General features: G+C 52.1%; 2 protein-coding genes and 2 non-coding genes across 4 annotated transcripts; 3 read left to right on the top strand and 1 right to left on the bottom strand.

Moving 5' to 3' along the window:
- Positions 1-16245: 16245 nt before the first annotated feature.
- TRNAD-GUC (transfer RNA aspartic acid (anticodon GUC)) lies at positions 16246-16318 on the top strand. The gene has a single exon. It is a non-coding gene; the product is annotated as a tRNA-Asp (tRNA).
- Positions 16319-28106: 11788 nt separating this feature from the next.
- On the bottom strand, positions 28107-121090 carry LMF1 (lipase maturation factor 1). The gene is made up of 11 exons (XM_065892306.1): positions 120898-121090; positions 98480-98789; positions 86481-86491; positions 63990-64138; positions 45968-46033; positions 43004-43171; positions 30209-30392; positions 29736-29889; positions 29427-29610; positions 28659-28771; positions 28107-28328 (listed from the first exon to the last, which is right to left on the bottom strand). Exons 1-11 carry the CDS (start codon positions 121088-121090, stop codon positions 28154-28156), a joined length of 1707 nt encoding a protein of 568 aa, XP_065748378.1. The 3' UTR covers positions 28107-28153.
- TRNAG-UCC (transfer RNA glycine (anticodon UCC)) lies at positions 80634-80706 on the top strand. The gene has a single exon. It is a non-coding gene; the product is annotated as a tRNA-Gly (tRNA).
- Positions 121091-132573: 11483 nt separating the features above from the next.
- SOX8 (SRY-box transcription factor 8) lies at positions 132574-136009 on the top strand. The gene is made up of 3 exons (XM_065893089.1): positions 132574-132995; positions 134334-134563; positions 135270-136009. The coding sequence occupies exons 1-3, from the start codon at positions 132574-132576 to the stop codon at positions 136007-136009; spliced, it is 1392 nt and encodes a 463-aa protein (XP_065749161.1).
- Positions 136010-137927: the final 1918 nt, after the last annotated feature.

Genomic DNA, 137927 nt, shown 5'->3' with positions numbered 1-137927 from the left:
TTGTCCCCCCGCCCCCCCCCGCCCCCGCCCTGGCCATAGTGAGGGTGACAGTGCCTCAGGGGTCCCATTCGATGCCGCAGGGGACCAGAAGATGGAGAAATGGCTTCCTAGAAAACACTGTGAGGGGTGCCCATTTGGGGTAGGTCAGATGGCTGGGAAGAAAGGAAGGGCCTTCTCTCTGAGAGCTGACCCTGGCCCTGGCCCAGAGCTGACCCTGGCCCTGACCCAGAGCTGACCCTGGCCCTGGCCCAGAGCTGTGGCTCTGCCTGCACCCCTGGGAGGGAGGAACTTGCTCCGAAGGCAGACCTCCCGCGCCCGCCCTCTGAGAGCAGAGGTCTTGCCTGGAGCAAAAAATCCTTGAGGTCTTCCCTCTGGGTCCTGCCCCCTGGATTCTGGGAGGTCTCTGTGCCGAGGGAGGGTCACCAAGTTCTTAGGGAAAAGCCAAAGCAAATTCAACATAAAAGCTAATCTGTGCTGTAGGGTCTTTTGGGAAGGGAAGACGCAATGACAAGTCAGCATGTCCCAAGCCCACCTGGGTGGACCCTGTGTCAGTCTTGATGCATGGTGGGCCTGGAGGACAGGCCAGCATGCGAACATCTCCGTCCCCTCTGTCTGGACTTGGTGACCTTCAGCTTTTGAAGAGCGGGGACCATGGCCTCGTGGGGACCTCAGTTTGGGTGTGTCTAATGTTGCTTCAGGACAGGGGTTTCACACGTGTTCACCTAAGCAGGATTGGGAGGGCGTGATTTCCATGTGGCTTGTTTCTGGCAGTGTTCACTGTGATGGTCCATCAGCACCGTGTCCGCCATGCCTCTTTCCCCCGCCGTAACCTTAGAACTCCAAAGGTCTTGCTCCTTGTTGGACTCTCCGTTCATTCATTCATTCATTCATTCATTCAAGGTCCTATTTCATGCTCCTGCCCCAGAGTCTGGGCCTTGGCCGGTGGGAGCCCCTCTTTGTGGGTCTATCCTTACTCTCTGGACTGAAGGTGTTCAGGCTCTTCTGTCCTCGCCCAGCCCTGGACGTGGCCACTCTGCAGAGCCTGGTGCCTTCAGTGAGAGGTAGGATTTGGAAAGTACTCTAGGTGCTCTTGGACGGAGCTAAGGAACACGTGAACGTGCACACACACGTTTGTGCACTTTGGTCTGTAGCCACTTGGATTGAAACTGAGTTCACACCCATATGCCTCCCGATTCCAACCAACTCCACAGCCTCCCTCGAATTTCTGCCTGTGTGTGTGAGTGACTCGCTACCTCGACAGCAGAACCCCAGTCCTGCTGGTCAGAGCACTTGTCTCTGTTCTTGGTCCTCCGGCGTAACCACTCCCAGCCCTGCGGCTGTGGACGCCTGCTCTGTGGCTCCTGTCCCTGGTAAGGATGCCTGCCTTGTTCCGACCCATCTAGAAAGGGCAAAGCTGGTCTGGGAGTAAGTGAATAAGGAGGCAGAAGGGCTCCTCAAAGCTGGGGTGTGCCTGTGCACACGTGTGTATGTGTGTGAGCATGTTGGCACAGCTAAGACACTAATGTGTGGAACCAGGGTGAGGCGTGTTGGCCGCGGCACCTGCTCCTGCGTCTGCGTGTGAAGCGGGGCCCTGCCTGGCTCCTTCGGTGAGTGGACGACCCCGGTGACACCCGGGGCTGACAAAGTCCTCTCTTGGTGGACACAACTGCTTAGCAGGGCTGGTCACCTGGGGTCGCCCTGCAAACGTCGGTGCGGCTGAGTTCCTACCTGTGCCGGACACTGCCGTCACTAGACTTTCTGCTGGGCTCTTTGTTGCCGTCCCCGCCGCTCTCTGGTCTGGACCCCACCCCCTCGGGCAGCGCACAGACGTGGCATAGTGTGTGCAGACCCCCTGTCTGCCGTGTCCTTGCTTCCTGTCTGCCTCCCGTCCCTTCTCTCCCCTCACATCTCCTTTAGGGCCCTGCTTTGCCCATTATTTCTTTTCCTTTGGGGGGCCCCCTCTGCATCCCAATTAGCATTTGAAAGAGCCCACGTTTGGACTTGACAAACCGGAGGTGGTTTCTGGCTACCGCAGTGGGGCCAAGTCTACATCCTGTGACAGGGACCGACCAGGGAGGGGGTGTCCTTACTCCTGGGCCGGAGCTTGCAGGCTGGCTGATGGGCTGATGTTTGCACCTTGGGCTCAGGCCTGTTTGCTTTCAGGGTCTGTGTTACTTTTCCCAGGGCTGCCTAACACACAGGCTTGGGGCTTCAAACCACAAAAGTGCGTCCCCTAACTGTCTGGAGGCCAGAAGTCAGATCAGGCCGCTCCCTCTGAGGCTCCAGGGGAGGCTTCTCCTGCCTCTTCCAGCTTCTATTGCTGCCTGCAACCCTTGGCGTCCTGGCCTTTGGACGTATCCCCCATCCGTCTCCATCTTCATACGGCTGTGTCTTGCCTCCTCCTCCTAGAAGGCCACCAGTCTTAGCGGATGAGGGCCGCCCTGCTCCAGTAAGACCTCATCTTAACTAACTACATCTGCAAAGACCCTGTTTCCAGACAAGGTCCCATTCTGAGATGTTGTGGGTCAGGATGTCAACATCTATTTTGGGGGACACAATTCAGCCCATAGCAGGGTTCCGGCTGTACCATCTTGTATTTGACAGTATCAAAATTATTTAAGTTTTAAAATATTTAATTTTTAGGGATATGTACTGAAACATGAATTTTTTCCCCACCCCAGTGCTCCGAGTTCCTCCCCGAGAGATGGCCACCCCGCGTTTCTCGGTGTCCTGGGGACATTCTGTGTGAACAGAGCCCTCCACATACAGACCCTTCTGCACCTTCTGTGGTCTGTGTGTGGGGGGTTGTCTCCATCTGCCCGGCCCTTCTTTGGTGGATGTAAGGAGCCGCTGTGTTAGGACGCACATAATTTAGTGATGTTAGAAGGTAGTAGAAAGTATGGATATAACAGAGAAGCTCTTTGTAGAAGCTGTTCTCACAGGCACAAGTGTGACCCAAGTTCCTGCAAGGAAGTGCCAGGTCATAGAGCGTGGCATTTATAATTCAGTTCTTTAACTTTTTATTGTGAAATGATCTCGCATTTAGAGAAAAGTTGCAAAAATAGGTCAGTGAATCCTGCATTCCTTTCTCCCAGATCACCCAAAAGTCAATGTTTCCTATGTTTGTCTTCAGAGATTAAGTTGCATAATGGTGCCCCCCTCAACCCTAAATATTCGAGGGGTGTGTTTCCTAAACATGGGCGTTCATTCTCCTATGACCGAAGCATAAGTCAAAATTGGGATGTTAACCTCGATACAATACTAGGTGTTCTCTAATCTGCAATTTGTACTCACATTTCTTTAATTGTCCCAATAATGACTTTTGCACACTTGTTAGGTTAATTCCAAAGTGTTTCATCTTCTTGGTGTCTGATGTTGATGGGAGTTATTTTGTGTGGACGTGAAGCTCTGGATTTCTGTGTGATAATTTCATGCCTTTGTGAACTCGCTTATTGTTTGAGTCAATTTTCCCCATTGATTCTCTATGGCCAGACCTGCTGTCCAATGTGATAGTCACTTGTAGCTGTTGAATACTGATGCAAAAGCACTAACCAAAACATTGGCCATCAGAATACAACCCTATATAAGGAAAATAAAGCACCACAACCAAGGGGGATTTATCCCAAGACTCCGAAATTGCTTCACTATCAGAAATTCTATACATAAAATTCACTATATAGACAGATTTCAGGAGAAAAATCATGATTCTCTCCATAGGTGCAAAAAAAGCCCTGACAAAATTTAATGCCCATTGCTGATAAAAATATATGTGCAGGGACTTCCCTGGTGGCACAGTGGTTAAGAATCCACCTGCCAATGCAGGGGACACGGGTTTGAGCCCTGGTCCGGGAAGATCCCACATGCTGTGGAGCAACTAAGGCCGTGCACCACAACTACTGAGCCTGTGCTCCAGAGCCCGTGAGCCACAACTACTGAGCCCACATGCCACAACTACTGAAGCCCACGTGCCTAGAGCCCATGCTCCACAACAAGAGAAACCACTGCAGTGAGAAGCCCACGCACCAGAGTGAAGAGTAGCCCCCGCTCGCTGCAACTAGAGGAAGCCCGCGAACAGCAACGAAGACCCAACGCAACCAAGATAAATAAATACATAAAATAAATAAATAAATAAATGTATGTATGCACATAAAATGAAATGAAACCAAACACTCGGTTCCTCAGTCACAGGAGCCCTATTTCAAAGCTCAATAGCTGCATGTGGCTGGTGGGTCCTGTTTTGGACATGGAGGATGTGGAACATTCCATCATCACAAGAAGTTTAATTGCACAGCATTGCTCTAAGGTTTTCCAGGTAGACGATCATAGCCTCTGCAAATAGAGAAAGTTTCATTTCTTTTCCAGTTCTTATGATCCTCACTGATTTTTCTTGTCTGATTACAATGGCTAATGCCTCTGTACAGTGCTGACAGTAGCATCTCTTGTTCAGGGGGGTGATGGGTTTAGGAAATGGTATATATATTTTGTTTTGTGAAGAAAGTATCTATCTATCAATATCTATTTTCCTTACTGTTTATATTTTTATCAGGAATGGGCATTAAATTTTGTCAGGGCTTTTTTTGCACCTATGGAGAGAATCATGATTTTTCTCCTGAAATCTGTCAATATAGTGAATTTTATGTCTGGAATGTCTGATAGTGAAGCAACTTTGGAGTCTTGGGATAAATTCCCCTTGGCTGTGTTGTCTTATTTTCCTTGTATGGGGTTGTATTCTGATAGGCAATGTTTTAGTTGGTGCTTTTGCATCAATATTCATAAGTGATATTGACTTGTAAATGTCTTCTTTCATACTGTCTTTATTATAGTTAGGTTACCAATGTTCTTCTTGCTTTAGAAAAAGAGTATAAAAAAAAAAAAGAGTATAAAAGTTTTCCCCTCATCTTCAATGCTGTGGGATAATTTGTAAAGCTTTAAGACCATCTGGTCCCTTGCTCTGTGGTGACCTAAATAGGAAGGAAATCCAAAAAAGGGGATATATGTATATGTATAGCTGATTCACTTTGCTGTACAGCAGAAACTAACACAACATTGTAAAGCAACTGTACTCCAAAAAATAAAGAAAGACCATCTGGTCCTTAAAGATTTGGTAGAATTTATCTGTGAAATTACCTGTGCCTATTGCCTTTTTGGGGGGAGAGGGGGCTGAGTGTTTCCTGGTAACTTTATTTCTTCCATGGAAATGGGTCTAAGTTTTCCATCTCTAACAGGGCCAGTTTTTAAAAAATTAATTAATTTTTATTTTTATTTTTGGCTGCGTTGGGTCTTCATTGCTGTGTGCAGGCTTTCTCTAGTTGCAGTGAGCGGGGGCTACTCTTCATTGCGGTGTGTGGGCTTTTCATTGTGGTGGCTTCTCTTGCTATGGAGCATGAGCTCTAGGTGCGTGGGCTTCAGTAGTTGTGGCATGTGGGCTCAGTAGTTGTGGCTTGTGGGCTCTAGAGTGCAGGCTCAGTAGTTGTGGCACACAGGCTTAGTTGCTCCACGGCAGGTGGGATCTTCCTGGACCAGGGCTTGAACCTGTGTCCCCTGCATTGGCAGGTGGATTCTTTTTTTTTTTTTTTTTTTGCGGTATGCGGGCCTCTCACTGTTGCGGCCTCTCCCGTTGTGGAGCACAGGCTCCGGACACGCAGGCTCAGCGGCCATGGCTCACGGGCCCAGCCGCTCTGCGGCATGTGGGATCTTCCCGGACCGGGGCACGAACCTGTGTCCCCTGCATTGGCAGGTGGACTCTCAACCACTTTGCCACCAAGGAAGTCCTCCTCTTATTATTTCTTTTTTTTTTTTTTTGGTTTTCTTCTATTTTCTCAATTAACTTAACTAATGGATGACCTATTCTGTTAATTTAAAAATTAGGATTTTGGTTTACTAATCATAATTGTGTTTGTTCTGTTCTTTACCCTGTAATGCCTCTTCTCATTTTTCTTATTTCCTCTCTTATACTCTCTATTGATTTACTTAGTTCTTTTTCTAAGCTTTGTTTGGGTTGGGAATTTAACTTGTTTTCATCTTTTTAAATAAAAATGTTTAATATTGTGAATTGCTCTATGATTAGTGCTTTAAATGTATTTCATAGATTCTGATGTGTAGTGTTTTCACGTCATTTTTTTTAGAAATTCTATACTTTCGGTTGTATTTCCCCACTCATCCAAGAGTTAATAGTTTAAAAAAAATTTTCCACATGAAAGTCTTTTTCTGTCTGCTTTTTGACACTGTTAACAACTTGTGGTCTTATTGCATTATGATCAGTTCTATAACACTTCTACTTCATGGAACTCGCTGATGCTTCCTTTGTGACTGAATTAGATTTCTGTGGCTGTGTAACAGATTTCCACAATTCCACGGCTTGAGCTACACCTGTTTACCATCATCTCTCAGGTCCGTGGGTGTGAGGCCCCGCCCAGCTAGCCCCACTAGGGCAGTACAGGTGGAGGCTGCAGTCTTTGTGTGTGGGCGTCTCAACGAGGCTCAGGTGGGTGGCGTGAAGCCCTTGGCGAGGGTAATCACAGGAGTCCCAGCACCTTTTTCAAGTCCTGTGGCAGGCCCCACCCGCATTCAGGGCCCTGGTCACAGTAGGGTCTGGGCCCCACTTGGGCCTGGGCTGTGGTCAGTGGGGCTCGTCCTCTCTCCCGTGGGACCCCCACCCCACGCCCCCTCCCCACCTGCGTGCACCCTGAGCAGAAAGGTGAGCGGTTCGGAGGCGGAGGCCTGAGTATGATTGTCCGCAGGTGGTGGGCTTGCTTTCCTGCTGATTGCGCACGAGGTCTCCAGCGTCCGTTCAGAGATGAGGGAAGAGAAATCGAGTGAGCTGGTGGGTACGTTCAAGGGACGGGGTCCAGGTTGATTTGCGCTGCGCTGACCCGCTGTCGGGCTGGTCCCCCGGGGATGGCAGCGTATGTGGGGCCATGGGGAGGTGGGGGCTTGTGAGTGGATGGGGGAGGGGCTCAGGCTGGGCAGGTGGAGCTGAGGTGGGGAGCGCGCTTTGGGTGGGGTGGAGGCAACGGCGGGGAGGGGGGCTGTGGAGGGAAGGAGTGGGGCTGGGGTAGGGGGCAGGGGGCAGGGAAGCAGGGTGAGGGTCAGGTGTTGGACGTGGCGTGCGGGGGTCGCTGCCAGCTGGATGTGCCCAGGTAGGGGGCCTGGATGTGTCTGGGGTCTCCTCGGTCGTTTGTGTGGGGTCAGGCTGGGGCCAGGTGCAGACTCCGAGCAGGCCGGGTCACCTGCAGGGGCTGAATCCTGGCCGCGGGACCGTCAGGGGATTCGCCGCTTTCCTGTTTGGAGGCGTCTCCACGGGACAGAGACCTGGAGACAAGGGTCCCCGCTGCCACATCTGTCAGGAATGGCGTCATCAGGAGAGGTGATGTTTGAATCACATTTGGTCGGGAAACAGCCAGGAAGGAGGCGGGTTCCTTCTCTCCTGTGTGAGGAAGACCAGGAGACTCACATCTGTGTGCTTTTCGTTATTTTTCCCTTTGCCTTTTCTCACTGTCAGAAGCTAAGACCTGTAAGAAATAGATTAGGTTAGTGGTTTAAAAACCTCCCTGGAGGAACGCCCCAGCCGCTTCACTGCGATTCTACCAAATGTTTACACTACGTTGGGCTGTGAGCTGGGAGGCCGGCGTCCCTCGGCCCAGCTCTGTGCTTGAGCGCTGCCCGCGGGCACTGGACGTCAGTCTGAGTGAGGCCAGGGTCCGAAGCCACAGGCCAGTCAAGGCCCTTCTTGGAGGGGCTGGCTCTGGGGGATGCCCTGCGGCCGATACACAGGCCTTGTCAAGCTCTCACCTCAGGAGGATGAAAATCCCCGTGAAGTTATTGACACGTTGGAATGATGCGTGGGGAGGCTGCCTGGCCTAGATGCTGTGAGCTGTGAACCTGCAAGTTCGAGGCCTAGCTCCAGCCTCTCACCTCCAGCTGTCGCCTATGACAGTCCCTAGGGGTCCTGCTGACGTGTTGACGCCCCTTCAGGGTCCCCCACCTGAGAGCTGCTGGGAGGGCACACCCGGGCTGAGCCTGGACCTGAGGGCGACCACACCAGGGGTGCAGCCCCTTCAGACCCAGCCTCTGAGGACCCCAGGGGGCGGGGGCGTCTGCAGGCCCACCCTGGGCCTGACCATGGTTCAGCACTAGACCCTGGGACACACGGGCGGCTCCTGGGCCGGGGCCCCTGCCCTGGGGGAGGTGGCCTTTCTGTGATGCTCTGGCTGGGACATGGAGCTTGTCTGCCAGCTTCTCCCATCTGACAGTGGTGGCCGTCCTGCCTTTTCTGGACTGTCTGCCCCCTCCTCGCTCTTGCCCAGCTCCTCAGAACAGAGGGGTCGGTTCCCAGCCAGACCGCTGTATGGTTTTCTCCACTGAGGAGGGGGCACGGGGGAGAGGGGCGGCTGTGGGTGTGTAGATGCCCTTTGTCAGGTTCAGGAAGTTCTTGTTCCAATTTGCTGAGAGGTGGTGGTTGTTGTTTATCATGAATAGATATTGAATTTTGTCTAATGTTTTTTCTTCATCTGTTGATATGATTATGTGGTGTTTCTTATTTGGTCTTTTGATTTTCAAATTTTGAAGCTGAGCCCACTTGGTTGCTGGCTCATTTTCTATTTCATGAGTGATGTTGGTCTGTGGTTTTCTTGTCTGTCCTTTCTGGCTTTGATTTGGGTAATGCTGACCTCGGAAGTGTTCCCTCCTTTTCTACTTTCTGGAAGGGATCGGGTAGGATTGGTGTTACTTTTTCTTTAAATGTTTGGTAGAATTCACCAGTAAAACCACCTGGGTCTGGACATTTCTCTTCCATAGTTTTAACTGAAAATTCAACGTCTTTGACAATTATAGTACTATTCAGTATCTATTACATTTTGGGTTAGTTTGGTTGTTTGTGATTTTGGGGGAATTGGTCCATTTCATCTAAGTTATCAAAGGAGGGGTGTTTCTGCTTCTGACTTGGGTGTGTCCATTGAAGCCAGGGCCAAGGGTGTGCCCCCAGGGCTGACCAGAGAAGTCGGAAGAAGCCTGGGGAGGGGGCCGCCCCCATCACACCCACACTAGAGCGGGATGGTGGGTGTGCTAGTGTCCTGGGGCTGCCAGATCAGATCACCACAACCTGGGTGGTGAGAACAGCAGACCCTCATCCTCTCACAGTCTGGAGGCCAGAAGTCAGACCAAGACAGAGGCTCCATGGGAGGATCCTTCCAGCCTCTTCCAGCTTCTGGGGGCTCCCATCTCCATCTTCACGTGACTTCTTCTCAGTCTGTGTCTGTCCTCTTCTGTCTCCTGTAAGGACACTATCATTGGATTTGGGGCCTATCCCGGTAAGGCAGGATGATGGGGCCCTGGCAGCAGCCTCCCCTGCTGCCTGGCCCTGTGGGCTGCTCTCTGGTGTGGCTCCAGGTGTGGGGTGTGCCCCGCTCCTGTCGGTGGAGGGGTGCCTTCCTTTCCTGGCCCCAGCTTGGACCCACTGGTCCTGAGAAGGCTGCGAGAGACTCACCGGTTTCAGCTCAGAGGCTGGGGCTGCGGGATCATCAGGGTGGGCAAGTCTTTCCACAAAGCCCTTCGGCTTCTGTCCCTGAGCTGTGAGGTGCATGTGGGTTCCCACCTTGCAGGCTGGTAAGGATAGCTCAGCACTGGCCCTGGGCGCCCGTCCAGGAAGGGATGGGCCACTGTACCCTGTGCTGCTTGCAGGGACCTGGGCTCAGCACCCCACCTTGTTTAGGGACCTGTGGGCACCCTGACCAAGGGTGGACGATGCCAGCCCCAACCCCCCCCCCCGCCGTGAGCTGCCTCTGGCCCTTGCCAGCTGCGCGGCACAGATAGAAGTTCCGGGCAGTGTGCGCTCTGCTTCCTGGGTCTGAGTGGGGTTCGGCTGCCTGTGCAGCTGTGGTGCCTGAGCCCCAACAGTGGCAGGCCAGCTGTCCCCCCAGCCTCGGGTGGGGCATTGCCCCTCTCACCCTGTGAAGAGGCGGCTGCGTGCCGGGTTTTCCTGGCTCTGCCATCTCCCTGCTAACCTGACCCGGGGAAGACAGATGCCTCTGCGTCCAGGGATCCTGGCGTCTTCCTTTTTGAGGCAGAGGAGGTGCTTGTGGTCTCAGGTGTCGTCCCCTCCTCTCCGGGCAGCTGTCCCCCTGACCCTTAGGGCATGGCCTGGCTGGCAGCCCCTCCAGGGCATCCTCTGCCAGCCCTGGGACGGGAGCAGGAGTAATTAGGTGCTGAGTCTCGGTGGGGTCAGCGGGCAGAGCCGCGTCAGGGCCTCTAGCTTCTGCCTCCACCTGGAAGCCCCCCATGGGCTTTGCAGCCATTCCTGCCCCAGCACTCAGGGATGATAGAAGGGAACCCCCTTGATAACTGTGTCCCACCAGCCAAGACCCTGTGACACCAGCAAACGTGGAAGGAGCTGGTTGGCTGTGTGCACTGGGGGCTCGTACCCTGGCTCATTGCTGCCACAGCTACCCTGGGTGGGTCAGTCAGTGCAGCCCCAGACTGGGCTGGGGGCTCCGGCAGGACCCGCCACAGCTCTGGGCAGGGGGCCGGGGGTCCTGCAGCCAGATGGTGTCCTCCTGGTGCCATCTTGGCTCCTCAGAGCAGCTGTGCTGCTGGGTGTCCTCGGGGAGGGGGTGGGGACAGGCAAGCGAGACCACACGTGTGGGCGCCAGACAGCCGAGGTGCCCCCACCCCCGGGATGCTGGACCTTCCTTTGGAAGAGGCATCTGAACCTGTGTGTTCTGCGCTTGCCAGGAGCTTATTTCCACCTGCTTGGAGGTCAGTCCAGGCAGGCCCAGCGTGGCCGCCTCCGCTGTGGCCCACAGGGTGGAGGGTCAGGTCTGGTGGTCACTCCTATTTCCAAAATATCTAGCTAGTCACACAGTTTACGTAACTGTGATATTAGTATGAAATGTCATATACACAACTGTGTACTTAAGATACACCCCTGTGCCTGTGTGCCTGCATGTGTGCACACGTGTGTGCGGGGGCTCCACCAGCATCTGAGGTAGGCCTTGCCGACTCTGCTGGCCCCTCTTTCTCTCTTAGGGTGCGAGTCTCTCCTCCCCAGAAAAGTCTATGGAATAGGATGCCACCCACAGCCCTGATCTGCGATTCCAAACCCCAAATGTCTCTTAGATGTTTGGCAAGAACCTGCAGTCGGTCCGCCTGCCCTGTTTCTGTCTGGTTCTCCCGGTCCCTGTGGAAACCTGGAGTGTTGATGTTGATGCCTAGACTGTTCAGGCCCTGTGGCCGCACCTGATTCCCTCTGAACCCCTAAGCTGGCCCTGAGGGTCACAGATGAGGGACCAGGTGACCTGTGTCCTCGGCTCCTCATGGGGTTGGCCCATCCACCACGCCAGGGGAGGGTGACAGACAAGGTTGGCACCCTTAGGGAAGGGCAGAGCGTTGGGGTGGGTCCCCTCCCAGGTGGGGCTCTTCCCCTTGAGAGCAGAAGGGAGCCTCTTGGTCTGTTTCCCCCTGGCCTGTCCTTATGGTTCTTCCTCCCAGCAAGGGGCCTGTGGTTCCATGGTGCCTGTTATGTCAGTTCCCAGTGTATTCCTGCCTGGAGCTGCTAGTGATGGAAAGTGGGTGCCACCCACAGCGCCTCCCCTCTGCGTTGGGCAGGAGGAGCTCAAAGAGCCCTGCCCTGGGCTGCGGGCCTGCTGGTACCTCCCGGCATGGCCACCTGGGCACCTGCCTCACCATCTAGGGAGGAATTTGGCCCCTGTCCTACCTAGGTGTCGCCCGTGAATGCCCAGTGTCCCACTCCCCTAGGGACTCATACCAAAATTTGCCTGTATCCAGGGCAGTGTGCCCCCTGGGCAGGGGCGAGGGGTCCCAGTGGCTCCTGGCTGGGTGCGAAGGGCTCAGAGGGGCAGGTGGGGTCAAGGGCACAGATGCGTGGGGGCCCCTGCATGAGCTGATGGGGTGGAGCCAGTCCCCAGAGCAGAACTGTCCGTCTCACTGCCCTGCATCCCAGACCCTTTTGGGTGGGGCTGCTGCCCCGGGAGGTGGTTGCCCACCTGCCCCCAGGTCATCGAGGAGGGTGGTTGTGGGGGCCACCCTGGGCCCCATGCTCTGCACGGCCAGATCTGGGCATGCGAGGCTCTCCTGAGTCCAGAGGTGCTGCCGCCTCCTCCAGTGTCTGGGTCTCTGGGGGTCCTCGCAGCACAGGGGCATAACCTGGGGGGTTTAGGAAGAAAGGAATGTCCCATCTCCCGGTCTGAGGCCAGAAGTCCGAGGCTCCAGGGGAAGATCCTTCCTGCCTCGTCCTGCTTCTGGGGGCTCTGGCATCCCTGGGTTGTGGCCGCATCACTGTCTCTGCCTCTGTGGTCACATGGCCTCCCCTGTGTCTGTGTCTCTTCCTGGTGTGAGGACGCTGGACATTGGTTTAGTCCCAGCCTAACCCAGCATCACCTCCTCTTAACTGATCACATCTGTAAAGACCCTATTTCTAAGGTCATGTTCTGCGGTTCTGGGTGGATGTGAACTTTGGGGGACACTATTCAACCCACCACCGCTGACCTGCAGGCTCTCACTGGTGGAGGTGATGCCCTTGTGTGGGGACTGAGGAGTATGGAACACCAGGCCCAGGGACACCTGTTCCGAGACTCCTAGTGAGGGACGCGTTGGGGTGGGCCAGGGAAGGCCTCTGGGGCAGACCTGTGTGCCGAGACCCTGGGTCAGTGAGCAGCCAGGGGCATTGGTCAGCAAGGGGTGGGCTCATGGCACTGAGTCGACAAGAACAGTTGGCGGGTGAGGGGAGGATGGGATCCACTGGGGCTGAGCCATCGTCTGGGGGGCGTTGGCCGGGCCTGGTCCCCCCAGGACAGTGCATGAGCTCTGAACGTGCCATCCACTTCCACTGGACACGACAGTGAAAGGGCTTGATGGCCTCAGTGCCCAGTGGGGATGGTCAGACGGGATGGGGGGACAGCCCAGCCGGCGGCTTGCTCGGCGCCAGCCCTGCAGCTGCACGACGGCCACAATGGACTGAGGGGCATTGATGGGGACACAGTTGGCCCCTGATAACGCGCTCGCTAATGGTGCTTCATATTTTTTTCGTCTAGAAGAATTGTGTGAGTGTGAAGACCAGCGGGGAGATGGAGGCCACTTGATGAAGAGCCTTGAGCCCACCCCTTAAAGGAACAAGGCGCGTTTCTCCCGAGGCTCTGACAGCTGGCTCCTTCAGCTTCAGCCCCGGTTATTGAGATGCAAATGTGTGCCCGCGGGGAGCGCAGCTGCTGGCTGGCGCTGAGGCCCTCGCCCCAGGTGCAGCCCTACCGAGCCAGCGCCAGCGGGGGCAGCGACGCAGATGACCCTCCCAGGACAAATGGAACTGTGGACCCCGTGCAGGAGGAAAGGCAGGTAAGAGGAGTCATCTGGTTCTGCCGGCTTCACGTCACTGCTTTCCTGACTTTCAGCCCCAGAGCAAGGTGTCCTTGCAGGTGGACGTGGGCCAACCGGGCGCCGCCAGCTCTATCTCGGGAGGCTTTGTGAACTTGCTCTGGTCCCTCAGCATTCAAGCGTTGACTTTAGAAAAGAACCAAACTGCCCTGGGCGGGAGGGAGGGCTGTCTGAGGCTTTTGAGTCTCACCCAGCAGGTTCACAAACTCAGGGAACAGAAAGCCCTTCCACGATGGGCAACCAGCAAAGGGAAAGTGTGTCAGTCACAGCGCAAGACAAGATGTGCAGGAACCCCACCCGGAGTCAAGTGGGCACAGCACCTTCTTACGCGTGTCTATGAAAAGACAAACACCCAGCTCTGGGCTCATATAATAAATACAGTGTAAAGGGTCTGACACTCAACGATGAAAACAGATTTTTCTGTCAAAAATGTTTTAATTGTGGATTGGAACACATACAAAAGTCCACAAAATGTGAGCTCAGAAAATGTTCAGTGGCTGAAGGTCGGTGTCCCCCAACGTGACCACAACCCTGCACTTAGCACCGCTTGCCTGTGAGCGTCGTATTGTAAGTGAAGTCACGAGGCGTGTATCCGAGTGCGGTAAAGTGTCCCGTTGTGTGAGTGCACGACCCTTGTCCGCCTCTTCACTCCTGATGGGTGTTTGGTCTTTAGTGAACAGTGCTGCTGTGACCTGTAGTGCACGCTTCTGTTGTGGACGCCCCAGGCATGGCGCAGCTGGGTCCTGGGTATGTACAGCGTCAACTTTTTTTTTTTTTCTGTACGTGGGCCTCTCACTGTTGTGGCCTCTCCCGTTGCAGAGCACAGGCTCCGGACACGCAGGCTCAGTGGCAATGGCTCAGGGGCCCAGCCGCTCAGTGGCATGTGGGATCTTCCCGGACTGGGGCACGAACCCATGTCCCCTGCATCGGCAGGCGGACTCTCAACCACTGCGCCACCAGGGAAGCCCAAGCGTCAACTTTTAATAGATATCGCCAATCTATGCTTTTACCAGCATTTCCACTGCTCTGTGTCTTCATCAACATTTGGCATTGAAAGTCTTATTTATTTTAGCCTGCCGTAATGATATTTCAGGGTTTCTTTGTTTTCTTTTCAAGACCAACTTGACTGAGGGACAAGTGGTATTGTGCCAGAGCTGGCTTGTACTGCCACACAAGACTGACCATGCACACCCCTTCCCAGCTCTGTGCTGAGTGATGTGGTGGGAGTGTCTAGATCATGGAAATTAAAAAGTACTACAAATCAGGGCTTTATGCAGTCAGTCGTACTTTACATGAAACAAAATGCACCTATTTTAAGTGTACAGCTTGATGGTTTTTGACAAATGTGTACACTGAGGTACCTACCACACAATTAAGATATGGAACATTTCCAGCCCCCGCAGATATTCCCTTGTTCCACTTCCCAGGGACAGAGAACAGGTCAATGGTTAGCTGGGGCAGAGTTGGGGAGGGATTAACTGGGACTTTTTTCCTCCCTAGAGTCCTATATAAATGGAATCATATGGTGTATATTCTTTTGTTCCTGGATTTGTTAGCTCAGCATGTTTTTGAGGTTCAAATGTGTAGCAATAATTTGATCTGTTTATTGCTAAGAATTATTTGCATGTTTACATGCATGTTTACAACGCAATGGGTTCATCCACTCGCCTACTGATGGACCCTTGGGCTGCTCCCAGCTCTTTGGTTATTATGAATAAGTCGGCTAAGAACAGTGCTTAAAGGTCTCTGTGTTTTCATACCTAGGAGAGGAATGGCTGGGTCATATGGTAGTACATGTTTAATGTTTTCAAAATGCCAAACTGTTTTTCATGTGATTGTACCTTTTTATAGTCTTTCTTCCTTTGGTTGCGCTAGTTCCTTAGTTGTGGGACGTGGGCTCCTTAGTTGCAGCTTGCTGGCTCCTTAGTTGTGGCATGCGAACTCTTAGTTGCAGCACGTGGGATCTAGCCCCCTGACCAGGGACTGAACCTGGCCCCCCTGCCTTGGGAGCGCGGAGTCCTATCCACTGAGCCACCAGGGAAGTCCCGTACCTTTTTATACTCTGATCAGTAGTGTGCGTTTCCTCCTCCTCTATTTTCTGAAAGTTTGTATAGAATGACATCATTTCTTCATTAAATGTTGATAGAACTTACCAATCAGGCCATCTCGGTCTGAAGTTTTCTTGTGAGATTTTAAATTATGAATTCAATTTCTTTAATTGTGATGGGGCTGTTTGGGTTTTCTCTTTCTTTGTGAGTCACTTTTAGTAATGTGTATATTTCATGGAATTCTTTTTCACTTCAACTAGGATGTCAAGTCTATTAGAATAATGTCCACAATATTCTCTTATTGTCCTTTCAATGTCTGTAGGATCTGTAGTGATGTCCCCTTTTTCCTTCTTGATGTTGTAATTTGTGTTCTGTCTCCTTTTTGTTTGATCATTGTAGCTAGAAGTTTATCCCTTTTACTGATATTTTCAAAGAACCAAATTGGGTTTCATTGATTTTGTTGTCTAATGTTTTGGCCCTGAAAGGGTCCTAGTTTTATGGAAAGGTCTTTGTTGGGAGTCCCCATGTCATCAGGACAAGGTGCCTCTTCCCTGCAGGCTGCGGTACACTGTTCTGGCTTTCAGCTTCTCTTCTTGTACTGCATTATATATTTTTTGTGAGTTCAGAAACAAAATTTATTTTTTTTCCCCAGCATTTTTACATGGTTTCAGCCAAAGGGTTTTTGCAGTAGATTAGCTCACTGTGGTGAGATTTTTTAAAGGGACAACTTCTAGGTTAGAAAAAAGACAAGACGTCGTAAGAGATGGTGGGCCTCAACCTGGAAGCTAGCACAAGAAGACAAGAAAGAGGGAATTCCTTGGTGGTCCAGTGGTTAGGATTCCGTGCTGTCACTGCTGAGGGCCCAGGTTCGATTCCTGGTCAGGGAACTAAAATCTTGCAAGCCATGTGGTGTGGCTGGAAAAAGAAAAAACCCCAAACCCCCCAAAAACCAAAAAGGCAAAGAGCCTCAGGTAGGAAGAAGAGAAACGATACCGTCCACTATTTGCACATAAACTACAGGCACAACTCGGAGATGCCATGGGTTTTGGTTCCAGAACATCACAATAAAGCAAATCACATGATGTTTTGGTTTCCCAGAGCATATAAAAGTTACCTTTACACTGTAGTGTTGTCTATTAAGTGTACAATAGCATTATGTCTAAAAGAGTAGTAATGTTACATACATACCTTAATTTAAAAATGCTAATCATCATCTGAGCCTTAGTGAGTTGTAGTCTTTTTCCTGGTAGAGAGTCCTGCCTTGATGTTGATACCTGCTAACTGATCAGGGTGATGGTTACTGAAGGTTGAGGTGGTTGTGACAATTTCTTAAAATAAGATAATGAAGTTCGCCACATTGATTGACTCTTCCTTTCATGAATGATTTCTCTGTAGCATGCAATGCTGTTTGATAGCATTGTACCCATAGTAGAACTTCTTTCAAAATTGGAGTCAATCCTCTCAAACCCTGCTGCTGCTTTATCAACTAAGTTCATGTAATATTTAAAATTCTTTGTTGCCATTTCAACAGTCTTCATAGCATCTTCACTGGAGTTGATTCCATCTCAAGAAACCACTTTATTGCTCATCCGTGAGAGGCAACTCCTCATTCATTAAAAGTTTTGTCATGAGATTGAAGCAACTCAGTTACATCTTTAGGCTCACTTCTAATTCTAGTTCTCTTGCTATTTCTACCACATCTGCAATTACTTCCGCCACTGAAGTCTTGAACCCCTCAAAGTCATCCATGAAGGTTTGAGTCAACTTCTTCCAAACTCCTGTTAATGTTGATAATTTGACCTCTTCCCATGAATCATAAAAGTTCATAATGGCATCTAGGATGGTGAATCCTTTTCAGAAGATTTTCAGTTGACATCGCCCAGGTCCATCAGAGGAACCACTATCTATGGCAGCCATAGCCTTATGATATGCATTTCTTAAATAATAAGGCTTCAAAATCAAAAATTACTCTTTGATCCGTGGGCTACAGAATGGATGCTGTGCTAGCAGACAGGGAAATAGCATTAATCTCATTGTACACCTCTACCAGACCTCTTGGGTGACCAGGTGCATTGTCAATGAGTAGTGATATTTTGAATCTTTTTTTTTTTCTGAGCAGTAGGTGTCAACAGTGGGCTTATAATATTCAGTAAGCCATGTTGTAAACAGACGTGTCATCCAGGTTCTGTGGTTCCATTTATTGAGCATAGGAGAGTAGATTTAACATAATTCTTAAGGACTCTAGGATTTTCAGAATGGTAAATAAGCATTGGCTTCAACTTAAAGTCACCAGCTACATTAGCCCCTAACAAGAGAGTCAGCTTGTCCTTCGATGCTTTGAAGCCAGGCACTGACTTCTCCTCTCTAGCTGTGAAAGTCCTAGATGGCCTCTTGTTCTGATAGAAGGCTGTCTCGTCTACACTGAATATGTTGTTTGGTGCAGCCACCTTCATTAATGATCTCAGCTAGATCTTCCAGATCACTTGCTGCAGCTTCTACATCAGCATTTGCTGCTTCACCTTGAACTTTTATTTTATGGAGATGGCTTCTTTCCTTCAGCCTCACGAACCAACCTCTGCCAGCTTCAGGCTTTTCTTCTGCAGCTTCCTTGTCTCTCTCAGCCTTCACAGAATTAAAGAGAGTTAGCCTTGTTCTGAATTAGACTTTGGTTTAAGGGAATATTGTGGCTAGTTAGATCTTCAAATCTAGACTAAAACTTTCTCCATATCAGCAATAAGGCTGTTTCACGTCATCATTCATGTGTTCACTGGAGTGGCACTTTTAATTTCTTTCAAGAACTTTTCCTTTGCATTCACAGCTTGGCTGTTCGGTGCAAGAGGCCTGGCTTTTGGCCTACCTTGACTTTTGACATGCCTTCCTCACTAAATTTAATCATCTTCAGCTTTTGATTTAAAGTGAGAGACATGCAACTCTTCCTTTCACTTGAACACTTAGAGGCCACTGTAGGGTTATTAATTGGCCTAATTTCAATCTTGCTGTGTCTTAGGGAACAGGGAGGCCTGAGGAGAGGGAGACAGATGTGGGGAACGGCTGGTTGGTAGAGCAGTCAGAACACACACATTTATCCATTCAGTTCATGGTCTTACATGGGTACAGTTCATGGTGCCCAAAACAATTACAATAGTGGCATCAAAGATCACTGATCACATAGCACCATCACAAATGCAATATTTCAAACATTTTCATTATTTTTAAGAGAATTACTAAAATGTGACACAGAGACCTGAAGTTAGAAAATGCTGTTGAAAAATGGCACCCACAGACTTGATGCAGGGATGCTTCAATTTGTAAAAAACACTGATTTCTGTGAAGTGCAATAAAATGAGGTCTGCCTGTATTAGAACAAGAAACTTCAGCTTGCTGTGAGCAATGGGCCAGAGATAGTCAAGGCAGTTAAGAGAAGTGGGGGCTGAGACCGTGAGGTACCGGGATCGATGATAAAGCTGTAACAGCGTAGACCATGTGGAACAGCTAGACAGGTATGACCCCTAGAACAGTGAGCCACACTGCCCAGAGGCAGGGTCAGCTGCTGTCCACCCAGTGAGGTCAGTCCTGGTGGATGAGGTGGTCGCACACCTGTGGGGAGAGGGGTCAGGACCCCAGCTATGTCCCAGGGCCTTGCTAAGAAGCTGATCTGGGTGAGGGTGGGGCAGGCAGCCTCAGCAGAAAGCCCTCCAGATGTAGGTTTAAGAATCACCCACATTGGGCTTCCCTGCTGGCACAGTGGTTGAGAGTCCGCCTGCCGATGCAGGGGACACAGGTTCGTGCCCCGGTCCGGGAAGATCCCACATGCTGCGGAGCGGCTGGGCCCGTGAGCCATGGCCGCTGAGCCTGTGCGTCCAGAGCCTGTGCTCCGCAACGGGAGAGGCCACAACAGTGAGAGGCCTGCGTACTGCAAAAAAAAAAAAAAAAAATCACCCACATCACATAGCCACGGCTGCCCTTTCACTTGCTCAAGTTTTCCTCGTCTAACTGGTAGTTGCATGTGTGACTGTCTTTCCAAGACCATCAGTTAAAAGAGTGCCCATGTGTCACATGCTGGCTCTGGAAGCCCACCTTCCATCCCACTGGCTAATCAGAGCCTCATGTTTTAGCCTTAAGTGAATCCAGCCCTATGCGCTTAGCAAAAAAGGGATGAAGCACTTTATCTGTCTCACCGCCCCTCCCCCACCCCAACTGTTCTCACTAGATCTTGGCAGTGTGAGGTCTCACAGCCCCCTGTGGCAGGGTCTCAGGACACTCAGAAGGCTTATTTTTAAAAACTGAGAAGAAATTGACATTAACCATTTTACAGTAAACAGTCAGTGGCATGTAATATATCAGTGTTGTACAATTATCACCTCTATCTAGTTCCAAAATATTTTATCATCTCAAAAGGAAACCCTGTACCATTAGCAGTCACTCCCCATTCTCCCCTCCCCCCAGCCTCTGGCAACCACTAGTCAGCTCTCTATTTTTATAGATTTACCTGTTTTAGATATTTCTATAAATGGAATCATATTACAGGTGACCTTTTGTGTCTGGCTTATTTTACTGGGCATAATGTTTTCAAGATTTATCCACACTGTAGTGTGCACTGATACTTTATTCCTTTTTGTGGCTGAATAGTATTCCCTTGTATGCTTTGTTTATCCATTCATCTGTTGGTGGACATTTGTGTTGTTTCCACCTTTTGGCTATTGTGGATAATGATGCTGTGAACATTGGCATACAAGTATCTGTTTGAGTCCCTGATTTCAGTTCTTTTGGATATATACCTAGAAGTAGAATTGCTGGTTCGTATGGTAATTGACCCAACGTTTAACTTTTTGAGGAACTGTTAGATTTTTCCATAGCAGCTGCACCATTTTGCATTACCAATTGCAATGTACGAAGTTTCCAATTTTTCTACATCCTTGCCAACACTTGTTTTTTTCCATTAAAAAAAATCATAGCCATCCTCATGGGTGTGAAGTGGTATCTCATTGTGTGCATTTTCATGTGCATTTCTATGATTAAGGATTTTGAGCATCTTTTCATGTGCTTGTTGGCCATTTGTATGTCTTCCTTGGAGAAATGTCCATTCAAATAATTTTGAATTGGGATGTTTGTCTTTTTGTTGCTTAGTTGTAAGAGTTATTTATATATTCTCGATAGTAGTCTTATGAGATATACGACTTGAAAATATTTTCTCTCATTCTGTGGGTCATCTTTTCACTCTATGGCGTCTTTGTTTTTATTTTTTTTAATTGAAGTATAGTTGATTTACAATGCTGTATTTCTGCTGTACAGCAAAGTGATTCATTTATACATATATATGTTCTTTTTTTATATTCTTTTCCATTATGGTTTATCTCAGGATATTGAAAATAGTTCCCTGTGCTATACAGAAGGACTTTATTGTTTATCCATTCTATATGTAATAGTTTGCATCTGCTAACCCCAAACTTGATAGTGTCTTTATTTTTTAAACATCTTTATTGGAGTATAATTGCTTTACAATGGTGTGTTGGTTTCTGCTTTATAACAAATCAGCTATACATATACATATATCCCCAGATCTCTTCCCTCTTGCGTTTCCTTCCCTCCCACCCTCCCTATCCCACCCCTCTAGGTGGTCACAGAGCACCGAGCTGATCTCCCTGTGCTGAGGCTGCTTCCCACTAGCTATCTGTTTTACATTTGGTAGTGTATATATGTCCATGCCACTCTCTTTGTCCCAGCTTACCCTTCCCCCTCCCTGTGTCCTCAAGTCCATTCTCTAGTAGGTCTGTGCCTTTATTCCCGTCCTACCCCTAGGTTCTTCATAACCATTTTTTAAAAAGATTCCATATATATTTGGTAGCATATGGTATTTGTTTTTCTCTTTCTGACTTACTTTACTCTGTATCACAGACTCTAGGTCCACCCACCTCACTACAAAAGCTCAATTTCGTTTCTATTTATGGCTGAATAATATTCCATTGTATATATGTCCCACATCTTGATAGTGTCTTTAGATGCATAAAAGTTTTAAATTTGATGAAGTCCAATTTATCTTGGGTTATTGTTGCTCTTGCTTTTGGCATCATACCTAAGAATCCACTGCCAAATCCAAGGTCATGAAGAGTAACCATGTTTTCTTTCAAGAGTTGTAATAGTGTTAGCTCTTACATTTAGGTATTTCATCCATTTTGAGTTAATTTTTGAATATGGTGTGAGGTAAGGACCCAAGCTCACTCTTTAGCATGTAGATCCATTTTTCCCAGCATCAGTTGAAAAGACTATCCTTTTTCCATTGAATGGTCTTGGCACCCTTGTCAAAGGCCGTTTGGCCACACACACAAGGGTTTTTCTCTAGGCTCAGCATTCTATTCTGTTGGTCTGTGTGTCTGTCCTTGTGCCATGACCAGTTTTGATTACTTTGTACTGTTTTAAAATCAGAAGTGTGAGTTTGTCAGCTTTATTCTTCTTTTTCAAGATTGTTTTCATTATTTAGGGCCTCTTACAATTCCATATGGATTCGAGGATTGGTCTTTATATTTTTATAAAAAAGGCCATTGGAATTTTTTCAACTCTGTAGACACTTTGTTAGTATTGTCATCTTAACAATATTAGGCCATCAAGTCCATGGATATGGATGCCTTTCACTGCATTTATGTTTCCCTTGATTTCTTTCAGCAATGTTTTGTACTTTTCAGTGTACAAGTCATTTACCTCCTTGGTTAAATTTATTCTTGGGTATTTTATTCTTTTGGATGCTATTATACGTGGTATTGTTTCCTTAGTTTCTTTTTCAGACTGTTCATTGCAGGTACAGAAACACATCTGATTTTTTTTTTTTTTTTTTTTGCAGTACGCGGGCCTCTCACTGTTGTGGCCTCTCCCATTGCGGAGCACAGGCTCCGGACGCGCAGGCTCAACGGCCATGGCTCACGGGCCCAGCCACTCTGCGACATGTGGGATCTTCCCGGACCGGGGCACGAACCCGTGTCCTCTGCATCAGCAGGCAGACTCTCAACCACTGCGCCACCAGGGAAGCCCCCACATCTGATTTTTGTGTGTTGATCTTATACCCTGCAACTTTGCTGAATTAGTTTATTAGCTCCCGTAATATTTTTGTGGATTGCTGGAATTTTCTATATTATAGGATTATATCATCTGTTAATATAGTTTTACTTCTTCCTCTCCAATTCATAGCCTTTTAATTATTTTTCTTGACTAATTGCTCTGGCTAGACCTCCAGTACAGTGTTGAATAGTGGTGAAAAGGGGCATCCTTGTCTTGGTCTTGGTCATAGAGGGAAAGTTTTCAGTCTTTCACCATTGAGTATGATATTAGCTGTGGAGTTTCCATACATGCCTTTTATTACGTTGAGGAAGTTCCCTTCTATTCCTAGTTTTCTGTTTTTTCTTTTTTGCGGTACGTGGGCCTCTCACTGTTGTGGCCTCTCCCGTTGCGGAGCACAGGCTCCAGATGCGCAGGCTCAGCGGCCATGGCTCATGGGCCCAGCTGCTCCGCGGCATGTGGGATCTTCCCAGACCGGGGCACGAACCTGTGTCCCCTGCGTCACCAGGGAAGCCCTTGAGTGGTTTGTATCATGAAAGTGCGTTGGATTTTTTTCAAATGATTTTTCTGCATCAGTTGAGATGATCATGTTTTTCTTTCTGCCCCTGTATTCTGTTAATGTGGTGTATTACATTGATTTTCTTATGTTGAACCACTCTGGCATTCCTAGGATAAATACCACTTGGTCATGGCATATAATCCTCTTAATATGCTGATAGGTTTGTTTTGCTAGCATTTTGTTGAGCATTTTTGTATCTCTGTTCACGAAGGATAGTGGTATCTTTGTCTGGCCTTGTTACCAGGGTCATACTGGCCTCCACAGCATGTTAGGAAGTGTTCCCTCCTCTTTTAAAATTAATTAATTAATTAAATTTTGGCTGTGTTGGGTCTTCGTTGCTGTGCCTGGGCTTTCTCTAGTTGCGGCGAGCGGGGTCTATCTTTTGCTGCAGTGCACGGGCTTCTCGTTGCGGTGGCTTCTCTTGTTGTGGAGCACGGGCTTCAGTAGTTGTGGCTTCTGGGCTCTGAAGCGCAGGCTCAGTAGTTGTGGCACATAAGCTTAGTTGCTCTGAGGCATGTGGATCTTCCTGGACCAGGGCTCAAACCTGTGTCCCCTGCATTGGCAGGTGGATTCTTAACTACTGCACCACCAGGGAAGTCCTACCTCCTTTTCTAATTCTTTGGAAAAAGTTTTGGAAGGATTGGTGTTAATTTTTAATTCTTGGGAGAATTCAGTAACAAAGCCATCTGATGCAGTAATTTTCTCTGCTGGAGGTTTTGATTACTGATTCAATCTCCTTACTTGCTACAGATCTCTTCAAATTTCCTATTTCTTCCTGAGTCACTTCTAGCATTTTGTGTATCTTTAGAAATTTGTCCACTGTCTAGGTTACCTGATTTGTTGGCTACAGTTGTTCATACTGTTCTCTTGTAATCCTTTTTATGTCTGTAATGTTGGTAGTAATGTCCCCACTTAACTTTGATTTTAGTTATTTGTATCTTCTTTTTGTCAGTCAAGCTACAGTTCTGTCAATTTTGCTGATTACTTTAGGAGCTTTAAAGGTCAGTTTGCTGACATGTGAATTCCACCTTACCTAGTGGCTTTGGAACTGAATCCCTGGGGACAAAGGTCCATGGTATCCTCAGGCTGTGGGATACAGGGCAGGGATGGATCCAGGGGACAGATTGTCATGATGCTAACTGAACTAGGGAACCCCTCAGCAGAGGGATGCAAGTAGCTGTCTCAGAATTGGAGTTATCCTTTCTACCAGAATTTGTTCACTTGTGAAAGGGGCATTAATCCAGGGTACTGGAGGCATGGGGGGCGGTGAGGGGTGCTGGGAGTGGCAAACACGGTGATAAAATTCAAGGTAAAAGACTGCCTCCCAAATCCATTCGTTTGAATATTTAAATCCCCACCTCTATTATTTGATGTGTTAAGAGGACATCACAGTCTCTAGAATTCACAAAGCCCACAGTGGTCAACAGAGCCTGTGGGTGTAGCCACTTGTGTGTGTGGGGTCCTTAGCTGTGTTTCCTAGAAATCAGGAGGGATAGAAAGAAAGAAAGTCTGCAACTCGAGGAGATGACGGAAGGCAAACCTGAAAAAGGTGGAAGGAAATAACAACGTATGTATGTGAAACAGAAAGTGGAAGAGGACAGTTGACTGAAGAAGCCAAAGCTGGAGCTGTGAGAAGACTGACGAGGAGACAAGAGAGAAGCCCTGGATGAACATCAGGAGGGAGAAGCCTCACTCCACGGTGGGGCCCAGAGGTGGTGGGGGACGCTGGGGACAATGGAGGAAGGCAGCGAAGCGCTCCACGACAGCTCAGGTTTTCTGCGTCTTCACAGGCCCGTTCTAATAACTGGTAACATGCTTGAACTCAACACGCATTGATGTGGAGATCTTCCTGCTCCCACAGAGCCACCAGGCTGGGAGTTTGCTGACCCTGTCCCTGCAGAGCTGGTGGCCTAAGAGTGCAAAGTGTCAGGCCATGCCCATGCAGATGCAGAAGCCCAGGGAGAGGAGGGCTTGTGAACCCTGCCCAGGGAACTAGGCTGCACAGAGGGTGGGCTTGGCCTCAGCAGGCACCCAAGATGCACTGATCACCTCTGAGTGAAAACCTCTTGGTGAAGGGGAAGATGCCCAGAGGCCCTCTGACAGAGGGAGGCTGGTACACACCCTCCTTGTGGGGACGGGACCTGCACCCAAACCCCTCGCCCTGTCCTGGAGCAAGAGGGAGACAGTGGGTCCTCCCTGAGACAGGCCCCTGGCAGAGCCCACAGCTTTGGATGGGCCGACAGCCAGGTTCAGTGGATCACCTGAGCTCAGCCACTGCCCTGTGACTGGAGTCCTGAGTCCCACGTCCCATCCTGGAGCAAGAGGGCTGAGCACAGCGCCCTCCAGTTGGAGAGCTGGGCGGGGTGGGGGGCTGGACACACTCTGCAGCCTATGGGGTCCCGGCTGGGCCTGGGTGTTGCTGCCAGCACCGGACAGACCCCATTCAGATGTGAGAGCCATGGTGCAGAGTGCTCTGCAGGGGGAGACACCCTCAGATTGGGTGGGGGTCTCAGCGAGGGCCAGCTTGTCAGGCAGTGGTTTCCAGGGGGCATCGGCTCAAGAGAGCAGGTGGAAAGAACAGATCTGAAATTCCCATCCCAGTCCCTCTGGAAGTCAGGGTGTCCTGGTCATGCCCTGCTCACCCCTCTCCAGGGCAGCCCCTCCCGCAAGCAGGCCACCCCTCCTGTGGTCTGAGAAGACTCCTGCTGCCACCTCCCCAGGAGCCTCAGGCTGACTCCTGGTTTTAGAAGGTGAAATTCAGTTTCCAACATGCATCTGAGCCTCTTGTTGAATAAGGCGGACCCTCACCTGCAAGCATCCCCTGCTGCCAGGTGGATGATTCATGGGGACACATGAATCATGTGCCGGGAGGGGCGAGCCAAGGCCCCACCTTGTGTCCCTGCCCTGCACTCGCGCCCCCCCCCCCCCGCCCGCCCCCTGCCCCCGAAACAGCTGACTGTCCTGAAGCTGGACTGAGGCAGCATCAGGTGGAGCAGACGTTAAGTGACTGGGCCTCTCTCCTTCATCAGGTCAACAGTGTATCCAGCACTGGGGGGCCAGGATGAGCCCCCCGCCAACCCGTGTGTGACCAGGAGCAGCCTGGAGTCCAGCAGAGGCAGGAGAGGAGGCCCTGGGAGAGGTGAGCACCACGAGCTACCAGTGCAAAGGCCCTGGGGCCCAACACGGCTGGTGGGCATGCGGGATGGAGAGGATGCAGGGGCGTGGGCGGAGGTGATAGGCAGGGACCCCAGGTTCATGCTCAGTGAGGTGGGGGCCCTGGGAGGGCTCTGAGTGGATGGGAGGGCTCTGAGTGGAGGAGAGGTGCAGTCTGGCTGTCCTTGATGGGAGGGTGTGGTCTCAGGACAGGCTCTGAAGGTGGGGCTGGCACCCTTTCTGGCAGATGGGTGGGCCCTGGGGGACCAGAGCCTCTGGAAGGGTGTGCAGGTCTGGCAGAGTCTTTGGTTTGTTAGAGGGCCATGTGCCCACCCTGACCAGGGATCACCTGGGACATCCCCCAGGGTGAGGATGCTGCCCTGTCCCAGGAGGGGTGGGGCCACTTAATTCCTGCCCCCCCCCCCGCCCCCCGGATGGGCTCAGGGCTTCCTGTGTCACTCCTGCCACCGGCTCCAGCCCCGGCCCCACCCAGCCCATAGGTCTAAGCACAGCCTCCTATGTATGTCTGGGGGGCTGTCCCAGGAGCCTTGGGGGGCACAGCTGGACCAAGGCTCAGAGAGGAGCCCACACCAAGGAGTGCTGGGGGCCTCCCCTGCCTGAGCCCTGGGTGGCAGCGAGCCCAGAGTGTGGTGGGAAGGGCTGGCAGAGCAGGGACCCACCATGGCTCCTGGCAGGGAGGCCACCTGTGGTTCTGGGGCTGAAGGACCACCCCGAGCCAAGACACAGCATCTCCTCAGGCCCCCTACCCACCCTGGGCCCCACAGGGGCACCCCTGGTGCTCCTACCCATTGGCAGGGTCCCAAGGACAGCCCCCCGGTAAGGGCTGCCCATTCCAGCAGGCTGGTGGTAGTTTTACGCAGCTGCTGCAGGCAGACTTGCTGGCTCCAGGCTCCTTGTCTGAGGCCCTGTCTGTCCTGCGACAGACACAGGGCGCCTGTTTGCCTGCGAGCGGGAACACAGCCTCTCTTGTTGGCACCTGGGCCGGCCAGGCCCCCAGGCAGGCGGGAGGCCTCCACACAGATCCACACTTGTGCCCACCTCAGCCTGGCCTCCTAGCCTGAACCACCTCATTCCCGCTGGGACCCTCCACAGTGCGGCAGGCGCCCCGGATGGTGGGGGGCAGGTGGGTGTCCACTCACCGCTGACATCAGGCTGGATGGTGGGGGGCAGGTCGGTGTCCACTCACTGCTGACATCAGGCTGTAGAGGTTCTGGGCCACAGCCCAGTAGGGTTGCCAAGCAACACACCAACCTGCAGTGACTGGGCCTCAGAATCGCTGCCCTGGGGACCCCGGCGCCCAGGCTGGGGCTGACCACCCTGCTGTCCCGTCCTCCCACCCTAGGTCAGGGAGCAGGAGGCTCCAGGTGTGAGACTGGGCAACGTGGTCACAAAGGAGGGGAGGAGGCGCCTCACTCAGGGCTGGTGGGGGTGGCCCACCCAAGGAGGACAGAGGCCCTCTGTCCACACCTTCGGGTGCTGGTCACTGTGGAGAAGAGCATATGTGGGCGCATGTGGGTTCTGAGAGGGAGCCCTGACTACTTCCTCGCGCAGGACCCTCCTGGACGTGGTGGGGACCCGCTTGGGGGAGCAGAGAGGAGAGGCAGGCTTTCTTCTTGGCCGCATGGGCAGGTGGTCCTGGGACAGACCAGAGCTGGGTGCAACATCGGGATGCTGGTGTCTGGGGTGGGGGGGTGCCTGGTGACAAGGGGCGCGATCTGGGTGGAGCAGGGCTGGGGGCTTTCTGGGGATTCCTCTGACGAACCCAAAGTGAAGAGACTTGGGAACCACGGGGACTGACTGTGGCACAGATGACCACCCAGGACCCTGGCAGCCCCTCCTCTCTGGGTCAGCTTCCCTGGATGTCCTTGTGGAGACCCCACTCAGAGCAGCCAGCCCACGGTCTTCCCACTTTATTTCTTGGGGCACAAGCCCTGGGCCACCTCTATTCGGGTTTGGGGTACGGCCACTCCCGTGACCTGAAGTAACCCTTCAGGTCCTGAAAGCTGAGTGGGGGGAAGTAGGGGCCGAGCCTCTTCCGGATCCACCACTTGCCCTCAGCGGCGTGTGTGCCCCCGGGGCGGCTGAACTTGTACCTGTAGTGCTCTCCCCGGACCCACCTGCAGAGCAAGGGCAGCACAGTTAGTCAGCCTCCGCCCCCAAGACAGGCCTGGAGCCCTCAGAGGGAGAGGCCACCCAGGGGAAGCCAGAGAGCCCCAAGGAGCCCCTGGCACAACCAGGCCCCTGACCAGATGATGGCGGGGCGGGCGGGGCTCTGGAACCGGGAGGGCCGAGTGCTCAGAGCCAATCGGGCCGAGCCCCGCATCCTTTCAGCAGGTGGGCCCAGCCCCCAGAGCAGACCCCTGCATTTCGGGAGAAGCCCTGAAAGGCAGCTGCAGTTGGCGGGGGTGGGGTGGGGTGTGTGTCCCTGTCTGGGAGGGGAATCTTACCTGGGCGGTGCCCTGCCTGCGAAGGGGTTAAGGGCCAGCAGGGATAGGGCCTGGGCGTCGTTGGCCAGGAGCTTGCCTGCCAGGTGGATGATCCACTCGTTGTGCTCGTAGGTCTGGGGGTGAGAAGAGGACAGGGCGCAGATAGCTGGGTGCCTGCACTGCCACCGGGCCCTTGGAGAGCCCCGTGGATGTGTGCTTTCCACCCCCTCCCTCTTGATGGTCACCCGGCCTTCAGTCTGTTGTCCTGGGGGCACCTGATTCCAGTGTGGCTGGCAGCCAGCCTCTCTTGAGGGGGCGCTGCGCTGGGGGCCTATGCTGCAGTTCTTTGGTTTGGGACCACCTCCTTCCTGTTCTTGCAGGGCCCCCGGTCCTGCTCGCTCTCCTGGGCGCTGCCGCCACTGTGCTGTCCGCAGGGACCTGGATGGAGTGGGGCTGTTCCCAGTTCACCTGTCAGCTTTGTCACCTGCCGGGCCAGGGATTTCGGGCAAGTGACCGAGCCCGCCGGAGGCTATCTTCCTGGGCAAGAAGGGATGGCAACAATGCTGCAGCCTCTGTGGACACTGGCTGCCCCAGCGTTGGCCACGCATGCCTCGGCCCCTCTGGTGGAAGCGCTCTGAGAAGCCGGCTGTGAGGCCCAGCCCTGGGCACCCACAGATCCCTGTGCGAGGGCCGTGCCAGGAGCCTGGGAAGGTTCCCCACGGGCTGTGCCCCAGCACAGGATTCCCGGGCCTCGCCGTGTCGGCGGGGCCTCCCCACCGAGGGCCTCACCTGGAAGGCGGCGAACCACATAAGCCAGTCCAGGCGGTGGTGGTACGGGGAGATGAGGCATGGCCGCCGCTTCAGGTCACCGGGCTTGCACTTGAACTCGTAGTCCTCCCACTTGGCGTCTGGTGCGCTGGCATTGGGGCTGGCGGTGCCCTGCAGGATGACTTCCGTGCGTTCCTTGGTGATGCTGGGTGGGGGGGAGACCAGTCAGGGCTGCACCTCCCCACCCTGACCCCAACCCCTGACCTGAGCAGACCAGGGCAAGCCTCACCCTCACGTCTCCCCACTGGGGTCATGGTGGCCCCGAGGTACCTGCCAAAGGCCCCATATGTGTTGACGATCCGGAGAGGGTTGAAGGAGCTGTTCATGACCTGCTGGGGGCTCAGCAAGTTGAGTACCACAGGGACGCTGAGCCAGGCGACCAGGACGCCCAGCGCCAGGTTGACTGTGTGCCGTGCCACGCTGCCTGCCGGGAGGGGGAATAGTGGGTGGGCTCCTGCCCCCAGGCCTGGCCTCTGTTCGGCCCCTTGGGCCCACAGAAGCCGAGGGAGGTGCTGCTGCCCCCACCACAGCAGCTCCCTCTTAGGCCCCCCAGCTGAGGTCACTGGGCCTCCCTTCCTGAGGACCAGGACACACTGTCCATACCAAGCAGACAGGAGTGACCCTGTCCAGGCATGGAGATGCTGCCCTGTCTCCCAGGGCACTGGTGTGGGCACAGGGCTGGGTGCCATCAACTCGAGACCACCCGGGCTGCCCAGCCACATCCGCCTTCAGGTGTCACCCACCGTGTGTCCGTGGGGCCCTGGCCCCTCGAGCTTCCTCCTCCTGCATCCTCAGGACTTGGTCCTTGAGGGAGCCGGGCCCCGAGGGAAACAGGAAGCCCAGAGTGACATCATCGAAGCAGGCGAGGCTGGGCACGATGGTCAGCCAGTTCAGGAAGCTCAGATTCCCGCTGATGATGAGGACCATCTGGGGGTGGAGAGAGAGATCCCTTCAGCCACTGCATTTCATGTGCTCCATGGTGATGCATGGAGTCCACACCAGAGGCATGGGGGCTTGGGGTCCCGTCCTTCCCAGCAGCCTGTGCTGACCCCCAGATGCCCAGGAGGCCCAGGCCCCAAGCCCCCCGACAGGCCACTTGCCCCGCCTCCCTCAGACCAACCCCACAATGTCTACATCCTAAATGATCTCAGAGGCAGACGCTACCCAGTGCCTCTGGTGAGGACCCCACCTGTCAACACTGTGATTCCAGCCTCTGACCCTGCTTGGAGGCCACTGAAGTTACACAACTGGGAGGCGACAAGTTTGTGTTTGTGGCAACTGTCACCGTGACTGTTAATCAACAGGCCCTGGGTAGCCCCAGGACTCCAGCTGGCTGCTCAGTGGTCCACCCAGGTGTCGGGGTCAGGACCAGCCCCACGGCACCTGTGGTACATGCCCCTCACAGGGGTGGGGGTGCTTAGGACAGGCTTGTAAGTTGTTTTAGTGACTTGAAACTGGCACCTTCCTGCCTGATTTTGACCCTGTTGTCAAGGATGCGGGCGGGAATAGGGAGTGGGTGGTCTTCAGTTGAGGGGAGGAGAGGCTGCAGGGTTCACATCCCACCCACCCTCCCTACCAGGTGCCAGGCTCTCCTAGAGCAAAGGTGGAACAGAGCAGCCCCCCAGGCAGACGCCTCTGATTGTGGAGCCCCAGGGACCCCAGTGCCAGCTGCACCCAGAGCTTCCTGTGGGCTGGGTGAGGAGATTCCAGGTGACCACAGTGGGAGGGCAGGCTGGAGGCTGGGGAGGGCAAGAGGCAGAGCCGAGGGCTTCTGGGGTGCAGCCCAGGACACCCCCATGCCTCCCTAAGCTGGAAGTCCTAGCAGAACCCGGAGCCAGTCCTCCGTCAGATGTACGACTGCCAGCTGCAGCCTTTTCATTACACAGTTTTCAAAGAGGCGAAGTTTACGTTTTTAGGAAGTCCAAGTTATCAATTTAAAAAAACTTTACAATTCTGCTTTTTGTGTCCCATCTAAGAAATCTTTTCCTCCTTCAAAGATGTAAAGATCTTCTAAAAGTTTTACAGGTCTGGCTATTATGTTTAGGTCTCGGATCCATTTCGAATTAGTTTTTTATGAAAGGTGTGATGTAAGGTTCACACCAGCCAGCTCTGCTCTGGTCCAGGCTCTGCCCCTCGCTGGGGAGGGGCGGGTAAGACTTGGGAGGGACCAGGGCCTCTGGGATGACCGGGGTGTTAGGTGCTGGGAGGTGAGAGCACACGGGTCCACGGCGGACGTGTCTAAAGGGAGACAAACTGCCTCAAGCACGTGCCTCAGAAAAGGGGAAACAAGACACTAGGAGCCACAGGTCAGCAAAGTAGAAGGAAATGGGGACCAGCACCACCAGTAAATAAACCCACAATGAAAATGGTACAGTCGCCACAGTGACAAGAGAAATAAGGAGATTTTCAACTGTCCAACCAAATGGACACATTTCTGCAAAAAATAAGACCTGAACGAGCAGACAGCCCCTGAGTAGCAGAACGGCCATGTCCCTGTCCAGGTCACTCACGCGCACCTGCTGGGGCCCTGCGGGCCTCCCTGCACAGGAGCCGACGGGTTGGAGCCACATGGGGACATCGAGGAAGGAGGTGAGACCAAAGACTCAGGCCAGGGGCCCCACGGCCGGATGAGACTCAGCTGACACCCAGCTCCTCAATTTCTGATTTGTAATTAAAGCTGGGTCTTGATCCTAGTGACTGGGGAGAACGTGAGGTCACAGATGCCGGCCTCAAAAGGGTCTGGAGAGAGAGGAGCTAGGCTTTCAATAGGTCAGTTTTATGGATCACGATAGGATCTTACAGTGTGTGGCAGGAGATGGTGTGGATTCACAGCTCTTCCTGGATTAATTTGGAAAACCAGTTTTCCTGGTTCTGAGGCCCAAACTAATTATTTCTTATTCTTCACTGTCTAGGATGTTAACAAAGCCCTGTGCCCAAAATGTGCCCGCCCTGGGCTGGTGGTCTCTCCTGCAGCCCTGCCTGGCCCGTCGGGGTCCCTGGGCCTCTGGTCTCGAGCTGCTTCGGGCCGACTGGGCTTCGCCCTGGAGTTTCCTGAAAACTGCTGGCTCCTGACAGTCTGGGTTTGTGGTGCCGCCAGGCCCTCTTCCACTGCGGGGGACAGCGGGGGTCCCGTGGCCTGGGCCCAGCTTCCCCGTGGACAGCACTGGGGGGCCCGACCTTCAATTCTCATCTCCCAGACCAGCAAGACCTCAGATGCTCCACTAGCTCCTCCACTGCGTCAGCAAGGGGCTTAAGGGGAACGGTCCCTGTGCCCCTCCTGACACCTCCTGACAAATGCGTTTTGCTTTGGGGTGGGATGGTCAGCTGCATGGGGGTCCCCTTTTCTCCATGGCTCAGCTGTGCTCAGGAGTGGTGATCAAGGGTGAGAACAGGCCGCTTCCCCGAGGGCCTGCCATCCTGGTGCAGCTGTCGGGGCCACATGGGTGACAAGAGCCCTCTACTGCCTAATTCTTGGATGAGACGGCGGCCAAAGCTGGGAGAAGCACCCGGCGCATGGCAGCCTCCAGCTAGAAGACACCTCCGCACCTGGCCTGGGGGCTCCTGCCTATGTCCCACAGCCCTTGGGAAGAGGCATGCGGGCAACAGCCCGCCTTGTTCGCCCATCACACCGCCCCTCAGGGCTGGTCCACACTCAAACCTGGCAGGCAACTGATGGGCAGCTGTGTCCTCTGCAGCCACCAGCCCAAGCCATCAGCACCCACCTCTCCACTGACACTCAAACTGCTGGGAAACATGGCCACCATAACGCTGCAAAGCAGGGCAGCCGCGGGCTTCCTGGGGGGCCTACCTGCCCGAGTTCACCCCAGACGGTCTACTCACCAACCTCTCCAGGTGTAGCTGGTGCAGCCTACACCCTCGCTGAGGCACAGCCTCGCTTTGTGGCCACTCGGGGCTCCCGAGACCCCAGAGGCGTCCAGAGAAACACAGACAAGACACTGCTAATTTGAAGGACTGCGATCAGTAAACGGCATCTACTCGTCTACACCCTCATGTGTAACACGCACAACGTTAAAACCCTAATAGGTGAAAAGCAGAATGAATGATGCTGAAGTCTGAATTAGTGATTTAGAAGATTGATTTGAGAAATCCTTCCAGAATGTGGTGCAGAAATGGGAGAACCTTTGAGGGAAACTACAGATTCAGCAGAGTCAACGGCTACACAATTGACTTTCCTGGATGAGAATGATGTAAAAATAGACTCGGCACTCTCGAGGCGGAAGGAGGCCTGGGCCTCGGGGGATGAGGGGTGCAGGACCAGTTACCGGAGCAGGACCTGGGCCCACACATGTTCTGGCCATTTCTCGTTTCCAAGGATGAATCATAAGTAAAACAGTATAAGCATTTAGACTGAAAAATATAAACAATGAGAAGAAAAGGAAAGAAAAGTGAGGAAGGTGGCCCAAGGAGGTGGGACCCTTGAAGTAGTCGCCACTCACCTCCATGAACAAGAGAAGTAGGTGGGCAGCAGTGGGAACATAAAGGACGACCAGAATGCAGCTGCTGGGCCTGGCCCCAACTGAGAGCTGAGCACAAGGCCCGGTGTCACCCTAGGACCCACTGCCCTAACCGAGGACGAGGCCCAAGGACAACCTGCCAGCCGTCCATTTCCTCCTGCGTCTCCCCCTCCCAGGCGTGCACTTCCTCTTGCTCCACTGAGCTGAGTTTCCCAAGACCCAACCTGCCCCCACGGCCACCTCCTTTACCCTGGAGAAGCAGGGCTACCCCTTGGAACCCAGGTCCACGTCCATCCTGCCTCATCGCTCAGTGGCCTCATGTTGACTTCAAGGCTAAAACTCCACCAGCGACGCTTGCTTCAGGCCAAAAGGGAGGTAGCGGTGCTGGACCCTCAAAGCGACTGTCTGAGATGCAGGCCTGGGCACTGAGGGAGGGCAGGGCAGGGGGCAGAGCCTGAAGCTGGGGGAGCTCGAGGGGCTGGCTTGCCACATGCCACGTGGACGCAGCAGCCAGGAGCTGTGGGTCCTGCCTGGGTCCCCGCGGCTGCTGAGCTCGCAGGGTGGAGACTCCGTGAGGACAAGGAAAGCACACGACCAAGGCTGTTGCCATCGCTGAGCTCATGTGGGTCTAGAGGACCTTCCAGTCCTGCGAACCCGTGTGGAGAGACGTGGAGAGCCAGGCTGAGGCCCTGTCCTGTGGAACTAGGCTGGCCCTACAGGGAAGGCACATTCAGACCTGCCCAGGAGGCTCTGAAACTGATTTGCAAGTCAATTAGCTGCTGTCAGGAGAGAATCAACAACACCAGTGTCCAGCACCCAATCAAAAGTTAACAGACTCCAAGTTGGTAGTTAGTAGCCTGCAAGGCACTAGCAGAGACAAAACAGGCTGGGAGCAGAGTCAGAAACCAGAGATGGCCTGGAGCCAGTAGATAAGAATGTGAAAACAGCTACTGTCAAAAATTAAGGGGTTTAGGGCTTCCCTGGTGGCGCAGTGGTTGAGAGTCCGCCTGCCGATGCAGGAGACACGGGTTCGTGCCCCGGTCCGGGAAGATCCCACATGCCGCGGAGCGGCTGGGCCCGTGAGCCATGGCTGCTGAGCCTGCGCGTCCGGAGCCTGTGCTCCACAGCGGGAGAGGCCACAACAGTGAGAGGCCCGCGTACCGCAAAACAAAAACAAAAACAAAAATTAAGGGGTTTAAAAGAAAACAAACACAGTCATAAGAGAAATATGAAAATGCCAAAGAATAACCAGATGATAATTTGAGAGTTTAAAAGGTAATACAGGGACTTCCCTGGTGGTGCAGTGGTTAAGAATCCACCTGCCAATGCCTGGGATACAGGTTCTATCTAGGGTCTGGGAAGATCCCACATGCCATGGAGCAACTAAGTCTGTGCACCACAACTACTGAGCCTGCGCTCTAGAGCCCAAGAGCCACAACTACTGAAGCCTGTGCACTCTAGGGCCCATATGCCTCAACTACTGAGCCCATGTGCTGCAACTACTGAAGCCCGTGCCCGTAGAGCCCATGCTTTGCAACGAGAAGCCACTGCAATGAGAAGCCCGTGCACCGCAACAAAGAATGGCCCCTGCTCACTGTAACTAGAGAAAGCCCGCGCACAGCAACGAAGACCCAACGCAGCTAAAAAAAAAAAAGGTAATACAGTCAGTCCCCTACATATGAACCTTCAAGTTGTGAACTTTCAAAGATGTGAACATGTATTCACAAGTCCAATCACATAAGTTAGTTCACGTGTCTGGCATACACTGTCACGTGCGTGCATCCTCTACAAGTGGTGTGCTTCTGGGTACTGTACAGTGCTGTATAGAGTACAGTAGTACAGTAGCTTTATTTCAAGCCCAGGATGTCTGGAAGCAAGCGTAAAAGTGCTGATGTAGCTGGTACTGCTAAGAAGCACCAAGCGCCAAGAAAGGATGAAGAGAGACAAGAGGAACAAGAAGTAACTGAAGAACCAAAGAGATTCACGGACGATGCAGAAAATGGCAAGGGGATTTTCTTTATTTGAGGAGGCACTGTTAGTTTTTGAGGCACAGGACCTGAATGTAGAATGGTATATGAAGGTTGCAGCAGCCGTTCAGAATGCAATCCAGTGCTACCATGTCATCTATGATGAGAAAAAAAGAGCTACTACCCAGACATCACTGGATCGTTTTTTCAAGAGGGTAGGTAGAATTGAATCCAGCCAGGAACCAGAACCTGTGCCATCAACGTCAGGCGAGAGTGAAACTGCAGCTTGCCCTCGTCTCCTATTGCTAATGATCCTTCAGCTCTACCATCTCCCACCCCCTCTCCCCGCTCCAGTCAGTAACTCTTCTTGCCTGTTCACTCGATGCCAGCCCCTGTGTGCCAGCTGTTGTACTGGACTACTTTTCAAGGTACTGCAAGATTAAAATTGTTTATTTTTTGTGTTTGTTTTTTAAGTATTATTTGTGTGAAAAGTATTATAAACCTATTACAGTACAGTACTATATAGCCGATTGTGGTAGTTGGGTACCTAGGCTAGCTTTGTTGGACTTACAAATTGGACTTATGAATGTGCTCCTAAAACAGAACTTGTTCGTATGTAGGGGACTTACTGAATACAAAACAGATAATTTACTGGATAGGCTTTTGACAAAACTGACACTGTAAAGGAAAAAGTCAGTGAATATGAGCCCAGAACAACAGGAACTTTGCAAAGTGAAGCACAAGGAGAAGCAAAGCTGAGCAGAGCCTGCGCAGCCCCTCAGGGCCTAGGGGACAGCACCCACTGGCCTGACAGATGTGTGATTTAAGCCCCAGGAAGGGAAGGGGGCAGACACAACATGAAGAAAATTCTCCTCATTGAACAGAACTATAAACGCACAGGTCACAGAAGCCTAAGAAATCTCAAAGAGGATAAACTCAAAGAAAGCCACACCTAAGGCACATCAAACCAAATTGTTGAAAAACTGTGAAAAAGGGAAAAATCGTAGAAGCAGTCAGAGGGGAAAAGTCGCAGACAGAGGAGTGGGGCTAAGGGTCCCGCAGACTCCCCAGCAGAGACGCTGCGGGCAGAGACCATGGACAGCTGAAGGGAAGACATCCACCAGCAGCCTCTGCTAAGAAATGTTAGAAAACCAAATGAAACATCCCTCAGGCAGAAGAAAAATGACTGGGTTGCACACACAGGAGGGCAGGGGGCTGGAAACTGTAAGCCCGTGGGCGATTGTTAAACACAGACAACCAGCTGTTTAAATGAAAAGTCACACGTCGTGGTTGCAATTGTTGGAATGATGGCTGCAAAGATTTAACAGTGAGTGAGAACACATGGTTGTGGCTGGGCACATGCTCTCATGGAGGGAAGACCCCACACGTGACCAGCAGGGACCCATGGGGGTCCTTTCCTTCCCTTGTTTCTGTTCCAAACCATAGTTATTTTCCATTCAAAATGAGTGCCATTGGGGGGACTCTTGGTGCCTCTGGACCCTTGAGGGCCACACCCCAGGGGTGCGGGTGCAAGGCCTCGGCCAGTGTGGCTCCCATAGCGGTGATGCTGCACAGGCTTCCCCTGGCATTGGTTTGGCACCCTGTCGTCCTGCTGGCTGTGGTCCAAGCCCTCCTGGAGGGACAGATGCCCAGGCCACCCCTGGTGGACCGCAATCCCGCCTACCCACCCACAGCGAACGGGGCGGCAGACCTGATGGGGCCACTGGGGGCCGAGGAAGAGCCCCAGGGGAGGAGCCCAGCGGCTCAGCACTGTCAGGGCTGCGCAGTCAGCTCAGAGACCTGTGCCTTCCTGAGAGGGCAGCGTCCCCACCTCTGTAAAGGAAAACTGGAAAAAGCAGCACCCGCCCCCACTGCGTGTGAGCACCGGAGAGAGACCATCACCCTGTAGCCCTGGGGCCACGTGAGCGAGGACACGGCACAGCCCGAGTCAACCTTCTGAGGTCGGGCGCGATGCTGTCCACTTGGCACAGTGACTTTGGCGGGCGGGGGCTTTGAGTTCTGCTTCCTGAGGAGGCTGTGCTGGTGCGGCCTCAGCCTTCTGCCCAGTGACCCCAGTGACCTTCAGCCCTGGCTGCAGATTCAGGTGCAGGAGCAGCCCCAGGGAAAATCATTTCTCCAAACAGCTACAGGAGGGCCAGGCTCACGAGCTGCCCCCACTGCGGGTCAGCGTCTAGCCAGGATGCCCTTGGCATTGTTCTCTAGCTCCTGGCTCGGGCTCCCCCACTTTCGAGCTGAGGACGCATCCTCCTGGCACGGCCACCCGAGCGGCCCTGACCCCCTGCATGCGGCAGGAAGAGCTCACGTTGGGATGGGGCTGAAGCCCCTGATGCCTGGTCCACACGCCATGACCCGGAATGTTCTGGTACAACAGGATTCTCTATCCCGGTGAGAACTCAGGAGCCTTTGTCTAAAGGCCACCAAGTGGCCGTGGGGTCCTTATGACCTCTGAGTGATGCCCGGCTTCCCTCCACCACCCTGGTCCATTGGGGCCCAAAGACACCCCTCCCCAGTCACTCCACCCTGAGACCAGCTAGGGGGCTCTGACTCAGAGACTAGGGTTCACCAGAGCAGTTTTGGAGATGGAACCCTGTTTCTAATAAAGCAGCAGGAGGCCTGAGGATTCATAATGCCGTCTTCGTGCCCTTGTCTGGCACACACTGGCTGTGACCCCATGGTGGGGGCCGGGTGGGAAGACGAGCTGGGAAGTGGGACCCCCGGGCCCAGGAGACGCCCCTGAAGGAAGGGGCTGGGTGTCTGGGACTCCCCTGTTGGGCTCTGGGGTCCCAGGGCCTAGCAGAGGACATGTGTGCTCGCACATGATGTTCTGCAGCCAGGAGCCCCGGGACAGTTATTCTGTGACCCCAGCTCCGGGTGGGTCACTCAGGGGCTGGTGGGGGCAGCTCTCTGCGCCCAAAGCCGTAGTGATGTTCCCCACAGTGATGTCCCCTGGTCTGTGGCCGACGTTACAGAGATTAGAAAGAGCAGGACATGGTGGGAGGTTGGGGAGGAGAGTCTGGGATCTGAGATGCGTCTTTGCACTGACTAGGAGCCACTAGACTGGTGAGTGCCCGCTCCACGCCAGGATGGGAGGTCCAGCCTGGCCCACAGTGGAAGCCGAGCACTGCCCCTCCAGCATCTCTCCTTGGCATTAGAGTGGGGGTCTGAGGCGGGGGTGGTGCGCCTCTCCAAGTAGACAACAGGCTGTCTCTGGAGGCCTTGCAGAACCTTCCGGAACAGCTGTGCAAACTGAGCGTGGGAGGAGGTGCGTGTGTGCTCACATCCTCAACCCTCTCCCGGGGAACGAACGGAAACAAACAGAACCAGGGACCCTCGGGATCGCGGGCGCAGAGACGGGAGCAACGTTCAAGTCCAGGGGTGGCCAGCGCTGTGGCCTGCAGAGGGCCATGCGCCCCCATGAGACTGCCCTGCACGCCCCACGCTGCCTGCGAGGCTGGACACGTGCAGCTGGGCCAGGGGGCCATTTGTCTTCTTTGCTCTGGACAGCTGAGGCCCGGCCCCTGGGGGGCATCAGACCAGGCCTCAGAGAAGAGCCACAGCCCTGGGCCATGTCCCACCTTGTCCTGGGCATGGTGTGGGTGGGGGAGGATGATGCTCGGGACACACCTGCACTGAGGCTCCCAAGGCCTTGGGGGACAGAAGGCGAGTGCATGGCCTGCCTTTGGGAATAACGTCCAGGGCCGCAGGTTGGCAGCAAGGCCTTTCAAGGTCCTGTTCTGGCCATACCCCACCCAGTGTCCCTGTGCCACCGCTGTCCACCTGGGCACCAGACCCAGAATCAGGTGGAGACTCAGTCATGTGGCCTGAGCTGCTAGGAGCCATCTATACCTGAGTCCCCCCCACCCGCCCCCGGTCTGCACAGTCCCCCATGGTGGAGGCGCCGGTGCACCAGGCTGGGACACAGACTCAGCTGGGCTGGGTCCAGTTAGCGGGTCCTCACCCTGAAGCACCGCAAGACTCATGCCAAGTGAATAAACAAGAACATTTCGACGCTGCTGGGTCAAAGGTCAATGTAAATATCTTCCCAAATCCTATTTTCAAGTAGCTGAACCCTTTCACCTGCACTAGTAAATCAAACTTCCTTCAAATGTGTTTTTTAAGTGATATGACAATTTGCTTTTCTTCACTGCTTGCCAAAGGTGGGCTTCAGATTATTTGGACAGAAAGTGGTAGGTGGTCAGTACAGCCTGAGGGATGTCTGGAGGGTCCCTATAGGCTCAGTAGAGTTTACAGCCCTGAAAGGGTCCCAGTGGTCCCAGGCTTGTAAAAGTGGCTGAAGCAGCAACTAATTAACACACTGCAGCCTTGAGAGTGATTCTTGGTTACCGTGGTGACCACACAGCCGAAGCAGACCCAGATTCCTGCTGAGACTGTGTGCCAGGCAGGTCCTCCAAGTTGCCTTGGGGACTGGACCCATGTTCTCCATCAGCAGAGGAAGGTGGGAGCCTATGGCTGGGCATCCTTTGACAACGGAGGAAGGTCCAGCATGAGGCAGTGTCCATGCTGGTGGACACTCACAAGGATGCTTGAGCCTCTGTTTGGAGCCTCCTCCTGCAGCTCAGGATGATGGAGCCACTGGGCTTAAGTATGCACAGGGAAGGGACAGTGCAGAGCACTCCTGGCCTCCTGGGGGTGTCCCTCACTGGAGACTGTTGGGAGCAAGGGTCACCCACCAGCCAGGATTTTGCCCTCCAGCCAAGTCCGGATAGTTTACGGATAAACTGTGGTGCATCCAGACAGTGGAATATCATTCAGCAATAAAAAACGCGCTCTCAACCCACGGAACGACACGAGGAACCTCAAATGCATATTACTAAGGAAAAAGGCCAGTCTGAAAAGGCTATATCCTGGATGATTCCAACTATATGACGTTCTGGAAAAGGCAAAACTATGGAGACAGTGAAAGGATCAGTGGTTGCCAGGGGTTAGGGGCGGGAAAAGGATGAATCCAGGGAGCACAGAGGATTTTTAGGGTAGTGAAATGAGTATGATATTATGATGGATACATGTCATTTTACATTTGTCCAAACCCATAGAATGCACAACACCAAGAGTGAACCCCAGTGTAAGCTGTGGACTTTAGTTAACAATAAAGTATCAATATTGGTTCCTTAGTTGTAATAAATGTATCACACTAACTAATGCAAGATGTTCCTGATGGGGAAACTGTGGGGGTGGGTGGATATGGGAACTCTATACTCTCTCTGCTCAGTTTTTCTGTGAATCTAAAATTGTTCTTTAAAAGTCTATTAATTAAAAACAAAACAAAATACAACTTAAAATACTGGCAGCAAAAGCAGGTGAGCAGGACTTCTCTGGTGGCGCAGTGGTTGAGAGTCCGCCTGCCGTTGCAGGAGACATGGGTTCGTGCCCCGGTCCAGGAAGATCCCACATGCCACGGAGCGGCTGGGCCCGTGAGCCATGGCCGCTGAGCCTGCGCGTCCAGAGCCTGTGCTCCGCAACGGGAGAGGCCACAACAGTGAGAGGCCCGCGTACCGCAAAAGAAAAAAAGCAGGTGAGCAGGTAGGGAGAGACAAAGCATTTCGAGGCCACAGGGCCATAAGGGCGGCAAGGACGGGGATTAAATTTAGACTTTCAGTTAGTTAACTGTGTACTTGCCTGAAAGAAACAGAGTGTATAACTTGCTAATTAGGAAAGGGGGAATAATGGAACGAGAAAAACCTCAAAAGAAAGCTTTTTAAAAAGGGCAAAAAGAATACACAAAGATGTGGAAATAAAATGCAAATGTACCAGCTGAGATACGTGATACTTAAAGAGCATGAGCCTCTTTGGAAAAAGAATCCTGCTCCGTGCTGTCACAGAGGCAACACCGAAGAACAGGACACAAATCCAGACTCTGCAAAACAGGAGATTACTATGACTTGATCCTTGGCCAACACATTTGAAAACTGATGAAATGGACAAATTCCCAGGAAAATGTCTGCCATTAAAATTGCCTCCAGGGACTTCTCTGGTGGTCCAGTGGGTAAGACTCTGCACTCCCAATGCATGGGGCCCGGGTTCGATCCCTGGTCGGGGAACTAGATCCTGCATGCATGCCGCAACTAAGTCTGCAAGCCACAACTAAGAGTCCACAAGCCGCAACTAAGAGTCTGCAAGCCGCAACTAAGAAGTCCGCGTGCCACAACTAAGAGTCCGCATGCCACAACTAAGAGTCCGCAAGCCACAACTAAGAAGTCTGCATGCCGCGACTTAGAAGCCTGCATGCCACAACTAAAAGATCCCGCATGCTGCAACTAAGACCTGGTACAGCCAAAATAAACAAATAAATAAATATTAAACAAAACAAAACACAACTGCCTCCAGAAAAAAACAGAGACCCTGCCTGTCTGGCAGCCACAAAAGGGTTGTCAGTGGCTACAAAGACCACCCCCCCTCCCCCTGGGCCAGGCAGTGATGTAGGAGAACCAACTCTGTCTTGTCTACGAGGGTGAGAGTAAAACCTGGAGTAGAATCAGACAAGGCCAGTGTGGATGGAAAACCACAAACTTCACTCACTGACAACACGAAAAACCCAAACAAAATGGTACCAAATTATACCCACTAACATGTTACAATATACACAGCACGACTGAGTTGATTTATCCTAGCAAGGTAAAATTGGTTCCATTTTAGCAGTGGTAATGTAATTCACGCTAACAAATTAAGGGCAAAAAAGTGATCTTCTCACAACTGGTGGAGAAAAAACCATTTGCTAAACTCTAACACCCATTCATGACTAAAAATACCCCAAACAAAACCCATAGAACTTCCTAGCAAAGAAGAAACAAGAGAACTTGGTAGATATGGCCACAATAAACAACCAACCAAGCAAGCCACAGGTGGCTCCCCCAGGTGTGGGATGCCCCACTCCTGCTGCTGCTGCACCCATCATCTGGGGCGGCACAGCACACGGGCCCCCGGACACCGAGGAACAGAAAGATGGAGGCAAAACTAGCAGAGCAACGAATACGCTGTAGGTCAAACCTCCATAAACGAGGTGAACAGGACATGAAAATTTCAGGTTTTCCTTGGGAACTGACAAGCGGCTGCTCACCTGGAACAGGATCTGTAGGGCCCCATGGAGGATGCACATCTGCCGTCCGAGGAAGACGAAGAAGGGCACCACGAGCTCCAGGAAGTGGTTGCTGAGGGTCTCGAAGCGGTGGAACCACCATGGGGAGTGGTGCAAGAAGTAGGCCACGGGGTTGGGCACCGGCTGCGTCTGTGGGGTGAAAGGAGGCCCATGAGCTGTGCCTGGAGGTGGGGACCTGCCCTCCCTGGCCCTGCTCTGTGGTGCCCGCTGGTGGCCTTTTGGGGAAGGGGGGTGCATGGGGCCACCCTGGCCGGGAGAGGTGCGGGGAAGACCAGCGGCGTGGCCCACCCTCCAGCAGCTCACATGTCACCAGGATGGGGAATGGTGGGGGGCCATGGGTCCCGACCTTCTCTATTCGCCTGGCTTCCTGTAATTCTGACACTGACCCCTTCAAGGGGACCCTGAGGGCCCTGGTAACGCAGGAGCTCAGATGCTGGGGAAGAGTCTGTGGTCAGAGCCCTGAGCAGCATGGGCACCGGCAAGCCCCCCGCGAGGGGACAGGGCACAGGTGCAGAGGCAGGACCGTGGGACGCTCACACATGGTGGATTTCCTCTTGGAGGACAGTGGAGGCTGGGGGAGCAGGTCCTGGCCCCACGTGTGTGTTCCTGGGAACAGCCTCCACATGTGTGCGGGGTGGGAGGGCACAGCAGGTCCCCGAGGCCCACGTGTTGACTCAGCCGTGGTGCTGGCCGCCTAGGGCCCAGCTGATGGGCCCTGCGCCTCCAACCACAGGCCCTGTCCTCCCCGCTCATGTGGCCGTCCATGCTCAAAAGGCCAGCTGTGCTGACACTGTGTGGGGTTGGGGTGGCCCCCGTGTGGACATCCAGCATCAGTGATGGGTACTGTGTGCAGGTGGCCCTCCATGCTGAGCTGGCTGGGGTGGGACACCAGGGCGCGGCAGCCCCAGACCCGGTGGACCCGCAGCACCCACCATAAGGCTAACTGTGCCTCTGCCGTCTGTGGAGAGTGAGTCCGTGAAGGGCGCCGCGTCTACTGTGAGGACAGGGTCGCTCCTTTCCACTCGCACCCACGTGGGTGTGGACACGTGAGCTGTCGTACTCGCTGGGCTGTAACCACCCTGAGCGTCTCCCTGTTATCCGGCTCTAAAGATGCTCAGGGTCACCTGAGCCCCTTCCTGCTCCAGCCTGGGGGCAGCCGCTTCTCCAGGAGCCTGGTCCCTCTAGGTGGAGACGGGTGTTAGAAACCTGGTCTGGGCGTTGCTGTCTCCCTGCCCCGCATCCCTGCTGGCCTGGCTCATAAAACTGCGTTTAACTGTTTTCTCACTCTGTCTTGGCTGCAGAGGTTCCCACCTTGTGAACGTGGAGGGCGGATCAGACACAGAGAGGCAGCCCCTTTGGGGAAGGGTGTGCAGGGCTGGGGGGTTGGGGGCTCAGTGGGGGCAGGACCCTGGGGAGACACGGGGTTGGGGGAGCAGAACTGTTGGGGCCCTTTCTGCTCAAAGGCCTGCGTTTCCTGACGCCAGATTCACCACATGACGGTTAACGCCTGAGTGGAATGAAACCACCATAGTCCCAAAACTGGAGATATTCTGGTGGTTAGCAGCAATTTCACTAACAACACAAAAAGGCAGCATCAAATCAGTTCCAAATGTTTCAGCTTTTTTAAACGACAGAGCGTCTCCTGGATACGGTGTGTACACGCATGTGTATGCGAGTGTATGTGGATGTGTGCACGTGAGAGCGAGGCTGCCAGAAGGCGCCGTGGCCCCTGGACAGGTGCGTGCTGTGGACGGGCCACACGGTGGGCAGCACTGGGAACAGTGACTGAGCACAGGAGCAGCCCCTCTGCCACATCTCAGGACCCAGCTCAGGAGGCGGCCCAGCCTCGGGCAGCAGAGGGACATGTGACCCTGCACGCTCTTCAGGGCTGAAGGCCCCACGTTACCTACAGCCACAGGCAGCTGGGGGGAGCGAGGCCTCAAGGGGAGCCACCCCCGCCCGCCCCCGACGTTGCCTCTCATCAACATAGGTTACACCCACCAGACAGAGGGAAAGGGGAGCCTGGGATCCCCTGCACTGCCCCCCCCCACCAGAGGCAGGCGGGATGTGTGCCCACTGCATCCACTGCATGCCCACCAGCCGTTCCAGGTGGGAGGCGAGCCAGCTAGACCTTCCTTCTCTGTTCCCACCCCTTCACAGACCAGCTGAGGTTCCCCACCCACCGGGGGACCTTCTTCGCTCCCCTGGGGCTGAGAGGGCCTGGCTGGCAGCCAGCAGGGAACGCAGACTCAGAGCTGAAGCACTCCTGAAGGCTCTCCTGTTCGTTCCCCTGCCCCCCCACCGACCCCCAGTCCTGGAGACGCCCAGGCGGGAGAGCCAGGCACCAGTGGGTTGGGACCCCAGTGGCCAGGGATGGGTGGGGTCTCCTGCCCATGAGACCTTTGGCCCTTGTTTTGCCCCTCCTGGGATTTCTGCTGGGCTGAGTCCCCAGACCTCTACCCTTGACCCAGAAGTGGCCGACACAGGCAAGTGGATGAGGCAGGCAAGGGGCAGGGCTCCCTGGTGCTGATGTGACGGGGTGGCTGAGGCAGTTGTCGGGGTGCAGCGTTGGCCTCCTCGCTCCGGCTCCCGGTGGGTTCAGGACACAGGCAGGAGAGAAGTGTCTGCAAGGGGCCCTCCTTCCCGCAGGGCCTCTCCAGGAGCCCAAGTGGGATCCCAGGAGGGAGGAGACTGCTGCCCGCTGCCCCGGGGAAGGAAACGAGGAAGACATCCTGCTTGACAGGTGGCGCCCCAGACCCAGCAGGAATGCAGGGCCCCACGTGAGGAAAACAGGTAGTGACAGGCACGCGGGGCAAATGTGGATGAGCTGACACCACGCCGCCAAACACCCTCGGGGTGATTCACAGGGAAACGATCCCAGCCTGCACCTGTGCCCCCACATGGCCGCACAGCCGCGCCGCTCACCTCGTAGTGGAAGTCCATGCAGGTGAGGTCCCGCCAGCACTGGTCCCCCCGGATCTTGATCAGGCCCTGCCAAGGAGACAGAGAGGAATGTGAGCCACCTCCGGATGGACCTGCGGGAGTGACAGACCTCATGTGATGCCTGAAGCGACATGAAAGGGAAAATCTGAACAAAGTCCAGGAAAGACATGTTTAGGGTTTCTGAGGACTAAAAGTAGCAAACACAGGGAAAAAGAAACGCTTTAAAAATAAATTGATTATTTATTTTTGGCTGTGTTGGGCCTTTGTTGCTGCGAGCGGGCTTTCTCTAGTTGTGGCGAGCAGGGGCTACTCTTCATTGTGGTGCGCGGGCTTCTCATTGTAGCGGCTTCTCTTGTTGCGGAGAACAGGCTCTAGGTGCGTGGGCTTCAGTAGTTGTGGCATGTGGGCTCAGTAGCTGTGGCTTGCGGGCTCTAGAGCGCAGGCTCAGTAGCTGTGGTGCACGGGCTTAGTTGCTCTGTGGCATGTGGGATCTTCCTGGACCAGGGCTCGAACCCGTGTCTCCCTGCATTGGCAGGCGGATTCTTAATCACTGCGCCACCAGGGAAATCCCACTCTTTCCTTTTTATAAAATCAGTTCCTCCTGTGTTTCTTTAAAACCCAGTTTTTAGACTCTGAGCATCACCATAGTAATGCACCTGTGAGGCTTTAGAAAAGGGCAAATTCGCAAAGCATATGAGCATAACCTGACTTAGACGCCAAGGAAGACGTGGGAGGGACGATGTCCCAACTGCTAAGGTGATGACGATTCAGGAGCTCTGGTGGCCTCGGTGAGAATATCCACCCACCACAGCATGCAGGAGACCCTGTGCTTAGGCCACAGTACAAGGGAGAACCCGGTACTCAGGCCACAGCACATGGGAGACCCCAGTGCTCAGGCCACAGCACGTGGGAGACCCCGGTGCTCAGGCTCGGGAGGGGCTCCAGGGAACTCCTGTGCTGCCCAGTCCACCGGGACAGTGGCTGTGGAGAGAGGGCCTCCGCTGTGAAGCCTGTGGGCGGGCTTGTCTGCAGCCCTGCCAGTCTCCCTGCCGGGCAGCGGCCAGCATGGCCGGTCCACAGTGGCCAGGAGGACAGTCAGCTCACTGCCTGCCGCACTCCCCCGTTCACTTGCCCTTGGGAATCACAGCTCCACGCGATCCCTTCACGGTCAGAAGCAAACTGCTCACCAACGGGAGTAAAGCTGTTGCTGGATGCACAGATTCAGCCCTAACGTCTGTCTCACATGACAGCTGGTCTGGAAGGTGAGAAACTGTGTCGCCAAGAAAGCAGCCTGGATGGCGGCCTGGCTCTCTTGGCTGGTGGTCTTTGCAGCTGCAGCTGCTCGGGGGCGAGTCTCCTCAGCCCATCCTCGCACCTGCCCAGCCTGTCCCGGGCACCCTTCCTCACTGGAGCCAACCCACCGTGGACTTCAATCACGTCTGCAAAACAGCCTGGCAGCCACGTCGAACTGGGGTTTGGTTGAATACCTGGGGTGGCAGCCCAGCCAGACTCGCACATAAAACTGACTTTGGGGCAGTTGAGGGCTCTAAGCCCGGGGCAGGACAGTGTGAGTCGACAGGTCCTCTGACGGCCACGCTGCCAGCAAGGCAGGATGGCTGCCCAGGGTGTAAGACTGCCCACCCTGGACTTGCCTGGACCGTGGAGCCCACAGGATGGGCCGAGGGGGCAGCTGACACCTGGCCTGGGCCCCTGTGGGTGGCACAGATGCAGCAACACCCAAAGGAGCAGGGACAAGAAACAACAGGGAAGCTAGAGCCCACGTGGCGGCCATGCTGGCAGCTTCCACAGTGAGACTGAGTGACCGTGTCCTGGCCGAGCACATGGGCCAGGCATGAGCTAGCTGTGCGGCCCAGCAGAGAGTTTACAAATATGTCCCACAGAGGCCACGATACTCAGCTGTCCTGGGTGCCGTTCACACCCAGTGGCTGTTTCGCACCCACCTCTCTGGGGCCTGGCGCCCTGCAGTGGGGCCGATCCCATGTCAGGGGAGCTTGTGTAGCGGACGTGGAGCCGCGCTCCGAGGACCCGCCTGCTCTGTCTATAGACTCACAGAACTAGTCACTTTGAGAAGCGGTTAGTCAAGTCTCGGAAACTGGGTTTGCTTAGATCACAGAAGTGCCGGAGACAACTTCCAGTGTGAACTCTGCCATACACGGTCGCATCTGTACAGAAACAGCACTTCAGAAAGCCTATCGTGTCCTGCCGGCGCGGATGAACCGCTGGTTTCTGTGGCAACGTGCCTGCTCGTTCGGCAGGAAAACACAGCCACTGTCACACTTCACTCCCCGTGAGTGCAGGCTCTGCTCCCTACATCCCTTGGAATCCAAGAGGCACTCTTTGGAGATTCAAACCAGGCAAAGAAGAAAAAAAACAAAATAATTAAAATGTCATTCAAATTCTAAGCTGGTATGAGACACTTAAAAATCTGAAACATTCTTTTGGGAGTGGAGGATAATTATATTCCTCCCCATCTATTGATTTCTCTCTACAATGCAGATGTCAGATTTTCCACGGATTTTTTTTTCTTCCAGAGTAAGTGTCAAAGGAACAAAGCCTTCTTTGAGCCTTTTTCAGCCCAAAATTAATTCCAAAAAAATGGCACAGACAGACCAGTAACACACCGAGTGACCTCCAGCTGTCCATACAACCTCTGCTCTCCCTGGGGAAAGGGTGAGTGCCAGGATGCTAGAATATTCTGGGGCGACCGAGGAGACCTCAGGCCTATGGGCAGCGGGTGGGGGCAGGTGCCCGGGGGATGCACAGGGGCTTCTCTCTAAAGCTCACGGGTCCAAGAACATGCTCCTTAAAATCTCCCATTTGGAAATGGGAAAAGCAAGGCCTTTTGCCACAGAAAGAACATCAATTTCTGTGACGCTGCACAAGTCCCATCACACCTAACTGGGTGGGGGGCTCCCAGGCCTGCAGCCGGGGGAGGGGAGACAGCCCTCGGGTCCGAGCCAGCACCGAGAGCTCCCTCGGCAGTGCCCCCATTTTGCACGTACACTGCACCCCGTTCTCTCACCGTCAGAGTCTGTCTCTCTGGAAATCCTTTTCTCCATCTGCAGACACGGGTGATCAGTCCTACACCTGCTCCTTTCCCACAAAGGAGAAGCATCATCAACCTGGGTTTGTAGGTACGGGAAGAGGGGCTGTTCCCTCCCTGGAGCAGGCCTGCTGGTCTGGGACGTGCTCACAGCCACGGGGGGTGGGGGTCGGGACGCCTCGGTTCTGCTCAGACCCGGCAGCACTCTGCATCTCCCCTGGGAGCTGAGGTGGACCCACGGGACCCCACACGCTCTGTGAGCAGGTGGATGACCGCAGCGTGAGGCTCATGGCTTAGCGCCCAGATCTCACCTGAGTGTGCACAGGCTGGCCTGGGGTCTCTCAGGACTGACCTGTCTCCACATCTGAAGGGGCCCCAGACTACACAGGGTTTCCACCTAGCCCCTTCTCTCCAGGTCTGGGGCAGTGTCTACACTTTCAGACTCCAGGGTATGATTAGATGGAAATAAACCCTCCGAATTTACCAGTGCAGTGCATCTACGCAGATAGCAGGCACTGCATCAGCTACAGGGGAACCTCTGAGCCGAATATGCAGGGAGAGGGAGAAATCGTGGATGCTGTTGGTGGGGGGTCTTGTTGTGCCCCCTCCCTGAACCCTGAGAGCTTGTGAAAACTGCCCAGACCTGCAGGGGCTGTGGAGTGGGTGGAGGGGACAGTCTCGGGTCCTCACAGCTACTGCAGGGCTGGGTTCGAACCCGCCGAGGCTGGTTCGAGACAAGTGGCAGAGAGACAGCACAAAGAGGGCGCTGAGCCACTGGGCAGGGGGCTGATGTGAGGGGCGTGCAGCTGGGCAGAGGTCAGAGCCCGTGGACGGCGCTCCCCAGAGGTTCCCAGGACGCCTCCGCCGACGGCACCATGGGAAGGAGGACAGAGCAGCCCACACTAATGCAATAAAGCAAATTAGAATAACCGCTCTCATTTTGGAGTGGTGATCCCAGGACCCGGCAGGCTCGTCAAGGAAGTGGCAGTGATACCCGCTTGACTTGGTCTTGGGGGTGAATCACATTCCAACGTTTATTTCATTATGTTAATAAGATTTTACTGTAGGAACTGACTCCCAGAGAGGCCCCGACCTGAAGGCTCTTTCCTACCGAGCTCCTGCTCTTATTTGCTAACGGGTCTGGTGTCTCGTCTCGCTCGCTCACCTTTCAGAGCCGCTGCTGCCACTGTGGGGCCGGAGCATCTCTGGGACCCCACACAGCAACGCGGAAACTGCTTCAGATGACCTGCTTCACCCACTCAGGGCAGTCCTGGGCCTCCAGCCTCCAGGGAATGTGCACAGATCCAAGTGCAGACTCGCTGGGTTCCAGGAATCCTCCTTCTCCAGCCAGTGAGGGAAGCGGGAGCTGTGGGCCCAGCGCAGATGCTGCAGCAGCGACAGCGTTGCTCGGAGGCTGACACAGAGGGCCGTCACCACACCTGGAATCGCTGCCAGCAAGCTCAGGCAGAAATGTGTGCCGTCTGGATGGAAAGGGGCATGGCTCACTCCCGACAGTGGGCTCTGGGGTGAGGCCCAAGGGCTGCAGTAAGCTGTGACCCCCTAATCTCCAAGGTCTGTGGCTTTAATGGGGTTGCATCTCACAGGGATCCTTGCGTGAAAAAGCAAACTCACATGGATTCTTAAGTCAAAGGATTGAGATACAATTCACATGATACAGAACGCACACAGATGAAATGTCCAGTTCAATGTGTCTGACAATTGTACACAATCAGGAATCCACCCAAAACAGGACACAGGTTTCCATCCCACAGAACATTCTTCGTGACCACTTTCCAGGCAATTCCACATGCACTGGCCAGGGAGCCGCCTTCGCCTGCCCCCGGGGTTTCACACTCATAGGGGCTGGTGGCCTGTGGCCCTGGGCTCAGGCTGGCCGTGCTCCTCCAGGGACTTCGGGTCTGTCTGCATCACTGCCTCGGGGGGTTGGTTCCCTCTCCCAGCTGAGCGCTGTCCCTTGTGTGGATGCACCACAGGCTGCCCATCCGTCGATGGACACTGGGCTGGTGCCTAGGTCTGCGGTCATGATGAGCAGGGCTGCTGTAGACATGTGTGGACAGGTTTTCTTTCTCGGCAGCGGAAGGTGGGCTCACAGGCGGGGCCATGTCTTGCCTTGCAGGAAACCGGCCTACAGCTGCTGAGCAAGGCTGCACCACCGCACCCCCTATGAGCCAAGTGACGCTCCCACCAGGAATCCCATGGCCCACAGACCCTCCGACCTGGGGCGCTGCTAGTGCTTTACACCCAGCCCCTCCTGGGTGCAAAATGCCGCCCCACAGTTTTCACGTCCTCGTCGCCGTTCCCATCCCTTCGAGGGTGAAGTATGTTCAGGTCCTGCACCCACCTTCCTACTGTGATCTGCAGGTTCCGAATGTTAGATTTCAGCTGGACTTGTACACTGCAGGTGTTTCCCAGGCGGGGCTTGCCTACTCATTTTCGTAATGGTGTATTTTGAAGATGGAGAAATTTAATATCAGTGAAGTGTAATTTATCAATATTTTTCTTTAATGGTTAGTGCTTTTTGTGCCCTGTCCAAGAAATCTCTGTGTACCCCAAGGTAACTGTCTATGCTATCTTCAAAAAATTTTATGATTCTACCTTTTATGTTTGTTAAAAAAAATTATTTTTTCTTGCCCCACTGATTTGCCTTATTGCCTTGGTTGAAAATAAATCAACTGCATCTGTGTGGGTCTGTTTCTGGGAGATATTCTTTTATGTTTTCTTCTAAGAACTTTTTGGTTTTGCTTTTATGTTTAGGTCCATGATTTACTTCAAATTAGAGTTTGGTACAGATGAAAGAGCACTCAAAGCTCATTTTACTCTTCTATACAGATTTCCAATTATTTTAGTACTATTTGTAAAAAAATGACTTTCATTTTCCCATTGACTTGACTTGGTACCTTGGGTGAATATCAGCTGACAGCAGAGGTGTGGGTCTATCTCTGGACTCTCTTCTCTTCTACTGATCTATTTTTCCAGTTTAGATCAATACCATACTTCAGTTTCATTCATTCATTCATTTATTTATTTTTTTGTGGTACGCGGGCCTCTCACTGTTGTGGCCTCTCCCGTTGTGGAGCACAGGCTCCGGATGCGCAGGCTCAGCGGCCATGGCTCACGGGCCTAGCCACTCCGTGGCATGTGGGATCTTCCCAGACCAGGGCACGAACCCGTGTCCCCTGCATCGGCAGGCGGACTCTCAACCACTGCACCACCAGGGAAGCCCAGTTTTATTTACTTATTTTTAATATTTATTTGGTTGCACAGGTCTTACTTGTGGCAGGTGGGCTCTTCAGTTGTGGCTCGCCAGCTCCTTAGTTGAGGCACGCAGGCTCCTTAGTTGTAGCATGTGGGATCTAGTTCCCTGACCAGGGATTGAACCAGGGCCCCCTGCATTGGGAGCACGGAGTTTTATCCACTGGACCACCAGGGAAGTCCCCATACTTCAGTTTTAAATTAAACTCTAAAATCAGGAAGTATAAGTCCTCCAACTTTGTTCTTTTTCAAATTTCTTTTTATTTCTATGTAAATTTTAGAATCAACATGTCACTTTTCCCAAAAAGCCCACTGGGAATTTTACAGGAATTACCTTGAGTCTACATATAAACCTGGGTGGAAAACGACATATCTATTTATTTATTTATTTATGGCTGTGTTGGGTCTTTGTTGCTGTGCACGGGCTTTCTCTAGCTGTGGTGAGCAGGGGCTACTCTTCGTTGCTGCGCAGGCTCTAGGCACGCGGGCTTCAGTAGTTGTGGCACGTGGGCTCAGTAGTTGTGGCTCGCGGGCTCCAGAGAGCAGGCTCAGTAGTTGTGGCATGCTGGCTTAGTTGCTTTGTGGCACGTGGGATCTTCCCAGACCAGGGCTCGAACCCGTGTCCCCTGCATTGGCAGGTGGATTCTTAACCACTGCGTCACCAGGGAAGTCCCCTCTAATGACTTTGTAATAGTATATGATGTACAGTTTATTTTTCACATTGACCTTGTATCCTGCAACCTTGCTAAATTAATGTATTCACTTTAGTAGTTGCTTTTTAAGATTCCACTGGGTTTTGTACATGTACAACCATGTCTGTGAATAAGTTTCATTTCTTTTTTGGGAATCTTTATGGCTTTCTTTTTCTTGTTTTATTGCACTAGGACTTCCAATACAGTGTTGAAGAGCAGCAGCAAAAACAGACAACAGGCCTGTTTCTAATCACACATGAATGCTCTCATTCTATCACCACTGAGGAAGCCCCATCTAACACGCCCTTGAGTGGGTACTGCATTGTATCGTGTACTTTTTACATCTGTTGAGGAGAAAAAAATCATTCTTCAGTTTTATTCTGTTGTATAGTGAATTTCATTAGTTGATTTTCAAATATTAAACCAATCTTGCATTCCTGAGATAAACCATGCCTCTTTTATTGCCGAGTTTGATTTGCCAATGTTTTGCTAAGGGTTTCTGTGTCTTTGTGAGGGACGCTGGTTTCTATTTTCCTTTTTGTCCTGTCCTCATCAGGTTTTGGTATCACTCTTATGATGGTCACAGAAAACAATTTGGGAAGTGTCCCTGCCTCTGCTATTTTCCAAGAGTTTGTGTAGGATTGCTATTATTTCCTCTTTAAATGTTTGATTTCACTGGTGTTTCAAATGTTTTATTTCAAATGTTTGATTTCACTGTGCCTACCTTCTTTCTGGAATGGTTTTTGATTACAGATTCAATTTATTTACCAGATATGGAGTCCTTTCGATTTCCTGTTTCCTTCTGTCTCAGTTTTAGTAAGCTGCACTTGTCAAGGAATTTCTCCATTTCACTTATGTTGTCCAATTTATTGGCCCGAAGCTTTCATAATATTCCAGGTGACTTTACGGCAGGATCTCAGACAAAACTGCCAGTTAGGTGAAGACAGTGTTTTCTCACGGTGTCCTTCAATCACAGCATGGCTGTGGCTCCTGGCCCTGCTGAATTCTGACCCCGAAATGGTAGGTCCTGTGGGCCTCTATTTTCTCCATCTTAGATATAGCTTTTTTTTGTGTTAACAAGACAGGGACAGTCTGCACACAAGGAGCATCGGGGCCCCATGGGGTGTGCAGCAGGTGTGAGCACAGAGCTGTGGGCAGCACAGGTGGTTAGCAACTGAGCCCCTTCTGAATAGCGAGAAGGGACTTGAGGCTGCTGTCTGCAGCCTGCGGGTTACATGGTGGTTGCCCAGGTACGGACAGGAAAGCACATCCTCGTGCCGCCTCTGAGGGCCCAGAGGCTCCTCTTCATGCCCAGGTTCTCCAGAGCCTCCTTTTATGTTGCATCCCCTCCATTTCACATAAAAACAACCTGCTCCAGGGAATTCCCTGGTGGTCCAGTGGTTAGGACTTGGTGCTTTTACTGCTGAGGGCCTGGGTTCAGTCCCTGGCTGGGGAGCTAAAATCCCACAAGCTGCATGGAGCAGCCAAAAAAAAAAGTGAAAATGACCTGCCCTAGCCATAGCCAAGATGCAAATCTCAATGAAAACTGCTGATTTTAGCTGCAATTCTGCTCAATGAAAAGTTACAGTATTAAGTTTTCTTTTTTTAAAACATCTTTATTGGAGTATAACTGCTTTACTATGGTGTGTTAGTTTCTGCTTTATAACAAAGTGAATCAGCTATACATATACGTATATCCCCATATCTCCTCCCTCTTGCATCTCCCTCCCACCCTTCCTATCCCACCCCTCTAGGTGGTCACAAAGTACCGAGCTGATCTCCCTGTGCTATGCGGCTGCTTCCCACTAGCTATCTATTTTATGTTTGGTAGTGTATATACGTCCATGCCACTCTCTCACTTCGTCCCAGCTTACCCTTCCCCATCCCCATGTCCTCAAGTCCATTCTCTACGTCTGCATCTTTATTCCTGTCCTGCCCCTAGGTTCTTCAGAACCATTTTTTTCCTTTAGATTCCATATATATATGTTAGCATACGGTATTTGTTTTTCTCTTTCTGACTTACTTCACTCTGTATGACAGACTCTAGGTCCATCCACCTCACTACAAATAACTCAATTTTGTTTCTTTTTATGGCTGAGTAATATTCCATTGTATATATGTGCCACATTTTCTGTGCCCATTCATCTGTGGATGAGCACTTAGGTTGCTTCCATGTCCTGGCTATTGTAAATAGAGCTGCAATGAACACTGTGGTACATGACTCTTCTTGAATTATGGTTTTCTCAGGGTATATGCCCAGTAGTGGGATTGCTGGGTTGTATGGTAGTTCTATTTTTAGTTTTTTAAGGAACCTCCATACTGTTCTCCATAGTGGCTGTATCAATTTACATTCCCACCAACAGTGCAAGAGGGTTCCCTTTTCTCCACACCCTCTCCAGCATTTATTGTTTGTAGACTTTTTGATGATGGCCATTCTGACTGGCGTGAGGTGATACCTCATTGTAGTTCTGATTTGCATTTCTCTAATGATTAGTGATGTTGAGCATCCTTTCATGTGTTTGTTGGCAGTCTGTATATCTTCTTTGGAGAAATGTCTATTTAGGTCTTCTGCCCATTTTTGGACTGGGTTTTTTTTTTTTTTTTTTTTTTTTAATTGAGCTGCATGAACTGCTTGTAAATTTTGGAGATGAATCCTTTGTCTGTTGCTTCATTTGCAAATATTTTCTCCCATTCTGAGGGTTGTCTTTTCGTCTTGTTTATGGTTTCCTTTGCTGTGCAAAAGGTTTTAAGTTTCATTAGGTTCCATTTGTTTACTTTTGTTTTTATTTCCATTTCTCTAGGAGGTGGGTCAAAAGGATCTTGCTGTGATTTATGTCACAGTGTTCCGCCTATGTTTTCCTCTATGAGTTTTATAGTGTCTGGCCTTACATTTAGGTCTTTAATCCATTTTGAGTTTATTTTTGTGTATGGTGTTAGGGAGTGTTCTAATTTCATTCTTTTACATGTAGCTGTCCCGTTTTCCCAGCACCACTATTGAAGAGGCTATCTTTTCTCCATTGTATATTCTTGCCTCCTTTATCAAAAATAAGGTGACCATATGTGTGTGGGTTTATCTCTGGGCTTTCTATCCTGTTCCATTGATCTATATTTCTGTTTTTGTGCCAGTACCATACTGTCTTGATTACCATAGCTTTGTAGTATAGTCTGAAGTCAGGGAGCCTGATTCCTCCAGCTCCGTTTTTCTTTCTCAAGATTGCTTTGGCTATTCGGGGTCTTTTGTGTTTCCATACAAATTGTGAAATTTTTTGTTCTAGTTCTGTGAAAAATGCCATTGGTCGTTTGATAGGGATTGCACTGAATCTGTAGATTGCTTTGGCTAGTATAGTCATTTTCACAATGTTGATTCTTCCAATCCAAGAACATGGTATATCTCTCTATCTGCTTGTACCATCTTTAATTTCTTTCATCAGTGTCTTACAGTTTTCTGCATACAGGTCTTTTGTCTCCTTAGGTAGGTTTATTCCTAGGTATTTTATTCTTTTTGTTGCAATGGTAAATGGGAGTGTTTCCTTAATTTCTCTTTCAGGTTTTTCATCATTAGTGTATAGGAATGCAAGAGATTTCTGTGCATTAATTTTGTATCCTGCTACTTTACCATATTCATTGATTAGCTCTAGTAGTTTTCTGGTAGCGTCTTTAGGATTCTCTATGTATAGTATCGTGTCATCTTAGGGAATTAAGTTCTTAACTCAAAATGTGAAGCAATAAAATAAAAACAATTTAGTATCAGGAGAAAGGTAGTAAAAGACATTGGAAGAACTGTAGAGAGAATATACAGGAAAATAAAAGCCACACTAACAGCCTAGTTAATGCAAGTGGAAGCAGCCGTCCAGGAGACAGTTACCCACACCACCCCCAGACATCCAGCAGCAGGACGGGTCCCCCACCCCTGCTCCAGACATCCAGTAGCAGGACAGCCTTCCCCACCCACCTAGACATCCAGCAGCCGGACCGGTTCCCCCACTCCAGACATCCAGCAGCAGGACGGGTTCCCCTCACTGCCAGACATCTAGCAGCAGGACAGGTTCCTACTTCCCATGTTTGATGACTCTGAACATCCGGGCACCGCCTCTTCTCACTGCCACTCGCCCCGTGGGCCCAGGACACCCCTGTGAGGCAGCCCTCACACCAAGCAAGGCTCCTATGGGAAGAGGGAGATGCCAGCCACTGCCACCTGACGGCCACGTGTACACACCCCCGGGAGCCAGGCTGGAGGGAGGGAGGTGCAGAAAAGAGACAGGTTTTGTTCTTCGACTTCCCGGGGGTCAGACTGACCCAGCTGGTATCCCCTTGGCGTTGTCCAGGTATGAGAACTCCCAGTAGCACGGATACTGGCTCAGTTCCCAGAATGTCAGCCATCGAGTGAGCACAGTTCTCGGGCCCAGCACGGGCTGGAACCATTGAGGACGCCCGTGTGGAACATCCCCGCCCACTCCCTATGGAATAAGCACTGGGACCAGGAGCCAAGGGCTCTGGCTTCCACGACAGGTGTTTAATATGCTCCAGCTGAAAACTTCGGCCAGTATGAACTCAGCTACAAAAACAGATTGAGATAAAAGTGAAAAAAAATTTTTTAAATAGTTTTTTGTTTACTTATTTATTTTTTGGCTTGTTGGGTCTTCGTTGCTGTGCGCCGGCTTTCTCTAGTTGCGGCGAGTGGGGGCTACTCTTCATTGCAGCGCGAGGGCTTCTCATTGAGGTTGCTTCTCTTGTTGTGGGGCATGGGCTCTAGGTGCGTGGGCTTCAGTAGTTGTGGCTCTGGGACTCTAGAGCACAGGCTCACTAGTTGTGGCACACGGGCTTAGTTGCTCTGCGGCATGTGGGATCTTCCCAGACCAGGGCTCGAACCTGTGTCCCCTGCATTGGCAGGTGGATTCTTAACCAGTGCGCCACCAGGGAAGTCCAAAAGTGAAAACTTTTATCTTTAAAGCATAACTAAAGGGCTTAACCACAGTGACTCGAACACCTACACCATCTACCATTTCCTGCAGGTGAGAGAGTCTCCACTCTTTGCTCTGAGGACGGAAAAGGAAGGAGTGCATCTGGGCCTGGTCTGCCCTCTCCTGTGAGGAACTGGCAGCTCCTCGTTGCTTTGGTCTGGCCCCAGGATGCCAACACACAGAACTGCCGCACAGCTGTGAAGCCCCAGCGTGGGACGGCCTGAATTCCAGTTCCAATCACACCAACGTGGGGTGGCCACCCTGCCCCCCCGGCCCGTGTGGCGACAGTTTGGGGCCGTCAAGTCACCTCTGTATCAGCGGGAACGAATAACGAGAACTCACGCCGCACAGGCCAGGCCCGCAGTTGGCTCGGGCAACAGGTAGGGAGCAGCGTCTGGGAGCCTGTCTCGAGCTGCAGTGCCTGGCGGGGCTGATGGTCTTTCCAGGGCTTGAAGGCATGTTGTGTCAACTGGTGCTCAGCCCAGGAAAACCCGGCTCGGATGGATGTGCACAACTCTGCTCTTTGTGGGGCTGATGGACCACCTCCCGAGGCTCCCCTTAGGGTGACCTCTTGTTAGGTTGCAGGAAATGACTTATGTCCTGTCCTGAAGCTGCAGCTGAGGGGCTTGTGTGGATGTGCATGCCCGTGGAGCCTCACCCCATTGCCCCGAGAGTTCCTACACACCCATCAATCGCCACCCCACATCCCAGATGTGACAGAGCCTCTGGGTCTGTGGCCGCCTGCTGGCTCCGCCGATTCCAGAACCTTCACAAGGACTCACGTGGGACCCCTTCCTGGCTAGTGCTCTCAGCCACATGATGCCTGTGGGCTCAGCACTGGGTCCCTGTCCGGCTGGGTGGTTTGCCTTTGGGGGATTTGGGCCAGGCTGCCCCCATCCTCCTGCTGGTGGACTGTGGTTGGTTTCCAGTCCTTGGTGCATGTGGATAATGCTGCCACAAGTGTTTGTGTAAAAGGCCTCTGTGACCACGTTTCCACTTCTCCTGGGTTACGTATCGAGTGGAAACTCTGGGGGACAGGGTGGGCGTGGGGTCAACTCAGAAAGTAAATGCCAAACTGCCTCCCCAAGTGGCTGCACTGTTTTACACGCCCACAGGAGAGCACGCAGGGAGTCCCTCTTGCTCGCGCCCCTCAACATTCGTATATCGAGGCCCTGACCCCCAGTGCGGCTGCGTCTGGACCAAGGGAGTCACGCAGGGTCAAGGAGGTCATGTGGGGGGGGCAGCTGACCCAACAGGTGAGGACACAGTGTGAGGGTGGCATCTGCAAGCCAGGGAGAGTCCTCGCCGGGAACAGAATTGGCTGCAACACCGACCCCGGACTTCTAGCCTCCAGAACTGTGAGAAAATAAATGTGGTTTAAGCCACCTGGGCTGTGGTGTTTTGTTACAGCAACTTGAGTGAGCCAGTATTTGGTTTGGTCAGCCGCTAAGTTCTGTCCTCTTGGGGGGGTGGGACCTCAGCGTCCATCCATGTGTGTTTCGTGCAAGTGCTGGGACGGCCACGCGCATGCCTGCCGAGACCTCTCCCTTTTTCAGAGTGAACTGTCCGTTAGTGACATGCATGAGTTCTTCATATACTCCACACGGAGGTTCTGCCAGGTGTGTGTTGTGAGTTCTCCCTGCAACCTGTGGCTTGCCATTTTTTCATGGTGTCTTTTGAAGAACCCAAGATTTTCATTGTTTTGACGTACAGTTTACCCATTTTTTTCTCTTATGGTTAATGGTTTCTGTGCTGTAAGCAATCTTTGCCTCTCCGAGACTGTGAACGTTCTAAGTTATCTGCGAGGAGTGTCTTGGTTTTATGTTTGCGTCCACCTCGAACTGACTGTCGTGTGTGGTGTGGTGGGGGGTGGGGTCCGTGTGCCCGTGTGGATACCCAGCACTGGCGGGGGAGACACTTTTCTTTCTCAGCTGAACTGACTTGCTGTCTTGTCCAGAGGTCACTTGACCGTGACTTCAGTGTGGGACTACTTCCAGACTGAACCACCCCGTCGATACGGCTCTTGGCTTCTCACCTCCCCTGGTGCCTCAAGGGCCACATCCTCTGGGAAGGCCTGAACCCACAAGCAGTGTGATGCCGACAACTTTACTCTCATTCAAGACTAGGTCCTGCGCATTTCCACGCACACCTAAGACTCGGTTCGTTAATTTCTAAAAAGAAAACCCTTCTAGGATTATGTTTGGGGCTGCACGAAATCTATCGACCAGTTTGGGGACAACTGACCCTTGGCTGGTAACGAGCCTTCTGACCACAACGTGGAAGACCTACTTGCCCAAGTCTCCTCTCAGTGACGTTTGGTGGTTTTCAGAGCACAAGTGTTGCACTTCTGTGAAAACTTCCTAAGTATTTTATGGTTGTGGATGTTAGGGGTATATTTTAAACTTTCATGTTTTTGACAGTTTTTGCCAGCTCATGGAACTACTGGCCCTGAGTCCTGCACACTGGTCAACTTCAATCCCTAGTTCTACGGCCCTTGTGATCTTCCACATACGTGATGAACAGAGATAATTTTACTTCCTCTGTTCCAATCTTCAGGGCCTTCACCACTTTTTCTTGCTTTAATGCACAAGTTAAGATCTTCAACACACTGTTGACTAGCCATGAGGAGGTTGGCCACCACTGCCCTGTTCCCAGTCTTAGAGGAAAAGTGTTCAGTCTTTCACCATTTAGTATGACGTTAGCTGTAGGTAGTCTGTATAGTTATCTTTTATCAGGTTGAAGAAGTTTCCTTCTATTTCTAGTTTGCTGAGAATTTTTTTGGTTATTGTGAATAAGTGTTTAACATTGTCTAATGCTTTTTCTACCTAGAATGAGATGAACATATCATTTGATCTCTTTCTTCCTTATATCTGGTAACTTGGTGAATTACATCTATTTATTCATGTCCTACCAGCCTTGCATTCTGGGGAAAATCCCACGTGGACTTGACAACTTTATGTACTCTGGATTCATTTGCGAATAATTCCTTGATAATTTTTGTTTGTGCTCTTGAAGAACAGTATTCTGTAACTTCCCTTTTTGAAATGTCCTTGTCTTCACCGGCCTCAGGAGAGTGAGCTGGGAAGGGTCCCCTCTCCCGTTTTCTGAATGTGTGTAGATTTGTTATCACTTCTTCCTTAAATATTTGATAAATCTCATCAGTGGAGTCGTCTGGGCCTGGAGTTTTCTGTGGGAGGTACCTTTTGCATGTTTACTGACTCAGTTTATAAAATGATTCAGCTGTGCTGACCCTCTTGTGTCAGTGTCAGAAACCTACCTACCTCTATGTCCTCTAACTGCCCACTTCACGTGCATAAAGTTGCCCATACTACTTCTCTATAACCTTTTATTTTGAAGAAAATCTTAGACTTCAGAAAAGCTGTAAAAATGACAAGGAGACCCTGTACACGTTGTCACTACTACTTCAACCCTACTTGGGTTTCACCAGCTTCCCACTAACGTCCTGGCTGACGGCTCCTTAGGCTTTAATTAAGGTATGACTTGGATACTTGAAATGCTGGTCAGAAGCTGTGCAGAACGTCCCGCAGTTGGGGCATGTCTGATGCTTCCTCATGGTTAGATCAGAGGATGCATTTTGGACAGAAGTGATGCTTTGTCCTTGGAGCTGCATCCTCTGCACAGATTCCTCCCCTCTGTGCCCTGGCCGCTGCCTCCAGCAGGAAGCCCTCCGGCCATCACTGCCTCCCCGCGGCAAGGACCCCGGCCTCCCCGAAGAGCCAGGCAGTCAAGGGCTCGGCTCGAGAGTTTCCCTCTGGACCCCGGCCCACCTGGCTATCGTCGGGTGTGAAAACATTTGTGTCACCATGTGTCCAGTTTCCAGCTGCTTCCAGAGAAGGGCAGCCTGGTGCCACCTCTCCAGACACCCGAGGATGGAGTGGCCGCACCGACTGCACCCCGGGCACCTGGGAGGACCAGGCCATCAGCGGGCAGAGAGGTTTCCTTCCTTCTGCTCGGGCACCCCCACCCACACGACCTGGGGTCCCCTCTGAGGCTGAGCTCTGAAAGGACCAATCTGTCCTCTGGGGCATGTGAAGCATGGCCAGACTACAGAACCACAAGCGGGTCTGAGCGTCTGGGACAGTCACCAGTTCTGATCGAGCAGCAGAAAATCGGGGCCGGGCTCATCCCGGGCAGCGTCTGCTCAGCTCCTACGGACTGGACAACTTGCTGCTGTCACTCCTTTTTATCAAGTCAACTCTGTCGTTCTGCTTTCCTACGAAGGGAGGTTAATAATATCCAACGTACAGACGGAATCAAGTAATTACACCTTTTAGTGCACCTGATAATTTTTTATCCAGCTGGTGCTAACAGTCAATCAAAATGCCATAAAAGGTGCTTTACAACATGCTAATGACTCGCCGCCCCTGTGAGGCATCGTGGGAGTTTGTGCAGCCATGAACCGGGCTCAGAGCAACCTGACAGCTCTGCCACCCAGAGCTCTGCAGCCGAAGCTACCGTCCCAGGAGGGTCCTGATAAAGTCCTTAGAAACAATGCATATGTTTTTATGCTTTTTAAAGCCAGCTGAGAGAGAATCTACAATTGAGTCCTAGACGGACAAGCAACAGCAGCCTTGAAGCTAAGAACACCTGTGCGATGGTGAGACTGCTCACGGTTTCGTGTTTCATCAAAGGGACCTATGAAAACCATGCTCATCTTTCTAATTAAATGGAAAAATGAGTTTAGGGAAAGCATCACACTTTGCCGTGGAATCGGGACCCACACAATCACCCAACATGGTGTTTCCAAGTGTCTGTAGTTGCTCATACCCCGCTGGGTCGGGAACCTGGCCAACCACCCTGGCCTGTCTCCCACCCCCCACCCCCACCCCCCTGCCACAGAGCTCATCCCTCTGCACCCAGCTACCTGCAGTGCCCCCGGAGCCTGGGTGCAGACGTGGCAGCTACCTGAACCACTACGGCGTGACGGCCAACACCCTGGGAGTCCAGGAGGGGAGCCTGTGGGAGTGGGAACCCACAGTCCTGCTTGAGGACTGGCCCATTCCCCTTGACAGCAGATGCCATCACTTGCTAGTTCAGTCTTCCCAGCAGACTGTGGCACCAGCCAGGATGTGGGGCGATGGGGGCTTCAAATACAGAGAGCTGCAGAGGGCAAGGCGGCGCTGTGCTGCCTGGGGGACGTGGCCCCCCTCACATAAGAAGCCCATGAGTAAACCGAACATTTGACAAGGAAGGGGCAGCATGGGGCAGTGGAGGACAGCGACTTTGCAGGAGAACCAGCACCGGCCCCCACCGCCCTGCAGGCTTGTATTTTCCCCCACAAGGAACGACTTAGAGCAAACAGACACTAGACTGTCTGGACGATGTGAAAGAAATGGGTATTTTACATTTTAGCGTAACAAGCAGGGCAGAGGCGGAAGGGAAAGTACACAAAGTCGCCCAGACCTCTGCCTGGTGAACCACCTCACTCCTGATTTTAAGTTTCTGAAAACTAGAAGGTGTAATTAAAACTGAGACGTGCACTTTCCACAGCTGCATGGCAGGTGGGAGTCGAGGAGCCTGGTCCTAGGGCGCAGCAGGAGGGTGTGAGGGGGAGAGGACGTGGCAGGGAAGCGGGACAGCTGAGCACCACCGCAACCACACGGGGAGGCATCAGGAGAAGGGGCTCCACCGGCAGAGAGACAGGAGGGCGTGAGGCCGGGGTCACAGACAACGTCGTGTGACCCGCTAACACGTTTCCCGACATTTCAGATGCTCCATACACACCAGGAGGGCTGGGGGGGAAGGGGTGACCAGGGGGCCCTCCCCTGAGTGTCCCCGTGGAATGACTCAAGTCCTGGTTGTTTCCCACAGAAAATGGCCATGCCAGAGGGGCCAGTGGAGCATCGAATGCTCAGAAACAGGCCTCGGACATCATGGAAAGTGGTGGAAGGGGCACGGCTGGCCTGGCTGGCGGGAAGGCAGCAAGGCAGCAAGGCAGCCACTCGTTTTTAGTACGTTTCATTCCAAGTATAACAAATAAAAGTTCTACTTACCGCTCCGAGCATGATTCTGAAAATCAGCCACCGATAGCCCCACAGGACGATCCGGGACGTGGGGGTCCCCCTGGGCAATGGAGACAGAGTCCAGAGAGGGCACAGGAAAATCCCCAGGAAGCCCGTCTCCAGAAGCTGGGACTCCCATCCTGAAATGAGGGCAACAGAACACAAAGGATGAGTGAGCAGCAGTGGACACTTTCCGAGGAAGCAACTGCACCAAACCCGGCTTAACCCAGACGGTCCTTCAAACAGGACAAAGAGCAACCGAGACACAGCTCCTGGCTGAGCCTAGCTGCTCAGGCCGTGGCTCCTGCCCTTCGCAGGGCGCCCACAGACACGGCGCAGCCCCTGAGGAGTCACCAGGGTGGACACGGGCACCGAGCAGGCTGGACGACCCAGACGTGAGTTGCTAAGTGCAGAGCAGACTGTGGTCCCATCTGCCCAGGTGAGGGAGGGAGCCGGGGGAGTAGCAAGTACAGGCCCTGAGTGGCTCAGTCTGGCACCGCTGGATGGGGGGCATCAGTCATTCTTCCTGCTGGGGAGCCCATGTGAGAAATGCAGGTGTGAGCAGCACACCTGAGTTCTCGCTCCTATCATGGAGACGGCCCCTCATACTGCGTCCCCAGGACACCCGCAACATGGAGCTGGTCTTGAGCTGCATCAAAAGGAGCCTGCGCTGTGCTTTGTGGGCTGCACGACTTCCCTTTCACCCCACACTGATGAACCTCAAAAACATTCTGCTGCGTCAGAGACGCTTCAGACAAGGGCAAACACTCTACAGTTCCACTGATGTAGGTTCCAGAACAAGCTGCCCCCATGCAGGTGAGAGAAATTAGAACCTGGCTGCCTGGGGGGTCTGCGCCCTGGGGGTGGGAGTGCTGGTCATGGTGGTGCACTGGCCAAGACTTACCAAAAGCACCTTAAGGTCTGTGCATTTCAATGTTTGTAAACTTCTCAAAAAAACAGACAAACCTAAATGAATTTTGAACCCCACTCTGAGACACACTGAACGTTAAGATGAGGCATGAACAGATGTGTGATGATGCCAATAGAGCCAAGGACCAGCCACGGCCAAATGTAGGTGGTGGGTTTGCGGGTTTTTACTGTACAACTGTTTGAAACTTTCTGTGGCTTGAAATTTTTCATAGTAAAATGTGGAGGGAGAAATCCCACTGACTCTCATATGCTCTGGATTTCTGAAGCTCGGTTCCACATCGGTTCTTCTCTGGAAGACAAACAGGTGAGTTTGCCCAAAGGCAGCAGTGCCAACACCAGGGTGGCACCGACGGGTGGGCCGTCACTGCCTAGGGTCTCTGTGGGCTCACTGCATTGGCTGAGCCACCTGTGCTGGGGGATCTGGGGACACCAGCGTGCACCCTGCACTGTCTGGAGATGATTCCAGAAGCAGAAAGAAGCCTGGACAGTGCTGGGGAGGGGTGCCCAGGGGAGGGAGCCGAGTGAGGCGGGCGACTGGAGCCCAGAGCGCCACCAGGCTGTGGCCAGGCCACGACCAATGGAGACGGTGGGCCTGTCGGCACAGCTGTCACCGACGGGAGAGGAAGGCAGAGCACAGGGCGCTCTGGCCAAGGCCGAGATGGGGACATTGGTGCCACCCTCCTCTGGGGACCCAGTGTGTGGGATGCCCACGTGGGCTGAGCTGGCCTCCAGGGCACACACCCGGCTTCCCCCAGATGCCTCAAGGGAAGAAAGCAGGAAGCCCTCGTGCTCATCTGCTCTATGAGGTTCCAGACACTGAGCGTCGCTCATTTTGGGTGCAGGTCTTGTCCTTCTGCTCGTGGACATGACGACCTTTGCTTCACAATGTGCTTCAAACCCCCTTCTTGTCTCAACAGGAAGAAGCGGACTCTGTTCCTTATGCGACACCTTCTCTGGTTTTATCTTGAGAAGTCGTTTTCATTAAGCTTGGACTCCTTCCACATGGGGGCATTTTAAAACGTGTGGTTTTATGACGGCAGAACATGGGAGTGATGACACGGCTCTGGGAGGACTTATCTGCAGACGCTTCAGATCTGAGAAGGGACCTCAAAGGACACTGTCCCCACCCCTCCTCAATGTGGCCCCGCAAGCAGGGCAGGTGGACACGGTGTTCCAGGCTGATCTGGGCAGGTCCCAGAGGAAGCAAGGCTGGAACAGCCCATGTACCCGCCCAGGAGTGGGGACCCGGCCTTGCTCGTGCTCCCTGGAAGCCCCTCAGCAGCTTGCAGACCTCACGTGGGCAGGCAGAGCGGTCCCCAGAGCCTGGGTCTGCCTTCTCTGTCACCTCGCTCTGCACAGACGCGACGAACGGAATTTTAATGTGCAGTTTGAGTGACACCAATCAAAGCGAAATGCAAATGGCAGAGCCCAGAGACCCTCCTAAGTGCCAGGAAGCAGGTGACGGGGACCCGCTATCACCCTAGGGATGTACGTGTCACCTGGCCCTCCTGCCTCCTCCTGAACTCGGAACCTCCCTCATCCTGCTGGGTGCGTGGGGCCACCCCTGCCCCCCATCTCGGCATAGCCATTTTCTAGGCCGAAGCTGAGGCTGCCTGCTCGCTGGCCGCCACTCCGGCCATTAGCGCTCGTCGGCACTGCTAGGAGGAGAGGGTGGCCTACACCCACCTGCTCCGCTTCCTTTGCTGGGGTCCTGCTGGTGGTCAGCAGCTATGCTGCTGGCACCAGGAACACCACTGTTCTCTGTGGCCCCAGAAAGACAAGCCCTCCTCCCAGACGTGCACCCCAGCCTATGCGCAGACCCCTCAAGAGGGCAAGGCGACAGCCCCTTCATGGGGGCCTGGAAGGTTTCGCCCACAGCATGGGACATCCCACCAGTGGCTTTGGGGTGACGGTGAGCAAGTGACCAGGGGAGTCTCCGTGGGCTGCACCACCTGCTGCTAGAACTTTCACCTCGGCAGCTACTGGCTGGTTTCCAGGAATGAGGCCCAGCGTCCAGCCACGTTTGGGAGGCGTCCTCGTGAGACTGAGGGTCGGCGCCGACCCTCCATGCTGGGTGAGGTGCAGCGGCGGTGGCCTTGCCAAGGAGCTGCTTGTCCACTGTCTCTGGGGACGGCTCTGACAGGGACTTGCAGGGTCGTCCAGCCCTGTCCTGACCAGAGCTCAGGGCCAGCCGTAGTCGGTGGCCTCCAGGTCTGAGAGCAGACACAGCCCCTTGCCTTGCAGGCTCTGGGCAGTCTGGGCACCTGTGGACTGGACCGGCTGCAGCTGAGCAGACTGGTGGTCAGAGGAAGTGGATGCTCTCCATGCTCCCCTCCTCCCGACTTGTGCTTCCGAATCACCCAGCCCCTGTCTGCCAGAGCTGCACACAAGTCTGAGGAAGGCCTACAAATGTTGAATTCGGCCCCTCAGTCTCCTGGCCTGACCTGTGACCCGTGGGTCCCTCACTCCTTCGCCACATGGGGCACCTGCTCCCCAAACAGCTCCAATGTGGATGTGGTGCTGACTTCTGGCTTTGTCCTCTTGGGCCTGTGAAGAGCAAAGATGCTCTTCTATCGAAGACTGGATAATCCACCACTGGGCAGCCTGGCATGGGCCTGGTGATGCAGAACACACAGCCACCGCAGAGTGGGCATGGCACTCCAGGATGGATGAGGATGGGGTCGGGCGGCTCCTCGTGGGGGATTCTTGCTGACCATCAAGGGGGCTCAGAGGGGGCTCGCCAGGCACTGTGGTCACCCAGAGTCAAGGTCAGGATGGCACAGGCTAAGCCACCAACCAGAAAGGAAATGTGGCCTAAAGCAAGGTTTCAGTGGCAGAGGCCACCCGATGGCTCTGAAAGCAACTGAGGCCTCACAACCTCCTCGAAACTATTACAGTTACTTAGAGTAATTAAATGTCGCAGGCATGGATCCTTCAAAGATGACAGCACCATCCACGTTATGAGTAGGAAACCCATTAGCTTCATGGTTAAAAGCGGGAGAAGGGGAAAGCGCTTCCCTCCTGACGGGCTGTCACTCCTGCCCGAGCCGCCCACCCTGGGAGCACTCGGAGCTGTAAGTCACTCCCAGTCTTCACGGGCACAGTAGCCCATTCTGCAGCTTCTGACGGCAAAGAAGGGCTGTTTTTACACCTTGGGGACAGTTCTGGGGCCACCCTGTCCCCCCAGGTGCCGATGCTCGCTCTGCCACAGAGCCCCATGCCTCCTACAAGTGCAGTCAGAGCCCACTGTGATGGGCAGGTGGGGTTCAGAGGCCAAAGCTCGAGACATAGGGTGACGGGCCAGCTGGGGGAGCGCCTGGTCCACTGTCCTTGGCCCCATCCGGTGGGAGGATGTCACTTTGGCATTGGCGGGGGTAGTTCTGGGTCTCGCTCACAGCCCTACTGGGGGCCTCGCGATAGGCACAGTGGCTCCTGGGTGGGGGGTGGCCCAGGCAGAGACCATGGTCGGAAAGGTGGCAGGACAAGGCGGGCAGCCCCGACTCCATTTGCTGTGACACTGGCTGCTGCTTGCCACGTGCCCTGGGCCCCCTCGCAGACCTCAGGCAGCAGGAGAGGTGCTCAGACTCTGGGGCTAATAAGCTAGAGGGCCACCCGGGCCTGTGTCCAGAACATGGGGCCTGAGTCATGGGACATGTCCAGCTGGCGTGGTCCAGGAGCACAGTCTGCAGACCCCACTCCTCCCTGTGTCTTTGACTCTGGTGACTTCTGTGCTCAACGCCTGCAAAGTACGAGTTTCGCAGAAGTGGGCGACCCTGGAATGGCCTGAGCGGCAGGTGGAGAAAAAGCCCCTCTTCTCAGCAGAGTGTCAGAGGCGGCCCAGGGGTCCAGGCTGCCCGGGGCTGAACTCCTGTGTTCTCCTCCACATTTCTGATCTGCAAAGCCATGCTTGCGAGTTTTTATCATGGCCGCTTGGCATGTGTGACGCAGACTCCACTGGAGGGATTTGGTGTTTTGAGGGCAGAGTGCCAGCCAGGTGCAGGCAGAGGAACTCCTGTGTTGCATGGGCTCTTGTGGGCCAGCTGGAGCCCCGATGCCCACCGGAGCGGAGCCATGGGGTATTGAGCAAAGGGCAGGCCTCACTGTGTGGTGTTGGGCCTTGGGGAGTGGGGGCTGCATGGCAGCCCAGAAATCAGGGGGGAGGTTCCACTGACACTATTCCTGAACCGTCTGCCCCCCGCCCCCGTCACCCAGAAGGGACTAGGGAGAGCTGCATGCTGCTGGTGACTGCTGCAAACACTGCACTCCAGACCAGCACGCCCTGCCCAATGACTGGCTAACACACTTTCCTCTTTTGTTGAGACACAATATAAAATGAGATCAGGTAAAAAACACAAGGGAGGCTACAACAAAACTTGAAGGAAAACTCTTGCTGGTGTTTAGAAATAGCCGACCGCTGTCCAGCACGTCACGGGGAACATGCGTATCTCTCTGTTCCCCACCTGGACGGGGCGCCTGGTGATTGTGTGCACCTGTCCAGCGAGGTCAAGAGCCCCGCCCAGCCTGCTCACACCTTATATCCACCTCACACCCCCTCCTGCAGTCACCACGGTGCACCGGGCCTTGCCCAGGTGCACCAACCCCTTCCGGACATAAGAACCACCTGGCAGAGCTGCCCTTGCCCTAAGGGGACAGACTGGCGCCTGTCCTCAGGGCCCAGGAGATACTAATGCTGCCCTGCCCCAGAGGGGCAGCCATGCTCCTGTTCACCTCCCCAACCTCAGCCCCCCTCGTGCCGGGCCTGCCTCCCGTGCCCCCTACAAGGACCCGCTCAGAGCCACGTCTGCCCAGGAATCCTCCAGAACCGGCGTGAGCTGGGCAGGTCTCTTGGGACAGGACCCTGTCTGTCCGGCTTCCTGGTCACTTCTCACATATTTGAGGATCTAAGCCAGAGATCAGATGGTAAATGGAACACATCTTCTAGCAAGAAGACGTTTTTGAAAGACCTGGTTAAATGCTTCACGCTTTAAGTAAAATCATTTTCAATTGCACGCTCTCAATTAGGAAGCGCTTAGCAAATTGCCAGTCTGTGTTTTACGGATGTCCTTGGGCGCTGCAGGGAACGGGAAGTGACCTGTGTGACCCACACAGCGACCCTCCTCCCACTGCACTTTGTCACGGTGCTGGTTCATACTTGGTTGCTGTGGCAACCAGACTTCATAGCCCCAGGTGTCCCCTGCTGCTCAGATCCACACAGGTGTCACCAGCTAGCCTGAAAACAAAATCCATAGTAATGACCTTAGCTGGCTTTACTGGTTTGGGATAAATATGAGAATGCTTCCTGTCAACGGAAATGAGACTTGGCAACAGAGATTTTCCAGGATTAACATATTCAAAATATTTAACATATATCTGGCTGAAGGGCACAATGCCTTACCATTTCTTTGTCTTTTGTTTCCTGTGCATGAAAACTAGCTGATGGGACTTCCCTGGTGGTCCAGTGGTAAAGAATCCACCTTACAATGCAGGGGACGTGGGTTCGATCCCTGGTCAGGGAACTAAGATCCCACATGCCACGGGTAAACTAAGCCCGCGTGCCACAACTGTTGAGCTTGTGTACCTCAGAGCCTGCATGCTGCAAACTACAGAGCCCATGCACCCTGGAGCCTGTGCGTCACAACTAGAGAGAGAAAACCTGCACGCCATGTCTAGAGAAGAGGAAAAAAACCCTGTATGCAACAACTAGAGAAGAGAAAACCTGCACGCCACCACTAGAGAGAAGCCCGTGCACCACAACGAAGATCCTGCATGCCACAATGAAAGATCCTGCGTGCTACAACTAAGACCCAATGCAGCCAAAAATAAATAAATCTTAAAAAAAAAAAAAAAAAGGTAAAGAAAATTAGCTGAAGCTCATCTCAAAGTGCCTTGTGAGACCCCTCACGAGATGCCAGGCAGTGCTTTCTCGGGGTTGCTCAAGACGAGGGGAGGTTCTGACCTGCCTCCTGCCTGTGCGGCCCAGGCCCACTAGCCATGTGGGGCTGCTGAGCTTGAAACGTGGTTGGCGGTGGTCGGGCAGACCTGCTCTCTGTCAGCCCAGGAGGCACGTGTGTCCACAGGTCCTGTGCGGAGCGGCCACGCCCACCCAGCACCACAGCAGGGCGAGCTCCTGTCCCCTACCCCTGTGCCACGGAAGTGGGGTAACACTCACCCACATAATCCTGGAGGATGACCCACTCACCCACAGCTCTCAAGAGCTTCCCCACACTGATGGACATGGTTCCTGGCGTCCTCCTCGCTGCCCATGGGCAGGCCCTGTCACCTGAGGGAGGAGAGGCCAGTGTGTCCACGCTCGTCAGAAATAACAGGGAGGGTCAGCTCCTCTGGAAAGGAGGGAATCACATACACTTCTCCACCTGGCAGGCGCCCAGGGTAGAGGTCAGGGCAGAGGTCGGGCCAGCCCCAAGGCCTCTGCCCCACGTGGACACCGTCTCCGCTGGGGCCATGGCAGGGGACACACCAGCCTTCTTCCTGCCTCTACTTGTCCATGACTCTCGGACGCTCGCTGTCTCTGGCCCTCCGTGAGGTCAGCGTGACGGGCAGCTCCTGGGCCCAGAGGCCGGGATGGCTGATGATGGCAGGGAGCCTCACAGACCCTCTCTGGGTGGCACGTACACCCACGGAATGAGGAGGGGAGGGAGGGCGTCTCGGCCACAGAACCAGGACCCAGTGGGCTCCGCCAGCTGCCACAATCTTGCTCAGGGGTCATTTGCAAGGGAGCCTGGTGGTGGTTCAGGGACTCGGGGAGGGGCAGTGACAGCTTCCAGCATCATGTCCTCGATGCCATTAGAAGAGATTTCCTTTCTTCTAGAAGGATCAGTGTACGGCAGAGGGTCAGGTTTCAGGTAAGTCAGCTGATGCAAGTCATCATGGGAAAACACCACAGGTGACCCACAGAGAGACCCACAGGGAGAGAATGAAGCTGACCAGGGCCCCCCTGACTGCCTCACCTGTTCCTCTGCTCTGCCCAGGGGTCTCCTCCCTTGCTGGCGGCCCAGGTGCGTCAAGTCCCTGTCCCCAGTGCCCATCCCTATGGCCCTTTGGTCAGGTCTCTGCTCAGATACACCTTCCCTGGATGTAACACACACCTGGGCCTCAGTCCATCCCGGCACTGCCTAGCCTGCAACACTCACCCCACCACACACTGCTCATCTCAATTATTTCCATTCTCCACTCATTCTGCACCCAGAACACAAGCTCCAAGCAGACAAAGTAAAGCAACCATAGTAAGAATTCTTAAGAACATAAACGAAAATATGACCGATCATAAGACATAAACAGACGAGAGAACTTGGAAGAGAAACAGAACGATAAAAAAGAACAAACATTCTAGAACTGAAAAATATCTGAAATTAAAATTTTACCAGATGAGCTTAATAGCAGATTGGATGACAGAGAATGAAAAGGTGGTGAAGGGACTTCCCTGGTGGCGCAGTGGTTGAGAGTCTGCCTGCCGATGCAGGGGACACGGGTTCGTGCCCTGGTCCGGGAAGATCCCACATGCCGCGGAGCGGCTGGACCCGTGAGCCATGGCCGCTGAGCCTGCACGTCTGGAGCCTGTGCTCCGCAACGGGAGAGGCCACAACAGTGAGAGGCCTGCGTACAGCAAAAAAAAAAAAAAAAAAAAAAAAAAGAAAAGCTCTAACATATATGTAATTGGAATCTTAGGAGAGGAGAGAGAAATGGGGCATAAAAAACTTTAAAAAAATACTGGCAAAAATTAGCCAAGTTTGGTAAAAGACATAAACTACAGCCTCAAAAACCTCAGGGAATCATAAGCAGGATAATGCCACATGCAGGCACATCGCAGTCAAACTGCTGCAAACCAAAGACAAAACCTCCAAAGCAGTCAGAGAAAAGAAAGACATTATGCTCAGAGAACTGACAAGAGGAACAGCAGCCGAGTTCTCGTCAGCAACAACAGAGATGAGAAGACGGTGAACTGAGTGCAGAGTCTTGCACCTGACGGAACTGTCTGTTCCGAGAGTAGAGCCAAGAATCCAGAAGCTTTTCAGACAGCAAGAGACTCAAACTGCTTGCATGAGGACAATGTTGAGCACAGTCAAAAATTTAAAGGGGAAATAAAGCAGTATAGGTGTGGAGGGAGGAATCACTACCTCCACCAGGAGGATCTATCAGGCCCTCTGTCCAAGCAAGGAGAGATGGAAAGCCATGCATCATCACACACTATGCTTAGAAGGCACTCAGTAAAAACAGGCCATTCTCTCTAGGACATAAATCAAAGAGGTAAGATTGTGACTTAAGTGCCTTACATTAATAACAATAAACAGAAAAAATACTACCCATCCTTATAAAAAACATTATAGCCTATAAATGAGAAAGCAGGTGAAATTTTTCTATTAACTAAGATATGCTTTCATTTCAGGAATTTTAATTTCACTTGCCAGATATGCAGAATCCTCCAGCTGTCATTCACATAGCTAACCATGCCCTTCCCCATCAGCCACTGAAACCAAGGATCTCTTGTGTGGAAAGGACAGGGCATGAGGGTTTTGAGGAGAGATACTAACTGAGCAGGTCCTTTGGAAAGTTAGGCGAGGAGCTTGGCATGAAGCAAACCTTCCCTCCTCATGAGGAGCATCTGGTGCAAACAGACAAAAAGTCCTGTAAGTTCTCACATGGACTCAATCTTAGAACAGAATAGATTCAGTGTTTTTCTTAAGTGGGAGCGGTGACTAGTTGGGGGCATGAGGGAACTTTCTGAGGTGATGGTAATTTTCTATATCTTGATGGGAGTCTAGATTACACAGGTGTATGCATTTGTCAGAACTAACAATGTCCACTTATGATCTGCACATTTCATTGTTTGTGAATTCTTCAAGACAAAACCCTGAAGGTGCACTGAGCTCTTGTTAACGACCTTCCCACTGAGTCTTTAGTATTTAGGGGCAGGACACTGACAACTGACATTTACTCTGGATTGCATCAAAATACATGAAGGGTTGGTGGTGGATAGAAAGATGAACATATGAGCTACCACCACCACCACAACAAAAACTAGTAAAATATAAACTGTAGAATCTAGGTGGTCCATAGATGGGTTTTTTACTATACAATTCAACTTTTTTTGTATGCTTGAAATTTTTCATAAATGATTTTAAAAGTCTATTCAACACTGTAGTGGAGTTCTTAGGCACTGCAAAAATGAGAAAAAGAAATAAAAGTTTAAGGCCTGAAGTGGAAAAAAATATGATTGCCTATATAGAAATAAAAAAACCAAGAGAATCTACAGCAAACGAGCTCAACTACTGAGTGGTGGTAACAGAGTGACTGGAAATGACATTAAAAGGAATTCTCTGCTGGACTTCCCCAGCAGCACAGTGGTTAAGAATCCGCCTGCCGATGCAGGGGACACGGGTTCAATCCCCGGTCCGGGAAGATCCCACATGCCGTGGAGCAGCTAAGCCCCTGCGCCACAACTACTGAGCCTGCGCTCCAGACACCGTGCGCCTAGAGTCTGTGCTCCGCAACAAGAGAAGCCACTGCAATAAGAAGCCCATGCACTGCAACAAAGAGTAGCCTCTGCTTGCGGCAACTAGAGAAAGCCTGCACGCAGCAACGACGACCCAACGCAGCCAAAAGAAAAGAAAAGGGAATCCTCTGGGGTGCTTGGGAACGAAGTTCTTCTGAAAATTAAGTAAAGGAAAGGGTGAAGGGTTTATTCTGATATCCCCAGAGAAACTGCATTTAGAGCAACCAGAGAGTTGATGAGGGAAAGTTACTTTGATTAAAAAAAATCCCCAATAACAAATGTAAACAGAACAACAGAATTAGAAGATTGCCAGCTTGCAGGCCCTAGCGGATGAATCCAGGCAATGAACACCGAGGCTGCTGGGGCCCAGCAGTGCGGCTGGTGGAGAACTTTCTAATGACAGATCAGGCTGGGAAGGCCTGACCCCAGCAATCTCACCATTGCAGAGAGAGATGGGAAAGGCAGGCTGTGCCTCCTGATTGGCGGCAACAGAAAGTCCCAGCACCCAAGAAGCATCTTTGCCAGAAGCAAAGCTGACTGATGCGGCCTGGAGCTCTCCTATCAGCTCACAGTGAGGGCGGGGGGCCTGGCACTCCCAGACCGAGAAACACCTTGTCCGGGAGCATAAAGGAGGAGCCTCTGGAGAGGCAATAAGGGCACATCAATGAAATGTGTCAGATCCCTATTTGGACAGAATGTAGAAAGGACATTATTTAGGAGACAACCAGGAACATTGGAATGCTGACTACATATTTGATAGAACTCGTCCTAAGCTTTCAGGTGTGATGCTGGTATTGTAGTCACATTGTTTTAAAAGACCCCATCTCTCAGAGGTGTATAACAAGGTATTTCTAAATGCAATAACGCAACGCCTACGGTTTACTTTAAATAGCAGAGTGGAAGGGGTCACCCACACATGGAAGACAGGCACGTCTTGGGCAGTGAAGCGTCTGAGACGCTTGCTGGGGCTCACAAGGCCACTCTGTTTAGTTTCAGATTTGTTTGATGTTTTTCATATTCAAAAATTAAAGAAACGTTTAAAACTGATCACTGGCATTCTCTCTGAGTGCAAGCAAATTGCGAAATGTTTATATATATATATATATATATATATATATATATATATATATATATATATATATATATGGGCTGCATCAGGTCTTTGTTGCTGCATGCGGGCTTCCTCTAGTTTCAGCAAGCAGGGGCTACTCTTTGTAGCGGTGCGTGGGCTTCTCACTGCAGTGGCTTCTCTTGTTGTGGAGCATGGGCTCTAGGCATGTGGGCTTCAGCAGTTGCAGCGTGCAGGCACTAGGGGGCAGGGGCTTCAGTAGTTGCGGTGCACGGGCTCAGTAGTTGTGGCTCGTGGGCTCTAGAGCACAGGCTCAGTAGTTGTGATGCATGGCTTAGTTGCTCCACAGCATGCGAGATCTTCCCGGACCAGGGATTGAACCCGAGTCCCCTGCATTGGCAGGCAGACTCTTAACCACTGCGCCACCAGCAAAGTCCCTGCAATGCTATTTTTACACTGCCATTTGTTCTAGAAGCCAAACTTACAGTGAGTATGGGAATAAGTCTTTAAAATTCCCAGCAGAATGAACACTCACTTTACAGAACAGCTGCAAGTCATCATCTTGGGAGCTGCAGTAGTGAGTCTGATCAAATTATTCAGGTGTAACTCTAAAAACAAAACTTTTTTCCAGAACAAAACAGGAGGTGTGTTTTTCAGAGTGACTGATTTCCCCAAGGAGGCTAAGAGCTAGAGGCTGAAATGGGACTGATGGAGCTTCTTTGAATGTGTTCCCCCCCACTCCGAGGTTGTCCAATTGCAGCCCGAGGTGGGAGTAAGGTGGAAGCAGAGCCACGTGCCCTGCACGCTGAACTGCTCATGCCCTGGGCTCTTCCCACACAGAGCGAGGCCTTATGAGGGCCTGAGGGAAGAAAACTAGGACCCAGGATTCTGTGCAGACGGCCATGTTCTCTAAGAAAACTGTAGGGCTTTGCTCCAGTTCAGTGTTCAGGAAAGAAAGAAGGGGCACCCACCCAGGGCCTCCTGTTCCCAAACCAGAGAGCTGGCCATGCCCCATCCACAGCGCACCTGCTGGCTACCTGCAAATCCCCTGACATTTCTCAGCTGTTATTTTCATTGGGATTTTGACAAAATTGCTGATTTTGGTACAATCCAAAAGGGGAAAAAAGGAAGAGAGCTGTCGGTTACTGAAGATGAGCCAAATGTTCAATGGTGTCAACTGTCCCAAATCTGGGTCCTGAACCAAGTGGTGGTGGCGGGGGCAAGGTTTCACCAGTGAAAACCGCTTAACAGTGCTTAAGCTGAAAGGCTGATGCTTACCACACTGTCCTGCGTAAACAGACCAGGGTGAGACCCACTCTCTCCATCCTGGAACAGTGCTTTTCACCAAATTAAAGCCTGGGACGCGCTGACGTAGTAAGACCTTCACGTAAGCCTCTCAACAAAACCACACACGCACGCTCGGAACGCAGGAAGAAGGGGGCCCGGACCATGGAGACTCCAGAAGGTCCGAGGCCTGGAGAGGTCCGCTGCGTGACGAGAATCAGGTTTTGTTTCCTGTGTCACTGCTTTCATCCCTCAAGACTCCTGCCTTTCTTGAGGCAGATCAAAGAGCTCTTCCTCAGATGAAAGGAGATTTCTTGCCATCAAAAAATACAAAACCCAAGACACAGCACAAAGGCGACGGGCAGAAGGATATTGAACTAGCCAGGCCCCAATGAAGTGCCAAGTGCCTGGCGAGGGCCCAGTGACACCCCTGCCCCACGTTCTGCAGACCCACCCAAGCACTCGGCACAGAAGATGAAGAGGTCAGGTCAGAAGCTCTTTGTACCCACACTCCTCCTCCTGCTCAGCCTCCACGTCCGCAGCTGGGTGTCCTTGAAGCTCAGACCTCGAGACCGTCACGTCCCACCCTGCCTGCTCGACACCACCTCACAGATGGGCCCTCCTTTAAGGACTGTCTCCATGACCATATGTGGGATCCAGGCATCCCTGGCCAGTGCCTCCTGCTGGGCAGCGGTGCAGAGAGCAGGTCAACCTTGGGCCTGGCCAGACACAGGTCCCTACTTGGTGGCTTGACCCCCTACTATCCCCCAAGCCCCGAAGACCTCCACCCTCCCAAATCCCAGCACGTTGGGTCCCTGCCCCCAACCCAGACAGGGCCTGAACCTTGCCTGTAACCCGCTTCCGCCTAGCTGAGACCTCAACCCAGGGAAGGAATCGCCTTCCCACAAGGCAAGTCCCGCAGCCTCAGGAGCCCTGTCGTGAACACAGGCTCCACGTGCCCTGGCCCAGCTCACGTCCTTTCACCTTTGATTTCCTTTATTAAAACTAACTTGTTAAAACTAACATATTAAAAACAAACAAACAAAAAAACCCCCAAAAAACTAACGTATTTATCCTTAACTGAAAGCAAAAATGTTTAGTGAAGATAAATCAGAACCAGAGAGAAGAAGGAAGTGACCTGCTCACCCAGAGGTAAATCTGGTTAACCCCTTGGTCATGGATTTCAAAACAGATCTGCTAGATTTTTTCAGAGACAAAATGGAATACAGGACACACTGCTTAACACATCATAAACACGGCTTCATTCGTTAAACAGCACTGTGGCCACTGAATTCTATCATGCAGTAACCCAGAGCAGAGATGCACATTACTTAACCAGCTCCCCACCTAAGCCTCTGACACACCTCCGTTTCCAGCCCCAACACAGTGAGGAGCCCTGTCCCAGCCTGCCCGTACCTTCCTGGTCCTGCAGTAGGAACCCTGAGGGGAGCAGGCTGCTGGCAGGCGCATAACTGTGCTCCAGGGAGGTCACAGCAACTCACTTGCCCCGTGGTACCCAGCCCCCAACTCCCAACCTGTCCAGTCTTGAGAAAACACCAGACAAGCCCAATTTTGTCTACAGTCCAGCTGTGGTGGCCAGCGCTGGGTCAGTAAGATGTCTACGGGGGGCTGGGCGAAGTGCCCCTGGGCTCTGAACCGACTTGGAAGCTACGTCGAGATCTTTTTCAAGGTGCTGTTGACACATTTCACCAGGACAAGCTGCCTGAAGAAGACAGACTCAGGGACTCTGCCTCAGACCACCTGGGAACAATGCGTGGCCGTGGCCGCTGCCCATCCTGCCGCTGCCCGGGCCCAGGCCAAGGAGAGCAGAGCCAGGCAGCCCATGGCCCTCGCTGTGCGGCTGCCGTTGCTGGGGGGAACTGACTGTGGAGGTTCTGCTCAGTGCTCTCCCGGGTCCGCACCAAGGCCAAGAGCATGGGCTGATGCCCGAGGAGGCCCCATGAGCCTCTCTACCCGCAATCGCCCAGGCACCAGGGCGCACACACACTCGTTTCACAGACAATCAAAGGAAACAAGGACTCGGGTTTCTCAATGTGCGTGTGCACCACCAGCATGGCCTCCTGAGTGGGTGCCCGGAGCCGGCGTAAGGCTTCCCTCCAGGGGGCTGACCACCTGCCCGCCCCCGTGCCAAGTTGGGGGACCCAGAGTCCCCATCCCACATGCGGGCTCCGAGCTGTGATCAAGTTCCTCTTGGGACTAGGTCTGCACACTGCAGGGAGGGGCACCAGTGCACAAGAAGATCCACGTCAGGAGTGGCAGGGATTTGGGCCAGGGAAGGACAAGGCCGGGGCAGCGGCTGGAGGAGCCCCCGGGGATGTGCAGGATGCCGGCGGCAGGGGAGCACGCAGCTCCAGGGGCCATGTCCCACAGCAGGAACAGCCCGTACGGAGGCCCATAAGGGTCAGTGGACATCACACAAATTTTACCCCTGAATCCTGTTTGTATGTCAATCTTCTAAATGCTCAAAAGACAGGCATTGAGGCTGCAAACAAATAGAAAACCCTGTCAAATGGACATTAATCTGAGATCAGCCAACATGTCCGTAATAAGTACAGGATCCTTCTTTAAAAGAGGTATAACATTCTTGGTAAGAGAAGGACACAGCCATCAAGAACAGATTTGTCTGACACACTTGGGAGCCATTAATGGTACTAAAGCTGCATCGGTGTCTGTCTCCATTCAATGAACCCACATGGACAAGAGCTGCTATTGTAACAGCAACAAAGCATGGTTTCCTCGTTTAAAATTTCTGTTTTAAAATATCAAAGCATTTACAAAAGAAACTGGCACACAGCTGCTGCTCCAGAGCTAACCTAACAATGCCTCTCCCTGTTACTGTGCTGCCAAAGGTCAGGCTTGCCGACGCTGTGTTCCTCCGGCACCCGACAATGGGGCACTGCAGCCAGGAAGCTCCAGGGACACACACCAGACTCTGGAGGTTCCAGGCCAGCCAGTGGCTGCGATGGTGTCCAGTGAGACCAAGAGCCCTTCTCTGGCTCCTCAGTGCTTTTCAGGATTCAGGACACACAGGTGTTTACCTGGAAAGGAAGCAGCACTGGGGCAAGGTGAATAAAATCAGCTTGTTCACCTTGCCTCAGACAGGTGACTATTAATGCTGGAGAAGTAAAGAGAAGGACCCATCTCGCCAGATGCTTTTAGCTGTTTTATATAAATGTGATCAAGGAAAGGGCTTAAAAATGATCCTCCCTGAGAATACTGCTCCAGAACACAATGGGGAGGAAGGCAGTGGAGACATGGATGCACCTCTGGCCTTACCCCCAGCACAACAAGGCACCTGCCCTGTGAACCACAAGGATCCCAGAGATGGGGAGAGGGACCAGTCAGTCAGTGGTACCTAATCTGGCAGAGTTAACCTGCCCACCATCTCCAAATCCAAGGCCTCAATAGCATGCACTCCAGGTGGTAACAGCACCCAAGGAGAAATCTCTGTGAAGGGGGAGAAAGCACTGATAGATTATCTAATGTGTCTGATTCAGTAAAAAAAAAAAAAACAGTTATCAGGAGGGGTCAAGCAGTTGTGCTGTTGTATTTGGAACAAACTGCTGAATGAAACATGATCAGAGATGAAAAACAAAGCAAACCAAAAAAAGAAGAGGCAACTAGGGAATTCCCTGGCGGTCCAGTGGTTAGGATTCCATGCTTTCACTGCCCGGGTTTAATCTCTGGTCGGGGAACTGAGATCCTGAAGCCCTGTGGCATGGCCAAAAAAAAAAAAACGAAGGAAAAAGTGTTGTTTTTTTTTTTTTAAAAAGAAGAGGCAACCATTAACTCCAGGAAAAACAAAGAGTTATTAGGGAATTCCCTGGTGGTCCAGTGGTTAAGACTCTGTGCTTCCACTGCAGGGGGCCCAGGTTCGATCCCTGGTTGGGGAACTAAGATCCCGTAAGCTGCGCAGCTCCCCCAAAAACAGTTATTAGAGGGACTTACCTGCTGGCACAGTGGTTAAGAATCCACCTGCCAGTGCAGGGGACACGGGTTCAAGCCCTGGTCCAGGAAGATCCCACGTGCTGCGGAGCAACTAAGCCTGTGCACTGCAACTACTGAGCCTGTGCTCTAGAGCCCGCGAGCCACAACTACTGAGCCCACGTGCCACAACTACTGAAGCCCGCGTGCCTACAGCCTGTGCTCTGCAACTAGAGAAAAGCCTGCGCGCAGCAACGAAGACCCAACGCAGCCAAAAAAAAAAAAGTTATTAGAAAAAAATCATTATACGTCTCTACCAGCTCAGCAATCAACAATATTACATAGTTGCAATAATGTAAAGACTGAATATTAATTTAATAAAAATTACATTTGTGACAGCTGAACTGAGATAGGGGAAGAGCATTAGAAGTGTGAGAGAGTAATAACAGGAAGTACACGGATAATGTCTAGAGGTGATACAGTAAGAATAATCTATATAAACATGTTAGTCAGAACTGCTTGAGGAGATGAAGGAGTTACCCTGAGAACAGGATGGGGTGAGTGCAGGTAAAAGAAGGTAAGCTGTTTTTGTTAGAAGTTGTGTAATACAACTTGAATTTCTAATCCACTCTCATGTCTAACTTAAAAAAAAAAAATTAAAAGAACAATTGGGTTTCCCTGCTGGCACAGTGGTTAAGAATCCGCCTGCCAATGCAGGGGACATAGGTTCGAGCCCTGGTCCGGGAAGATCCCACATGCCGTGGAGCAACTAAGCCTGTGTGCCACAACTACTGAGCCTGCGCTCTAGAGCCCGCGAGCCACAACTACCGAAGCCCACGCACCTAGAGCCTGTGCTCTGCAACAAGAGAAGCCACCACGGTGAGAAGCCTGCGCACTGCAACAAAGAGTAGCCCCCGCTTGCTGCAACTAGAGAAAGCCAGTACACAGCAATGAAGACCCAATGCAGCCAAAAATAAATAAATAAAAATTTTAAAAAAAGCACAATCTTTAGGCCATGTTATCTGGCCGTAGTGTAATAAAATCAGAAATTGACTAACAAAAGATAACCTATAAAACCTTAAGCATTTGACACTCTCCTCTAAACAGCACTTGGGACAAAGGGGCATCAGCATCTGAAGGTTATAAAACTACACTGTCTGCCACTGTCGGGGACACTGGGGTCAGCTGCCAGGGTGGCCAGGGACACATTCAGAGGGGAGTGATCACCCCTCTCCATATTTTCATTTGCAGGTAAGGAGAATGGACAATTAATGAGTTAATCAACTCAAGATCTTAGAAAATATTAAACCCCTTCCTCCCAGAAGGAGGAAGCAACCTGTAAAAAGTAAAATTTAATGAGCCAGAACACATTTTTTAAAAATCTGATAAATAAAGCCAGTTCTTTGAAAGGACCCATATGGCTACTGTGATGTGGGGGGAGGGAGGAGCCAAACACGCACTTGGCATCACAGGAGAGTCGAGGCAGCACCACGGGTGGGGGAGTGGTGAGGCCAGGGCGTGAGCAGGAGGGCGGATGGCCAGCAGGCAGACCCTGGGCTGCAGGACTAACAGCAAGTCTCTGGAAAATGGGTGGTGATGAACCTGCCTTCAATGGCCAGGGTGCCGGCACCCAGGAGCCTCCACAGTCAACTGCAATGCTATCATTATTAATTATACTGTGAACTGAAAAGGTAATACTAGTCCAACATCTACACAATTTAATAAAAATAAAAGGTTATTTAGAATATTCCAGACAAAACACCCCCAAAAGGATGCAGGACTGGAAATATGAATCACAGCCACAAAATGCTTCTTTGGTATTCTAGAATTCTGCACATTCTGTTTTAGAAGCAGAAACGGGTACTAGATGGGAAAAATTTAGAACAAGCCAAGTGTTAATAATCATGTGAACAAGAAAAAAGTCTTTAAAATATATTTTCTTTTAGGTTCCACTAAGTAATTTTCACTGGATATTACCAAGTGAAAAAAAGAGAAGGGCAGAAATGCATATACCATGGCCCACCTGGTCTGTGCTTGTGTGCAGATCCAAGCAGACTCCAGGGTAAGGAAGGCATGACCAGGTAGGTGGTTACTGTGGGGATGGCACCTTCAGTCTCCCCCGGCTCTAGCCCCTCACCTGCTGCTCCTTCCCCTCCAGCAATGGACAGTGACCACTGGGCAGCACGTCTCCTGCACTGCATTCCCCATGACCGGGAGGGGGATGGAGAGGAAAGAGCAAGGCCACACTGGCCCACACCAAGGAGGAGACTCAGACCAGAGGGGGCAGGCGGGTGCCGGGAGCCCCCAGCAGGGAGGGTCACCAAGGGCCACTCACAGTGAGAATACTAATGGCACCTGTTACCCTCACTTTGGAAATGACTACCTTTGCTGGGTCACATGGCGGCTCTGAGAGTCACCTGATCCAGGCTCTCTGTCCTTTTTAAGAAGGACACGACAAGACATGAGATCAAGACTGACACTGCCTAGCAGAGCTCACATTCCAGGGGTAGGTTGGAGGGCCGGGAAGGGGTCAGCAGGGACAGGCTCCCCGGAAGGGTCTGCAGCCTGGTGAGCTCACAGGACAGGGCGGCCGCGGCTGCCTCTGATTACGGGAATAATTTAATCACAAGAAACTGCTTTATTGGACATGGGGCTGGAGGGAGAACTAGACGAACCATGAATTAAAGTGGAGGATATGAGAACCAGGCGAATCTTGGAGCCGGGGCCGGTGAGGGTCTGGAAACGGTTTGGTGGCCCTGCTGTGGTCAAGGCAGCTCTAAGCTACGAGGCTGGCTAATCGCTTCCTGCAGGCAGGCTCCACTCCAGCACCAATGGGTTTTAATAAAAACTTCCAATTGGGCCAGTAAACCCCTCATTAAGCTGTTTTCAAAGCATGAATTTAAGAGAGGTAAAGGTCACAGGGAGCATTTAATTTGCAACGGCTGCCGGGAGGTGCTGCTGTGACAGGGGACGTGGGGTCTGGGGGTGCAGGCCGCGTAAACATCTGACCTGCCCTCGGCCTGCCTGGAAACAGACTCAACACACAGGAGTGAGGGTGGCCCACTCGGCAAGAGCACAGCAGAGCAAGGCACCAAAGGTATGGTGGCAGGTGACATACCTAAACATGGCCTGTCTGCTCGCGTCCTGCCCGCAGCCCAGGCTCTCCACGCCCCGCACAGGAGGCACGGCCCCACTACACAGCAGCTCCGCTGCCAGACACCTTCCTGCCTAGGATGCTGCTTGCCTGCCCCGCCTCCCCGGCCTCACCCGCACGGGCCTCCGCAGCCTGGGCGTGTTTATTTTAAATGCTGCGATCCACTCCGTGCACCTGCCGAGAGGACCTGGTGTGCTCCCGGCTCACATGGCACACACAATCCGAGTGGTCAGCCCTCACCGTCTCTGTTGTGGTCCTGTTCCCTGACCCTGCAGTTCGAGGCGGGACCCCAACACTTGCCCAGTCCCAAGGAAGACAGTGCACTAGCTGACACAGTTTTCACGTTAGGCTAAATCAAAAATTCATCCACTGAGCTTCTCAATAAAACCAAGGATCCCTAAATGTCCAATTCTTGGCCTGATGAGCCTACAGTAAAACAGTGAACACTTATCCTCAAAAGGAACATCCCGGGCATGGAGTCTTTCGGAATCCTTCCTTAAAATTCCTTCTTCCCCCTCCCTCCCCACCAGAGTTGAGAAATAGGGAAATATGTCCCTTAAGAGAAAACTCCTAAGGAGTGAATCAAACGCACTTATGTTGTGCCTGTCAGGACAGCAAGGCTCCTGACAGATGAATCTCAGTGCTGAAAAGTGGAGACAGGGATGAAGGTGCCTGGAGGTCACTTGCCTGGAGGTCACCTGCTGGGAGGTCATCCCTGAAGGTCACCTGCCAGGAGGTCACCACCTGGAGGCACCATCTGCACACACTGAGGTTCCTCAAGATAAAATCAAATCAAAGAAGTTACAAAACATTCACTCCCAAGGCCTCAGGAGCCATGAAAGAAGGAGTGAGGCCTCAGGAAAGCACTAGCATCCCCATGTCTGTCTGTCTGTCTGTCTGCCTGGGCGTGAGGACCCTGGTAGATGGCCAAGAGCCGGAGCCGAGGAGATCCTGACCTGGGCTTGGCCAGCGTGCATCACCCATCCTCCAGTGGGTTGGCCTGTCCCTCTGGCGCTCTCGCCTGCCCAGGCCTGGGAGGGGCCTCCCTCTGAGTGTGGACTCTGCAGAAGCACTTGGAGGGAACCACAGGTCAGCCCGGAGAAAACGACTGAGGTGACCCTTCACTCACCCTGACCTGAGCACATGCGGGCAGAGGGGAGTCCCTTCCTGGAGCCTCCCTCCCTATGGCCCCGCCTGGAGCCCCACAGGACTCAGCCTTGGGCCAAGAGCAGCCTCGTCCAGGGGGAAAAGACCAGAAAGCCCTTCCTGGAAGCCTCAGCTAAGCCAGGACTGCCAGATTCCTGCAGAGTTTTCAAATGCACAGGGACCAGCATGAAGTTCGAAAAAGGCTCCCAGCCCCAAGCTCGCAAATATCAAAAAAGCACACTTCCTGCAGGGGAGCAGGAAACAGGCCGCACTTACAGGGCACAGAATTTTAGATCTATTTTTTGAAGTAAAAGTTCCAACACTAGTGGCCTCCAAAGTGCACAGCAGAGAGTGCATGGTGGTGGGCACCACGGTCTCCTGTGTTCACACGGCCTCTCCTCACCCAGAGTCCCCTCGAACAGAACTGAAAACAAACGCTATGCACTGCTTTGCCTCTTGTTGATGTAATAACTGTGAGACAGTCAAGGAATCCCGTCTCCAGCTCCTGGTCTAGGCCACAAGCTCCAAGTCACCCGTCATACTTGTCACAAGGAGGCCCTGCACGGCTGGTAAGGGAATGACCTTTAAGGAATGAAGCGCGAAGACAGTGACCTCTGATGCAGGGGGCATGCGCCTCAGAGGCCAGGTGGAGACGGTGAGGGGGGCAGCCCTGGACCCCAACTGCCTACCGTGCATGGAGGGAGAGGTCAGCATGGGAGCAGGAGGGGCGGGAGGGCACTGGGCTCCCATCCCACCCGACATGGATCTTGGTGCCCCGGGGAACCCCTGCTTCTGCTTCCTGAGCCTGGGAGGACCCTTTAGACGCATCAACTGCTGAACCCGCTATGTCCCCACGGCTGCTCAGAGGCCCCGGGGTCGAGACCAGCTGCGCGCTCAGCCTGCCTGATCACTCCCGGCCACGTGCCCAGAGCCCTGCGCCTCTACCGGCTCGGGAGCCTCTGGGGCTGTGCTGCTCACAGAGCACAGGTGGGACCTGAAGTCTCCCCACAGAGAACCAAGCAAAACCTGAGACTGTGGGGCACCCAGGAAACTTGCGCTGCATGGGGTGTCCCCGGGGATGCCTGGGAGTGGAGAGCAGGCCTGCAGGACACTGCAGTCCTCATGCCACAAGTCCCTCCATCACCAGAAGGGTACAACCAATGACAATGTGCTGGGACACCCCACTGGGTGCCCATCACCAGTATGAAAACAGATGTCAGCATATGAGGGCATGACAGACGGAGGCATGACAGTAGCATTAGTCCCCCATCTGGTGGAAGGCCGTGGGTGAGGATGCAGGTCAAGGGCAAATGGGTTATCAGAGAGAGACGGTGCAACCACAGAGAACGAGAGACGCCAACACGAGAAGCCAGGACACGTGTAAAGATACATACCCCAGATTACCTCTAACATGGTAGGCTATCCTAAGTGTCTGCCACTTACCAAATGAATACCTGAAAGACAGAAGGGGAAGAATGTATTAATTTAGGACGGCTTTACCAAAAACTTCTAATTTAAGCATCATTTCACCCCACTAAAGGAAGATTAACACAGTGTCTCCAAACAGAACGGGGACAAGTTACAGAGGTCACCACATTACTGAGGTATAAGGAAAAAGTGAGGGGAGACATGCACTCAGGTGACAGAGTAGAGGGGCAGCTGAGGGGATACCTGCCCTCAGGTGACTGAGTGGAGGAGACCTGTATTTGGGTGTCTGAGTGGAGGTGAAGGTTAGGGGAAAAGTCACCTCAGGTGTAAGAGTAGAGGTGAAGCTAAGGGGTGACCTATCCTGAGGAGTCTGAGTGGAGATGAAGCTGAGGGGAGACCTGGTCTCAGATGTTTGAGTGACATGAAGGTGCAGGGAGACCTGCCCTCAGGTGTCTGAGTGAAGGTGAAGGTGAGAGGAGACCTGACCTGAGGTTTCTGAGTGGAGATGAGGGTGAGAAGAGACCTGTCCTGAGGTATCTGAGTGGATATGAAGGTGAGTGGAGACCTGCCATCAGGTGACACAGTGGAGAGAAAGCTAAGGGGAGATACACCCTCAGGTTTCCAGGTGGAGATGAAGGTGACAGAGACCTTCCCTCTAAGGTCTAAGTGGAGGTAAAGGTGAGGGGAGAACCTCCTACAGGTGTCTGAGTGGATGTGAAAATGAGGGTAGACCTGTGCAGAGGTGTGCGAGTAGAGGTGAAGCTGAGGGAAGACCTGTCCTCAGGTCCCTGAGTGGAGGTAAAGCTGAGGGGTGACCTGCATTCAGGTGTCTGAGTGAAGATAAATGTCAAGGGAGACCTGTCCTAGGTCTCTTAGTAAAGATGAGGTGAAGGGAGACCTGCACTGAGGTTTCTGAGTGGAGGTGAAGCTGAGGGGGCACCTGCTCTCAGGCGTCTGAGTGGAGATAAAAATGAGGCGAGACCAGCCATCAGCTCTCTGAGTGGAGGTGAAGCTGAAGGGAGTCCTGCCCTGAAGTGTCTGAGCAAAGATGAAGTTGAGGGGAGACATGCTCTGAGGTGTGAGTGGAGGTGAAGCTGAGGGGAGACCTGTCCTAGTTTACTGAACTTGGGGTGCACACCTTAGGTACCCAGGTAACTGTCATTGACAGTAGTGTTTCCTATTTGCCCCATTGTACAATCACACTACAGGGCCACGCCCACAACAGGGTATCAATAAACATGTTTGGAAAAGTAAATGTAATACTGTTCACCCTTGAACAATTTGGCATTTAGGCGGGCTATTCTGCAGTGGAGGTTTTTTTTAGATCGGCCCTCTCACTGCAGGTTGAGTGGTTTCCTCATAGGTTTTAGTGAGAAACCTGTGTAGACGTGGACTCAACGCAATTCTGACCCATGCATTCAGAGGTCAACTGTACTTGGTTTTACTGCAGTTAATAATTTCCTTCAAACACCATGAAAATGTCCTACCCTAGAATCTTTAATTTCAAAGGACACCCCATCACCACGAGCACAGGTTATTAGAAAAGCAACCCTAAATGGAGGATGTGTCAGACATGCCTTCCCTGTGGAATCTGAGCGAGTTGGGGGTCTTCGCCCACAAGGGCTTCCAGGACACACCCCTGGGGAGCACAAACGTGTATGGACCCCAGGTCATGGAAAAGAACCCCACAATGTAACACAAGTGGCCCTGGCTGGAATCGCAGTGGCTCCAGAACACATTCCTCACACCTGTGAATCCTCTGCCCATCACTCTGTCCGAGTTAACACAACACCCAGCAGGAGGACCCGAGAATACAAGGGACACAACTGTCTCTAACTGACTCTGCAAGTGATCATGAGAGAAAGGAACAAGGCAGCGGTCCCAGCTACACCGTGGATGAGCCATGCAGCGCCTCCTCAGTGATGGCAGCTGCACAGGGAGGCCGCATAGGGTGACTCCATCTGTGTGAAGCAGCCGGAGCAGGCATGTCCGCACAGACAGGAAGCAAGAGTGGGTGCCAGGGGGTGAGGACGCAGGCCCAGGCTGATGAAATGTTTTAGAGGCAGATGGTGATTGTTCTTACACGTGTTAAATGGTTACATTTTATGGTTTGTAAATAAAGATGTTAAAAAAAAAAAGTTGTCTGATTAAGGAGGTGTGAATGAAACGATACGAAGTCTGAGATTTGCTGGAAGCTCCCAGTGAGGGGAGGGAAGGGCAGGGTGCGGGGTCGCGAGGAGGGCGCCCTGACTGCCTGTTTCCCACACAAAGCAATTTCCCACCTGAGAAGGCAGGACACAGACCCTGCAGGCCAGGCAATAAAGAACATGGTGAGGCCAGGGCCCTTCCTCACTGAGTAGGGGCGTTTTAACAATCCGACCCAGAGAGATGCTGGCTTCCTACAGGGAAAGCTGCACGGAGGAGTGAGGACAGAACGAGCATAGAACATGGGCCTGAGCGCTCTGCGTTACTCCCTCTGCTTCTGAGCAGGATTCTGAGCTTCCATAATAAAAACCTATAAACAGCCAGTGCACACACTGGCTAATGCGACAAATAAGTTTACCCAGTAAATTCTCCCAATAAACAACCTTGGTGAGCAGAGAAAAGGGAAGGGGCTGACTTTTTTTTTTTTGCGGTACACGGGCCTCTCACTGTTGTTGCCTCTCCCGTTGCGGAGCACAGGCTCCGGATGCGCAGGCTCAGTGGCCATGGCTCACGGGCCTAGCCGCTCCGGGGCACGTGGGATCTTCCCGCACTGGGGCAAGAATCCGTGTCCCCTGCATCAGCAGGCGGACTCTCAACCACTGCGCCACCAGGGAAGCCCAGGGCTGACTTTTAAAACCTCACAAACAATGGACGTTTTACATTTTCATCAGAACCAACTGGAAGAGACTGAAAGCTAACAGGACAGAGGAGGCCTGGCCCAGCTCCCACCCACAGCCTGGCCACCAGAACAGTGTCCCCGTGGATACCGGCAATGGGCTTGTGGCATCACTGCTGTCAAATTTGCTGAGGGCATTTGGAAATGCGTTCTCTCCTAACTTCACCTGTTTTGAATTTTAAATTTCAAGGCTGCTTGATATAAATTTTTAAATATAGGCAGTTATATCTAATCACATGAAAAGTTAAAAAGTATTCATTAGACTTTTACAGCTTTTATTATATTTTTAACAGCTGGAACTTATTTTAGAAGAGATGGCTGTCCACGGAACTACTTTGGGGGATGGTCTGTTGTTTTGTTCTTTAAAGAAACTCAAGTCCTCCCTGGTCTAAGAGTTCCAGATTTTGCTCCCAAATGGTCTGTATTAACGCCTTACCTCCAACTGTCTGTTAGTGACAGGCCTTCCCCCGTCAGAGGTGGCCCACAGCCCACCGACCACTCATCTCCACGGCAAGGAAGCCAGAGAACCAAGAAGGGAGGGGTGTGTGTGCCAGGCCTCCTCGCGCCCATGTCTGCAGCCCTAGGCCTTGAGCTACCCCAGCGACCTCTATGCAAGGCTCCTGTCTTACAGAAAGCCTCTGATTAGAAAACTAAAGCAGTTCCCAGTGATTTTTCACTTTGTAAGAAGGCATCATGGATAAATATTTTATTTTTATTTTATAAATTTTTAAAAAAGATTTATTTTATTTATTTATTTTTGGCTGTGTTGGGTCTTTGTTGCTGTGCACGGGCTTTCTCTAGTTGCAGTGAGCAGGGGCTACTCTTCGTTGTGGTGCACGGGCTTCTCATTGCGGTGGCTTCTCTTGTTGCAGAGCACAGGCTCTAGGTGCCTGGGCTTCAGGAGTTGTGGCTCGCGGGCTCTGGAGCGCAGGCTCAGTAGTTGTGGCGCACGGGCTTAGTTGTTCCGCAGCATGTGTGATCTTCCCGGACCAGGGCACGAACCCATGTCCCCTGCAGTGGCAGGCGGATTCTTAACCACTGCGCCACCAGGGAAGCCCTGGATAAATATTTTAGATTGCTCTCCCCTGGCTGTGGAGGGGCAGCTGTGAATTTGTAGAATTCTCCCACTTTCTTGCCTGGCACAGAGCGCTTCTCGAAGGCCCACTCAGGAAGCAGGTGGATGGGAATTCATGATAAAGCATGGTCTTCCAAGCCGTGCCCATGAGTGCTGCGTGGAGACGGCTGAACAGAAGCAGGGCAGGACAGAAAGGCCAGAGGGGGTGAAGCAGTGGCCCGACCGATGCAGCCAATGGGTGACTGCCCCCCCCCCCCGCCCCCAGTCCAGGAACATGGTCTGTCTTGGGACCCGCCACGTCTTGGCACCGTCTGAGAGAGCAGAGAAGGCCCGTGTCAGTGTCCGATGACCGTGGGCAGCAGTGAGCCACTCCTTCGACAAGGACATGGGGCTTCCCCAGGGGACAGGGCCCTGCTGCACGGCCACACGGCACCATGAAATGGCACCATGTTGCTGCCCGGACCTCGCAAAACCGTAGCAGGAATTCATTTCTACACATCAAATCTATCTACACCCGTAAAAGCACCTGGGGCTACGGGCAGGGGCAGCCGTGGACATCAACTGCGTTTAAGGCCAAAATAAAGTTTTCATCCTCAACAGTCTGAAGGCGGCCGCTATGCAGGGGTCCCCTCCGCACCTCTGCAGCCCTCGGGCATCTGCTGCCGGCACTCTTTGAAGTTGATACTCTGTCCCTTCTGCCAGAGGAAAGTGCCAAGGCGGCTTCCTCTGCAGGAAGGGACCTCCGGAGCCCCCGACCTCGCTCCAAGTTTCTAGAGATAATCCTTTCTTCTTTGTGGGGGCCGGGAAGGTGGGAAGAGGAAAGGACGGCCACACGGCCATCCTTAAGAGCAACAAAGAAGCCCTTTAGGATTCCTGTCAAAGCAAAGCACAGATAACAGAACCAGAAATCCAACTTTTTGGGAAAGTTGATACTAACTGAAGAAACTGGAGAAGAAGGGACAACTCGGGCTTCCGATGCCATTTGAGCAGGACAGCACTGGGCTGGTCCGTCTTCCGTGAGGTCACTCGCATTTCACGCAACAACAGTCACTGAGCTGTGGCTCTGTCTCTCTTCAGTGTCACTGACCCCAAGATGTTTCAATGCCTAGAGCAAGAGGATGGGCACCCAGGGCACCAATAAACATGCTCCAGTCCACGGTGACTTGGCCAATGACTGAGTAAACACGGGGATGCCAGAGAGACCTGTGGGGAAGAGCCCACGTCACTGTGTGTGCCCCCCTCGAGGAGGGGCTGACACCACCCCCCCCTCCATGTGTGGGCTGCGCTGTGATGACCTCCAATGAGGACACGGTGGAGACTTGGGACAGTGGAGATGCCTGATAGGCATGACCTCGGCCAGAGGTCAGGGCAACGTCCGCAGACAGGTCGTGCTGAGGGCAGGGACTCCTGATCCGACGTGTCGACAACAGCACTTTACCTCTGGTCTTCCTCTCAAACCCATCACCATGACAACAATGAGAAAAACATCAGACAAATCCCGCCGGAGGGACATTCTACAAAACCCCTGATCGGTCCTCCTCAACACTGTCTAGGCGTCCAGAACAGGGGCGTCTGAGCCACGGTCCCAGCCCAAGGGGGCCCAAGGAGATGCGGCAACCAGATGTCTGTGGGGCCTGGATGGGGTCCCGGGATGGGAAGGACTGAGAAGAGGTGAATGAACAATAGTGTCAACACTGGCTTGTTAAGTGTGACAAATGCACCGTCTAATGTAGAGGATAATAACGGGAAACTGGGAGTGGGACGCACAGGAACTCTGCACTGCTTCTGCAGTAATTCAGTAGGTCTCAAACTCTTCTAAAAATGAAGTCTGTGAAATTAAGAAAAGTCGAGGTAGCTGGGCAGCAACAACATCTGCACCTGTCAGGAGAGCTGCCTCCAACCCCACAAACAGAACACACAGAACGGCCATCACCTCAAGGCCAGCCCAGCTCCCCTCCTGTGAGTGCAACACCCGGGGGCTCTGGCAACGGCCAAGGGAGGTGAACTCAAGTTCTGGCCAGAACAGGACAGACTCGCCCTGCATCTGATGTGCCTGGCCCAAAGCTCCTTGCTGCAGACCCAGCGCCTGGCCACCCCCCACCCCGTCCCGCCTGCCAGAGCTGCGCCCTCTGCCAGCAAGGCCTCCTCTATGAAACCCAGACATGGAACCAAGAGTGTCACGGAGCTGGCCCTGGCTGTCTGCCCTTCGGGGACGACTATGACTCCTGCTGTCACCCAGTCCCGGGGCACCATTAAATCAGAACCTACTCCCGCCACACTTGATTGAGACTCTGGGGGGGCGGTGTGTGATCCCAAAGCCATGTGGCGCGGCCACACCTGTGTCCTTGGAAACTCTGGGCCCCCCGGGCCGGCCTTGCACCTCTCCTGAGGGACCTGCTGGCCTGGTGGGCTTCTTACTGCCCGCTCTCGGGGGCAGCACTGTCCTCAGGGAGTTTCCCAAGTGTCCAGCCCCTGGGCGCCAAGCCTCTGCCTCACTTCCTGTCTTGAAGAACCGTCTGGTGTCGTCTCCTTCCCATGTCCAGAAGACACAACAGGTGTCAGGAAGGTGTACCCCTGCTGCCTGCTGCACCCTCTCTCAGAGTTTCTCAACCAACCCAGACAGAACAGAACCACAACCTAAGGAAACACCACGACGGCAGTGCATCTGCTCCTCCTTCTCCTCCCTCTGGCCAGTGAAGTCCAAGGACTCCTTCACCCACCCCGCAGCTCCGACCCACCTGGCCCGCTTTGTGAGTCTGTGGCACCTTGACCCTATGGGGCCCCCTCTTACGGGCCGTGGGAGTCGTTCCCTTCGGGCCGTGGGAGCCGTTCCCATTCCCTGAAAGGAGCCTGACAGTAGCCCTGGTCTAGAGGTAACAGGGCCCAGCTTCCAAGGCCTGAAAATCCAAAACCATGCCTGCCCTGCTCTTCAAGACGAGGTGGGGCAGGTGGGGAGGGCGGTTGTGGTCCTCGCCTTAGATCTGCCCACATGTGAAAGTACCGCCTTCTAACTGCCGGGCCTGGAACAGCAGATACCCAGAGGAAGCTGGCACGTGTCCCTGACAAACCACAGGGCGTGTGAGGAGCAGAGCTGACAGCCACTATGGACTCAAGGCCACACTGGTGCTGGCAGCAGAGGAAGGTTCCGGAGATACCCTGCAGGTGAAATCAGGAGGATGTGGAGGTTGGTGAAACATGGGGGAAGCAGGAAGACTCACAAACAAGTCCCAGATCTCCCCAGGATCCCACCTGGGGGACAGGCTGAGTGTGGACATGCTGATTTGTGGAGCTAGGGACACAGCTAAGCCAACAACACAGCCCAGGGTCTATGGGGCCAGGGCTGGGTCTCAGCATGGCCATGGCTGGCCCCAAGCCTACCCATGCACTGCGCTGCCTCCAGGGTGCAGCTCCAGGAGAGGACCCCAGAGAGCCGGACCCTCACCCAGGGGCAGACCACCCCAGCTGGCCCTGTCTTGGTTCCCTTGTTTCTGCTGCAAGGTGGGAACACTGTAATCCTGCTCTCCTTCCTGCCACCACTAGACAAGCAGTTGATAACACCAGTCTTTTCTGGCTCCTCTGAAAGTATCGCTTCCCGAGTCTGAGGACCTGGGTCATCACCCTACAAAGCACTAACTGTATGACTAAAGCCACTCGCCCCACAATGAAGATCTCTGACCACTGTCGCCATGAATTGGATTCATCAGGTTCCTGCTAGCCTCACCACGCATGTACTAGGACCATGTCAGGAAGGCGGGAGAAGGGCGGGCATGATCCCAGGATCCCAGAAGGAGCAGGCTGTCTGGAAGGCTGCCTGACTCCGCCCAAGATATCGACGTGGGGCCCCAGCAGCCTCACTTGGCAGCAACGCTGCATCCCATGTCTGCTGAGGACGTTCATTTCCAACGCTGGGACTTCATCACAGATGCCAGTTGGGGTCAGCAGGAGCAGAGGGGACACCCACTTAAGAGAAGGGAGTGGGCAATGCTTCAAGTGAAGCAGCGGCCATAGTGCACACAAGCCAGGCTGGGCAGGCGCCGAGCCACCACCATGGGACCCCAGGGCAGGGGCCTCGTTGCCGGCCAAGATGTGCCCCGTGCACCTGCCTGGTGCCTCCTTGCCCCATGTGGGCTTCCTGTCCCCACTGCAGGCCACCAGCTGGATGACACTTGAAAGACATCCAATCAACAGTGTCCATTATCTGAGGATCTCACCCCAAACAGATATCCTTTTCCCTCAACTTAGAATAAATGGGACGTGAAAGAACAGAGTGTGTCTAACTCTCATGCTGGGGCATCAAGAAAACGAAAGCCCAATTTCCATTTAAGGGGTCCTCACTCTCCCAGTAAGTTTCCAGCATCACTCTGACAACCTGGAAACTATCATCCATTAAGGAGCCCCGAGTCAAGGTGACCTGAGACACCTTCCAGATCGAGTGGCCTGCCCAGCCTCGCCTGGGGCCCCACACGTGGGCCACAGCAAGCAGCCTGCAGCTCCGCTGGGAACACAGATGTTCGGCATCAAGAATGTGGTAAATAATCCACTGGTCTCCACTGACAGGTTTTGTTTTGTTTTGTTTTGTTTTACATTTTTCACCTAAAACATCTCTTGTCATTTTTTATTAAAATAAATTTATTTTATCTTTGGCTGTGTTGGGTCTTTGTTGCTGCACGTGGGCTTTCTCTAGTTGCAGGGAGTTGGGGCTACTCTTCATTGCAGTGCACGGGCTTCTCATTGCAGTGGCTTCTCTTGTTGTGGAGCACAGGCTCTAGGTGCGTGTGCTTCAGTAGCTGTGGCTCGTGGGCTCTAGAGTGCAGGCTCAGTAGTTGTGGTGCATGGGCTTAACTGCTCCGTGGCATGTGGGATCTTCCCAGACCAGGGCTCGAACCCATGTCCTCTGCATTGGCAGGTGGATTCTTAACCACTGCACCACCAGGGAAGCCCTCATGTGTCATTTCTGAGAAAACAGTTATTTTATTTTCCTTGAGTGAGCTTAAATTAATTCAAATCACATTTTTAAACACATCCAAGTGGAAGGGAGCAGAACATCTTTTCCACTGAAAAAACACAAGACTCTATTTTTGGCCATGTGTACTCAGACCAGTTTTCAAAAATCTTCCTGACCAACACATTCTAGATGTGACTAGAAATTACTGTTTAAAATTGACAGTGGAGGGGCTTCCCTGGTGGCATGGTGGTTAAGAATCTGCATGCCAATGCAGGGGACACAGGTTCGAGCCCTGGTCTGGGAAGATCCCACATGCTGCCGAGCAAGTAAGCGCGTGTACCACAACCACTGAGCCTGCGCTCTAGAGCACACGAGCACAACTACTGAAGCTCGCACGCCTAGAGCTCGTGCTCCACAACAAGAAAAGCCACTGCAGTGAGAAGCCCACGCACCACAACGAAGAGTAGCCCACACTCGCCGCAACTAAAGAAAGCCCATGCACAGCAACAAAGACCCAACACAGCCAAAAATAAAATAAACAAATTTATTAAAAAACAAGACAAAACAAAACTGACAGTGGAGGGACTTCCCTGGTGGCACGGTGGTTAAGAATCTGCCTGCTGACGCATGGTACACAGGTTCAATCCCTGGTCTGGGAGGATTCCACATGCCACAGAGCAACTAAGCCCATGCGCCATAACTACTGAGCCTGTGCTCTAGAGCCCGTGAGCCACAACTACAGAGCCCGCGTGCCACAACCACTGAAGCCCATGCACCCTAGAGCCCACGTGCCGCAACTGCTGAAGCCCACATGCCTAAAGCCACTGCAATGAGAAGCCTGCGCACTGCAACAAAGTGTAGCCCCTGCTCGCCACCACTAGAGAAAGCCCATAAGCAGCAACGAAGACCCAATGCAGCCAAAAATAAATTAAAAGAAAAAAGAGGGCTTCCCTGGTGGTGCAGTGGTTGAGAGTCCACCTGCGATGCAGGGGACACGGGTTTGTGCCCCAGTCCGGGAAGATCCCACATGCCGCGGAGCGGCTGGGCCCGTGAGCCATGGCCACTGAGCCTGCGCGTCCGGAGCCTGCGCTCTGCAACGGGAGAGGCCACAACAGTGAGAGGCCCGCGTACCGCAAAGAAAAAAAAAAAAAGAAAAAAACCCCAAACTGACAGTGGATACAATTTTCCCGGTTGCTGGGCGAGGTACAGTATGGCCCGAGCCCCGTGTTACAGACAGGTGCAGCCTCTGAGCAGGACACTGGAGCCAGGCATTGCGCTCCCCCTCTCTGTAACTCCAGCTTTTAAAACGGGGCAAACATACCCAGAATTCTCCCTCCTCTGACATGCGCTAAATCACACGTGCCAAGAAACAGCAGCCTTTTAGACATCACAGACAACCCCAGCCAGAGTCCTCTTGTGCTGTAAACATCCACTGACCAGAGAGACTAGAGGCGGGCAGTGAATGCCTGTGGCCGCTGAGGAGGTCAGACAGCCTGAGGTGGCAGCACCCATGAGTCCCAGGTGGGGAGGAGCAGACAGGAATGAAGGACGCTTCCCTCGCCTCACAGCTGCCTGACGGGCACGAGGCACATTCCACCTACCAGGAGCCAGCCCCTATTTCTACCCTCACTGCTTGGGCCTTCAGAAAAGAAAATGCCATAAATCAGATGTAAATATCATTTGTCTAGGAACCCACACAGCTTCTGTATGGAACTGGACACAGGATGCACCACCACAGTACGATGTTGCCATCCACTTGGTGACCCCTGCAAAACCTGGTAACCGACGCCCATCGCTGTTTCTTCTGATCCACGCAGCCCACGCCACAACACCAGGGCATTGAAGTTTCCCAAAGTCTCTGAATAAATTCTGGCTCTGACTACGAGGGTGCTGGCTGGTCAATAGTTCAATATCAACATGAAGGCCCCGGGAGCAGGGAGGGGAGCCAGGGTGACTGAGACGTCAGCCTTCTTTTCCATAGACTGGATGGGGAGAGGTGTCTTCAGTTCACACACTGAGTGTCACTCACACTTGCTCGGGGACCAGGGCCAGACGACAGGAGCTGGGAGGAGACCTCTGATGGCTCACAAGCTGAGTGAGTGACACTGAAGGAGTCCGGCGTCTGGGTTAAAACCCATTCATGTCATGGTCCAGGACCTAGCCAGCCCCTTTGACCTGGGCCAGCAGCCAAGAATGTCAGGCCACCGAATGAACCTTTCCTCCCAGAAAACAAAGGCTCTGGTGGGAACATGGCATGAGGAGCCCCAGAGGTGCTTAACCTCCTGCTCCTCTACACAGACACCACCCCTCCTCCACTTCCTGCTCATCCACGCAGACACCACCCCCTTGTCTACTTCCTCCATGTCTACACAGACACCCGCCCCGACCCCAGAGCTTTCTCTCAAGGCTTCACCTTCTCTTACAGAGTCCTCTGTGCTTCCTCTGGTAGGTGATTCTTCCCCAGGGCCGGAGCCCAGAACTTGACGAAGAGCGGTACCCCCTCCTCCACTGTCAAATGTGGCACAGCACTTCATGGCCCTCAGTTTTCCTCCAAGCCTATCCAAGCCACACGCTGCACTGATGCCCCCGTCCATGTTCCCATGTGACTCTCCCTCCATGGAGCCCAACGCTGCCTCTGACCTGTCCGGCACTGGAGCCTATTCCCCACAGCAGGGCTGGCCTGAACTGTGACCACTGGCACCAGTTCCTCTCAAACAAGGAAGGAGCAGGTGGGAGCAGGAGCAGAGGAGTAAGCCTCCAAATCAAGCCCCACCACCAGAGTGCTCCCAGCAGCCCACCCAGCAGCGTCCACCTCCATCTCATGGCCCCCCAGCACAAGAGGCTGGCAATGCTATCTCAGGTGTGGCCATGACACTCCCAACAGAATCCCAATTACGCCCAAATAAGGAAGCTCCTGGACTTTGGTTGAATGCGACCAGCAGGGTCTACCACAGCCTAATTAAAAGGGTGATATTTTCCAAATTAACGTAAGAAGTAAGCTCATTTGCTTGCTCCTGTTACCAGGAGGCCTCGTTGGGCTCTGAGGGGTAACACCCCTAGAACCCTGATTTATCATGTGCCTGCATTATAGATGCCCCATCCTTCCCTCTTACCAGATCTGCCCCACGTTGACCAGGGACATGTAGAGGACCCAGAGAGTAGCCATGAGAACCATATTGGCACAGCCGGAGACCAGGATGAAAGAGGAGATGCCCAGCCCGAGAAGAGCCAGCGCGTCCAGGTTGAAGTCCATGTGAGACCAGTCCAGCAGCCAGAGGACGGTGGGGGCGTAGCTCACCGTCTCCCAGCTGACTTGCCCACGGAAGTGCTGCTGCACACTCCTCAGGTACACTCTGCAGGGCAGCAGTCCCGTGTCACCAATCAGCTGCTTGTTCTGATGGAAGGCCACCAAGAATGCCACAACTGGAAGGAAAAGAAGACAAAAGGAACGTGAACAGGAACACAGCCCTCTGTAGATACTTTTCAGACGTGCAGGGCCTCGGCTAGGCAAGAAGATGAGGCAGAGTCTGACCAGTGGTTTGGAATCAAAGCGTGGACTCAAGGGTATTTCACAAAATCTTGAGGGAGATATTAGAAGATCCAACCTGGAGAAGTCACAATGTATGTGTATATGTATACATAGCTATGTGCGTTGTATCTACTTATACACAATGTATATGTGTATATAAAATAGACACACATTTATATAAAATATGTGCCTGCTTACATAAAATGGTTAACTATCCCAGAATGAACTTTGCTTAAAGAAAATTTACAGTAAAACACTCATGTTAGAAAATAGAAAGGCCTCAAATCTAAACTTCTACTTTAAGAAATCAGAAAAAAGAGTAAATTATATATAAAACAAGCATCAGAAAAGACATTTTAAAAAAGAGGTGAAATAAATGAAATTGAGAACAGGGAAAAACACAGAGAAACTCAATAAAAACCAAAAGTTGGTTCTTCGATAAAATCAATATAACTGTTAGAACTCTAGTCAGATTAACCAAGGAAAGGAAAGAAGACACCAATATCAGGGATCAAAAAAGAACACTGTTACAGATCCCACAGGTGTAAAAAGATAATACAGGAATACTATACATCTCTCTAAGATCTTAAGTTTGACAACTTAGATGAAATAGGAGAATTAGTTGAAAGACGCAAACTACCAAAACTCACAAAAGAAGAAATAAAGATAATACATCACAACCAGCCAACTTCATCTCAGAAATGCAAGGCTGGTTCAACCCTCAAAAAACTATCCATGGGCGGAGATCACCTTCCTCCCCACAGATACATCAGAAATACATCTACACGTGGAACAACTCCTACAGAACACCCACTGAACGCTGGCAGAAGACCTCAGACCTCCCAAAAGGCAAGAAACTCCCCATGTACCTGGGTAGGGCAAAAGAATAAATAGAAACAAAAGAATAGGGATGGGACCTGCACCAGTGGGAAGGAGGAAAGGTTTCCACACACCAGGAAGCCCCTTTGCGGGTGGAGACTGCGGGTGGCAGAGGGGGGAAGCTTCGGAGCTGTGGAGGAGAGCACAGCAACAGGGGTGCAGAGGGCAAAGAGGAGAGATTCCCGCACAGAGGATCAGTGCCCACTGGCACTCACCAGCCCGAGAGGCTTGTCTGCTTACCCGCCGGGGCGGGTAGGGGCTGGGAGCTGAGGGGATGGCAGGGAGAGGACTGTTGGCGTGAACACAGCCTGAAGGGGTTAGTGCACCACCGCTAGCCGGGAGGGAGTCCGGGGAAAAGTCTGGACCTGCCAAAGAGGCAAGAGACTTTTTCTTCCCTCTTTGTTTCCTGGCGCACGAGGTGAGGGGATTAAGAGCGCTGCTTAAAGGAGCTCCAGAGACGGGCGCGAGCCGCGGCTAACAGCGCGGACCTGAGACGGTCATGAGACGCTAAGGCTGCTGCTGCCGCCATCAAGAATCCTGTGTGCGAGCACAGGTCACTATCCACACCTCTCTTCCGGGGAGCCTGCGCAGCCCGCCACTGCCAGGGTCCCAGGATCCAGGGACAACTTCCCCGGGAGAACACACGGCGCGCCTCAGGCTGGTGCAACGTCCTGCTGGCCTATGCTGCCGCAGGCTTAACCCGCACTCCGTGCCCCTCCCTCCCCCGAGCCTGAGTGAGCCAAGGCTCTGGAATCAGTGGCTCCTTTAACCCCGTCCTGTCTGAGCGAAGAACAGACGCCCTCTGGCAACCTACACGCAGAGGCGGGGCCAAATCCAAAGCTGAGCCCCGGGAGCTGTTCGAACAAAGAGGAGAAAGGGAAATTTCTCCCAGCAGCCTCAGGAGCAGCGGATTAAATTTCCACAAGCAACTTGATGTACCCTGCATCGGTGGAATGCCTGAATAGACAACAAATCATCCAAAATTGAGGAGGTGGACTTTGAGAGCAAGATTTATTATTTTTTCCCTTTTTTCTCTTTTTGTGAGTGTGTACATGTATGCTTCTGTGTGAGATTTTGTCTGTATAGCTTTGCTTTCACCATTTGTCCTAGGGTTCTGTCCATCCGTTCTTTTTTTTTTTTTTTACTTAAAAAAATTTTTTTTTGCTTAATAATTATTTTTTATTTTAATAACTTTATTTTACCTTACTTTATCTTCTTTCTTTTCTTTCTTCCTTCCTTTCTTTCTTTCTTTCTTCCTCTCTCTCTCTCTCCCTCCCTCCCTCTCTCTCTCTCTTTCTTCTTTTTCTCCCTTCTATTCTGAGCTGTGTGGATGAAAGGCTCTTGGTGCTGCAGCCAGGAGTCAGTGCTGTGCCTCTGAGGTGGGAGAGCCAACTTCAGGACACTGGTCCACAAGAGACCTCCCAGCTCCACGTAATATCAAATGGCAAAAATCTCCCAGCGATCTCCATCTCAACACCAACACCCAGCTTCACTCAACGACCAGCAAGCTACAGTGCTGGACACTCTATGACAAACAACTAGCAAGACAGGAACACAACCACACCCATTAGCAGAGAGGCTGCCTAAAATCATAGTAAGTCCACAGACACCCCAAAACACACCACCAGACGTGGACCTGCCCACCAGAAAGACAAGATCCAGCCTCATCCACCAGAACACAGGCACTAGTCCCCTCCACCAGGAAGCCTACACAAACCACTGAACCAACTTTAGTCATTGGGGACAGACACCAAAAACAATGGGAACTACGAACCTGCAGCCTGCAAAAAGGAGACCCCAAACACAGTAAGATAAGCAAAATGAGAAGACAGAAAAACACACAGCAGATGAAGGAGCAAGATAAAAACCCACCAGACCTAACAAATGAAGAGGAAATAGGCAGTCTACCTAAAAAAAAATTCAGAATAATGATAGTAAAGATGATCCAAAATCTTGGAAATAGAATAGAGAAAATGCAAGAAACACTGAACAAGGACCTAAAAGAACTAAAGAGGAAACAAGCAACAATGAACAACACAATAACTGAAATTAGAAATACTCTAGAAGGGAACAATAGCAGAATAACTGAGGCAGAAGAACGGATAAGTGACCTGGAAGATAAAATAGTGGAAATAACTACTGCAGAGCAGAGTAAAGAAAAAAGAATGAAAAGAACTGAGGACAGTCCCAGAGACCTCTGGGACAACATTAAACACACCAGCATTCGAATTATAGGGGGTCCCAGAAGAAGAAGAGAAAAAGAAAGGGACTGAGAAAATATTTGAAGAGATTATAGTTGAAAACTTCCCTAATATGGGAAAGGAAATAGTTAATCAAGTCCAGGAAGCACAGAGAGTCCCATACAGGATAAATCCAAGGAGAAACAAACCAAGACACATACTAATCAAACTGTCAAAAATTAAATACAAAGAAAACATATTAAAAGCAGCAAGGGAAAAACAACAAATAACACACAAGGGAATCCCCATAAAGTTAACAGCTGATCTTTCAGCAGAAACTGCAACCCAGAAGGGAGTGAGAGGACATATTTAAAGTGATGAAGGAGAAAAACCTACAACCAAGATTACTCTACCCAGCAAGGATCTCATTCAGATTTGATGGAGAAATTAAAACCTTTACAGACAAGCAAAAGTTGAGAGAGTTCAGCACCACCAAACCAGCTTTACAACAAATGCTAAAGGATCTTCTCTAGGCAAGAAACACAAGAGAAGGAAAAGACCTACAATAACAAACCCAAAACAATTAAGAAAATGGGAATAGGAACATACATATTGATAATTACCTTAAATGTAAATGGATTAAATGCTCCCACCAAAAGACACAGACTGGCTGAATGGATACAAAAACAAGACCCATATATATGCTGTCTACAAGAGACCCGGTTCAGACCTAGGGACACATACAGACTGAAAGTGAGGGGATGGAAAAAGATATTCCATGCAAATGGAAACCGAAAGAAAGCTGGAGTAGCAATTCTCATATCAGACAAAATAGACTTTAAAATAAAGACTATTAGAAGACACAAAGAAGGACACTACATAATGATCAACGGATCGATCCAAGAAGAAGATATAACAATTGTAAATATTTATGCACCCAACATAGGAGCACCTCAATACATAAGGCAAATACTAACAGCCATAAAAGAGGAAATCGACAGTAACACATTCATAGTAGGGGACTTTAACACCCCACTTTCACCAATGGACAGATCATGCAAAATGAAAATAAATAAGGAAACACAAGCTTTAAATGATACATTAAACAAGATGGACTTAATTGATATTTATAGGACATTCCATCCAAAAACAACAGAATACACATTTTTCTCAAGTGCTCATGGAACATTCTCCAGGACAGATCATATCTTGGGTCACAAATCAAGCCGTGGTAAATTTAAGAAAACTGAAATTGTATCAAGTATCTTTTCCGACCACAATGCTATGAGACTAGATATCAATTACAGGAAAAGATCTGTAAAAAATACAAACACATGGACGCTAAACAATACACTACTTAATAACGAAGTGATCACTGAAGAAATCAAAGAGGAAATCAAAAAATACCTAGAAACAAATGACAATAGAGACACGACGACCCAAAACCTATGGGATGCAGCAAAAGCAGTTCTAAGAGGGAAGTTTATAGCAATACAATCCTACCTTAAGAAACAGGAAACATCTCGAATAAACAACCTAACCTTGCACCTAAATCAATTAGAGAAAGAACAAAAAACCCGAAAGTTAGCAGAAGGAAAGAAATCATAAAGATCAGATCAGAAATAAATGAAAAAGAAATGAAGGAAATGATAGCAAAGATCAATAAAACTAAAAGCTGGTTCTTTGAGAAGATAAACAAAATTGATAAACCATTAGCCAGACTCATCAAGAAAAAAAGGGAGAAGACTCAAATCAATAGAATTAAAAATGAAAAGGGAGAAGTAACAACTGATACTGCAGAAATACAAAAGATCATGAGAGATTACTACAAGCAACTCTAAGCCAATTAAATGGACAACCTGGAAGAAATGGACAAATTCTTAGAAATGCACAACCTGCCAAGACTGAATCAGGAAGAAATAGAAAATATGAACAGACCAATCACAAGCACTGAAATTGAAACTGTGATTAAAAATCTTCCAACAATGATACATTAAACAAGATGGACTTAATTGACATTTATAGGACACTCCATCCAAAAACAACAGAATACACATTTTTCTCAAATGTTCATGGAACATTCTCCAGGATAGATCATATCTTGGGTCACAAATCAAGCCTTGGTAAATTTAAGAAAATTGAAATTGCATCAAGTATCTTTTCCAACCACAACGCCATGAGACTAGATACCAATTACAGGAAAAGATCTGTAAAAAATACAAACACATGGAGGCTAAACAATACACTACTTAATAATGAAGTGATCACTGAAGAAATCAAAAAGGAAATCAAAAAATACCTAGAAACAAATGACAATAGAGACACGATGACCCAAAACCTATGGGATGCAGCAAAAGCAGTTCTAAGGGGGAAGTTTATAGCAATACAAGACCACCTTAAGAAGCAGGAAACATCTCGAATAAACAACCTAACCTTGCACCTCAAGCAATTAGAGAAAGAAGAACAAAAAAACCCCAAAGCTAGCAGAAGGAAAGAAATCATAAAGATCAGATCAGAAATAAATGAAAAAGAAATGAAGGAAACAATAGCAAAGATGAATAAAACTAAAAGCTGGTTCTTTGAGAAGATAAATAAAATAGATAAACCACTAGCCAGACTCATCAAGAAGAAAAGGGAGAAGACTCAAATCAATAGAATTAGAAATGAAAAAGGAGAAGTAACAACAGGCACTGCAGAAATAAAAAAGATTCATGAGAGATTACTACAAGCAACTCTATGCCAATAAAATGGACAATCTGGAAGAAATGGACAAATTCTTAGAAATGCACAACCTGCCAAGCCTGAATCAGGAAGAAATAGAAAATATGAACAGACCAATCACAAGCACTGAAATTGAAACTGTGATTAAAAATCTTCCAACTAACAAAAGCCCAGGACCAGATGGCTTCACAGGCGAATTCTATCAAACATTTAGAGAAGAGCTAACACCTATCCTTCTCAAACTCTTCCAAAATATAGCAGAGGGAGGAACACTTCCAAATTCCTTCTACAAGGCCACCATCACCTTGATACCAAAACCAGACAAGGATGTCACAAAGAAAGAAAACTACAGGCCAATATCACTGATGAACATAGATGCAAAAATACTCAACAAAATACTAGCAAACAGAATCCAACAGCACATTAAAAGGATCATACACCATGATCAAGTAGGGTTTATTCCAGGAATGCAAGAATTCTTCAATATACGCAAATCTATCAATGTGATAAACCATATTAACAAATTGAAGGAGAAAAACCATATGATCATCTCAATAGATGCAGAGAAAGCTTCTGACAAAATTCAACACCCATTTATGATAAAAACCCTGCAGAAAGTAGGCATAGAGGGAACTTACCTCAACATAATAAAGGCCATATATGACAAGCCCACAGCCAACATCATCCTCAATGGTGAAAAACTGAAAGCACTTCCACTAAGATCAGGAACAAGACAAGGTTGCCCACTCTCACCACTGTTATTCAACATAGTTTTGGAAGTTTTAGCCACAGCAATCAGAGAAGAAAAGGAAATAAAAGGAATCCAAATCGGAAAAGAAGAAGTAAAGCCGTCACTGTTTGCAGATAACATGATACTATACATAGAAAATCCTAAAGATGATACCAGAAAACTACTAGAGCTAATCAATGAATTTGGTAAAGTAGCAGGATACAAAATTAATGCACAGAAATCTCTGGCATTCCTATATACTAATGACGAAAAATCTGAAATGGAAATCAAGAAAACACTCCCATTTACCACTGCAACCAAAAGAATAAAATATCTAGGAATAAACTTACCTAAGGAGACAAAATGCAGAAAATTATAAGACACTGATGAAAGAAATTAAAGATGATACAAATTGATGGAGAGATATACCATGTTCTTGGATTGGAAGAATCAACATTGTGAAAATGACTACTATCCAAAGCAATCTATAGATTCAATGCAATCCCTATCAAACTACCACTGGCATTTTTCACAGAACTAGAACAAAAAATTTCACAATTTGTATGGAAACACAAAAGACCCCGAATAGCCAAAGCAATCGTGAGAACGAAAAACGGAGCTGGAGGAATCAGGCTCCCTGACTTCAGACTATACTACAAAGCTACCGTAATCAAGACAGTATGGTACTGGCACAAAAACAGAAATATAGATCAATGGAACAGGATAGAAAGCCCAGAGATAAACCCACGCACATATGGTCACCTTATCTTTGATAAAGGTGGCAGGAATGTACAGTGGAGAAAGGACAGCCTCTTCAATAAGTGGTGCTGGGAAAACTAGACAGATACATGTAAAAGTATGAGATTAGAACACTCCCTAACACCATACACAAAAATAAGCTCAAAATGGATTAAAGACCTAAATGTAAGGCCAGAGACTATCAAACTCTTAGAGGAAAACATAGGCGGAACACTCTACGACATAAATCACAGCAAGATCCTTTCTGATCAACCTCCTAGAGTAATGGAAATAAAAACAAAAGTAAACAAATGGGACCTAATGAAACTTCAAAGCTTTTGCACAGCAAAGGAAACCATAAACAAGACCAAAAGACAACGCTCAGAATGGGAGAAAATATTTGCAAATGAAGCAACTGAGAAAGGGTTAATCTCCAGAATTTACAAGTAGCTCATGCAGCTCAATAAGAAAAAAATGAACAACCCAATCCAAAAATGGGCCGAAGACCTAAATAGACATTTCTCCAAAGAAGATATACAGATTGCCAACAAACACATGAAAGAATGCTCAACATCATTAATCATTAGAGAAATGCAAATCAAAACTACAATGAGATATCATCTCACACCAGTCAGAATGGCCATCATCAAAAAATCTAGAAACAATAAATGCTGGAGAGGGTGTGGAGAAAAGGGAACACTCTTGCACTGCTGGTGGGAATGTGAATTGGTTCAGCCACTATGGAGAACAGTACGGAGGTTCCTTAAAAAACTACAAATAGAACTACCACATGACCCAGCAATCCCACTACTGGGCATATACCCTGAGAAAACCAAAATCCAAAAAGAGTCATGTACCAAAATGTTCATTGCAGCTCTATTTACAATAGCCAGGACATGGAAACAACCTAAGTGCCCATCATCGGATGAATGGATAAAGAAGATGTGGCACATATATACAATGGAATATTACTCAGCCATAAAAAGAAACGAAATTGAGCTATTTGTAATGAGGTGGATAGACCTAGAGTCTGTCATACAGAGTGAAGTAAGTCAGAAAGAAAAAGACAAATACCGTATGCTAACACGTATATATGGAATTTAAGAAGAAAAAAAAAAAGTCATGAACAACCCAGGGGTAAGACAGGAATAAAGACACAGACCTACTGGAGAACGGACTTGAGGATATGGGGAGGGGGAAGGGTGACAGGACGAAAGAGAGTCATGGACATATACACACCAACAAACGTAAGGTAGATAGCTAGTGGGAAGCAGCCGCATGGCACAGGGATATCGGCTCAGTGCTTTGTGACCGCCTGGAGGGGTGGGCTAGGGAGGATGGGAGGGAGGGAGACGCAAGAGGGAAGAGATATGGGAACATATGTATATGTATAACTGATTCACTTTGTTATAAAGCAGAAACTAACACACCATTGTAAAGCAATTATACCCCAATAAAGATGTTAAAAAAAAAAATCTTCCAACAAACAAAAGCCCAGGACCAGATGGCTTCACAGGCGAATTCTATCAAACACTTAGAGAAGAGCTAACACCTATCCTTCTCAAACTCTTCCAAAATATAGCAGAGGGAGGAACTCTCCCAAACTCATTCTACGAGGCCACCATCACCCTGATACCAAAACCAGACAAGGATGTCACAAAGAAAGAAAACTACAGGCCAATATCACTGATGAACATAGATGCAAAAATCCTCAACAGAATACTAGCAAACAGAATCCAACAGCACATTAAAAGGATCATACACCATGATCAAGTGGGGTTTATTCCAGGAATGCAAGGATTCTTCAATATACGCAAATCAATCAACGTGATACACCATATTAACAAACTGAAGGAGAAAAACCATATGATCAACTCAATAGATGTCAGAGAAAGCTTTCAACAAAATTCAACACCCATTTATGATAAAAACCCTGCAGAAAGTAGGCGTAGAGGGAACTTTCCTCAACATAATAAAGGCCATATATGACAAACCCACAGCCAACACCGTCCTCAATGGTGAAAAACTGAAAGCATTTCCACTAAGATCAGGAACAAGACAAGGTTGCCCACTCTCACCACTGTTATTCAACATAGTTTTGGAAGTTTTAGCCACAGCAATCTGAGAAGAAAAGGAAATAAAAGGAATCCAAATCAGAAAAGAAGTAAAGCTGTCACTGTTTGCACATGACATGATACTATACATAAAGAATCCTAAAGATGCTACCAGAAAACTACTAGAGCTAATCAATGAATTGGGTAAAGTAGCAGGTTACAAAATTAATGCACAGAAATCTCTGGCATTCCTATACACTAATGATGAAAAACCTGAAAGTGAAATTAAGAAAACACTCCCATTTACCACTGCAGCAAAAAGAATAAAATATCCAGGAATAAACCTACCTAAGGAGACAAAAGACCTGTATGCAGGAAATTATAAGACACTGATGAAAGAAATTAAAGATGATACAAATAGATGGAGAGATATACCATGTTCTTGGATTGGAAGAATCAACATTGTGAAAATGACTCTACTACCCAAAGCAATCTACAGATTCAATGCAATCCCTAACAAACTACCACTGGCATTTTTCACAGAACTAGAACAAAAAATTTCACAATTTGTATGGAAACACAAAGACCCCGAATAGCCAAAGCAATCTTGAGAACGAAAAACGGAGCTGGAGGAATCAGGCTCCCTGACTTCAGACTATACTACAAAGCTACAGTAATCAAGACAGTATGGTACTGGCACAAAAAAGAAATATAGATCAATGGTACAGGATAGAAAGCCCAGAGATAAACCCACGCACATGGTCACCTTATCTTTGATAAAGGAGGCAGGAATGTACAGTGGAGAAAGGACAGCCTCTTCAATAAGTGGTGCTGGGAAAACTGGACAGGTACATGTAAAAGTATGAGATTAGAACATTCCCTAACACCATACACAAAAATAAGCTCAAAATGGATTAAAGACCTAAATGTAAGGCCAGAGACTATCAAACTCTTAGAGGAAAACATAGGCAGAACACTCTATGACATAAATCACAGCAAGATCCTTTTTGACCCACCTCCTAGAGAAATGGAAATAAAAACAAAAATAAACAAATGGGACCTAATGAAACTTCAAAGCTTTTGCACAGCAAAGGAAACCATAAACAAGACCAAAAGACAACCCTCAGAATGGGAGAAAATATTTGCAAATGAAGCAACTGAGAAAGGGTTAATCTCCAAAATTTACAAGTAGCTCATGCAGCTCAATATCAAAAAAACAAAAAACCCAATCCAAAAATGGGCTGAAGACCTAAATAGACATTTCTCCAAAGAAGATATACAGATTGCCAACAAACACATGAAAGAATGCTCAACATCATTAATCATTAGAGAAATGCAAATCAAAACTACAATGAGATATCATCTCACACCGGTCAGAATGGCCATCATCAGAAAATCTAGAAACAATAAATGCTGGAGAGGGTGTGGAGAAAAGGGAACACTCTTGCACTGCTGGTGGGAATGTGAACTGGTACAGCCACTATGGAGAACAGTATGGAGGTTCCTTAAAAAACTACAAATAGAACTACCATATGACCCAGCAATCCCACTACTGGGCATATACTCTGAGAAAACCATAATTCAAAAAGAGTCATGTACCAAAATGTTCATTGCAGCTCTATTTACAATAGCCAGGACATGGAAGCAACCTAAGTGTCCATCATCAGATGAATGGATAAAGAAGATGTGGCACATATATACAATGGAATATTACTCAGCCATAAAAAGAAATGAAATTGAGTTATTTGTAGTGAGGTGGATGGACCTAGAGTCTGTCATACAGAGTGAAGTAAGTCAGAAAGAGAAAGACAAATACTGTATGCTAACACACATATATGGAATCTAAGAAAAAAAAATGTCATGAAGAACCCAGGGGTAAGATGGGAATAAAGACACAGACCTACTAGAGAATGGACTTGAGGATACGGGGAGGGGGAAGGGTAAGCTGTGACAAAGTGAGAGAGTGGCATGGACATATATACACTACCAAACATAAAACAGATAGCTAGTGGGAAGCAGCCGCATAGCACAGGGAGATCAGCTTGGTGCTTTGTGACCACCTAGAGGGGTGGGATAGGGAGGGTGGAAGGGAGGGAGACACAAGAGGGAAGAGATATGGGAACATATGTATATGTATTAACTGATTCACTTTGTTATAAAGCAGAAACTAACACACCATTGTAAAGCAATTATACTCCAATAAAGATGTAAAAAAAATAAAAATAATATATACCTTATTTTACTTTTATTTATAACTTAAGGGCTTCCCTGGTGGCGCAGTGGTTGAGAGTCCGCCTGCCGATGCAAGGGACACGGGTTCGTGCCCCGGTCGGGGAGGATCCCACATGCCATGGAGCAGTTGGGCCCGTGAGCCATGGCAACTGCGCCTGCGCGTCCGGAGCCTGTACTCCGCAACGGGAGAGGCCACAACAATGAGAAGCCCGCGTACCGCAAAACAAAACAAAACAACCAAACAAAAAACTATCCATGGGGACTCCCCTGGTGGTCCAATGGCTAAGTCTCTGCGCTCCCAATGCAGGGGGCCTGGGTTCTGTCCCTGGTCGGGGAACTAGATCCCACATGCCACAACTAAGAGTTCACATGCCGCAAGTAAAGATCCTGCACACCGCAACTAAAAGATCCCACATGCCACAACTAAAAGATTCTGCATGCCGCAACTAAATATCCCGCACACGGCAAAGGAACATCCCAAGTGCCTCAACTAAGACCCAGGAAGCCAAATAAATAAATAAATAAATAAATATTTTTAAAAGAATCAATGTAATCACCACAGTAACAAACTAAATCAGAAAACCATAAGATAGTATCAATAGACCCACAAAAAAGTACATGAAAGAATTCATCCATTCATGGTAAAAAAAACTTTCAGCAAATTAGGAATAGAAGGGTACTTCATCAGTCTATAAGATATAACTATGAAAAACCTACAGCCAAGATCATACTTAAAGATTAATGACTGAATACTTTCCCCTGAAGATTTGGAACAAAGCAAGACTATCTCTTCTCTTATTACTCATATTCAACACTGTATAGGAAATCCTAGCTAGTGCAATGAGGCAAGTATAAGAAATAAAGGTATATAGGTTAGAAAGGAAGAAATGAAACTATCTCTATTAATAGACTGCCTATGTAGAAAATCCCAAAGAATCGACAAAAAGAAAGAAGAAGGAAAAAAAGCCCTCATGGCACTAATAAGTGAGTTTAAGAAGGTCACAGAATACAAGACCAATATACAAAAGTCAATTATATTCCTATATATCAGCAATGAACAACTGTAAGCTGAATGTTTAAATATTACAATAGCCACCAAAAATAGTGTCTAGGGCTTCCCTGGTGGCGCAGTGGTTGAGAGTCCGCCTGCCGATGCAGAGGGCGCGGGTTCGTGCCCCGGTCCTGGAAGATCCCACATGCCACGGAGTGGCTGGGCCTGTGAGCCATGGCTGCTGGGCCTGCGCGTCCGGAGCCTGTGCTCCGCAATGGGAGAGGCCACACCAGTGAGAGGTCCACATACCGCAAAAAAAAAAAAAAAAAAAAGTGCCTAGATAAACTAACAAAATATATGCAGAATCTGTACATGGGAAACTACAAAACATGATGAGAGAAATCAAAGAAGATCAAAATAAATGGAAAGATTCATTGTGTTCATGAACTGGAAGAAGAGTCCGCATTATTAAGATGTCAGTTCTCCCCAATTTGATCTATAGATTCAATGCAATCTCAATCAAAACATCCGGTAAGCTTTTCCATAGATATTGACAAGCTGATTCTAAAATGTATATGTAAGAGCAAAGGAACTAGGATAGCCAAAATAATTCCGATGACGAACAAAGTTCGAGGACTCATTTTACCCAATTTCAAGACTTACTACAAAGCTACAGTAATCAAGACAGTGTGGTATTAGCAAAAGTACAGACACATAAATCAATGGGAGACTAGAGAGTCCAGAGTAGACTTACACAAAGACAGTCAACTGATTTCTGACAAGGGTGCAAAGACAATTACAGACAAAGACAGTACTTTCAACAAGCGGTGCTGGAACAACTAGACGTCATATGCAAAAAAAATGAAACTTGACACATAACTCACATTTTGTACAAAAATTTATTCAAAAGGACCAGAGACCTAAATGTAAAACATAAAAGTATGGAACTTCTAAAATAAAATATAGAAGAAAATCTATGTGACTTGTGTTTGGCAATGAGTTTTTAGATACAACACCCAAAGCATGATCCATGAAAGAAAAAACTGATAAATTCTACTTTATCAAATGAAAAACTTTTGTTCTGTAAAAGATATATATATATTTTTTGCTGTACGTGGGCCTCTCACTGTCGTGGCCTCTCCCGTTGTGGAGCACAGGCTCCGGACGTGCAGGCCCAGCGGCCATGGCTCATGGGCCCAGCCGCTCCGCGGCATGTGGGATCTTCCCGGACCGGGGCACGAACCCGTGTCCTCTGCATCGGCAGGCGGACTCCCAACCACTGTGCCACAAGGGAAGCCCTGTAAAAGATATTTTTAAGAGAACGAAAAGACAAGCCACAGACTGGGAAAAATACCTGCAAATCACATATCTGATAAAGGACTTGCATCCAGAATAAAGTACCATTAAAACTCAACAAGAAAACAAACAACCCAGTTTTTTAAAGGGCAAAAGATCTGAACAGATACTGAAAGTCATCTGCTTCACACAAAGAAGATACACAGATGGCAAATGAGCACATGAAAAGATGCTTAATATCATTTGTTAGTGGGGAAACGCCAATTAAAACCACAATGCAGGGGCTTCCCTGGTGGTGCTGTGGTTAAGAATCCGCCTGCCAACGCAGGGGACACGGGTTAGTGCCCTGGTCCGGGAAGATCCCACATGCTGCAGAGCAACTAAGCCCGGGAGCCACAACTACTGAGCCTGCACTCTAGAGCCCACGAGCCACAACTACTGAAGCCCACGTGCCTAGAGCCCGTGGTGCTCTGCAACAAGAGAAGCCACTGCAATGAGAAGCCTGCGTACCGCAACGAAGAGTAGCCCCCGCTCACCGCAACTAGAGAAAGCCCACGTGCAGCAACAAAGACCCAACGCAGTCAAAAATAAATAAATTAAATAAATAAATATTTTTAAAAACTTAAAAAAATAACAACAACGCAATGCCGTATCACCACACGCCTATCGTAACAGCCAAAATCCAAAAAACTGAAAATACCGAATGCTCCAGAGGATTCAGAAAAAGAGGAACTCTCATTCATTGCTGGTAGGAGGCAAACTGGTACGGTCACTCTGGAGGACAGTTTGGCAGTTTCTTACAAAGTTAAACACAGATTTACCATATGACCCAGCAATTATACTCCTACGTGTTCACTCAAGTGAACTGAGAACTTACATTTACAAAAAAGCCTGCATGCAAATGTTTACAGGAGCTTTGTTCGTAATTGCTAAAACTGGAAACAACATAGATGTCCCTCAGAGCTTGAATGGATAAAAACTGTGGTGCGTTCATAAAATGGTATGATATTCAGAGAGAATATCAACGGAATGTTGATTCACTCAACAGCATGGAAAGATCTCAAGTACATTTTACTAAGTAAAGGAACCCAGACCCAAAGGCTACACACTGTAGGATTCCATTCATCTGACACACTGGAAAAGACAAAACCATGGGGCAGAACACAGACCAGAGCATGCCAGGGGCTGCGGGGGGAAGCCGATTACGTGGACAGGGGAATTTTCAAGAGATGTAACTATTCTGGTACAGTACTAGAGTGATTGATAACTATGCATTTGTCAAAACCCATAATTGTACATCATAAAAAATGAACTTTAATGTATATAAACTATCAAAACAACCTAGCCAGGAGGTTAGGGGATGCCAGGATGGAATGCAGACTGTGACAAATGAATCAAACTCTATCACAAATGTATAACTCGGCCACACTGAATGCAAGGAAAGAGGGAGGGCTGGCCTAAGAAACTTTGGAAATTGTTCTGAGTAAAAACTAAGGACAAAGACAAAAGTAACTGTATAGAAACACCGGAGTCTAATTGGGGGTAGGCGAACAATTCTAAGACTGCTTTGCATGTGCATTGGGGTTAAGCAGATAAACCATGGGGGATGGTGGGGCAAGATTTCTCACTAGTGGAGAAGGAGGTTCCAGATAAGCAAAAAGGGAAGGCCAACACACACCCCACATACTGGATGAGAATCGGAGATGCCAATGAGAATTCATGTTTACCCTAATATACATTCAAATGGATATGCAGAGAAATGACCATATGTGAGTGAGCACACCCACATATGTAACCTAGCTCTGTTTGCTAAGAGAGTCTGGAAGCAGTGACAGCCCAGTAGCAATGGGCACTCTCAGCACAGCACCCAGATCTGGGTTCCTAACACCACTCTCCAATAAAAGGAACGAGGGCTTCTGGAGAAATGGCTGGTTTTAGGGCTGGGAAATGAGAGGAGCCTGCAGCAGCCTGTAGTACCACAAAGTAAGGAAGCCCTCGAAAAATAAAGAATGGAGGCATGTCACAGGGATACGGGAGACAACTGGGAAGAACCACCACTGACCAGAGCCGGACAATTTGATACCACGAGTAACACTGCTGGACCACAACCCACAGTGTAAACAAATATGACAATTGCCAAATAAATTCCTTACAGAGGAGATCCAAATAACATGTGGAGATGCCCCCTCGGGGGGTCCCTGGAGCATGGACTGGACCCCATGACGGACGGAAAAAGGAGAACTTGACAGAGGAGACACCTGGCAGACCCACCGCAACCAGGTGATCCAGGTCAGTATCACCCGTGATGCGAAGGGTACCTCTCCTCTGTGAGATTCTCCCCACAACCTGTCCAGTCACGAGAAGACATTAGACAAGCCCAATTTGAGGGACATTCTACCAAACACATGACCAGACATGCTTAAAACTGTCAAGGTCATGAAGAGACAGGGAAGTCCAGAGACTGCTGCAGACCAGAGGGGACAGAGGAGCCATGACGGCTAACGCAGTGCGGGGACACCGGATGGGAAGGGGTGCTGGTGGAAAACCAATAAGGTCTGGAGTTTGGTTAATAGTTTTGTTTTGTTTTGTTTTTAAAGGCAAATGTTTCTTGAATACTACGTGCGGCTCACTGTAACTGCAGGAAGAATATTGAGACCTGATCCCCCCATGACAGCAGATGTCCAGGATGTCAGGAATAAAGACAGAACACCTCTGACACCAGAGGGTCAGCAGGGAGGGCTCCCCTGGTCTTCTCCTCGCACCCCTCCTGCTGCCTCCATCACTGGGCAAAAGCTGCCCAGGTCCATATGCTACCGAATTTCCTGGTAACATGGAGGCCACCCCCACAGTGGTGCCCACCCAGCCCTGGCCGTGTGTGTGCACATCCACACACACGCACCCAGGTGGAGCCTGTCTCTCCCGACTCAGACTACGTGGGGACGTAATTAGCAATGGCTGAACAGCTGGACATCCTCCCTCCCCACAACCACAGTCCAATGCCATGAAAGAAAAACGAAATTTGGTCTCACTACTAGTTAAAAAGTAAATCTACCAACAACACATTAAAAGGATCATACACCCTGATCAAGTGGGATTCATCCCAGGGAGGCAAGGATTCTTCAATATATGCAAATCAATCAATGTGATATGCCACATTAACAAATCGAAGAATAAAAACCATATGATCATCTCAACAGATGGAGAAAGAACTTTTGACAAAGTTCAACACCCATTTACAATATTTTCAATTTTTTTTTTTGCGGTATGCGGGCCTCTCACTGTTGTGGTCTCTCCCGTTGCGGAGCACAGGCTCGGGACGCGCAGGTTCAGCAGCCATGGCTCACGGGCCCAGCCGCTCCGCGGCATGTGGGATCTTCCCGGACCGGGACACGAAGCCGTGTCCCCTGCATTGGCAGGCGGACTCTCAACCACTGCGCCACCAGGGAAGCCCTATTTTCAATTTTTAATTTAAAAAAATTTAAAGTTTTAAATTGTGGTAAAATACACAAAGCATAAAACATACCATCTTAACTAAAAAAAAAAAAAGTAAATCTAAGGCAAGCATCATAGGAAACTTCCTACCTTACAGGAAAAAATGAAAATAGAATGGATTTAAATTTCAGAAGAAAAGAACCTATTCATTTTTCACTTCTGTTATAGAAATGTCTAAATAAAGAAAAAAGTTTTCAAAAAATCATAGGATCTCAAAGCTAAACCAAACAACCAACCTTAGAAAGGCTCAGTCAGCCCCCAGCCTGCTCTAGGAAACAGTCCTCTGCCCAGCTCTAGGAAGGGAGGCGACACCTGCTCACACACACACAGCTCTAGGAAAGGAGGAGACAGCCCCTGCCCAGCTCTAGGAAGGAAGGAGACACCCCTTCCCCCCAGCTCTAGGAAGGAAGGAGACAGGGCCCAGGCATGAGACTCTCAGCTGCTCCCTGGTGGGGTAACCCACAGACTGACCTAGGAGAGGTTACCAGGTCACCTAATATGCATTATCAAGGATGTCCGCAAATATTTTCTTTAAAAAATCAAAATGAAAATATTTAGTTTTCTCTCCCCTTCAGATAAAGTGCTATAAAATTAAGACAGAATCATCTCCAAAATGTCACTCTCCGATGGGTGGTTTTATAGACTGTGGCTAAATTCTGGGCCTTAGAAAAATAACCTCCAGCACTTTTTCTTTAAAGGTTTTCTTTAAAGGTGTGTGCTGTAGAGAGCTCAGACGTAGGGCAGGTTTGTTTCTTAAACAAACTGGAAGCATTTTACAGAGAAGCTTGTGAAACCAAGCAGAGCATTTCATTAGCAATCAAGGGGCCTGGAGGGAAGAACTAACTTCCCATGAATCTTGGAAGCGCTGAAAGCTCAGAACAACAGAAAATGAAGCAAGATTCGAGTACTCTTTTGGTTCCATTTTCTTCCTCAAAATTTCCAAAGAACACCTAAGAGTTCAGCAAATGCAGGTGCGTGTGGTTCTGCTGGGCTGCGCCAGTGCTGGGCCTGGGCGCTGACTGGCCGCAAGGCTAAGCTACCAGACCCCAGGTGAGACCTCTTGACCATGAGTGAGACAAGCTGCCGCTGTTAGAGGGTGCAGTTTAGGTTCACCTCAGACGCTCTAACGGTGACTGGCAGCTGGGAAGAAAGACCTAATAAACTCTACTACAGGTAAAATAAACAAGGAAAGACACAAGCATGACACTGCACAGCAAATCTGAACCAAAAGGACAGTACCGTAAGCTGGCAATGCCAGGAATCAGAGTTGGGCTGAAACTAGCTGTGAGATCTTTTTGAAGTAGGATTTTAAAAGATATATTATCCCAGGGACTCCAAGGTACCATATGAAACTGGGGAGATAAATAATTTTGCTGATGTGTCAAAAAGTCCTCCATTTGCTCCAGTGCTTGCAGTTCCTTCTGGAGAGCACCACGGCGGCAGTCACCTACACATGGTTACTCAGACGGTCCTGGCCATCACAGCGGCGGGTCCCATATGAGGGCACAATTCCCGAGGCCTGGGAGGAGCTCACCTTCTTCTGCAACAGATCCTCGTTTAGCTTCAGGCTCTGGTCTGAGCTGGGAGCCTCAGTGCATTGGTGGTCCCCAACGGGGTACATCTGGGACCCACTGGGGGGTCTGAACAGACAGGGGCCCGGAGTCAGCAGACTGGGCAGGGCCAGAGAAGCTCGTCCAGAACCAGGGCAGGAGTCTTAAGTCTGAGTGAGCTCACCTGGGCCCTGCGAAGGAACGAGGAAGGGAGCTCACAGAGCCACACCATCACATGACAAGGACCCGGGCCAGGATGGCAAGGCAGCAGACTCAAAAAGCTCCCAGAGAGGAAAAAAGGTCCCTGTGGTATTGTCATATCATAAGAAATATTTATTTGGTCTTCGTCCAGGTTCCTGGCACAAAGCTCCTAAAACCCCAGGGATTTCCTGAGTGATGAGGTGAGAGGAGCATCTGTTATTCATAACAAGCCCCTTTCAACCTTACCTGGGTTTATACCAATGAGGTGATTCTTGGAGGATGGGGGCTGATTGCCAGAGGAAATTTCAGCCCCACTCCTGACCTCTAACCTCACGGGACGGGGAGGGGCTGGAGACGCAGCTGATCTCCAACAGCCAGGGATTTAATCAGTCCTGCCTGTGTAATGGAGCCTCCAAACAAACCCCAAATGGAGGGGTTCAGGGAGGTGCTGGGACGGTGGCTCTCTGGGAGGGCGTGGGGGCTCTGCACCCCTTCCCACACCTTCCCTGGGCATCTCTCCCATCTGGCTGTTCCCGAGTCACGTCCTTTATGATAAACCAGTAACATAAGCAAAGTGTTCCCCTGAGTTCTGTGAGCTGTTCTGGCAAGTTATGGAACCCGAGGAGGGGGTCGTGGGAACCCCAATTTACATATGGTTGGTCAGAAGCACAGGTGACGGCCTGGACTTCTCACTGGCGTCTGCGGTGTTGGGGGGTGTCTCGTGGGACTGAGCCCTCAGCCTGTGGGGACGCCAGGCAGTTAGGGTCAAAACGAACTGACTTGCAGGACACTCACGTGGTGTCTGGACAATCAGACGATTACTTGCTTGTGAGAAAAAACCCACATCTGGTGTCACAAGCATGCGAGCAGAAGAAATAAAAGTGTTTCCCTTTAGTCACCTGCAAAAGAGCAGGAGTCAGACTGTGTAAAGACCCCCTGACACCACAAAGTTCTGAGGAAAACTGCTCTGAGAGCCACAGACCCAGGCAAGTGGCCAATTTCTACGTGTGCAAGGAAGGACACAGAAAGTTCACCTTCTCTGTATCTTTTCTTGGAACGTTGTTTTGGGATATGCTCCAGTAAAGAGAGAGAATAAACCCCAAAACAAGACACGAGATCTGAGGAATTACAACGACAACTCAGAGAGAACCAGGAGCCTCTCGGGCTCTCTGACCTGAGTGTCACACCCAGGGCCTGGGGTGCCGAGCTGGAGAGGAGGGAGGACACAGTTGGAAAAGTATCCTGTGGTGGCAGAGAGCAATGATAAAGACTGCAAAACGTCAAGGAAATTTTATGGAGCAGAAGCTGCTCCTAGAAGACAGAGGACAGAGGTATTAAACACCGACCCTGGCTTCAAGGAGCTCCCAGGGAGTCACACAGACAGGTAGACTAATGACACTAAGAACTCTGTTAGATGCGCAGAGGGTGAAGGAAGCATAGGCTAGGGGTCCATTATTCAGCCTGCTGGTGGGGTCAGCAGTCCATGAGGGCAACTGTAACACTCAACATCAAGTGAAAGCTGTGGACAGCCTGTGGCATTGTGGGAAATTCCTGGGACTTAAGGGACTCTGAGGTAGCTCACAGTCCCCAGGAGATCTGGAACCCTCCAGAAAGAAGTCAATATAGGGCAACTGCCTACTTGCCAGAGCCATCTCAGCCAGGGACCCTCGTCCCTGAAGATGGTAAACTGGTTCCTTCGTGCAGCTGAAAAGCACTGACTCTACCCCAAATAGCGAGAAAAGATGGGGGTGGGGGGAATGCATATGCCAAAGCAAATCATTCTGTGCTCAGTACCGGCCTTAAAATATCTTCTTGACCCACTGGTTCAAAACGGTTTCCTTCTGAACCGAACAGAGAATCCCTGTGGAGATCAAAGGCAACCCCTAACACTGGAAAGCCAAGCTGAGTTTTTTATAAGCTGTGCTCTCTGCGAGCTAAGCCACCGGGGTTTTTCTACTGTCATGGCGCCGGTTTAAGGGTCTGTTAAAGTCTCGGAGATTAACTTTGTCTTGACTCCATCTTTTACTAAATGACAGCTCAAACGTTTAGAATGACTAATCCCGTGGAGAATAAAGCAATACTGGCAAGAAGTATTTTCTATAGTAACTTAGAGCGCACGAGAATCGTAGCTGAATCCCCCAGCGCCGCACACCGAGCCTCACCGCGCGCCGGGCCCTGGTCCCCGCGGCGCCCCGCTCGGTGTGTGATGACGGTCGCTGTGCAAAGCGTGGCATTTCCACTCCCTTGGAACGCATGTTCTGAAAACTCAGAAATGACGCCGGGACGGCCGGTGCCCGCGGCGTGCAATCCCGGCCGGCCCGCCGGGTACCAGCGCCCTCCGGAACCCTCTAGAACCCCACTGGCCCCAGGCCATCTCAGCCGGGGGCTGTGCCCCAACCCCACTGGCCCCCGCACTGCCACGTTTGTCTGAGAAACCCAGTTTGGATTCAGGCACCAATGCTCGGCTCAGGGCGTTTGCGCCCCTCCAGGCGTGGGGATCGGGGTCGATGGGGTGTGCACTCCGCGCGCGCGCGGACGGGGGGCGTCGGGTGTCCAGCGGTGTTCTGGGGGGCGGCCTGGGGCGAGGGGAGGGAGAGAGGGAGACTGGGGCAGACCGCGCGGTTCTCCGCCTGATCAAACCTGGCTCGCACAGAACCCCGCAGGTGAGGCCGCACCTGCTGCTCAGGCCTCAAAGCTTTGGAGCCGCGGGGAGGCGGCGGGGCCGCAGCTCGTGGGACCTGTAGGCGGCAAAGGGGAGTCACCGCCTCACGAGCTCCTGGTCAGCGCGGGGTCGGCGTGGGGGCCCCCCGGACCTGCAGGACGGAGTGGGGCGCAGGGCCGAGGTTCGGCAGCGAACCCGCTTGGGGGTGGGCCTGAGGGTGGGGGGCAGGGCGCGAGCGGAGGGGCCACACTGGGGCGCCTGGCCCCGCGAACTCACAGTAAACGAAAGCGAGGGCCTTCAGGAGCACGATCCTGGTCAGCCAGAAGGTGCCCGCGCGGAGGCGGGCTGGGAAGCCCGCGGGGTCGCGCCCCGGCCCTGGCGGTGATTCAGGCGCCGGGCCCACGACCCCGGCCTTCCGCTTCCTCAAAGGCTCCTCCGGCGCCGCCATCGCCGGGCCGTCGGAGCGCATGCGCGAGGAGCGCCGCGCGCTGAAAATGCCCCGCCCACGCCGAGAGACCCCGCCCACACTTGGAGGTCCGACCAACTCCGGCCAGCCACGCCCATGCGCGGGGAGCGAGGACCTGGCCCGATACCGCGTGCGCTCCCCGCAGGTCGCTCGGGGCGCTGCAGAGGGCTTGACCCACTCACTCATTCATTCACTCGCTCATTCATTCATTGAATTAGCCAAAGTTGCAGAGGCCCCCAGTGCACTCCCCTACCTAGGCGCCTACCCTCCTGGACCCTCACACTGGAGAGGGACGGATGGCACTTCAGAAGCAGAAATGCAATGTGAAAGATTATTGGAAAGCACGTATCAGACCACAGGCCTTCTCCGCGTCCAGGGCAGCTGAGATGTGGGCGGCCAAGGACCCTGGAGGGTACTGTGCTCCTGCTGCACGCCCTGGCTGTGTGTGGACTTGCATTCCTGCAGAGGAAAGGCCAGAGCAGCAGCTTCACCCCAGGGCTCCAGGCTGCCACTGCCTGAACGGGGGGTGTGGACCAGTACCTCACAGGTGTCCCCTCCCAACTCCCCATCTCTGCTGTCTGAGGAGGGTGCTGGGGTGATGATCACACAGCTAGTCAGGGACAGTGCATGCAGTGGCTGGGCCCTAAAATTCAGACGCTCCAGCTTTCTTCCCCTTTACCCCCCACCAACCCCACAACATCTCTGCACAGGACAGCAAAGTCCCCTTAGACGGTCAGCGCTCCTATTGGCCCTCAAGACTGGACCTCCAGCCGCAGGGGAGAGTGGTGGGCTGAGGATTCAGAGTAAGGAATAGCTTACTGACCAATGACCCAAGCATAACCCCAGTGAGGACACAAGCAACTTTACATTCTGAGGATACAGGAGAGGTGTCTCTAAGCAGGTGGAATGGTAGGCATTCCTCAGAGGAAGGAAGAGCTGTGCGAGAGAGTGGACCTTAGGGGTTACTGGGTAAACTGTGGGGCACTTGGAAGGAAATGATTGAGGTAGGTGTGTTTTTTTTCTTATTCATTTGTTAGAGCTCTTTACATATTAAAGAGCCTCTTTTTTTAATATTGCTTGGGATTTTATCTACTTAAAATATCTTTCCATTTCAAAGTGGAAGTAGATCAACATTCTCACTTTATAGTTTAAAAGAAAAAAACATTAAAGTCCATGAGGTATAGTTTTCATTTTGACTATACCATTTTCATTTGTGTTGGCCACTGAGAATTCAAAGGTAAATATGAAATAGTTTTGATCCTGAAAGAATTCACAGTCTAGCAGGGGAGAGACAACCACCTAGTCATACAATGTGAAATGCACTACACACAACAAGCCCAGACAAGTGAGTGGTGAATTTTGTCAAGAAAGATCTTCTTGTCTGTATATTGCAAATGTTCTGGGTTTTTTGTTTGTTTGTTTTTACGTCTTGTTCCTAGTCTTTGGTATGTAAATTATCAATAGTTGTATAGTCAAATGATCAGTTTTTCTGGCATGTTTAATTATATCTTCACCTGTAGTGTAATCCCCATGAGGGCAGGGATTGCCTCTGGACATAGGCTCTCCCAAATTAGGCTTGACCAGGAACTTCCGGAACCCCCCCTCCAGCCCTCAGCTGCCACTCCAACCTCCCATTGTTGGGGTAATAGCATTTACGTGTATCTTATAGTGTGATTTTTTTTTAAAAGCTCCCTTTTCTTTTCCATGAAAAACCCTCCCTCGGACCCCATCTCTAAGACCTATAAGAGATTTTCAATGGAGGGTGCAAACATCTTCTGTAGCCTGGAGAGCCCCTAGCTCCTTGAGCCCTCATCCTGAGGGCTCAAGCCTCGGGGAGCCCTGGCCGTGCCCTGCTTCCAGGTCCTTCCACAGGAACCCACAACCCACACCTCCCCTCCATACCCGCTGTTGTCCGGGTGCCACGTTCGGGATGAGCCCACACAGCCACTTGGGAAGAGTGGGGAGAGTCCAGGGCCCCCAGCCCAAGCCTGCCCAAGCTTCCCTGGGTCCCCACCTGGATGTGGGAGCTGCACAGGGGACGGAGGCAAGGAAGGATGGCTCTGCTGTCAGGTGTGACCCCGGGTGCTGCTTTTCAGGTGGGGACAGTTTTCACAAAGGGCCCTTTGTCCTCAGCTTCCCCTGGCTGGGGCTGCATTGTTCCCCCCTGAGAAGGGCACAATGGGACATTGTGCAGAGCAGAAAGGGGCCCCTTGTCCAGCCTCCAGCTCGCTGGGCTCTGGGCTCCCTCCCCGGGTTTGCACAGGGTGGGCGAGGCCATCAGAGGGTCCACCGGGAGCTCATGTTCTCATGTCTCCTCCAGGGTCCTCCTCTGAGCTGACTGCAGAGGTCCAGTCCATCTGAGCGTCTAGAACCTTCACGGGAATGAACCCCATCGAGCAGGGCTTGGCCATGGAAAGGCTGGCCAGTGGCTCAGTTCGTGCCTGTTTCAGCCTGAATTTAATCAAACGTGCACTGGTGTATTGTTCAGCCATAAAGAAGAGTCATATTGATACATTCTACAACATAGATGAACCTTGAAAACATATTCAGTGAGTGAAGCCAGACAGACACACAAAGCCACATATTGTACAATTCCATTTATATGAAACATCCAGAATAAGCAAATCCACAGAGACAGAAATCAGATCAGTGGTTCCCAGGGGCTGGGGGAGGGGGATGAGGAGTGACTGCTAACAGGGACAGGGTTTCCTTGTAGGGTGATGAAGATATTGTAGAACTAAATAGAGGTGATGCTTGCACAACATGGTGAATGTACTAAATGCTACTGAATTGTACACCTAAAAAAACTTAATTTTATGCTATGTGAATTTCACCAAAATTAAAAAAAAAAAATCTGCTCTGGTCCTTGTTTCAGAATCACCTAAAAAGGCATTGCTTTTACCTGTTGGAATAAGTCATGTCATTTATACTTACATCTTCATTTAAATTTACATCTTCATCTATGCTAGAGAGCAACTAACAGTTTTAAAATAATATTCAGACATGGGTACATCTTGTGCCCCGCGAAGATGGCCCCACTCTAAAACACACCTCTTCTGCAAACCCCAAGCCGGAGGGCCGGGGCCTGGTGCTGGGTCGGGGCACCGAGATGCTTTCCTCTCGCCCCACCGCTCAGCGCCTGCATGCTGGGGTCTCTATGAAGCAGCTGTTCACCAACGCCAGGAGCCTGGGGGAGGCTCCTGAACCTACATTTTCAAGGAAAAAACTATATGAAAACAAGCCAAGATACAGGAGAGGCCAGAGGTGCTGAGAGGAGGCCTGACTGCCCTCCAGGCTGGTTCCAAGAGACCTGGAGCTGAGCCCCACCTGGACAGAGCCAGAAAGGGCCAAGAAGGGGAGGGGAGGGGAGAAAGGGAGCTCCCCTGAGAGGAGCTCTCAGCTCAAGATGGGCTAGTGTCCCAGGAACCCCTAGGTGGGTCCTCCTGCAGCTCCCCCAGCACGGCCCTGGAGCCGAGGCGCACAAGCTCACAGCTGGCGGCACTCCCAGCAGCTGCGGGACGGCTTCAGAGGAAGGAGCCCCATGTCAGCACCTCGTCCAGCTGTCCCTGGGCACACGGGCCTGGCAGCCCCCACTGCATCAGGGTGATTGTCCCTGACGTGCCTTTGCAGCTGTCTCTGGCACCCACAAGAACCCAGCTTGGGCCCAAATCTAATCGTGCACCCTTCATTTACCCCAATTTTTCATGTCTTGACATCTGTTGATGGGGAGGGCAGGACCTGCTGGTGCTAACATCTGTCACTTTATTCTGGAGGGGGTGGTCAGTTTGGGCCAGCCCCACCCTGCCTGTCCAGCGGCCAGAACCCCCTGGTGAGGCTGGCAGGTGCGGGAGGGGGTGGGTGAGCAGGTGCTGGCCATTTGCTGGTTGTTCTGGAACCATGACTCATGGACGGCTGTTCTGCTTGGCTTGCCCGTCTCCTGTCCCCACACCTCGGTTCCAGGCCACGAGCACTCCTACCCCTGATCCCCAGAAGGAGATGTGACCCTGTGTGGACCTGCAAGCTGGTGAGCCATGACTGCCAGGCAGAGTGGAAAGCAAATAATCCCAGTGCAGTGACATTCTCTGGTTGTAGAGCCCTATGGGGGAAAGAGTGTACAGTTATGTTTTTCTCACGGAATCATATTCTTAACTGGAAGAAGTCTTGAAAACTGCTGAGGTCACAATCGGGAGGCCTGCAGGTGAATTCAGCCCACAGAACTGTATCATTTACCAATCACCACGATAATGCCATGTAACAAACAGCCTCAAAGCCACAAGTTGTTGTGTCGCTGGGCAGTGCTTCCCATCCAGCCTGGCTCAGTTATGCCTCTGCAGTCAGCTGAGGTCTGGGTAGCAGCAGAGCCCTGGCTGGCCATTAGGGCCTCTCTCCGGCCACCCACAGGCCGCACCACTCCTTATAGCCTCGCCCTCAACAGCTTCCACATTCCCCTCCCTGCCTGGCTCCTGAAGGCACCTGCATCCAAGACCGTGATTTGGCCCAAACCTGGGGGGTGCTGAGGGCTGGGCTGGGGGAGCTTGTGCCCAGTGCCATCCATCACCAGGTCTTACGTTCTTAAGACTCACCCCGTGATTAAAGCAGACGATTCATTTCTGGAAAGAGAGGGCAGCATTGCTGTTATGGGTTCTCCTACAGGACGCCCAGTGGGCCTGACAGTGGGAGATGTGCTCAGAACTCTGCCAGCTTCGCATGGTGGTGAGGTCACTGAGAAAATGCAGGACACATCAGGTGTTGTTTACAGCACACCCAGAATCCTACGGACATCAACTTGTGCAGGTCTGGTGGGGCCCCCGGGACAGACAGGTACTCTGCTGCCCAGAGTAACCCCGTAACTTGCCCAAAGCTAGAGGCCACAGAGAACGGCATCCGAACCCATGACCTGGAGACGCCCTCCTTTCTGGAACTCCAGCACCTTCTCGGGGGAGCACCACAACTCCCTCCTGCCCCTTTCCACACCCCAAGGGCAGGAGGCAGGAGGCAGGGGCAGGGACCACCGTGCAGCCCCAGTTCACAAACCAGCTGGGAAACCTACTTCCACACTTTATTGGAACGCTTTGCCGGCATAAGCTTCTACAGGGCAGAGCCCCTGTGAACGTCACCCACTGTCCTAGCACCAACACAGGTCTGGCGTGGAAGCCCCAAAAGTGTTTTCAGAATGAGCTATAGAATACAGAATGCTTACTTCCCCCATCCCGATCTAGTCTAATGGACCTGCACAGCGGCCATTGGGGGTTCACCATTTCATCGTGGTCACAGGAAATGTTGAAAGCTGCTAGAAATTGCTTCTAACCGCTCGGGTTAATTCATTACTGTACTTCCAGATAACGCGCAGGGGTCACGTGATCAAGAGCTTTCAGAGCTGGCTCATCCCGGCCACTCCAGCACCCACCTCCACACAGCCAGCTCAGGGCCCCTCTGTCCAAGGGAACGGAGAGGGAGCAGCAGGCCACCAGCCATCAGGAGGCTCCAATATACCCGCCCCCGGGGTGCCAGCTACCTCCTCTGATGACCTGCCAGGCTCCTGCTTGCACCTGGCCAAGGAGCCCATTCCTTCTCAAACCAACACCAGGTGACTGGGTGGGAATCACCAGTTTGAGTGGCAAAGTTGACCCATATCTTGAAGTCCTCAGGTCCTGGGGCTCGGGAGCAGGTGGCTGACAGTCCTGTTCTACACACGCCATGTCCCAAGAGGAAGGAGACGTTGGGGTCTTCAGCCGAGGAGGCTGGGTTTTCTCTTGCCAGCGGCTGCCCCTCCAGCTCCCCGTGCCAGGCCCAGAGGGACCAAGGGACCCACGAAGAGAAGACCAGGAGTTTCCTGCACCTCTGCCCCAGCCCAACACCCCCAGAGGCAAAGCTTTGCCACACCCATGTCTGAGCTCCTGCAGGCCGGCTCCCACCTCACTGCAGAAGAACCCCAATGTGCCCGCCTGAGGGCATCTTAATTAAACCCTCCTACTCTGTGTTCAGAAAAACAAATACCTGGGAGACCTGGGTGGTAATCTTTTGACAGGGTGTGTTTTAACTTGCCTTTGACACTAGTGGGTCTCTGGAACCTTCCATTGTGGCAGAGGCAGCCAGGTTCCTGCTGGCCGGAGCCCCTTACTCAGAAAGGGATTTTCTCTGTGATGTGTCTACTTCCAGCCATGTTGGCCCATCCCAGTCACACTCTGAGGGGTTCAACTTGGACAAGAGGCCTCATTAAATCTGAAAGCTCTTGGCAGCCTGTTCGGGCTCAGAAAGCTGATTTTCTGAAGTGAGAGTCAGCTTCAATGTCCTGGGTCCCCTCCTGCAGGGGGGCTGAGGAAGTCTCTCCCGGCCCCATTGCTGGGGTCCAGGGGACAAAGGCCCAGAATGAGAGTGGGGTCTGGGAGTTCAGGAGACTGAGGGCCCAACGTGAGGGTGGAGTCCAGGGCCCAGAGGAGTGAGGGCCCAGCATGGGGCTGGGGTCCAGGGATCCAGGAGTCTGGTAGCACGCAGAGCCCTTCTGCAGGGACAAGGAATGGAATTTACTGGCTGATGGGGGAGACGTCCAGAGGAAGGCACACACCGATGCCGAAACGCTAACGCCTCAGCACTCAGTTGCTCTGTGGAAGGTGCTGCTGGTGCCTGGCCTGGACCCCTTTGTGCTCCCTCTACCCCCGGGACCCTGCCTGGAGACGTTTTTGGCTGCAGAATCACCCTCTTCCCGCAAAGAGACCTAATGGCTGCTGGTGGAGTCAGCTCCAAGCCCACTGGCCAGAGAGAGATGGATGGGCACAGCCGGAGGCTTGGGGACCACTACCAGGAGGGGGTGAGTGGAGGCCAGAGCAGAGACCACAGCTGTTCCGACACATCTGTGCACACACATCTCACTGGGCAGACAATGTACTTTGGGGTCCTTGGGTTAAGCACTGCCCCCTCCCCAGAGAACAGCCACAGCAGGGGGTCCCACCAGCAGTCAGCAGTCACCCCCAGGCCGTATGGGTTTACTTATCAGGAGGCCTTAGAGCTGATGAAAAGGTGCAGAGGGACAGCCTGGAGCAGGTTCTCACTACCTGGAGGTGGGGAGGCACCCTGAGGAGATGTCTGCTGGAAGCAGTAACAGGGCTCAGGAGCAAGCTGCATGGGACCAGCGCCTGCTATGGGCTGGCCCCCAACACCCTGGCCCTGCAGGCGGAGAGGGGAGGAATCTGGGCGTGATCTTCCAGTGTCCTCTGCACAGGACAAGGAACAGCTACGGCCAGCTCCTGAGGGGATATTAGCCCAACCCAAGGGCCGGCTTCCACCCAAACCAGAACTTCCACACCAGCTGGCAACTATATCGGGGAGGGGAGTTTCAGCAAAAGGCTTGGCCCAGAGCCCCGAGAGTCTGTTACTGGGGGATGCTGGACCCCTGGCACCCTTGGGAGCCCCCTCTCTTCTCTCTCTGGAGACCTGGTGGGCCAGGACGAGGCTGCCTTTATGGGGCCTCTGCTCAGAGCTGTCCCTTCATCTTTGGCCTGGAAGTTTGGTTCTGCAGACCGGCCAGTAATTAAAAGTACCAATTAATCCCCAAGGTTGAGCCGGGGTTCCCAGGATGTAATGCCAGCTGCCTCAGGCTGGCTTGCCAAGAGGCCCAGGCCAGGGCTGCAGACACACAGGGGACACATCGGCCTGGGGCTCATGGGCCCACATGACCTGCCCCCAAGGTCTTTCTCTTAAAGACTCTACCAACTACACACATGGCTGCCCTGACTGTCTGAGAGAAGAGCCAGGCAGGGGACGGGCAGAGGATGGGCAGGTGTCCTTCTCCGTGGTGATCTGGCCCTCAGCAGCCCCTTCACATGGACTTCCCAAGCCGGCCTAGAAACCAACGAGTGGATGGGCTGGGGGGTGTCTCTGCACCTGGAGGAGGTTTCCCTCTCCAGCCCTCCACTGGCCAGGTCTCATAGGCACGGGGGGTGCCTGGCAGCCCACACCTCCTTATTTGCAGGTCCCCTTGGAGCCTCTGCCAGGGGTGTGGGTCTAGAAACCTTGCTTACGTCAGCTTTCCCACGCCCCAGGCTGATAGTCCCGGGGCAGGTACCTGGTCCAAACTTGGCCAATCAGATCATCTCTCTGAAACCGCAGAGCCCACAGATGAAGGTAGAGGCATGTGGACTGGGGTGGGTGGGGACAGAAAGGAAGAGCTCAGAGAAGAGGGGAGCCGGGGGTGGACTGAGAGCCGCCCCTCAACCTCGCTCTGTTCTCAGATAACCTGTGCTTTTTGCTGCCACAGAAACTTCGCACATGCTCCCCATCCCGCCATGCTCTTTCCTCTCTCTTCGATTGGTCAGAAGTGTCAGGCCCCAACTTGTCACCTCCTCAAAGCCGCCTTCCTGGATCACACCACCACCACCACCACCCTGCCGCCCATGGTGAATGTCTCAGCCCCTTGGTGTGTTCACTGTTGGCCCCCTCCTCAAACGCCACATCTTCTAGGCTAGGACGGTGTAGTGTGGTTCTGTGCTGTGTTGCCCAGAAAAGCCCCAGCACACAGCGGGCACTTCATCAATACTGGTAAACACAGGAATTAACTGTGGCCACCACCTCCTCTGAAGGCTACGTCCTGGTGTCCACTCAGGGGCTGCCTAGCAGATGAGGATATGAATCGAGGTCAGCACTAATGGGTGGGGCCAGATAGCACATGGCAAATTTTACAGCCTTCAAGACCACGAGGGAGCTTTGGGGCACTTCTGGGTGCCACCCTCTGTGTCAGCAGCCAGCCTGAGACAAGCCCTGGCAGGGATCTGCCTGCCCATCCTCTGGGAATGGTGGCCTGCACATATATGACAGAAGCTGCCCATCAGGACCCCATCAGTCCCTGAGGTGGTCACTGCAGCCGGGTGGAGCTGAGGGTGGGGCCTAGGACTGCACATGCCACGCACTGTGACCTGGATCTGGCACTGGACTCTCCTAGCTCAGCCTCTTTTCCTCCAAGGGTCCCAGTGGTCAACTGATTGTGTCCTAGGGGACACAGCTGTGTGGTGCCCCACCATGGGTCAGTGGGGAGCGGGGAGAGGCTGCCCTGCCCAGTGTACCCAATGCAGACCGTGCTCCATTTTCCCTGGCAAAGCAAAGCTCTTCATGGAAACGCAGACCTGGTGCCCAACGGCATGCCCAGTGCAGGGAGGGGTGGGATCTGATCCCCAGGACAGGGTTGGAGGCAGGACAGTTTGGGCCAGGTCTGTCATCCTTACCTCCTTCCCCCCACTTCAATCCTGCATTTATTTGCATGGATCCCTATGGGCCAGGAAGTCTGGTGGATGCCCCTGGGGAAGCCCTCACTTGGGCCTCCCTGGTGTCCTCCGACTGCAGGGTGGGACTCCAAGAGGAGGGCAGGACCTCCGAAGGGAAGCCACCGCAGACCAGCGGGAAGGATGTTCCTGACAGGTGACCTTGCAAAGGCAGGCAGATGACAGGAGGGCAGGCAAAGGGACAGGCCACTCTGGAGGCCAGCTCTCCCTCTGGTATCAGGGCGTCCTCCCAGCACACTGTTTCGCCTTACAGCGAGGCTCCTCATGGTGCTTTCCTGGAAGATTGGAGGTCGGGTTTCCTGACCCGGGCCAGTGGGGTAGCCCTTCCATCACCTGAAGGTCGTGGGGAACAGGGCAGCCTGGGCACTGGCCCCTGCCTCTTAGGCCCTGTGCCAGCTGTTCCAGATGCAAGGCTGCAGGGGCCCCGGGCATCCCCGGCATCTCCCAGAGCCCACTAGACGTCTGGCAGAAACTGTCTCCAAGGCCTAACTAAGGAGTTCACAGCCCAGGCAATGGCGCACTCAGTTGGAAACTGGCTGGAGCCCTGTCTTACGTGTGGGGGCGGGGTGAGGGCAGGAGGCTCTCCCTGCGAGGTCAGAGCCTTGGAGGGAGCTCCTGGGTTGGTAAAAGCACATAGGGGAGACTTCAGCTTTGGTGTTTTCTGCTAACAGACCCGCCCCTTCTACTCCTTAGGCTGCCGTGGCCACTCGCCCGGGAATCCATGACTCGGAAGGAGGTGCACGGTTGGGGAACTGGGCGCCCTTGACTAGGGTCACCCGGGTCGCAAGGTCGGAGACGCGCGTGTTCCGAGTTGGCTGTCTTGGGTGGGTGGGTGGGGGGTAGTCTGGTGAAGCTCTGGGCGGCCGGGCCGTCGCCTCTCGGCGGGTTTGGCGAAAGAATCCGAGCCGCCCTCCGGGACCGCCGGGCCCACGGCCAACTGGCGGGGGCGGCCTCGGGCGGGGACTCGGAGCCGCGGCCCGGCGCTTGCCTCCGGGTAAATGTCCCCTCTCCGACCCCGCCGCCCCCAACAGGGCGGCACACCCCGCCCCCTTCTCTCCTTGGCTGGCGCGCCCACCTCCTCCACTCCAAGCGCCCGGAGCGGCCTCCGCCTCCGCCAGACCACCCAGGACCGCCCCGCCGGACGGCCTCGGTGCCCCAAACCCCCGGGTCACGCCCGGAAGGCCCTGGGCCCCCGCGTCCGGCCACGCCATCCGCCGGGCCGCCCTAGGGACTCAGCTAGGGTCAGCTCAGGCCCCGCCCAGCGCTCCCACCCGCTTCGGCTGACGCGGCTTCTGCGGCAGCGCCCCTGCCGCACTTTCCGCGCCCGGACGGGATCGGGGTCCTGGGATCGCCCAGCTCCGAGCCGTGGTCCCTGGGCGCGCCGTTACCTGGACGTGCGCGGCGTGCAGACTGGCGCGCGGGAGGCTCCTGCACGTCGCGCCGGCCCTGCGGGCGGGGAGCTGACCCCCCGCCCTGGGCCGCCGGCTGGCAGCAGTTGACCCCGGCGCCTCTGGGCTGTGGGCAAGACATCGGGGCTCAACGCAAGCTGTGGGGGAGGCTCTTGAGGACCCGCCTCCTTACGCAGCGGGAGGCCGAGGCTGGGTAATGGGACCGGGGCCCGGACGCACTGGAGCAGCTATGAGCCAGCAGAGGGAGCGCAGCGGAGAACCCCAGCAGGCAAAGGGCACCCCGGAGCACCCACCTCTACCCGTCTCTGCCCCCTTTTTCCTTCCCGCCCCTCCTGGAAGGGGGGCCTGCGGCGTGCTGCACCGTCCGGGATCCGGTCCTCGGCTGCCGGGCGCGCCGGCCCCACGTGGTGCGGCGCCAGGCGGGGTGGGCGGGGGCGCAGGGGGAACTGCGGCGCTTTCTTTAAGGTGGGGGGAGGGGGCGGGGGCGGCCAAGCTCCGCCCCCAGTGGCAGTGGGGTGCGCGCCGGCCAATGGGGAGCCGGGCGGGGGGCGGAGCCTTGTGGCCGCCGCTTAAAGAAACTTGTTGCGGGTAGCCCAGCGGGGACTGAGCTCCGGCGGCGGCGGTGGCGGCGGTGGCAGCTGCGGCGGCGGCGGCGGCGGCGGCGGCAAGAGGGCCGGGGTTGGGAGGCTGCGGGACGCGGGTCGGGCCACCGCGCGACGACCTCGGGTCCCAGAGAGGCTGCAGCGCAGCCGGGCATCGGACTCGGTGCACCTCCCTGGTGCGCGCTTCTCCGCGCGCGGCCCCGATGCTGGACATGAGCGAGACCCGCGCCCAGCCGCCCTGCAGCCCATCTGGCACTGCTAGCTCCATGTCGCACGTGGAGGACTCGGACTCGGACGCGCCGCCGTCGCCCGCCGGTTCCGAGGGTCTGGGCCGTGCGGCGGGCGCGGGGGGCGGCGGCCGGGGCGACGCAGCCGAGGCGGCGGACGAGCGCTTCCCCGCCTGCATCCGCGACGCCGTGTCGCAGGTGCTCAAGGGCTACGACTGGAGCCTGGTGCCCATGCCGGTGCGAGGCGGCGGCGGCGGTGCGCTCAAGGCCAAGCCGCACGTGAAGCGGCCCATGAACGCCTTCATGGTGTGGGCGCAAGCAGCGCGCCGCAAGCTGGCGGATCAGTACCCGCACCTGCACAACGCGGAACTCAGCAAGACGCTGGGCAAGCTGTGGCGGTGAGTGCACTGTCCCGAGGCCGGGGCGGGGAGCGGGTTCTGGGGTGCGTGGAGCTGGGCGGTGGCGCAGCGCCCGGCCTCGGCCCTGCTCCCAGTGGCTGTTCCCAGGGCGAGTCGTAGTGGAAAAACCCGATCTGGCCAGACGGATGGGACGCGGGGTACAGGACGGCCTGGGCACGCAGAGGGCAGCAGGAGCAGTGTGCAGCCCCTAGCACATTCCCTGAGCCCAGAAACAGCCTTCTCTAGGCAGTGAATGGCAGGCCGAGTTGGGGACCCCAGCTGTGAGTGGCCGCAGAGCCTGGAAGCTTGTCCCTCCCAGAGGAAAGTGCCCTCTTTCTGGAAGCAGAACACAACTCTCTGGAGGTGCCCCCTCCTTGGAAAGAACTCCCCGACCACCCTGTGGAGGAAGTCCAGAAGGCAGATGGAATGGTGTGTGTTTGCCCCACCAGCACCTTCGGCACCTTCCCCACAGCTTCTCCCAATGCTCTGCCACCTCTGCACCCTCACCAGGGAAAGAAGGGGATGGAGGGGGTATTCAGCACTGGTGTGCACTTTGGTGTGATGAGGTTGGCCGTTTTGCAGAAAGTAGGACGGCAAGCAGTGGGCAGCAGTGACAAGGTTGCTGCTTGGGACAGCCCTTCCCCACCATACGCTCTCTACTGGGGTTTAAAGTGAATGGCTCTGGGTCCAGGGTGCTGGTCTCGTTTCCTGCTCCTCACCTCATGAGTGGGCGCTCAAAGCTTGTGTTTATGTCTTCTGTGCTCCGGCCTCTGTCCAGTCAGGGTGCTGTGGACCCATGGCAGCCCCATGCCTCTGTATCCCTAGACCCTGTCCTGCAGGCAGACATGAGCTTCTGGAAGGGTATGGGGGGCCGGTGCGTGTTCTGAGCCTTAGCGAGGACCACTGGGTTTTGCCAGTGTTTCTGGAAGTCTGGGAAGCCCAGCTGCCCACAAAGTCCCGGCTTGGTTCCCAGAAGCCTCCCTTTGTCCACAGTGTGTTCTCAGCTGGGTCCTGGCCTCTTCACCCACCTGCCATAGAAAGTCCCAAAGGGAGGGGACAGGTTCAGGGAGGGGGGAAGTCAGAGGAGGAAGATGGAAGCCGGAAGGTTTGGGTCTTATTCTGGCTTGTTCCTCTGACCTCACCTAATGCCCTCACCCCCGGCTTGATCCCTTCTGTCCTCAGAGAAGGGGAGCACCTGGTGTCCACCAGGTGCCCACCAGGTTGCGGGCATGCACTCGGGCTTCCCTGGTCCTACCCAGCGCCTCACCTGATGCACGGGCCAACACCTGGGGTGGTGCCGGCCCCCTCGTCATCTTGCTGCTGCCCTTTGCCCTGCAGCTTGCTGAGTGAGAGTGAGAAGCGCCCCTTTGTGGAGGAGGCAGAGAGGCTGCGGGTCCAGCACAAGAAGGACCACCCAGATTACAAGTACCAGCCACGCCGGAGGAAGAGTGTGAAGACCGGCCAGAGCGACTCAGACTCAGGCGCCGAGCTGGGCCACCACCCGGGCGGTGCTGTCTACAAGACTGACGCCGGCCTCGGTGACGCACACCACCACGGTGACCACACAGGTGGGCTCCTGGGGGTGGGAACAGGGGCTCACTCCCAGGGCAGGCACCCTCAAGAGAACCAAACCTTCCCCGGGTACCTGGGAAAAGGCCCCATAGCCCCAAAAGGCAGCTGTTTCCGATGCCCACGGAGGCCTGCTTAGCCCCCTCTGAGACTGAGGGCCTGATATCTTGCCCTGGTCTAGCGCACTGTGACCTGGGTGTTTTCTGTCCTTCCCGAAAGCGTTTCTGCTCCGCTGGCCTTTTTGCTGGTTCTGACCTAGGATTCACCCATGCCACCGGCCTGGTGGTTAGCAGCCCAGTTTCAGGATCAGACTGACCCGGGTGGAATCCTGGCCAGCTGAGCAGTCTTAGTCACGCTGGCTACAGCCACGGGCCTGGGGAGACAGGTTTTTTGTAGACTGTGTTGTTGCCGTGGGTGAGGGGCTGGGCACTTCCTCTCCTCCCCCCGCCCCCAGCTTGCTCTTCACGATGGGGCCTCCCTGGCCCCAGGCCTTTCCCTAGAACAGTGCTTAACGGAATTTCCTCAGCGAGGAGTGAGGTCTAGGTCTGGCTTTGCTGGAATTTCTGGGAAATGTACAGGAACAAAAAGCCGTTGATTCCTACCTGCGGCAGTTAGCGGGGCTGGTTTTCCTCCTGTGTGCACGTCACCAGCCTGGCCGCCCCCTACAGAAGGGGCATTCATCCCTGAAATGTGCTCTGTCCCCAGGGCAGACCCATGGGCCGCCCACCCCCCCCACCACCCCCAAGACTGACCTGCACCACGGGGGCAAGCAGGAGCTGAAGCTGGAAGGCCGCCGCCTGGTGGACAGCGGGCGCCAGAACATCGACTTCAGCAACGTGGACATCTCTGAGCTGAGCAGTGAGGTCATCGGAAACATGGACACCTTTGACGTCCACGAGTTCGACCAGTACCTGCCCCTCAACGGCCACTCGGCCTTGCCCACAGAGCCAGGCCAGCCCGCGGCCGCCAGCTCCTACGGAGGCACCTCCTACTCGCACTCCGGGGCGGCTGGCATCGGGGCGTCCCCTGTGTGGGCCCACAAGGGAGCCCCATCGGCCTCTGCGTCGCCCACTGAGGCAGGGCCCCCGAGGCCGCACATCAAGACGGAGCAGCTGAGCCCCGGCCACTACAGCGACCAGTCGCACGGCTCTCCGGGGCACACCGACTACGGCTCCTACAGCGCTCAGGCCAGTGTCACCACGGCCGCCTCCGCCGTGGCCGCCAGCTCCTTCACCAGCTCACAGTGCGACTACACCGACCTGCAGGCCCCCAACTACTATGGCCCATACCCCGGCTACCCGTCCGGCCTCTACCAGTACCCCTACTTCCACTCGCCCCGCCGACCCTATGCCTCGCCTCTGCTCGGTGGCCTCTCCGTGCCGCCCGCCCACAGCCCCCCCAGTAACTGGGAGCAGCCTGTGTACACCACCCTGACCAGACCCTGAGGGTGCGGCCGCGTGGACGGGCTGCGGCCGAGGACAACCTTGATCTCGGCAAAGATAGATAGACCTCCGAGGGCTTCCAGAGGTGTGTGACGTGGGGAGGAGCCGCGGCTCCGTCAAGTGCCTGCTGAGGTCCGCGGGAAGCCAGGCTTTGTAAACGAGTCCCCTCTGCTTCCAGACTTCCAAACTCCTGTCCATGGACAAAGCCCTCCTTCCCTTCTCGCTCTCTTTTTGCGGGGACTGTGACTCTGACGGACAGTCACTGGGTCCCTCTTTCAAGCAGACGCCAGCGTCTGGGTTTTGCACCTCAGTGTCTGCAAAGCAGCAGCCATAGCACAAAGGACAAAAGGAGGGAAGAAGTGTGGGGTCTCCAGGCTGCCCATGTTCCAAGGTCCTGGCCACCCTTGGCGCTGAGAACTCCCCAAGACCAATGGATGACGTTCCTGAGGCTGGTCATCACCTGTCACCCACAGCCTGGCGGGGATGTGTCCGCGGGAGCATCTCTTGGGACCCGCCCATTAGACCTGAGGTGTTCCTTGTAGTTAGGGTTCTTCCGAGCAAGGTTTGGCTGTGATTAACACTTCTCTCTTTTTATTTTATTTTTTTAATTTTTATTTTTGAAGCTTCAATGTGTTTGATTTGTTTTGAAAGCTGTTAAAATGTATTTATGTTCTGTATTATTTTATCTTTAATTAATGAAGTAATCTGTGCAGAGAGCAGAATTTAAGACAAAACGGAAGCCGCAGAGCTGAGGGTGAGGGCTGGGGGTGGGGGCAGATGGGGTGGGGCCCTTGCTCCAGGCATTTGCGAGCCTGGCTGTTTGGGAGGCATCAGGCAGAGCCCCAGCTCCAGGCCCCGCAGAGGTGGCCGGAACCCCGAGGCAGGAGAAGGGATTTGTCTTGTGGTGTTTCTGATCAGGTTGAGGTGCCCCTGGCACCTGGCATTAAGTCAAGGTTTAGAAGGCAGGGTGTCACTGAATTTCATTCCTGCTCACAACCGTGCCAAGTGGTGGAGGCGGGAATTTCCTGGGACGTGGTGGCTCCAGAAACACATTAATCTCGGCTCTTAGGAACCAGGCGCCACCTACAAGCTGTGAAACTAAAACCTTCTCCACTAAGCGCTTTTAGATTCTTAGTTTTAGAAGAATAATACCTGATTTCCCTGTCCTGCTTCTGCTGTGTGCTGAGCGATGATAACCGCCTACTTCATGGAAAATTGTGCCTTTAAAACTTTGTAAATTTAAGTACATCTGAGATGTTGCTTCTTTTTACTTTTTCTACTTTTTCCTACCATTTTCTAGAAAAAAATTTTTTGTTTTGCATATCTCTTCCTGGGGGTGGGGGCAGGGAACTACAGCAAACTCATTTTTATGCAATATATTTTTCGGTGTCAAGTTTGGACTTTCGCTGTCACTTACCTGCTGTGTTTCGCTACTTTCTGACCAAGCAAGGCTAACTTTTGTACAGATCAATTTGATAAAATTAAAAAATGCTTTTTATCTACGTGGGCTGCATTTTGTGTGTTGCTTTCCATAAGCGTGGGGCTGTGGGTCTCCGAGACCATGGGGGTCCTGTTTTGAAGGGGTTTGGCCAAGGCAGGAGTGGGCTCTGTGAGGGTTAACCCCAGGCTCCCCGGGGGGAGGGGCCGGCTGGCCAGACCACCCTCCCTCTTGGGTGCTGCGTCTGAATTTGAAAAGAATAGATCTCAGAAGCCTCCAGGAAGCCGGGGATGCATCTTCCTCCTGGTGTGTGTTGCGGGGTGGGGGTGGGGGGGCGGGAACCTCCTCAGTAGGCAAAATGGGTCCAGATGGGCCAGATTTGAGCCGTGGTTTCCTCCCAGGCGAATCCCAGAGCTGGTTTCTGGGTGGCTGACGACATTTTTCGGGCACTGGCTCAGAGCCAGGCTGGGAGCTGGATAAAAG

Source organism: Phocoena phocoena, chromosome 15 (assembly GCF_963924675.1).
Source record: "Phocoena phocoena chromosome 15, mPhoPho1.1, whole genome shotgun sequence".
In the NCBI taxonomy this organism is placed as follows: domain Eukaryota; kingdom Metazoa; phylum Chordata; class Mammalia; order Artiodactyla; family Phocoenidae; genus Phocoena; species Phocoena phocoena.
This window is presented reverse-complemented; position numbering and strand designations above follow the sequence as displayed.

Bases quoted from the DNA above. Each gene is read 5' to 3' on its own strand.
- LMF1 (XM_065892306.1), bottom strand. From the start codon at position 121,090: ATGCGCTCCGACGGCCCGGCGATGGCGGCGCCGGAGGAGCCTTTGAGG. The intron at 30,393-43,003 runs GTGAGCAGCCGC...CTCCACCCCCAG, and splicing joins CCCTACAGATCCTGTTCCAG to ATGGTCCTCATCATCAGCGG. The intron at 28,329-28,658 runs GTAAGATTCCCC...CTTGCTCTGCAG, and splicing joins GCAGGCAGGGCACCGCCCAG to GTGGGTCCGGGGAGAGCACT.
- SOX8 (XM_065893089.1), top strand. From the start codon at position 132,574: ATGCTGGACATGAGCGAGACCCGCGCCCAGCCGCCCTGCAGCCCATCT. The intron at 132,996-134,333 runs GTGAGTGCACTG...TTTGCCCTGCAG, and splicing joins ACGCTGGGCAAGCTGTGGCG to CTTGCTGAGTGAGAGTGAGA. The intron at 134,564-135,269 runs GTGGGCTCCTGG...CTCTGTCCCCAG, and splicing joins CCACCACGGTGACCACACAG to GGCAGACCCATGGGCCGCCC.